The sequence below is a fragment of the Artemia sp. Qi Xiang Cuo genome, chromosome 15 (genome assembly GCF_049724085.1).
Source record: "Artemia sp. Qi Xiang Cuo chromosome 15, ASM4972408v1, whole genome shotgun sequence".
In the NCBI taxonomy this organism is placed as follows: domain Eukaryota; kingdom Metazoa; phylum Arthropoda; class Branchiopoda; order Anostraca; family Artemiidae; genus Artemia; species Artemia sp. Qi Xiang Cuo.
Genome location: NC_142808.1, coordinates 15,634,013 through 15,778,191, shown reverse-complemented (window position 1 = coordinate 15,778,191; position 144,179 = coordinate 15,634,013). Strand labels below are relative to the sequence as shown.

Genomic DNA, 144,179 nt, shown 5'->3' with positions numbered 1-144,179 from the left:
GTTGCTGTAAAATTCAGAATTACGTGTTCATTCACAATTTTTTGCATTTCTGGCAGATGCTCAAGCCCCTAAGCCCAAAGGTGGTTTTAGATGAGGGACAGGAGGGGCACTCGCCCTGGGTGCAGAAATTTTAGGGGCGCAAAATTTCAAACAAATAATCAAACGGTTATTATCAATCATATTGTATTTTTTGAAATTTTATTAATAAAGTAGAGGGCGCAATTTATAAATTGGAATAATAAATTTTGAATTAATTAATAAAATAAAAAAAAATACAATTAAATAAAAACAACTTGTAGTCGTAGTAATTAAAGAATTAATTCAAAAAAAAATTAATTAATAAATTGAAAATAATTTTGCTAAGAAAGGAGAATCTTATTAAAATTTGGGTTACAAATTTTATGGAAGACAGGGGGGGGGCGCTAATCAAAATTGTGTCCCAGGCGCAAGAGGGCAGAACCACCACTGCCTGAGCCAGCCCCAAAGCTGTGCTATGATACTGCCTGAACAATTGGTGACGTCTGTAACATTATTGGCATTGGGTTTTAGGATTATTTACTGTAAATTGATTGAATATACGTCTGATTGACTTGTGTACCTGATTTACTAGTAATTAAGAAACCATTTCCCAAGGACTGCCTGTCATACGATATCGTTGAACCCATGAAAGTGTTTATCCAAGAAAGGGTTGCATTCTTTTCATTCTCATCCATCAGGTGTTTCGGGTGTCACGAGAATTTTGTTGGATTTTACCCCGGGCGCAAGAGAGGCCAGAACCGCCACTGCCCGAGCCAGCCCCAAGGCTATGCTATGGTTCTGCCTGAACAATTGGTAACATCTGTAGCATTATTGGCATTGGGTTTTAGGATTGTATACTGTCCATTGATTTGAATATATGTCTGGTTGACTTGTGTACCAGCCTGATTGACTAGCAATTAAGAAACTATTTTCCCAAAGACCGCCTTTCATACAATGTCAATGATAAAACCCATGAAAGAGTTTATTCATTTCAGACAAATGGAAAGGAAAGGGTTGCATTATTTTCATTATTTTCCATTATATTTGCCGGATGTCAATTGAATTTCGTTGAAATTGCACCTTAGGATACTCCTTAGAGCTTTACGTATCTTTATATCCTTGAGCCAGATCGGACTTGGTTGTCAAATGAAATTTCCCTAGATACAGTTAACTGCCCAGGGCTGTCACAAAAGTGATCAAAACTGAAACAAGAGATACCAAGACTCGTCAAAATCTTTTTTCAGTGCAGCCATTTTATTGTTGCTATGTACGTATAATATTTATTTCTGGTTTCTAATTTTGGGGCGACCGTTCGAATGGAGTATATACGTTTTTTCACCGTAAAAGACCTTGCTCCATAGTTATGAAACACGGGTCACTGTTGCTGTAACACGTCAGTCATGGTGGCGGTGGGGAGTAAAACATAACATATTAAATACGTAACCTAACCTAGGTACTCCCCCCCCCCACTAACCCCTGAAAAACAATCGTTTAAATATTGTAAACTCAATGAGAAACCACGCTTTGCCATCACTTTATATAGCAAATACCCGTTTATCTGGTTTCCTTGTACAGTCTATAGCGCTGGTTAATTATATTGCACAAGTACCGCTATGCTTTACCCCCCCCCCCTAATTTGCAAAAGTATACCCCACTTTTGCTCACTAGCTATTAAATTTTTGTCCTATTTAGTCTTCTTTCATTAGCATTAACGAAACTTCAATTTTCACGCACTTTCCGCTTTCTGCAAAAGTACCATTATATTTTTATCATACTTAGGTATATTTCATTAGGATTGAGCGTCAGAGAAACGTTCTACTTAGATGAAAAATATTAGGTCAAGGCTATATCATACAAGTACCGAATTGATTATTATCATTATAACAGTGAAAAAAGCGCCGTGTCGCCAAAGGCTAGATGGCATTGGTAGTTTTTTGTCGATACTAGCGTCAGCTCCCACTCTTATAAGTCACCCATACTATTTGGAAGTGATCTTAATTCCGCTCTAACAAATTTTGATATTCCCCGTCACTTCTTCATATTGATTTGTATCCAAGTGTATTTTGGCCGATTGACTTGATGCTCTTTTCTCTAGCGAAAATGGGATTACAAAATTGATTTGCCTAGATCACGTGTTTTCTGTCTCTAAATTTAGTTTTCAGTTGCGAAAGCCAGAAACTGGTTATTGTATATTAGAGAATAAGGTATTATAGGCCTAATCTCTGACGCAATTTGGACGCAATCCAGTTTTGTTCTGCATCTTCTAGGTTATGCAATCTAGGTTATTGTTCTTTATCTTGGCTGCATGAAATTGAGTACTTTAATATTGACTTTGCGGCATATCATTGGAAAACAAGAATTTGGAATATTTGAATTTTCAGAAAATTTCGGAATATGATTTTTCTTCTTTTAATAGTCACCTAATTTCATTTGGATATAGATCACGTACAGACGATAGACTATGTATGCCATTCTGCCAGTGGCGGTTCTGACCTCTTGCACCTGGGGCAAAATATTGGTTAGCCCTCCCCCCCTGTCTCCCAAAAATTTTCAGGCCAAATTTTAACAAAATTTTCATAAAAAAAAAATCATTTATTTGGGTTTGAATTTTCCTACTTTATATGGGAAAAGATGTGGTAAAAATGAAAATTTCATATTCAGTATGCTTATACTTACTGCCAATTTCGCCTTCTACCGCATTTTAATAAAAATAAAATTTCAATAGATACTAAATTATTATAAATTTTAGATTGTTTACTTGAAATTTTGCGCCCCTAAAATCTCTGCGCCCGAGGCATGTGTCCCCTCTGCCCACCCCCTAAAACCGCCTTTGTATTCTGCCCTATTGTCTGCTGTAGATATACGCCAGGGGGCTAGAAAAATTAAGGAATTAGAAAAACGATTATATGAGACGACTAAATTGCCTCCAAGGCAAAATATGTACTGCAAAAACCCATTTTATCATGATAACATTTTTCTCCGTCTTACTTTTAACCCTGAGTTCTCTTCCGGCCTGGTGTTTTTGGACCTATTGCATAATTTCTTAGTTTCCCAGTGCGTTAAAGCCCCTTTTGTGAAATAATCCAAAGAAGAGCAATTTCTGACCGCTTACCAAGTTTATTGAGCAAGAATATCGACTACCTTGTTTTTCTAGCGTGTCTGTATCTCTTTTTTTTCACTCATTTTCTCCTTTCTCTTGCTGTATCACCTATCCTAGTTGATTATTTCTTTTTTAAAATTCTAAAAATGATCTTCTCTCCATCCGATTTTCGTTCAGCATTTTTCAATATTGCATGGTTGATTCGTCATTCCGGTTTGTAAATCGAAATGTCGGTTTTGATAACATAATTCGAGTATGCTACCTAACATGAAGTTATGCGATTGGCCATCAATGCTTAGTAGTGAGGATGGAACATATCAGCTATTGCGTTTACTTGTCGCCTACATACGCTAATAGAATGGCATTTCCCGCTGCAGAAACAGTAAAAGAGCCTAACTCTAAAATATCCTTGGATGACTCCAAGCCTTGTAAGATTAAATAAAAACAGTTTTTTTTTCAAGTGAAAGTAAGAAGCAAAATTAAAAATTAAGACAAACAAAAATTATTCCGTAGATGAGGGGGGGGGGTTGCCTCCCCCTTATCCCTTGCTCTTTACGCTAAAGTCTTAAAGTTCGTTAAAAATAGGAGTAGACCCCCGTTTTATACGGAATATTTTCTATTTATTAGTTTTAATGTTGCTCATTAATTTTGGTTGGAAAAACTTTTTTTTTTAATTCAATTTCTAACTGCTTTCAAATCATTATAGCCCCCACCCCCATTCTGTTTGAAATTTGCTCTGAAAAATTCCCGTAAAAAATTTCCGCGCGACCAGAAAATTATTCCCTGGGAAAATCCCCCCCCCCCCAAACAACAAATTCCGTATATTTCCCATGTAACTAATACTATATAAAAAATGTGGCAATTGCATAATTAAACCCCTTTCCCTAGGGGTCGTGTCATCACCCAAGGCGTAGTTATTGGGATTCATCAGTTATTGTACCCTACAACTATGCTGAATCTAATGACTATCTCAAAATTTTGATGCCAAATTGTGTATTAAAGAAGAATAACACCTCAAAATAGGAAGTTTTCCAGTCTTGTTTTATCTCTCCCGTAAAATTATTGTCTTGTACCGTAATGACTTCTAAGTTACCGCAGCCTGACGCTTGACAGCATATAACAATGGACTGCTGTCATAGTGACCACTTTTGAAACTGTTACCCGTGTCTTTACGTTTACGTATATACGCTGGATGGTGAAGTATTCGGGCCTGAGTATCTCCTCCTTGACACTGCGTCCCATGTACAAATTCACCAGGACATGCCCGCCAACAAATTACACCCAATGTTTGTTACTTGTCGCTACTTTTCAGCGGTGGTTTTAATGGGGGACAGAGGGGGCACTTCTCCCGGATGCAGAAATTTTAGGGGTGCAAAATTTCAAATACATAACGTAACGGTTATAATCATTTTGTAATTTTTGAAATTTTATTATTATTAAAATACAGTAGAGGCCGCAGTTAATAAATGAAAATAATTAATAAATTATTAATTAATTGATAAAATAAAAATAAATTAAAAGTAATGAAATAATAATTGTTTAAATAATTAAATTAAAATAAATAATAATAATTAAATTATTTAAATAGCAAATTAATAAATAATGAAACAATAAACTATTAATTGATTAATTTATGGAATATAATTTTGTTAATAAAGGAAAATTTTGTTAAAATTTGGCCTGAAAATTTTGCAGAAGACAGGGGTAGGGCGCTAATCAATATTTTGCTCTGGGGCCATGAGAGGTCCGAGCCGCCACTGCTTCTTTTTCTACTTCTTCTTTCATACAGTGTTCTTCTTTGTGCAAGGCCATAACCAGAGGGGGGGGGGGCTAGGGGGGGTTTGAACCCCTCCCAAAATGTTTTTTTGACTCGTAAAAACGTAACAAAAATGGATGTAAACAAATTATGTATGCGTTTTTTTTAGTTTTTATTTGTGTACCCCCCCTCCCCCTGAAAAAAATCTTTGAGTAAAACCCCTTCCGAAAAAAAAATCCTGGGTACGGCCTTGTCTTTGTGTCAGTGTTATTCCACTTCTTTGTTTGCTTATGAGCGTTTTTAACAAAAAGAATGTTCTTTCTTTTGATAGAATTCAAATTGAAAAAGATGTGGCCAAGTCCGAACGGAACAATTCGTAATATTTTGGGCGGAACTGTGTTCCGTGAGCCGATCATTTGTCAAACAATTCCTCGGTTAGTTCCTGGTTGGAAAAGACCTATCGTCATCGGTCGTCATGCCTTTGGTGACCAATATAAGGCAACTGATTTTGTAGTTCCTGGAAATGGGAAAGTGAGTTAAATTTTTCATCTCTTTTCACTTGTAGATATCCTGTTGTTGCGTTTTATGCTGCTAAATTTTCGCCTTTCAGTAGAGGAAAAGCGAATTTTAGTACTTTTTTCATTTCTTACTGAAAGGGATTTTTATTTGAACCAAAATGAATGGGAAACATCCATTAGCATAATTTTCCAAGAAAACCTTCTTTTATACACCCTAGTGTATTTGTTGTGATTATTGGTGCTCTTTGTTTTATGGTGTTGTGATGTGGTTATTGGTGCTCTTTCAGAAATGTCAGTGAAGAGTTGGCTAGGCTTTTCTGCATATTCATTATTTAATTGAAGTGCTCACAGAACTTTAGGGCTTTGGAACAAATTTTTGCTTTTTTTTCATTTTGTACTGAAAGGATTATTCTTTTTTAACCGAAAGCAATGGGAAAAAACCTGGTACCATAATTTTTCAAAAAAAAAAAAAAAAAAAAAAAAACACTTTTAGATACCCTAGTGTATTCCTAGGGTTTTCAGTATATATATATATATATATATATATATATATATATATATATATATATATATATATATATATATATATATATATGTATATGTATACATACATATATATATATATATATATATATATATATATATATATATATATATATATATTTATATATATATATATATATAGAAACAATCACAAATTGTTCCTTTCTGGTTTACATAAAAAAAAGTCACATTTATCTACATCACGTTCTTCTACATGCTTAATAATAACTTGGTTTTAAACAAATAACTTTAAAATATTTTTTTTTAACTTTAGGCTGCATGAATGCTGGCATGCTGCCGAAACCATGTTCTATCAGCTCTTGGCTTTAACCCTTGTATTACGGCGGTTCATTTTGGCGAGAAATACTAGTTTTTACAACACAGTAAAAATTCCCCTGCAAAGATTGCATTTTTCTGGGTTAATGAGGCATAACGATGCATAGGCATGTTTCTATCCAACCGAGAATGTAATGAAACACGATTGGAAATGAAAGAAATTCAATAATTGCCAGCATATATGTTACCGTGATATCTGGTGATATCTACACGAAATCTGGTTAATGTAGACCACTGTATATAAATATAATTCATTATGATCATTCCCTATCTGAACCATTATACAAAGCCGGACCGAGAGGCAAGTGCTCCGGAGAACATTCAAAAAAGTATAAACATAAGCGACATAGGATTTTTTCACGGGTAGACAAGTCAGATTTCTCTTGAACGGGAAACTTGGCTTCACCTTTGTAACACTAGATTTTAAAGACTCTAATTTTAAATTAATTTATTCCAATACATATATAAAAATCGGTAATTAGTAGTGCAATGTTATTATTAGACGTTTTTAGGAATTAAAAGTAGGTTTCGAAGCCTCGAGTTGGTTTCAAATGCATTTTGAGAAAGTTTCTGCGAAAATACGCGTTCCAGGGTAATATACACTGGACCGCTGATGGGAAATTAAATGGGAGGAGCAGTTTGTACGCGCCGAGGATGTAGTTGCCAAAAATCACTGAGCCGTGATCTAACTGTTATATTATTTATATACAGTGATGTAGACAGTCACGGTATCATATATATATCCGAAACTGAAGTTAAAGTTAGGTTAGATTTGGTTCTAAATATCAGAAATGGGTTAAAAACCTAAGCTAACCCAACCCCAACCTCACCAAACCTAATCTATTCTAACCTAACCTGTCATCATCAAACCTTGTATTAAATTGAAAAAGTTAACTGACAACGCTTATTAAATCCAGGGATAGAAAAAGGTATTTGGGACATTCACCGGTGAATGTCGACATTCATGAATTTTGGAAATTCACGGTAACATATATATGTATATATGAATATACATATAGATAACCATATGATAACGTATAGTAACATATGGTAACATATAGATAACCTTTATGAATGATTCATTTGCTCTATGATAAAAGGTATGATCATCTCTGCCTTCTCATAGTGCTTAAGCCACATTATAGTCACACTTGTGGCTGAAATCAAAATTACCCACGACTACAGTGCCAATAATTTGTTTTGTGCGCAGTTTTGAGAGTTGAGCTATGTTCAACTTCCTAGCATAATTTTATAACTGACGAATTAGAGGGGAGAATGGAGGCATCATGGTTTGTAATTAGAAAACATGGAATCTTCGAGAAGTACTCTTCGTATCTGTTTGATGAATCTGAGAAAAGAATTCAGACAAATTATTAGCAGACAGTGCTTCGGGAAATATTAGTGTTGGTTTAGACTTTAATTTAGCCAAATAGCGAATTTTGATCTAGTGAATTTCTTTGTTATTTAGCCATTTAGCTTTTAATTTTGCCAATTATCCAATATCAATTTAGCTAATTTCTTTATTATTTAGCCAATTAGCCTTGAATTTAGCCGATTAGCCAATGTTGATTTAGCCAATTTCTTTATTATTTTGCCAATTAGCCTTTAATTTAGGCAATTAGACAATTTCTTTATTGTTTAGCCCATTAGCCTTTAATTTAGCCCATTAGCCAATGTTGATTTAGCCAATTTCTTTATTATTTAGCCAATTTCTTGCCACTTCAATTTTCCGCTTTTGTTGCATTGGTTGGGGATCCGAGAGAGAGAGAGCAACAGTGTTGTATAGGGTTGCCAGATAACGATGATTAAAACGAATCTTAGCAGAGACTATGGGAGCATATGAAAAATTTAGACAAATTTATTTTATTTACTAATAATTACAAAATAAACTAAATATATACACAATCACCCGGGGAAGGCTTGAAAAGCCTGAGGATGGACGGCTACAATCCTCTAATTCTCAACCAATAACAAAAATCATTTACAAAAAAAGAAAAATAAAGAAAAATAAAAATAAAAAACGAAAGGGACAAAAACACTCAACTAACAAATAATACCAAAATTAACTACCCTTTCCAAATAAAGGTTTCTTAAACTTTACTTTAAATGATCCAATGTGTTCAGCCTCCCGAATGCCAGCTGGGATATCATTCCAAATAGCCGGAGATAAATACCTGAATCCGAAACCTGCACCTGTGGTGTCATGGTACTCAACAACAAAATTTTCTGCCTCCCTAATCGCATACCTGTGGAGCGTACCATTTACGCGAATAAAGAATCAGTAAAAACTGTAGGACGTAGATAATTCCAACATCGATAAGCAAAAACAGCAGCTTGATAGTCGCGAATCTGACCAATGTTAACCACTCGTAATTTCTTAAAACACGACGATGTATCGTTCACATTTTCTACATAATTACCAAGAAGACGTACTGTTTTATTTTGAAGAATCTGCACCCTTTTAAAATTTGCATAAAAATTACTAGACCAAAGAACACTAAACATAAGAAATATAAAGCGCAACAATAGTATGGTAAAGTAATAGAAGAAATGATAATGGTAAAACATGCTTTAATCGGCGCAAAATTCCCAGACCTCTAGCAACTTTAGCTGCAACAAGATCACTATGGGGCCTCCAAGACAAATTACAATCAAGCTGGAAGCTTAAATAGCGCACTTCATGCACCTGTGACAAAGCCCTACCATTAAAAAATGCCTCTCCATCAACACATGGCTGCTTGCCAACTCTTCTAATATCATAAAATTAGTTTTTTTTTTTAACAATCACTGACACAAGGCTCACACTTGTAAATTCAAAAAAGACTTTAAAACCCTCAGGTAAGTAGAAACGAATTGAATCAACATACACAAGGTATATAAGTGTTCTCAAGACAGACCCCTGGGGTACTTCACACTTCACTTGAAAAGGAGAGGAAAAAATATCATTTAATACAACCTGAAGAGATCTACCACCCAAAAAACTATCAAACCACTTACGATAGTTATTACGAACTCCAAGGGATTGTAGACGTTTGGGTAAAATTTTTCAATCCACTGTATCAAACGCTTTTCTAAAATCAATAAAAATAGTCAAAGGAATTTAACCACGTTCAAAGCAATTATTTACAGTGTCACAGAGGGAACGAACGGCGTCGGACGTCGAGTGACCTTTCCTAAAGCCGAACAGCCGAACTTGGTTTCACTTAACATCCCTGTTTTTGTAAGGTAATCATAAAGCCTTTTATGCGCAGTTTTTTCAAATAATTTTAAAAACAGGGTAGGATTTATATGGGTCTATAATTTTCAATATCTAGCTTAGAACCACCTTTGTGAAGGGGGATGACTCTTGCCGTTTCAAGTGCATCAGGAAATAGGCCAGTTTGGAGGGAAAAATTGATTATGTGGAGAGGGGCTGGTAGTAAATAACACATCACCGATATAAAAATTTAAGATTAATGCCATCTGTCCCTGCTGAATTAGATTTGATTATTTTAACAACCTTCAGAATTTCGTCTCCAGTGCAAGGCTAAAATTAAATTTCACTTTCGGTTACTTTATCGTTCACAAATTCATAGTCTATAAAATCATCATTAGAATTCATCAACCCTTCCACCTGTACATTTTGGCCAATACTTGAAAAAAACTCAGAAAATCTATTATTAATAATTGTACCATCATTAATAGTTTCTCCTTAAATCAGTAGCGAATTTGGGGCTTCTTTTTTATTTCCCAGTAGATCATTAATAACCTTTCAAGTTCCTTTAGTATTATCCTTTTTTAAACTCATTTGATTCGCAAAGCATTCTTTTTTGGCTTTTCTTCTCATCGAGTTCACTTTATTGCGTATTATTTTGAATTCTTCCAGTTTTTCCGCACATTCAGTATTTAAATAATCCACACACAATTGATTTCTTAAAGCTGACGCTTCAAGAATTTCCGGAGCTATCCAGGGCTTCCTGGGCTCATCCTTATGTGATTTCAAACATTTCAGTAGGCAAGTCTTACTATATATTGGCTGTACGATTCCCCCCATGCGATCAAAGGCACCAGAAGCGTCGTCTTTCATATCTAAAACTTCACTAAAATCAATGCTGCTTAACTCTTCACCATACCTCTGTAAATTCGCTTTTTTTAACGACCGAGGCTTCAATTTTTTAAGTCATTTCTTTTCATTCGGCCACAAGATACCGTTGCGACAACTAGGAAATGGTCAGAACAAGGGTATAGAACCACATCAGCATAACTACGGTCAAGATTCTTACAACCAACAAAAATATGATCTATGAGAGTGGCTAAATGACTCGTAACACGTGTTGGAATATTCACAAGGGAGAAAAGATCATGAGCAACTATCATAGTTGAAATCACACATACGAATAAAATCTAGACCTGTCCGAGGCGCCGCACGTGCAAGTTGATTAAACCCACGCTCAAAATCTTCCCAGATAGCACTCGTTGGCCTATACACAACACTAATCAAAAGTTTCCTACTTCCCAAATCTAATTCTAGACTAAAACTTTCAAACTTACCCACTATCCTAGCATCAGTAGCATTCTAACTTGGTAAGACAATGACTTTGAAATCAAACGCACAATTTCCCCTCTATGAAGTGATGTCCGGTTTTTTGTCTCTAAATTATAATCTGGAAAAGAATACAACGAGAGAGAGAGTGTTCCTGACTCAAAAAACTTTCATATACCAATAAAACTAAATTTTCCTTGAGAATCAGACAGAAATTGCAGCACATCCTCATAACAAGTAGTAAGGTGGCAGTTGCAGGCACATAAATGCAAGGAATCAGCTTCCCCGGGGTTAAACTGTGGACTCTAAACATAATCACTATTTTTTAACTGTTGAAGTCTAACTTGGTTCATTCACGGTTCAAGATCTGTTGCTATTGTTGCCGACAAAACCTCTTCTAGACGAAAAGTTTGGTCATTAAATAATCAAGTATAGATGTAGTAAGAATAAATAAATACACAAACCAAACAAATCTCTCTAAATGAAAAGAAAAAAAATAAGAAAAAAAATATCCAAGACTGAGAATCAACAATTTTTGAGAACAATAATGAAAATAATAAAAATAGAGAAGAATACACGAACCAAACAAATCTCTCTAAATGAAAAGAACAAAAATAAGAAAATACAGGACTGAGAATAGACAGTTTTTGAGAATATTAATGAAAATCACAAAAAAAAGCAAAAAAGTAGTAAGAAAAAGGGCGAAAAAAGCAATACAGTAAGTAAGTATGACGGCACTAGACCCTTAAGGTCCAAACCGGCGGTGCTGATGTCCGTTCCTGGCGACTTCACTAGTATGTTGCCGCGGTCAGTCTATACATGTTTCACACTGAACTTATCCCTTGTGGCATTTAGAAAATCAAAACGTCACTTTGTAAGGGATTCCGACACAAATATTCCCGAACCAGCTAGTTTAGACTTATGTGAAAAAACTTTTTGAGCGGTTTCTTTGCTAGCAAATCGCACTAGTACTGGGGCAACTTTGAATGAGAGACCAACTCATTCTAAACTTCTTTGCTAGCAAATCGCACTAGTACTGGAACAACTTTGAATGAGAGGCCAACTCATTCTAAACCTCTTTGCTAACAAATCGCTTTAGTACTGGAGCAACTTTGAATGAGAGGTCAACTCATTCTAAACTTCTTTGCTAGCAAATCACATTAGTACTGGAGCAACTTTGAAAAAGAGGCCAACTCATTCTAAACTTCTTTGCTAGCAAGTCGCACTAGTACTGGAGCAACTTTGAATGAGAGGCCAACTCATTCTAAACCGGAAACACTTGATAATTCGCCAGAAGACATAGTAGTAAGACCCATCTCTGTCAATAGGACATTGAGAAAAGTCGTTTCAAGGTCAACTCCTGGATTTTGTTTCAGACCGTTGAAAACAAGACTGTCCAAGATATTTTCTTGATTCATATCGTCAAGCTTGACTTCGATTTTTCAATTCCATTCTCCAGATTAAGGGTTTATATTCTACACGCTTTCAGCTCTTGTTCAATACCGTCTAAGATGGGATTGAACTCCAGTGACACAGAATTGTACAGCTCATTAATTATAATCTCAGCAGAGTCTTTGATTGCGCTCTTGTGCCACGCTTAGCAGAAACCTGACGAGATATCTCTGAAACTATATATTCTCTAGTTTTCTTTAACTCCTGTTCTATGGTGGAAATTCGTGCAAATAGAGCAGACTGTGAACCGGGTAATGCAGCAGCTTCATCGGATACCGTACTTTTAGTGCAGAAAATGCTTTTAAAAACACTGCTCGAGAAAACGCTCAAGTTCATCAATGCGAATTTAACATTCTTCGCAGTTTTAGTAGAAGCTTCTTGAACGATACAAGATGACTCAGAAACAATTTGCTCGTTATGATCCTGTGGCAGAAGATCAAATAGTTTGTTCGTCCATCATTTTTTGTATTTTTTAGAATTCGTACAGGCCACAATGGATAGCCTGCAAATTTCGCCAGTGCTAAATTGAATTGCTTGTATGGCGGTATGATTAACCTGAGCAGGAGAAAAAAAAAGAAAGAAATAACAACAAATGAGACTTAATTTAAAGTGGGCTGGCCCACGGATGACATTGGCAATCATCGCTCTTGCAGGGTGGCCCAGCCGACCGTGGAGGTCTGCAACGTTTTTTCCCACGTTTTCTTACATCCAAAACAGTATAGCATCTATTAATTAACAAACAAACGAAGCCAGTCTTTTTCGCACAATTGCACAGCAAATCCTTTCTTTACTTGGCACAAAGCCACACACAGGGAAATCGGTATTCGTGCGAGTGACGTAGTTAATGCAATCCAATCTGTACAATTTCGTGATAGTTTATCCTTGTAATTAGAAAAAATAATCTGATTAATTTAGCTTGTGTTCACGCTTCAAGAACAAGGTAATATCCAGAAAAAGGTTATTTTTTTCGTCCGCACTGAATGAAAGCTAGTTGAACACTGACATATGAAATTGAGCATATAAGCATATGAAGTTGATATGTGGCGTTTGATGTATTCTCTTAGAGATGACAAATGTGAGCAATTTTATTTCTAATGGGAATACCAAGACAAACGATTGGGTCAGACGGATGGATTTTTTAAATTTCTAAAAATAGAATTTCTTCAAGAAGTAGGCCTTTCCAGCATGGGCGCCCATATGGGGAGGGGGAGGGGGGGGGCTTCCGCCCCCCCTGGCTGAATTATTCTGCCTTATTTTTATATTTTTGTTGTGAGATTTCTATTATATAGCATTAAAAGTGCCAATTAGATGAGGTTTGCCCCCCCCCCTGGAATTCAGCTTATGGGCGCCCATGCTTTCCAGTTAAAAAGCACTACGTTGGAGTTATAAGGATTTAATTCAAAGTATTCTGTTCATAGTTTCTGGACAGTTTCTTGTTTAAAATAAATCTTGTCTAAACTTCTGCAGAGGTTAAATATGTCATCAACATAAGGGACTAAGGGAGATATTGAGGCCAGAGAGAAAGCAGGACATCTGACACTGGTCCTGAGCGTCGAGGACAAAATAATTCAAATAACAAGATGAGGCAATGGTACCTTGCCTGAATCTTCTCTTAATTGGTACAGTTCTATCCAATGGCCTTGCCATTTCATTGTTGTTAAGAGGGATTTTAAGTTGGACTCGTAGCTTAGCCTACATGTCCGTTTGAGATCTGATGATAGCAAAATTTACTCCTCTCTTAGCAGCCCTTAAAAGGATAGGGCTGGGGGGGGGGTGGATCAGGGAGTCAAAGGTGCAGTGAAAATCATGACTCACCAAGGTAAAACATAAAATCGTGAAGAAAGGAAGAGAACGAGGACAATTAACAGCCAGTGAAATATTTATGACTCACCAAGGCGAATAAACTGCCTGTACAAGAAGTACCATGACATTGGCAACAACCACAACAGCATCAGTACATCCAATGCCTTGTTGAAAGCCAAATTGACGTAGAGTTGTGTAACATTTTTCTTCAAGGTCTTTTGTGAACAGTATTTCATAAAGCTTGTGTAAACTGATTGATACAATTTTTGGTCTGAAACATGTGCATTGATTAGAGGTTTTTCGTTTTTTGTTCGTAATAAGAGAAAGATCTCCACACAGAATGTTGACGGACCAAGCATTTTGTAAAAATTTATCCGCAATAGTGAAATGAAATGTTCTAAAATTACGGGACCGCCATTTTTGATATGTAGAGCGTGAATTCCATACGTGCCTCGTGACAGCTATGGCTTAAGGTTCATAATAGCATCAGCCACAGACGTTACAGATGCTGCATAATCAGAGTCATTGAATTTGCACATGAAAATTCGTTCAGTTCTTGTACATATTTGTGTTTAAGTTGGGGGTCGGGTGGAGAGAATTCAGCCTCATAGAAAGAATACCGATCAGATAAAAGAAAATCTACTGCAGAAAGGGAAGTTTTGGGGATCCTTGGCCGGAGTGACGACCAAAGGAAGAGGTTTATCTTTGATTTTTTTTTACTGTCTGTTCTGGGGTTTCCTTGCGGTGGTTCTGAAGTTCCTTGGGAAACTTCTTCCTTGTTGCGACGTGGATGGAATTAACAGGATCAAACGGTGGTCGTCACATTCAATCCATAGAATTAGGCAAAACTTCGCTGAATACTTATTACTTCTAAATTTCCTCCGTAATTTCTTTCTTCATCTTTCCTTCCTCTAATTAATTTTTTTTCAATATGGTGGGATAGATAGTTTCTGTAAGGCTTTTTCAAGTTGCTTCGAGAGAGTATTGATAGTGCTCTTAAATATTATTATTATATTGCATTTATTATTGAAATATAATGATTATTATTATATTTTATTACATTATTATGTTATGATTATATAAAATATAAAAAAAAATATTATTAAATTATTACTATGTTACTATTAACAAACAAAGAGAGGTAAAACTCAATGAAACGAAAACAAACGAGACTGTGGCCAGTAGAGAGATTAATTAAAAAAAACAAGTTTTTTAAACTGAAAGTAAGGAGCAACATTAAAACTTAAAACGAACAGAAATTATTCCGTATATGAAAGGGGCTGTCCCCTCCTCAATGCCTCGCACTTTACGCTAAAGTTTTTATTGTTTATGAAAATAGCGTTGTGAGAAAGAGTCAAACTTTACCGTAAAGAGCGAGACGTTGAGGAGGGGACAGTCCCTTTCATATATGGAACAATTTCTGTTCGTTTTAAGTTTTAATGTCGCTCCTTACTTTCAGTTAAAAAAATTTGTTTTTTTAATTTAATTTTGGAACGTTTTTGAATTAATGCAGGTTTTGATTTTGGCTTACCGTACATGAATAATTAAAACATAATTTGCATACTAATTTTACTTTTATTTGGGTAAATGGCTTTCTCGAAAATTGTAAAATTTTATTTACGAACGTTTTTGTTAATAATAAATATACGTAACTTACGAATTAACTTACGTAACGAACTTCTATATTCATATATTTTAGTATATTGGGGGGTTCGCCCCTAGTCATTACCTCGCTCTTTACGCTAAAGTTCGAATTTTGTTCCAATTCTTTGAAAATGACCCCTTAATCACAAAGGCCGTTAATTAGAATAAATAGCCCTTACGAAAGTACTAAAAAATCTTTGGCTTAAAGAGCGAGGTATTGACTAACGGGTGAACCCAATCATATACCTAATAATTTTTGTTCGTTTTAAGTTTTGATGGTGCTCCTTACTTTCAGTTGAAAAACTTGTTGTTTTTTTTTTAATTTAATTTCTGATCGTTTTTTAAATGAAGCTGGGAAATCCAGCGCCATCTTCATAGCAATGTTCCTTTCCCCATGAAAACTTCCTCCATGGAAAGATCTTTCCACTTAACTCTCGACCCCCCCCCCACTACCAGAAAAAAAACCCTGAAAACTTCTGTATACTTCCCATTAACCAATACTATATGTAAACATGGGTAAAGTTCATAAATTTCAGCCCTCCCCCTGGAGGCTTTGGGGGATTAAGTCATCCTAAAAGACATAATTATTATATTTTCGACCATGCTATCTCAATGGCTATCTCAATGCTATCAAAATGGCTATCTCAAAATTTTGATCGGGTGACTTTGGAAAAAAATGAGCGTGGGAGGGGGCCTAGTTGCCCTCCATTTTTCTTGGTCACTTAAAAAGGGCACTAGAACTTTTAATTCCGTTCGAATGAGCCGTCCCACGATATTCTAGGACCACTGGATCGATACGATCACCCCTGAAAAAAAACAAAAAAAACAAAAAAAAACAAAAAAAAAAACAAATAAACACGCATACGTGATGTTTCTTCTGGCAAAAAAAAAAACAACAAAATTCCAAATTTTTGCAGATTGGTGCTTGACACCACAACAGTAAGGTTATCTGATACGCTGAATCTGATGGTGTGATTTTCATTAAGGTTCTATAACTGTTAGGGGGTGTTACCCCCTTTTTCCGAAAATCAGGCAAATTTTCTCAGGTGCGTAACTTTTGATTGGTAAAACTAAACTTGATGAAACTTATATATTTGAAATCATATATTTGAAAAGAGCATTAAAATCTGATTTTTTTATGCATTTATTGGTATGAAAATTCCGTTTTTTAGAGTTTTGGTTACTATTGAGCCGGGTCCCTCCTTACTTGCAGTTCGTTACCACGACCTGTTTGAAAAGATGAAAGACTAAAATAACGCGGATATTTCCCCTGTATGGAAACTAGGCGTCCTCAGCACGAGAGAAAAAAAGATAAAAAACTAAACGAAACTAAAAACAAATAAAACCACCATCAATATTAATAAAATACAATTCGGCTTAAGAAATTTTATATTACTACTATATTATATTTTATAAATATTGTAAGCTTATGAATATTCAAAGGGATACCAAAGGATAACGGTATAATGACTCATCCCCGTCAGTGTTAATCTAAATTATTCATTTTGATTTCTTTCTTCCAGTTTTTCGACATTTTTTTTCTAGTTTTGTTTTTGTTTTGTATTTTGGCTACAATTAGTTAATTTGCATTTTGTCTTATTCCCATTTCTCTCCTGCTACATTTTATTTTCAATGTGGGATGGGTGGTTTCTGTGGCTTCGAGAGAGGATTGATGGTGCTCTTAACATAAACCTGATCGAAACAGACAAAAAAGAAGGGAAATTTAATAACAGGATAGAATCCGCCCCTTGAATTTATCCCTATAAACCATCTGGCGATGAGTCAAATGAGTTTGGTTTACCAAGAAACAACCGGAGAAGTCTATCACGGGCTCTTCACTGCTGAGCGTCGGGTTGTTATTTTTTTTCTTGCTGATTGAATACTTAAAGTAAAATTAATTGTTTTACATTCTCCAAAACTAATTTTTATAATCTTTTCAGGTTGAAATGATATTTACTCCTACTGATGGCTCAGCACCTGTGAAGTATGAACTCTTCAACTTCACTAAGGGTGGCGGTGTTGCACTTGGAATGTACAATACTGACGAATCAATTGCCGCATTTGCACATTCCAGCTTCCAAGTTGCACTCCAAAAGAACTGGCCACTGTATATGTCTACTAAAAACACCATTTTGAAGCGATACGATGGGCGCTTTAAGGATATCTTCCAAGATATTTATGAAAAGTAAGTAAATATTGACATGGTATGTTTAAAAGGATAGGACGTGAGGCTGTATTTGACACGACTAATTTTCTTAAATGGATTGCACTCTGTTGGTTTTATAATTCGTTTGACTAGTCGAAATGCAATACTTCATTTTAAATTTAATAAGTATATTAGATTCATAATTATATTTGTTAAATATTCATATTTAATTATATTATATTTTATTAACATTGTTATATCAATTATTAGATTTTTGATAGTTTATATCTATATGTTATTATATGTATTTCTATATTATCAATTTTATTTTATATAGTTTTAATTGAATTTAAAATGAGCATTTTTTATGGATCTATCTTTTTTAAATAAATTAATGTTTTTCCGATGAGAATTGGCAAAAAATCGGAAACGAACGTAACTCATCAAATACCCTAAAAATAGTCGAGTTGTTTAAGAAAAAGCAATTAGAGTAATTTTGATATTTTGGGAGAGCCTGGGTTTGCTGGCAGTTGAGGTTTCAGGGGAAGGGAGAGGGGGCACTTGCACCAGGTGCAGAAATTTTAGGGGCGCAATATTTCAAATAAATGATCTAATGGTTATAATCATTTTGTAATTTTTGAGATTTTATTGTTATTAAAAAAAAGTAGAGGCCGCAGTTATTAAATGAAAATAATTAATAAATTATTAATTAATTGATAAAATAAAATAAACTAAAATAATTAATAATAATTAAATTATTTAAATAACAAATTAATAAATAATGAAACAATAAATTATTAATCATTAATCATGTAATAAATTATAATAATAAATGATTATAAATTATAATCATTTCGGAATTTTTGAAATTTTAGAAGCATATAGAACGCATAGAATTAGTCAATCATTTGGGAAGAGATAATTAATGATTTTGCACAGGCTAAAATAAGAAAAGTTAGATTTAAATAAATGGAAAATGTTGTTAATGAATGAAAAAAATTGTTAATAAATGCCAATTTTTGGGAATAGTCCGCCATGTTTTCAGGAGCACGGTTGTCCACCTGAGACTCTTAAGTGGGCAAGCCAATTAAGCCCCCCCCCGGCTTGTTCAAAAATCTAACGCCTTTTGTGTACAAGTCTAGTCGACATTGTGCGTCATGAGTCAAACCACAAATCTTGATCATCCCTTAGTTCTATGGCTATCTACCTTAGTTCTACCCTAAGATGGATGAATGGATGGATGGATGACAGACAAAATCTGACAACAAGTGAAAATGACATCATTTCTTACACAATCCTGAAAAAGGCTTATGCCAGCTTTGCCGCCACTCACTCAGACTACCTGTCTTGGCTTTGTCTCCAATTCGCCAATGGCTTAATGGCAACTTGATTTTAATTCAGTCCTGAAAGTGTTTGGGAGACAGGGGGGGGGGGGACGCTAATCAAGATTTTGCCCGGGGCACAAGAGAGACCAGGACCGCCACTGCCTGTTAGGAAGTGAATGTATCTTGTAAAACGAAGATGGTGCTTGACTTGTTTTCTTTTCACTATCAGTGTGAATTCTTTTGTTAAGTCGATTGTTTGAAATGAGAGACACTATCAAAACGGGATAAGTATTTCACTTTTTCTTTTTATTTGCCAGCTCTCTCCAACCTTTTTGAGCAAACGTGAACAGGTTTGCTCAGGTTTTTCAGGTTTTTGAAAAAATATAAGAGACAAGTTGGTTCAATATTCAATGATGTTTCCAAACATTCAGGCTTTTACCGCGATCGTTGCGTCCAAACCTCCCCTCCTCCTAATGGAACCAGATATAGCCCAAAGCCATGTATAAAACTTTGCTGATTCTGTTATATCATGAGAATAATAGGATTTCTCCTTTTTGTGTGGGAGATATAACGGGCCACCATTTAAAAAAAAGTCTGAAATGGTAAGAAAGCCCATCGTAAAAAGGGCGCCTGTGGTGGGAAACGCCTTTTATTACGCGAAAGGCAATTTTTTTGTGGAGTGTTTTTTTGTAGTATATGGTGGTTTGCAGTGTGTCCGGTTCGGCTAATATTTAATTAAAACAATATGTTGGTCTGGGTTTGTATAGGTTGAAGTTTGTTTTGGTTAAAGTTTGAGTGCTGCCTGGTTGAAGTTTGCGAGGGTTGGGTTTTAGTGGCATGAATTTATTGTAAATTGTTTTTTCCCCATTTCACAGGGGACTCAAATTTGGATCTCATTTTTCTTCCTTCCGACTTGACATTTGATATTTGTGGCACTGATCATCTTTACCTGAAGACTCTGTCAGAACGTCAAAGATCGGGTTCTCTTCAATCTCTTATACTTTTAATATCTAGACTCATGATGCCAGGTATTTGAAAGTATCTGCTATGCCGCTATCTTTTTACCAAATGAGCACTGAATTACCTGATGTCAATGTTACCGATTATCGAATGTCATGCAATGGCATGGCAGTATATATCTGTGTGGGACCTTCTAATAGTAAAGTGAATGACAACCGTGAAAAATAATTAATTGTCACTGAATTAAATAATTATTCAAATATTAATAAAGATTAATATTGAAACAAATAATTAATATTAAAAATAAATAACTAATAATAGGCTAATTAATAAAAAAAAAATAATTAATAACAATAAGAATAAATAATAAATTTAATAAATAATAATAAATAATAAAAACAAATAATTAATAATAATTAACCAATTACATAATGGTAGACAACGGTTCTAGGAGTTTACCCCATCCCTCCGAAAATACCCCCCCGCCGGAAAATTGCAACCAATTGTGTTTTTTTAATTTAATTTCTGATCATTTTCGAATAATACCGGGAAATCCGGCTCTCTCTCCATGAAAAATTCCGCCACTCACTCAAGTTTACTATGTGTAAAACTTGAGAACAAATCCGTTTCTTCGTTAGTTTCTTCGTCACTTTAGAAACAAATTTGGGCTATATATTTGCACATTAGGGGGGGGGGGGTAGAGTATAACGGGTCTGTACGCAAAATGTATTAGGTACCATTATTCTGCATATTATGAAGAAAGAATTGTAAGAATTGTTTTATGACTTCAAACTGTCCAAATACTTTACCTCCCTCCCCCTCCCTTTATGTTCATATAGCCAAAATAATATGTTTCCCATTTATTCTGTCACTTGTCTTTGTCTTGTCTCGTGCTAAGCTGAAAGAAAATAACGAAGAAACCGCTTTGTTCTCGAATTTTACACAGCGTAAACTTGAGTGTGGGGCGGGTAATACACGAGTACCAAAATTCCTTCCCTCCATGGAAAATAAAAAGACAAAACTCAAATAAAATTCTCCAATTTGGAAAGCCTTATTTTTTACGGGTGGGTATTTTCCACGGGGCGGGGGGAATTTTCGGCGGAGGTGTTTTCCTCGGGGGTATTTTCTGTGGGGGGGGGGGGGTATTTTCTGGGGGAGGGGTAAACGCCGGCCACCAGTAGACAGCATAGCCAGTCAATTTTACTTGTTAAATTAAATAGTTGCTGTTCTTCTTCCTTATTTGTAAAATCGAACGAACAAAAAAAAATATAAATGGTTTTTAATTTAGGGAGAAAAAAAGATGCAAATGCCATTTTTTCTGGTTGGCACCTTTAATTAGTTCAATTACCTGATGAATTACCTCTTTTCAGTTCACGGAACCACTCATTCTACTTTGAACTATTTTTTTTTACTCATTTTTAGGAACTACAAGGCCGAGTTCGAGAAGAATAAGATTTGGTATGAGCATAGGCTAATTGACGATATGGTTGCTCAAGCTCTCAAATCCGATGGAGGTTTCGTTTGGGCCTGCAAAAATTATGACGGTGACGTCCAATCCGATATTGTTGCTCAAGGGTATGGATCTCTTGGTTTGATGACGTCAGTATTAGTTTGTCCTGATGGAAAAACTGTGGAATCTGAAGCTGCTCATGGAACAGTTACTAGGCATTATAGGTAAGCTTAAGGAATTTTTGATCCTTTAATAAAGAATGTGGTTGAACCAAGGCCATATCCAGGGGGATGGGGGTTTTGATTCCCCTCCCCCTACATGTTTGTTCGACTCGTAAAAACGTAATAAAAATGCATAAGTGTTTTTTTATTCGTTTTTCAGTTTTTTTTTGTACCCCCCCCCCCCTCGAACAAAAATTCCGGGTACAGCCTTGCGTTTAACCTTTTTTGCAGGTGTGTTTTTAATTGATTTAAGGACCTTCAATACGAAAATGTCCTTTTGCGAGTCTCAGCGTCGGCAGATAGTCTCAAAGACAGAGGGTCCATTGGCAAATTTTATCAGAAATACAGGAAGCTTCCAAAGCAATTTTGGTATAAATTGATAGGTCTTAGATGTGTCAACAGTTCGAAAATCTAACGAGAGGCTAGTTTAAAACAAAGGAAACTTATACTCTGTTACTGGCTGTACAGCAAAATGCCGTCTAATATACGTAATCAATACCGTCTAATCAATGGACTCTTGTCGATGCATAAAATTCAATCAAGGTAGTTAGCAAAACAGGAAACTTCAAAAGCAGTCAAATTATTTAATTAGATTTCTTTTGAGCTGATTTTTAATGTTTTCCTTACAGGTATACTAGAATATTTTTAGGGACTGCACTTTCCTTAACTTTAAAAAGAAAATTCAGCTCCGTTCAATCAAAAAAGTAAAATACGCTTTCTAATAATATAAGTTCCATTAAATCTGAATATTTCTATCTCTGGTATTAAACTGGAGAAGTTAAAGCAAATGTACGGCAGAAGTTAAAGCAACTGGAGAAGTTAAAGCAAATTTAATAAGAAGCAATATTTGCGCTTTCTAATAATGTAAGCTTCATTAAATCTGAATATTTCTATCTCTGGTACCTGGAGAAGTTAAAGCAAATGTACGGCAGAAGTTAAAGCAACTGGAGAAGTTGCAGCAAATTTAACAAAAAGCAAAATTTGCGCTTTCTAATAATTTAAGTTTCATTAAATCGAAATGTTTCTATCTATGGTACAAACCTGGAGAAGTTTAAGTAAATGTACGGCAGAAGTTAAAGGAACTGGAGGAGTTAAAGCAAATTTAATAAAAAGCAAAATTTGTGCTTTATAATAATGCAAGTTTCATTAAATCTGAATATTTCTATCTCTGGTACAAAACTGGAGAAGTTAAAAGGTTTTTCTAAGATTTCCAGCAAGTAGGTGCCGGCTTAAACTTTTCTGTCGTTTATTATATCTTATCCGAGCTATACAAGCTATAGCAAGACCGCCCAATCAGTTCTGAATAGGTTGGCCATACAAACTAAAAAAAAACTAAAAAAAACGAGATAGGGTGATCCGTTAAGCTATTGAACAACCTTGAAGTCTTTTGAGAAATTCATTTGATAATTTGGTATTTTTATTTGATAAATATTGCATCTTGTCCCCTTCGGTAGCAAAATTGTTGCAACCAATTAAATAAGCTGATAAAAAAAGTAAAAGTTTAAAAATACTAAAGTTAATACATTACGTTCTTGATTTAAACACTAATACAGTTATCAGATAACTTATATCACATTGGTCATATATTTTATTGGTTTACTCTCGGGTAGCACAGTGGATTAATGCTCTGCTTGACAACATGGGGTCCACGAATCGATCCCTGTTGCCTTAAGGCTGGGTGACAGACTTTTTAATTGTCTGTTTAAAAGAAGTACAGCTATTAAAACACCGATTTGACGCCCTGTGCGCCAGTAATGGCTCTCGAAAATCATTATCGTTTATCTTATATTATTATAGGATATATTGATTAATTTCCTTTTATTAAAGAATACTCATCTCCGACATACTTTTTATGTAAAACCCTTATTTTTGGCTGCCTATTTAGTTAAATTTAAAAGTGACGATAAACTAACAATTTAAAGTTAAAGTAGTAATATGGTTAAAATTTGTAAATGTCCAATTAAAAGTTAAAATTCTTCTGCATCTAGGGTTGATTTCTTTAAAATAATTATATAAAAAAAACAAGTTTTTTTAAAACTGAAAGTAAGGAGCAACATTAAAACTTAAAATGAACAGAAATTATTCCGTATATGAAAGAGGCTGTCCCCTCCTCAGGGCCTCGCTCTTTACGCTAAAGGTTTTTTATTGTTAAAAAAAAAATAGAGCTGGGAGAAAGTCAAACTTTAGCGTAAAGAGCGAGGTGTTGAGGAGGGGACAGCCCCTTTCATCTACAAAATAATTTCTGTTCGTTTTAAGTATTAATGTTGCTCCTTACTTTCAGTTAAAAAAACTTGCTTTTTTTATTTAATAATTGAACGTTTTAAAATTAATCCTGGTTTTGATTTTGGCTCACCGTACATGAATAATTAAAACAAAATTGACATACTAATTTTACTTTTATTTGGTTAAATGGCTTTCTCGAAACTTTTTTAATTTTATTTACGAATGTTTTTATTAGTACTAAATACACCTAACTTAAGAATTAACTTATGTAACGAACTTCTATATTCATATATTTTAATACGTGTATTAGGGGGTTCGCCCCCAAGTCAATACCTTGCTCTTTAAGCTAAAGTTCGAATTTTGTTCCAACTCTTTAAAAATGACCCCTTAATCACAAAGGCCGTTAATTAGAATAAATATCTGTTATGAAAGTACTAAACAATCTTTGGCTTAAGAGCGAGGTATTGACTAGGGGTGAACCAAATCATATACGTAATATTTTCTGTTCGTTTGAAGTTGTGATATTGCTCCTTACTTTCAGTTGAAAAGCTTGTTTTATTTTATTTAATTTCTGCTTTTTTGAAATAATGCGGGGAAATCTGGCGCCTCCTTCATAGCAATGTCCCTCCTCCATGAAAACTTCCTTCATAGACAGATCCTCCCACATAACCCCCGACCCACCCTCCACTACCAAAAAATATCCCCCGGAAAACGTCTGTATACTTCCCAATAACCAATACTATATGTTAACATTATGCAAATTTTATAAATTTCAGCCTCTCCCCGGGGACTTCGGAGGATTAAGTCGTCCTAAAAGACATAGTTATCATATTTTCGACCATGGTGAACAAAATGGCTATATCAAAATTTTGATCGGGTGACTTTGGTAAAAAAATGAGCGGGGGAAGGGGGCTAGTTGCCCTCCAATTTTTGGTCACTTAAAAGGACACTAGAACTTTTAATTTCCATTTCAGTGAGCCCTCCCACGACATTCTAGGACCACTGGGTCTATACAATCACCCCTGCTGAAAAAAACAAACAAATAAATACGCATCCCAGATCTTTCTTCTGGCAAAAAAGGTAAAATTCCACATTTTTGCAGATAGGAGCTTGAAACCTCTACAGTATGGTTCTCTGATACGCTGAATCTGATGGTGTGATTGTCATTAAGGTTCTATAACTTTTAGGTGGTGTTTCCTCTTTTTTCGAAATTTAGGCAAATTTTCTCAGGCGCGTAACTTTCCATAGGTTAGACTAAACTTGATGAAACTTATATATTTAAAATCAGCATTAAAATCTGATTCTTTTGATGTATCTATTGGTATCAAAATCGAATACATTTGATCGAATACATTTGTTTCAATTTAAATCTAAATTATTTTCTTCATCTAGAATGCATCAGAAAGGTCAACAAACCTCTACGAATCCAATAGCCTCAATTTATGCATGGACTAGAGGGCTATCGCATAGAGCTAAGCTTGATGGCACTCCAGAATTAGCTAGGTAAGTATCTTGTGTGTGCTCTATTAAATCTACTCTGATAATTTGGCCAACGTTTTTGATGAAGCTACTAAAATTGCATTTGGATTAATCTGTTTGCCTTCAATTTTTCCAAAGTCGTCCATTTTCCATTCTCAAGCAATTTTATCGCTTTTTTTGACATTTTTTAAATTTTGGTGACATTTGTCATTTTTCAATAATGAAACGAATGTGAAGAATAAAAAACGAGGATACATCTAGCCAGAAAAAAGGAAAGAAAAAAAAAGATAGAAGAAGAAAAAAATAGAAAAAAAGGAGATAGATATGCAGCATTTCGGTCGAGACCTCCACTAGCCAACTTGAGTACAAACAAAACTAAATAGAGTAAAAATTCAAGAATTACAGTGCCATCTACATATTAAATGGTGTTAAGTTTTCTCTTAACACAAGATGAGAAATAAGTGTAGATAGCGTTTCATAATAGGAAAATGGCGAGAATCTTGAGTTGAAAACGCTGCATTTAGCAAACTTTCCAAAATTAAAGAAACGATTTTGCGACAAATTTATAAATTTGCTAGAAAAAGTGGAAAAAACACTTAAATAACGCAAGAAAAGGCTTACCTACAGACAAGATGTGTTAACTGTAATTATTCTGCATATTCTGAAGTAAGAATTGTTTTCTTAACATATTTCCTTCTCAAGAGCTCCCCAACTAGGCCTATACCATTTCATTTCTTATATGAATCGTCTAGTCTGTAGATCTTTTGTTATTCCACCAGTCTATTCTTTTAGGCGGCTAGGAATAAAAGTTAGTGAAAACACTAAAATTAATTTTTTTGACTTCCTTTTTTGGTTTTTGTTTCCTTTTTTTTTGGTTTCCTCCGTTTTTCACTGTAAAGCCAAAATTTAATTTAGCTATTTCCAAAATGTCAGTGTCTTTGCCGCGGTTTTTCAACGCAGTTTTAGCCAGAAATGTTTTAGTTCTAGTTAGTAGAAATTTTGTAGAAATGTTGGCTTCAGGCCTTGTTAATGTGGTTTATAGTAGTGGTCGGCACCGTTTATGTTTTTGGCCAAAACAGAAACGGTAAAAAACGGCAATGAAAAAACGGAACAGAAACGCAAACGGTGAAAAAAAAAAACGGAAATCCGTTTCTGTTTTTCCGTTTTTTTTACCGAAAAACACAAACGACCTGTTTTTAATTAAAAAACGGCCGTTTTAACAGATATTTCTGGTTTTTTTTCAGTTTCTTTAGATTTACGAGAGTAAAGTGAATATTTATTAATATAGATGAATAAAAAAGACCAAATATACAAAAAGACCAAATATATGAAAAGACCACATAAATTAAAATTTATCACTTAAAAACATTCGGAGTTCAAGGGACTTGGCAGTCATTCGTGAGGACTGCTTTCGCGTATAGTACCCAGCAATACTAAATGCACTCTCACTGGGAACTGAAGTTGCAGGGACTGATAGATGAATACATGTAATTTCACTTAACTCCAGGTAAGTGTAAAAGTAATCAGACCAAAATTCTAGCGGATCAGAATTATTTTGTCCTGATCTTCGTTTCTCGCTCAAAAACACAGAAACTCTCTCCTCATATGCCCTGATAATATTTGCTGCCACGCGGTCAATGCTCTTACTGTTGGCAATTTTGCCTCGTAGAGTTCATCCGTAACCCAGTCGTGTCAAGAAACTTAGAAAACAAGCTGTCTTCTTGATCAAGAGTCTCTGGTGACCCCTTTCGGTTAGTCCCCGCCTTAGTAGGAGCGACGTCAATAGGGAAATTTGTGGAGTTCAATTGGATTGGATCGAGTTCTTCTGTGCTTCTCTGCTCGGAGATGAATTGCTGGAGAAACGAGGAGATGGACTGACGAGCCGACTCTCTGTCTGCACTTGGCATTTTTTCATAAATTGCAGGGTCCAAAAAGCCAGCTTTTGTGAAGAGCATCATATCGAACTTAGGACTGACTGAAAAATATCTCCTGAGCTGAACAACTAGAGGTCCCTTCAGCCCATTGATTGACTCAGCCATAATACTAGTATCTGGAGTCTGAAAAAACAACAGTAATCCCTTAATCATCAGCACGACTTTGCTTGCCAAAACATAATTGTATCCACTAGCTATCACTGTTGCCTGTTTGAACGGGCGAAGAACCTCAATGAATGCTTCCATGATGGACCACTCATTGCTGTGAAGTTCGAGCTCTCTAATCTTAGCGTCACGTAGGTTTTGGTTGAAGAAGTCGCACAGTGGCTCTTTTCGGGGACAATACATTTCTATCATGGTAAGTGTGCTGTTCCATCGAACATTCATGTCTTTTGGGATGGATGGACTAAGATTATATGTCTTGCAGATAGCTTCAAAAGGATCGTGGGATTTGGAAGATACTATCAGGATTCCAACCAGCTTTCGTATTTTTACCAGTGCTGGTCCCAGCATCAATACTTCACTAGAGACACCTCTTTGTCTAGGTATTGAGCTCTCACTATCGCTGTCAAGGTCTGGATCATTTGATTCTGAGCTACTATCATCATCATTACTGCAGTCGGTATACCCAGTTTCTTCAATGTCATCATCTCCTACAATCAGGTCAGGAAAGTCATCTTGTTCAACAGTATCAACGTTGTCATCAGATTCTGAACTGGATCCTGAATCATTTAGGTGGGGAACGCTCACTAAATCTGCCTGGTTTCTGCATCCCCTCAGCTTAAGGGCATTAGTCACCACATTATGCAGGTTGTGTGCAAAGCATGAGCTTCGCATAATGTCACCGTCTCTGAGAGCCTTTACTATATTAGCTCCTGAATCAGTAATTATAAAGTAGACCTTCCGTAGAATTCTGAACTTCTGGAGGCTACTACGGATTTCACGAAGAATGTTGGCGCTAGTGTGAGCAACTTTTAGTCTCTTATACTCAAGGATTCTTTGCACCAAAGTGAGCTTGGCATCAGTGCTTTTCATCACATAATGAGCTGTAATACCTAGAAAGCCAGACCCCGTTCTTGAAGACCAGCAGTCTAGGGTCAAATTCACTTTCCGGACTTTCTGGAGTTCAGCTTTGAGCTGATTGACCTTCCTTTTCTTTGCTGTAACTAGATGTCTTGCAACAGTACGAGCTGAGGGGCCAGTAAGACCTGTAAGTTTAGAGATTAGAGCCTTTACTCCTGGTTTTTCAAATATTGAAATAGGAAGCTTGTCAATGCAAACCGTTTTGCTACACAACTTGTTCAGCTTCAGCTGCTGTATTGACTTCAAAAAATTTTTATATCCGTTTTCTTTCCAGTGCCTTCAAATCGAGTTGGGTTAGTTTCACATGATGTGCTCGGCATGCTGAGCTGACACAAGGCTGTAGAATGTGACTTCTTTGGAACAGTACTTGGTTTAGGTTGTTCAGCAATTTTGTGTTTAGCCATAAGGTGCTTTTTGAACGATGTTGCAGACCCCTTTGTTGACTTCACATCTTTTTTGCAGTAATTGCAGGTAATTACAGCTGCTCCCTTATTTCTGGTACCATGTTGCTCCCAGAACTTGACTTTCTTTGATGGAGGACCCTCTCCAAGTCCTGAGTCAGAACTTGATGAAATATTTCATGTCACATTTGATGCCATTTATGACAGCATGTGTATTGGTACCTGCAAAGCTTACCATTACTAAGTGCATGGAGCAGTGCAGGTCTAGTTACTCCTCTGATTGTAAATAAGAGCATGAAAGAAGAACAATTCAAGGAAAAAAGACACTTCTCTGTAGGACAGAGCATACTTTTATTCCATAAGCAAGTATCTTTTTTCCGTATTTGTGAATACTCCTCATATGGTATATTAAGTAAAATAAAAGAATAATATCAGTAATACCAGAAAATGGTAAAGCGTAGGCCCAGGACTGTCTTATGTAGCTAAAAGATTGTATACTGCAGATAATACATTGAATAATTATACTATTAGCTGCTCCAAATATTTACTAAAGTATATGACATTTGATGGAGAAAGAATATCGAGGCTATTCACAATTCCTTCCTGGGTGCTGCAAGTGAACATGTCTAAAATCAACATGTCAGGGAAGGTGCCCAATGGATATTCTTAAAAAAAATTACATTCTATAGAATGTAAAAATAATATCCAACTACACTTAGTATCAAGATTAATATCATGTTAGACAGATAATAGCATTTTTAAGACTCTTACTCCTTTACCTACCTAGCTGAATATTTGACTGCCTATGCAATATCCTATACAGAATATATACCTAGTTGGATAATAACATAGCTTAGTGTTTCAGATATATATATCCAAATAGGCAGATAAGAAGATTGTCTAAACAGTTTTGGGTTAATATCCAACTAGCCAGATAAATTGTTTCTCTTAGGCACAGCAAGAATAGCCTATCTACATAGTTGGATAGTAATTTAGCTTAGTGTTTCTGATATATATCCAACTAGGCAGATAAGAAGATTCTCTAAGCATTTTGGGGTTAATATCCAACTAGTTGGATAATTCATTTCTCTTAGGCCCAGCATGAACATCTAACTAGGTGGATAATACCAAGTCTTAACACTCCTGATGTATATCCACCTAGGAGGATAAATACATTCCATTATACAGTTGGGATAATATCCAACTAGCCAGATAAATTGTTTCTCTTAGGCACAACAAGAATATCTACCTAGTTGGATAATAATGTAGCTTAGTTTTTCTGATATAAATCCAACTAGGCAGATAAGAAGATTCTCTAAGCAGTTTTGGGTTAATATCCAACTAGCCAGATAAATTGTTTCTCTTAGGCACAGCAAGAATAGCCTATCTACATAGTTGGATAGTAATGTAGCTTAGTGTTTCTGATATATATCCAACTAGGCAGATAAGAAGATTCTCTAAGCATTTTGGGGTTAATATCCAACTAGTTGGATAATTCATTTCTCTTAGGCCCACCATGAACATCTAACTAGGTGGATAATACCAAGTCTTAACACTCCTGATGTATATCCAACTAGGAGGATAAATACATTCCATTATACAGTTGGGATAATATCCAACTAGCCAGATAAATTGCTTCTCTTAGGCACAACAAGAATATCTACCTAGTTGGATAATAATGTAGCTTAGTTTTTCTGATATAAATCCAACTAGGCAGATAAAAAGATTCTCTAAGCAGTTTAGGGTTAATATCCAACTAGCCAGATAAATTGTTTCTCTTAGGCAGATAGAATATCTACCTAGTTGGATAATAATGTTGCTAACCAAGACTAATCAAAGGGTGTAAATCCAAGTAGTCTGCTTTAGATTAATTTTTGCTATGGCGAATGTTTTCTTCAATAACAAATCCTTTCCTCGGAAGACGTAAATACAGCGGTTTTCGATAGATGGCAAGTATCGCTTATCCAATAAAATTCGCTAGACTGCACTATGGTGCTATTCGCAATCAAAACACGGAAAATGAAGAAAAACGGGTTTAAAAAAAACAGAAACGGCAAAAACGGCGAGAAAAAAAACGAAACAGAAACGGGAACGGTACTAAAAAAACGGCTACCTTTTTTCTGTTTTTTCGTTTTCCCAAAAAAACAGAACAGAAAACGGTAGAAAAAAAAACAGAAACAGAAACAGAAACGGCGCCGACTGTAACATATATATATATATATATATATATATATATATATATATATATATATATATATATATATATATATATATATATATATATATATATATATATATATATATATATATATATATATATATATATATATATATATATATATATATATATATATATATATATATATATATATATATATATATATATATATAAAAAATATATATATATATATATATATATATATATATATATATATATATATATATATATATATATATATATATATATATATATATATATATATATATATATATATATATATATATATATATATATATATATATATATATATATATATATATATATATATATATATATATATATATATATATATATATATATATATATATATATATATATATATATATATATATATATATATATATATATATATATATATATATATATATATATATATATATATATATATATATATATATATATATATATATATATATATATATATATATATATATATATATATATATATATATATATATATATATATATATATATATATATATATATCGTCCTCGTCTGGGATGGGAGGACGTCATAAAGAAAGATTTAAAGGAAATGTGAACTTCATGGGAGGGTGTAAAAAGGAAGGCTTCGAATAGATTGGGATGGAGGAGGAGTTTGCGTAGCTGTGTTCGTCTTAGGCGGCTTGGTGCTGCTGTGAGTTGTTGGTAGTAGTAGTAGTATAAATATATTTGTATATACATATATATTTGTATATATATATATATATTTGTATATATATATATATATTTGTATATATATATATATATATATACAAACTATATATATATATATATATATATGTACACTGAACGTACACTGAATATATAGTGTACGTTCAGTGTACATATATATGTACACTGAACGTGTACATATATATGTACACGTACACGCACGTGTACATATATATGTACACGTGCGTTCAGTACACTGAACGCACTGAAATTGCGTTCAGTGTACTACAAGTATGCAAAGTTTTTGTTGCGTTTACCACCATGGACAAGCAATCGATATGTTTCGCATCGGTACGGCATCATGAATCCTGAAGAAGCTATCCTAGCGCAGATTACTCGATATAATTTGACACTTAAGTCCCATCCCTGGGCTATGATTCTCCAGCAGTAGTTGGCATAAGCTGTTGGTTGTTGTTTTTGGTTTTTTTGTTTTTTGTGTTTTGGTTTTATGGATTTTGTAGTTTTTTTTGTTTCAGAAGAATTAGTGTTTTTGCGTTTTTTTTCTTGTCTTTTGTTGTGCTCCATCTGTTTTTAATTGATGGGTAATAAATGCATTTATTTATTTATTTTATTTATTTATATATATATATATATATATATATATATATATATATATATATATATATATATATATATATATATATATATATATATATATATATATATATATATATATATATATATATATATATTAAGTGCCGTAGTAATGTTCGACGCCAATACAATGTGGCGCAAAACCCAGCACAAACCTACAAAGATGCCATAAGCTACGCAACTGTTTAATCACAAATCGTTAGGAGTCTTGAACATTATATTTATTTCCTGTGGACCCTCCATTTTCCGAGGAAAGAGTAGCAAACAAAGGTATTTCATTTGGAGGTTGCTACTTACAACGCGAATCTATATATACAACCTTGCCGCATGCCAAGTGCCTGGGCCCGTTCTCGAAATCGTGTTCTTTTTTTTGTTCATAAAACTGGAATATTGAAATTTATGGCTCCGAAAACGATCTAAAAAGGTAACAACTTTAAGGAAGATTTTTTTTTTCGGTGGTTGTATCGAACCAGGATGGTTGTATCGATTTACCATATGGTAAATCCATATGGTAATCCTGAATGTATGGCTGTTTTTGGTGGATGCCTTGTGTATAATATGTTTCAATTTTTTAGGTTTAGTGAACTTTTAGAGAAGGCTTGTGTCGATGTTGTCGACTCTGGAAAAATGACAAAGGACCTCGCTGGATGTATTCATGGTTTACCTAATGTCAAAGAAGGCATGTATCTCAACACAATGGATTTTTTGGCTGCCATTGCTGAAGATCTTGAGAAGAAAATGAAGAACTAAGTAATAAAAGAGAGCCATCTGTTTATTATATTGAATGATAGAGTCTGGTATCTCTTTTCGGTGATTTTGCCCTTGAAAAAAAAAAACAAGAATTTAGAATAACGTAATTTTAGATACTTAGATTGGCCGATTTTTGCAAAATCTGTCCTGTACTACCTTTGAATGTTTTACTTTGAAATGCTGCCAATAAATCCTGGTACCAAAAATTCAGTTGAAGTTATAGTTTGACCTTGAACTTAATAACTGGATATACGAAGTGATTTTTTATTTCTTTCTTTTTGGCTCTTTTTTTTTCAAAAATTGCAATAAATATTTTGACGTTTGTTCATTTTCGTTTCTTTTTGCATTCAGAATAATTAGAATTTTGTAAGGAGAAAACAAGTGTCTAGTTGGCCATACTGTTGCTTATTTTAGGTAATGTCTTTTCCAGGTAGACTATAATTGCAACGGCTACCGGTAATTGTATGATAAACACCCTACCGCACAAGTTCTTCATTCATTAACGCATTATAGAACCATTTTTATTGTTAGTTTCTTTCAGCTTAGGGTGAGACAAGACAAAGAGAAGTGACAGAATAGATAGAAAATATATAATTTGGGTTATATATTTAGGTTTATATATTGTGAGTTATATATTATAGGAATGGAGGGGGATGGGGGTAAAGTATTTGGACAATGTGAAGTTAGAAAACAAATCTTACTACATAATATGCAGAATAATTGTACTTAACACATTAGGCATGCAGACCAGCTATACTCTACCCCCCCCCTCTAATGTAAAAATATATAACCCAAATTTGTTTCTAAAGTATTATATTTTTATTTTACTTTGGTATATTTCGTTACGATTGAGCATCAGAGAAACATAGTAAAAGAAAATTAGATAGGACGTATATCATACAAGTACCCGGCTACCACTCGAGAACAAAAAAAAGTAGGCATCGTCCAAAAGTCGCTCAAGTAGAGAAAACACAGCTCAAAAAGTCAAATCTATCAAAGTTATATCCTTTATTGGCTGTTTTTGTGTAAAACGTCGAGTTAATTTCCGGGTTGTCAGAAGTTTTTTTCTGTAGATTTTTTAGATTTGTTTTCGTTTTATAGTAATTTGAAATCGACAGTTTTTCTTAGTTTTGGGTATGAACGAGTACGTGTAAACGGCTAAAATGTGTAGAAAAAGCCTTATAGACCAGTAAAAAATGGTTGGGACATAAGTTGTTTTAAGTTTTAAAGCTACTTCTTACTTTCAGTTGAAATAACTTTTTTTATTGGATTTTTGATCGTTTTTCAAATTGATTTTCAAATGATTTTTCAAAACGTTTTTCAAATTTTTGAGCGTTTTTCAAAGAAAATGATGCCAGGAAATCCACCTCCTCCTCCATAGAAATCCCTCACCTACGGAAAATTCCTCCATGGAGAGCTTCTCCGCGTAAAATCCTCCCTCCCCCCGGGAAATTATTCCGGGACAGTTCCATTTCCTATTTTTTTTCAAAATTTGTTTTTTTTTACTTACTAAGAGGGTGGGGAGTATTCATGAGGGAGATTTTAAGTATCTCGTTAAAAATTTTTAGGTTTTCCTAAAAAAAAAACAGCACAAAAGTCCGATTTTTAGCTCTAGATTTTAGATTTGTTTTTTGTAGTGGTTCGTAATCGAAACCTTTATTTAGTTTTGGGCATAAAAAAGTAGAATAGAATAAGGCTTTATTTTTCAGCTTTTCACAAGCGATAAATCGCTGAATATAAGTTTGTGTTGCACACTAAAAACCATAAAGTAAACAACAATGATCACATGCAAATCAATGGAATTAGAATTAGGGACACCAAAACATTAAGAAATATAAACAGACGAAAATATAGACAAATAAAAAAATAAACAATTAAGAAAAATATTAAAGTAGCTAAATTAATGTCATATCAAATCAAATGTCATACGGTAAAAAATTTAGAGTCATAAAATGGCATATGATATAATGTCATAAATCGAATAAAAATAAGGGTGTCAAAAGAGTATAAAAAAAGAATTCGGTAAGAGGTATTGGAGGTGTTGAGGATTTGAGTGAAGGTTGGTATAAAGCTATGTAAATATCTTTTTGTTTTAGTCTTTACAGGCTCTAGAACGGGGATGAGATTTTTCGCCTCTTTTGGGAGTAGCTTCCGCTTAGGATTATGGGAGGCGTAAAAATGTCTTAAGTTTGGACGTTGATTCTCGCATTACAACCAAAACGGAGGCACAGATCATGTTGTCTATTTTCCAGGGTTTTTATTTTAAACTTGTCTAAGAAGCAGGAGTAAGGCAACTTGCTCCTACTGCGATTATTTTTAAAGCCCTTTTCTGGACGGATTCCAACCTTTTGGTTTGAATTTTATCAAACCAAAAAGCTTTCTTAGAAAAACCTTCTAAAGCAGTAAAAAATGTTTGGGACAAAAATTAGCACCGGAATAACTTCGCTAATAAAGAAAATAATTACCAAAACTGGGGTTGCCATCAATAGATGGGGCAACCCTAGAAACGTGTATCCGGGGAACAAATCTCACCATGAGTAGAGGCCCAAAATTATATTCTAATAATACTGTAGGCTTTTTAAAACATGTTTGCTTATAATCAGAAGTCGCCTAGTGGTAAAGTTTGTGAACGTCATCCAAAATTGGATGACAATTTAAATTTTTCTTTGCACAACTGTAAAAGCTCCGGTTAGTCCGGTGGCGCAGCAGGTTTGACCTCAGCTCGGTTATACCGAGCTGAGATTCCGGACCAGATTTCGAACCTATCGTTATCAGTAGTCGTGCCATTGGTGACCAAGACAAAGCAACTGATTTTGTTGTTCCAGGAAATGGCAAAGCGACTCGAATTTTTCTTCCATTTTAATAGGGAGTTACCTTTGTTATATTGCATATAAAAAAAAACTTTCAAATTTCTATTTTGATGCGTTCACAGATAAATCTTAAGGTTTTCTTATCTTAACGTTCCCATAACTTTAAAACGTCACATAACATTCAAATCTTAACGTTCACAAATAAATCTTAACGATAAATATTAACTATTATCATGCGCTGATAAATCTTAACGTTTCAGAAAAGGAAAAAACGAATCTTAGAGCTTTTTTTCAATTGGACTGAAAGTTTTTTTTTAAAATTAGGAACAAAAAATCCTTAAACAGCACCAGTAGCTTAACATTTCCAAAAAAGATTGTTTTTTAGGCACCCAAGTATATTTAACGGAAAGATTTTTGGCACTTTCGTTACATTTTAAAAGAAAGTTGAAAAAAAGACACATTATGAATTCCAGGCTTGCCTATATACGATTATTCCTTATTCTAGTTAAATCCTCATGGAATGCTATATTCCCAGGATGTTTTCCAACATTCTTGATAATCACTTGCTTATAAAAATTACTTTTGAATATTTTATGGTTTATTCGTGGTTACAGAAATATTGACGGGCAAGTGAAAAACTAGCCTACTTTTACTGGTTCCCTCGTTTTGCCCTTAGGTATAGCTGATGTACTTTTACGCAAAAACGCAAGCAAAATTCCTTGCTTTCTTCCACGTCAGTGACGCTTATCATGTGTATAGAAATATTTGTATCCAGCTGGCGGAACAAAACGGTCGGAAATAGAATCAATTGAGCGACTCGTATATATATACATCATATACATGTAGATGACATACAATAATGAATGACTTTAATGAATTATTGATGAAAAAAGTCTGGTCATCTTTGTCTTTTATTAATATCCGAGCCACGTAGTTGCATGTATGGATGGAATCCAAATTATGACCGGCTGCAGTACCAATAATGCATGTAACACGTAATTTGGTAAGTTGAGCTGCATTCAGCTTTCAAGCATAGTCTTTATGACTGACCAATCGAAAGGGAGATTGCAGCATCAGTCTTTGTACTAAAAGACATGGAAGCAATCTGATCAATTTGATTGATCTAGAGAATAAAATTAAATATCAAACAAGTCTTTTTAACTGAAAGTAAGGAGCGACCAATAAAACGAATAGATATTATTCTAAACGTGAGGAGAAATGTGCCGCTCTTCACACTAAGGTTTTTAGTACTTTCAAAAAAGCTTTCAATTAATTTTTTTTAATTATTAAAAATAAATTAAATTAAAAATTTTAATTAAACGGTCCTTGTGTTTCCGGAGTCGTTCTTTGAGAAGTGGGACAAAAGGTCTAACTTTAGGGTAAAGAGGTAAGGGGAAGACCCCCTCGTATTCTGAATAATTTTTTATTGCTTTAAGTTTTAATGCTACTCCTTACTTTTATTTGAAATCACTTTTTTTTATTTGATTTTTGATCGTTTTTCAAATAATGCCGGGAAATCCACCTCCTCCTCAATAGAAATCTCTCCCCTATAGAAAATTCCTCCATGGAGAGCTTTTCCGCGTAAAATCCCCCTCCCCCGGGAAATTATCCCAGGACAATTCCATTTCCTGTTTTTTCAATTCTTTTACTTACTAAAGGGGTGGGGAGTATTCACGAGGGAGATTTTAAGTATCTCGTTAAGAATTTTCATCCAGCGAGATTCCAAAATTCATTTTTCGTTCACACACCATAGAGCAATATCGCATGAATTTTAGGCAGTTCATAGCTATCTTGCAGGGGAGAGGGAGGATAAAAAACACCATAATTTCTAATGATAGCTGCAACATATCTAGATTCTACAGGGGGAAAAACTTCTTTTTTAATTAAGAAATTTTTTTTTCTATTGGGATAAAGGTTCCAATCAGACGTCCTAAACCTTGCATTATCTTGCGCTGGTATGAACGGACGCCAAAAGGCTTAAGAATAGCTTTATTTTTTTGGTCACTTTGTATAGAATGGATGGTTGTAGAAATTTGAATAGGGCTCATTCAATCGGAACTCCTAATCCCCTTTTTATTGACCAAAGATAAGCGGAGGACAACTAAAACATAAACAGGAGTAACGGCTGGAAACGGGAGGAAAACAGGAGGAAAAACAGAACAATAGGAGTAACGGCTGGAAACGGGAGGAAAACAGGAGGAAAAACAGAACAACAGGAGTAACGGCTGGAAACGGGAGGAAAACAGGAGGAAAAACAGAACAACAGGAGTAACGGCTAGGAAAAACAGGAGGAAAAACAGAACATCAGAAGTAACGGCTGGAAACGGGAGGAAAACAGGAGGAAAAACAGAACAACAGGAGTAACGGCTGCAAATTATGCAACTGATCAAATTATTCACAAATGCACTTTTGTAGAAACGATGAACATGTTGCACCAGAAAACCAGAATCTCCCAAAGATAAATCTCCAGATTTATCTTTGGGACCCAAAGGCCCCAGAAACCAGAATCTCCCAAAGGCCGTTCTTTTACTCATGTATGTGCTAAGATCTTACATCTTAGATGTAATCTTAAATGGTAGATGTTCTATATTATTTTAATCTTGCTGGCCTTGATGCCCCTCCCATAATTTTTTATTTTAGAGTTATCCTTTTTCTATTTTTTTGTTTTATTATCCTTATCTATCTTTTCATATTTTATCTGATTAATTTTCTATATATGGAGGTATGTAATAGGCTATAATGTAAAAATGTGCAGTTAAATGGGAAACTGTGTGTTTCATAAATGGCAAATTTTCTGAATATAAAATAAAGAAAGAAGTACTCAAAAGTATTTATCTACTCTAGCCTAATATGGGCTAGTCTAAAAATTTAAGTGAAAAATTACTGTACCTTTTAGTTTAGTAAAGTAAAGTAAAGTATTATTAGTCCAGGAAGAGAACGGTTTGACCGAGAACAAATTGCAAGATAAAAGATTATTTGACTACCCAACTAAAAAAATGTGCTGATTCCAAATATGCAAAGTTGGCTCATCTATCTGTTTCATAAATATGTTTTTGTTTAGGTTTATCTTGAGGGGGTGAATTTTGTTTTTCCTGTATTGGCGTACAACAACAAAATTGATGTCTAGAATAGTGTAATAGTCACGGTGATTATGAAAATCACTTTTATTTGAACGTAAAGTTAAAACTTAATTTTTTTTTTAGGTTGAGGTTGATTTTAAGAAGGTGAAATTAGTGCTTCCATGTAAAGACGTACAAAAACAAAATTCGCGTCTAGAATAGGGTATTAGATCACGGTGATTATGAAAATCACCTTGATATGAACATAAAACTAAAAATTTGGTTTTTTGAAGATTGGGGTTGATTTTGAGGAGGTGAATTCGTTTTTACACATAAAGGCGTACAGCAACAAAATTGATATCTAGAATAAGGAACTAGATCACGGTGATTATGAAAATTACTTTATTTGAATTAAATTAAAACTTCATTTAAATATTCCATTAGTGTTAAATCACGCTTAATCTGAAAGAAACCAATCTAAGTACAAAATATCTACCTGCATCTCACAATCCATACATTTTCTCCAGGCATTTTTAGCGACAAGTAGCTGGCTTTCTGCTGATCTTTTCTTGAGAAATCCAAACTGAATCTAAGCTGAACGAATCTAAGCTGAACGAAATGGCTATCTAAAAATTTTGATTGGATGTGTTTGAGGGAATGATTGGCGTGGGGGGGGGGGCTAGTTGCCCTCCAATCACTTTTGAATATTAAAAAGGGTACTATCCCCTTGAATTTCCAATCGAATGAGCCTGTTTTGAAGTTTCTACTGCAACGCCTTCTATAAAAACCTTATATGCCCCCAGGGTATAACTTAAAACCCTTGCCCTGAGGGTTGTGGGGAGTGTCCTCCTCGAAGACATATTTTCTATCTGGAAATCAAGTACGCTGAAAAAAATTGCTATCTGAAAATTTTGATTGGATGTGTTTGGGGGAATGATGGGCGTGGGGGGGGAGGGCTAGTTGTCCTCCAATTATTTTCGACTATTAGAAAAGGGTATAAGCCCTTTAAATTTCCAATCGAATGAACCTTTCTTGAAGTTTCTACGACAACGACTTCTATAAAAACCTTATATAGCCCCATTGATAACTTAAAACCCTTGCCCCGAGGGTTGTAGGGAAGTGTCCTCCTCAAAAACATATTTTCTATCTGGAAATCAACTACGCTTGAAAAAATGGCTATCTCAAAATTGTGATTGGATGTGTTTGGGGGAATGATGGGCGTGGGGGGGGGTAGTTGCCCTCCAATAACTTTCGACTATTAAAAAGTGCACTAGCCCTTTGAACTTCCAATCGAATGAGCCTTTTTTGAAGATTCTCTGAACAACGCCTTCTATAAAAACCTTATATGCCCCCAGGGCATAACTTACAACCCTTGCCCTGAAGGCTCTGGGGGAGTGGCCCCATTGATAACTTAAAACCCTTGCCCCGAGGGTTGTAGGGAAGTGTCCTCCTCAAAAAATATATTTTCTATCTGGAAATCAACTACGCTGGACAAAATGTCTATCTCAAAATTTTGATTGGATGTGTTTGGGGGAATGAAGGGTTTTGCCCCTCACTTTCGACTATTGAAACGGACACTAGCCCTTTGAATTTCCAATCGAATGAGCCTTTTTTGAAGTTTCTACGACAACGCCTTCTTTTATAACCTTATATTCCCCCAGGGCATAACTTAAAACCCTTGCCCCGAGTGTTGTGGGGGAGTGTCCTCCTAAAAATAATATTTTCTATCTGGAAATCAACTAACCTGAACAAAATGACTATATAAAAATTTTGATTGGATGTGTTTGGGGGAATGATGGGCGGGGGGGCCTAGTTGCCCTCCAATCACTTTTGACTATTAAAAAGGGTACTAGCCCTTTGAATTTCCAATCAAATGAGCCTGTTTTGAATTTTTTAAGACAACGCCTTCTATAAGAACATTATAGGCCCCCAAGACATAACTTAAAACCCTTGCTCTGAGGGTTGTGGGGGAATATCCTCTTCAAAAACAAATTTTATATCTGGAAATCAACTACACTGAACAAAATGGCTGTCTCAAAATTTTGATTGGATGTGTTTGGGGGAATGATGGGCGTGGGGAAATCCGGAGATGCCTAGACGTATTATGGGCTTTTACACGTGAGGCCTTAGTGGACTTTTAGACAAAAACTGCACCCAAATCAACTTGGGAAATGCAAACATGAGATAGAAAAACTAAAAAACTGGGCTTTTTGTTTTGCTCTCAGAAAGTAAACATTTTAGTAATAAAAGCTGGACAATTGACACGCAAAAACCAAAGATTTTAAGCGAAAACCATTAAAACGCCAATTTGAAGCAAATTAATCACCTTATAATGTTTTGTTTATCAGTTAACAGTATTCTGAATTAGTGAATTCATAAAAGATTTGCAATTCGACTATCTACGCATTTAAAAATGGTGTTTTACAGACAAAGAAGGTATTGACGCCATTTAACAATACTACAAGACTAATGAAACTAAATTCATTGTTCAAAACTTAGTAATATGTATAAAATCTGAATCATTGCTGCCCTCCCCCCTCCCTCTGTTCCTCAGTTTCTTTTGAAACTGCGTGAAAATACTAATATTTATGCGAGTTACGTTGTAACAAACAGTGCCTACTTAAAGTTGTAATACTGCGATGTTTATTCTCCTTGAGAAATTCAAAGCGAAATTATTAAATTAGCCAGCCAAATTTAAATAGCACTAATCCCCCCCCCCCACAAAAAGAGTAGACATATCACCAAGGCAGTTATCAAGGAACATGAGTAATATATCATGGATCACACTTTTTCTTTATATGAATAAATACACGTTTCTAAGACATATATGCTTGGACAATTTGGCTTAATATAATCTGCAAAGTTAATTGATAGCATAAAAAAAATAACAAAATACTGTGTATAATAATAAAATAGTAATGATATTTTATTATTAAAATGTAGTAAGAGTAATTAAAATGTGTATAATAGTAATAATAAAATACTGTAAAACCTCAATGAGCATTGATTTATTCACTAAACCAGCGTTTATAAACTTACAACGGTAGAAAATTAGCATTGATAGTTTTCCAAATCGCCTACCCGTAATTGAACATGCTCAAAATGAACCTAATTAAAAGGACTCCAAGAAAATTCAGACAGTCAATACTTAGAGGGGCCCTGGGTTCAGGTTCGCTTGGTAATCATAAAACATTGGTGGGACGGCAGCTGCTTCATTTGGTACCTCAATTACATGGTAAGAAAATCCTTGCCTGATTATTTTAAAAAAATTTGCGCTAAAGATTTGGCAATTTTTGGCAAAGATTTGGCAATTTTTAGAGCCACCGGGGCTCTTACTTCCCTAGTAATAAAAATTTTAAATCCTAGCATGATCACCCTTTAGACAAGGGACGGGAGACATTGGATGGGCCACCAGCCAGCTTTATTATTCAGGCTAAAGATTGTATTTCTCACTGGTTTGAATATTGATTTTTTACTAAATCTAAACCAACTAATCAATGACTGAACAAAATATTAATAATTGAAATTTTGGTAGGTCTGGCCAGTCCCCCTCCCAATTCGGAAATAACAGGGACAAACCGGCACTTTCCCACCAGTCGTTCCTCCCCTCAAAAAAACTTTTTAATTCAAAAAATTAAGTTATCTTATAGTAAACTGTCAGACTTTGTAGAGTTAAGACTTCATAGAAAAGATGACAATTTAAAAAAGTATACTAATACAATTTTGTAGTTTTTCTTACGATTTATTTCTACTGTCGTTTTTTTTAGTATCGCAAATATGGGCCCAACACAAACACCAACCGAGAGTTGAATTAATAACATAAAAATAAAATAGTTTCTTAAATAAACATAATTTTAAAATGACCAATAAGAATGTTAGAGACTAATTCTCAAGCAAGAGACAGAAAAGACAAAATCTAGACTAGAAATTCAACAAGAACTTGATTGCATATCGCCAAAGTCTGCAAGGATCCGTTGTGTTATTGTTGAGAGTGGAGCTAAATCGGAATTTCTGTCAGTTGCTTGCAACTCCTTTACTTCAGACACAGAAAAAGACGCCTGTCCCCGGTCGCGTAACTGGGCCAGTGCACCAAGAAGCCGTGAATTGGCGGCATCAAGAGCTTTAATTGTTTGCACTTGAGCTTCAATGAACTGCTGCTTATCTGCCATCTGCTGTTTTTCCTTTTGAAGCTCATTCTCTAATATGACAAGCCTGAAAAGAAATTGAATTTTGAAATTGACTACAGATCAGGCTAGGTTATGGCCAGGTCAATATAAGCCTTAATAAATCAAATTTTAGTACACAAATGTATCTAATAAACCTAAAAATGTAATAAAAACAAATCTAAAGAATATCCAGAACTAAGCTTGGTCATTTTATCTCGTTTTCCTCAACTCACCGACTTTTACCATTTATTCATTATAACCTAAATTAAATATAGTTGTAACTGAATTATAATAATAACTGAATTATAAAAATAACTGAAATATAAAATTGAAAATAAATTTTGAAATTAGTTACAAATCAGGCTACTTTTCAGATGCTTTTCTGGTTTCATGAAGGTAGCTGGCAATTGTATATGTGAGTAATTGTATATTATAAATTTTCGCTAGTCTATTTTAGTTTTCATACAGTTTTTATTTAGTTAGTTATATTTTCTCTACGCTTAATACGCCTTGTTGTATACGGGCAAAATATTCGTTTGATTTTTTGTCTCCCTTCGTTTTCATTTACTGGTCATAGAACAGTTTGTCGTCTTTATATTCATTTCTTTGTTTCAAATCAGGCTAGGTTACGGTCAGGTCAGGATAAGCCTGATAATAAATCAAAATTTTGAATACATATCAGAACGCAATAATTACTAGCCCCCTAGTAGCTCATGGCAGAACATAATCACCCGTGGCCAATGCAACACTAATCTCTGCAATTTTCTTAGGTGTATTTACCTTAAAAGCCACAACACCTCATGAAAAAAGCCATTAGATGAAAACAAACTGAAAACAAACCTTTCAACTCGATAAAAAATTCTCAGGTTAGGGATTTCTTTATCATGATCATTGCATGAAGGTAACGATGTATAAAAGTAACAATTTTCTTTTCACAACCATTAAAAATTAAAATTTCCTAATGGTAAAACTTCACATTAAAAACGTTATTTCCTGTGTTTCATATACTTTCTGTGCCAGTCAGAAATATGCTTGGAAGCCTAAGACTGACAAATAGTGTAAGGATTTATTTCCCGGGTTTCCGAGAAAGGTTGAGATGGCTTGGACTCGTTTTGCGGATGAAGGATGACAGATTGCTGAAAATTGTCCTTTCTGGCCAACCATCAAAGGCTAAATGAAAAGCAGGTCATCCGCGTTTGGGGTGGGAGGATGTCATAAAGAAAGATTTAAGGGAAATGGGAACTTCCTGGGAGGGTGTAAAGAGGGGGGCTTTGAATAGATTGGAATGGAGGAGGAGCGTACATAGCTGTGTTGGTCTCTGGCCGCTTGGTGCTGCGTTGACTTGTTAGTAGTAGTAGTAGTAAAGCGGCTTATTCCACACCTTTTGCAGGATTGTTATGTCAGTCATAAATATACACTGTGATTATAAAAAAAGAATCCCTTTTGTTGAATTAGAAAGGCGTTACATATTAATCTAAAATTGCTAAGGAAAATTGGCGCAAGTTAAATGCCCATAAAACGATTTTTTTGATACGAGCTAACACAAAGTTTTTTGAAATACTCGATTTGAAACTTAAGTTACAGTGGGACAATGTGTTGTTCTCTTCTAATTTTCTGCCATTTTTAGTAATACAAACATGTGCAAAGAGATATTTAAATTTCAACCTGATTATCGTAACCGGAAAATTCTTTTGATCAGATAATAGTTTTTTTCATTTTTTACCTAAAACTGAATTCCTGAAAAAATCAGACATTGAAAATTTCATGTAAATCTTATATTTAAGCTTGGTTATAAATTCTTTAAAAACAGAATGATATTAGTACCAGTAATCGATTCATAACAAAGGGAATTAAAGAAAGGGTTTTCTTGAAAACCAAATTTAATTCTTTGAACTAAAAAATAAATAATATATAATTTTAAAAAAATAAATATAAAAGATAGAGGGTGAGAGGGAGAGAGAGAGATAGAGAGAGAGAGAGTTAGAGGGAGAGAGAATTGGAGGAAGAAAGAGAGGTGGAAGGAGATGGAGAGAGAGAGGGAGAGAGAGAGAGATAGAGAGAGAGAGTTAGAGGGAGAGAGAATTGGAGGAAGAAAGAGAGGTGGAAGGAGATGGAGAAAGAGAGAGAGAGAGAGAGAGAGAGAGAGAGAAAGAACAAAAATAGGAAAAGAAAGATGCTGGTAGTGATTAAGGGAGAATAATACACAACTAAACCATTGAATTAAAACTGGTTAAAGCTTACCTGTTAATCATTACCATTAAATGCTCATCTCTTATTTCATTATTAGTTGTTGTTGAATTTACAGAAGACAAAGGAAAAGAACTTCCTGGATTGCTGACGTAGAGTTTCTCTGCTCTGCTAAGACGGCAATCCAGCTCTTCCATTGCTCCTCGAAGCTCCAAAATTTCTTGTTCATACTGAAAAAAAAAATATGTTACTCGGATTAGTGAATTGCGAAACCTCTCGATTGAAATTTATTAATAATCAGAAAATTATATAATTAATTAATAAAATAATTTATAACTAATAAAATAATAATAAAAAATTTATTTAAATACACTTCCTGCATTAAGAAGGCAGGGACTCGAAAAATATTATTTAACAAAAACTCCGTATGGATTGGATACAATACCTAGTTAGAAAGAAAGAAGAATACAAGACTTCAGAAGAAAAACTTCAGACGATTCCCTTTCAGTCTTTGCTTTATTATTCACTTAGTATCCCCCGTTGGGGGAGGGATACCTACTTACTATGGCTTTTACAGCAACCCTTACATGGACACAAAATGCTCTATCTTAAATCTTTCAAATAATTTAGTTTATCAGAATTACTGATAATCAGAAGAAAAGGCTACTAAAAAATTATTACAAAAGTGGAAACCGAAGTAGTCAAATATTCAAAATAATTGAGAAACATAGAATGGAAAGAAAGAAAAACATAGTCTTTTAACAAAGATTGAACAGACAGAGTCACTCGTTGGGGGGCTCATGCTAGAAAAGTATAGTGGCAAATTTGCTTGAGTTCACACCTCACTCTGGCTTGTCTATAGGCGGTTAATGAGTATTAAACGACAGTTTGTCATTCATTTTTTTCCAGGTTGTGTCTGTTTTAGTGTGGAATCAATGAATTGTTCCATTGGATTGCTCAATTTTTTACAAACTAAAAGCGATCTCAAATTTAACTGATTATTTTAGCTTCATCATTTTCATGGCGCAACTTGGCAACACTGACAAAACGTGGAACTGCAACAAAAATTTATAATTTTCAAAAACGAAAACAATCTTGGGAAATCGGGTAAATGAACAGTTACAAATTATAACGTTAAACACGTACTTAATGAACGTACAATTATAAGCAGGGTAAAAATTACGTTATGTTACGACTGAGAAAATGAACTTTCATCTTTTTCAACGAAATATTAGTGCTGAAAATACAAACCTGCATTTTTCCTAACTCATTCAGAAGGGAATAATTATTGGCGACGTTAAGTTGATATTGCCTGCTATCCAGGAATTGAGGATAGGACGTATATCATAACTTACAGACAAAATCCCCCTCCCTTCTTAGTAATATAAATTTAAGAGAAAATCACTGAAAGTTGAATCTTGTCATCTTCAAAATTTGAGTCTCGCAGTCTTACGCACAGGGGTTAACTAAAATCCTTATACATTATTCCACTTACAATTTTAAGTTACCACTGTTGCGACCGTTCTAACCCAGGCCCAAATAAGGACCTAACCATTAAGGACCAATAAGTACCAAAATTTTATTGTAATAAACAACATTTTGTATTACCAATGACGAGTTGTTAATACTATTTTAGGTTTCAGACATCTCCTCACTTACCTTTTTCGTTATAAAATGGAGGGGAGGGGGGGGGGCAAAGTTAAGAAGATAAAGCAAAGCTGATCTCAAACTTAAGTAACAACAGTTTCCATATTCAACTTCACGTCCTTAGCATTTAACTCAAAAGTTAAATTAGTTAATTAATTAAATTAGTTAATTAAAAAGTTAATTAGTTTTAAATCCAAATTTAACTCACGTTAGTTGTTGTATCACTTGGCTCAGAGGGCGTCAAATATCCCTTTCTATCAAGTGTCAGTCTTGATCCACGGTGGATGAGACTTGACCTAGGTACCCGCTCTATCAAATGTTCTTCAAGAGAGCTGTCGTCACTATCCCATTCTTCCTTGGCCATAGAATCCCCAAGGCGTCGCCTTGAAATTTTCCCAAATATTGATGTGCTTGGAATTGTCCCAGATACAGATGGCTCTTTTGTGAGTCGTCTCGGAAGCCTCTGTTTTCTTCTGTTCAAATTACCTTGGCAATAATACAGAATAGGTACAAAAAATACAAATTTAAAAATGGAAATAAATAGAGCGGAAAGGAATACTGAACATATAAAAAGTATCAACACAGCCGTTCTACTCAGAATCTCAATACCAATAGAATTACTGAAACTATATATTTGTAACAGCTTTAAATGTTTACCAATGGCAATTAATAAATAAAAATGTATTCAATTTTCTAATGAGTTAAGAGATAAAAATTAAATATAACATATAAACCACCCACCGCCCAAGCCTATAAGCACTTAATGAATAATATACATGGTTACGCCTCCTTGTGATCTGTCACCAGTTCATAGTATTGATTATCAAACAGTTCTTGGTAACAAACTGTAAATATGGAGCGAACCGGCTCGAAACTCTAAAAAACGGAATTTTGACTCTTTCTCACAACTCTATTTTTTAAAACAATAACAACTTTAGCGTAAATAGCGAGGCGTTGAGGAGGGGACAGTCTCTTTCATATACAGAATGATTTATGTTTATTTTAAGTTTTAATGTCGCTCCTTACTTTCAGTTAAAAAAATCTTGTTGTGTTTTTTATTTAATTTCATCTTAGAGCAGTCTTATTCTTTCAAGATTATGTTATTTCAGATTTTAATTATCAAGATGAATGTCTTCCAAAGTTTTAGTTTTTTTTAATTTTTTCTTGAGGTCAAATGATGAACACCCTATAATTGCAATCAATTATTCATCATTTCTTTCTTCTTCTTATTATCTTTTTTCATTTAATTTTTTTTATTTTAGTGTATTTAATTATATGTTATTGATTAAATAAATTAATTAATTAATTGATTCAACACAGGTTATTTGACCTTCTAGTAGTGGCTATGTTTGTTTAATTTGATTTGTTGTTTTGTGAATTGACAAATAAAGGTATCTCTCAACTCAATGAATCTCACAGAAACCTGAAAATTCTGGTTTGAACGAAAGATTTTAAATCATTTAAGTTTTTAAGGCTTTTTTTCCACAATGAATCTCACAGGAGCCTGAAAATTTTGGTTTGAACGAAAGATTTTAAATCTTTTAAGCTTTTAAGACTTTTTTCCACAATGAATCTCACAGAAGCCTGAAAATTTTGGTTTGTACAAAGAATTTTTAATCATTTAAGTTTTCAAGGCTTTTTTCCACAATGAATCTCACAGAAACCTGAAAATTTTGGATTGAACGAAAGATTTTAAATCTTTTAAGCTTTTAAGGCTTTATTACACCATGAATATCACATGATGCTTACAATTCTGTTTTTATAGAAGAATTTTTAATCATTTAAGTTTTTAAGACTTTTTTTACACAATTAATCTCAAAGGAGCCTGAAAATTTTGGTTTGAAAGAAAGAGTTTAAATCTTTTAAGCTTTTAAGACTTTTTTCGACAATGAATCTCACAGAAACCTGAAAATTTTGGTTTGAAAAAAAAATTTTTAATCATTTAATTTTTCAATACTTTTTTTCCACAATGAATCTCAAAGAAACCTGAAAATTTTGGTTTTAACGAAAAATTTTTAATCATTTAATTTTTTAAAACTTTTTTACACAATGAATCTCACAGAAACCTGAAAATTTTTGTTTGAACAAAGAATTTTAAATCATTTAATTTTTTAAGACTTTTTTTCAACAATGAATCTCACAGGAGCCTGAAAATTTTGGTTTGAACGAAAGATTTTAAATCATTTAAGTTTTTAAGGCTTTTTTCCACAATGAATCTCACAGAAACCTGAAAATTTTGGTTTGAACAAAAGATTTTTAATCATTTAAGTTTTAAGGCTTTTTTCCACAATGAATATCACAGGAGCCTGAAAATTTTGGTTTGAACAAAAGATTTTAAATAATTTAAGTTTTTAAGACTTTTTTCAACAATGAATCTCTCAGAAACCTGAAAATTTTGGTTTGAACAAAAGATTTTAAATCATTTAAGTTTTAAGACTTTTTTTCCACAATGAATCTCACAGGAGCCTGAAAATTTTGGTTTGAACGAAAGATTTTAAATCATTTAAGTTTTTAAGACTTTTTTCCACAATGAATCTCACAGAAACCTGAAAATTTTGGTTTGAACAAAAGATTTTAAATCATTTAAGTTTTTAAGGCTTTTTTCCACAATGAATCTCACAGGAGCCTGAAAATTTTGGTTTGAACAAAAGATTTTAAATCATTTAAGTTTTTAAGGCTTTTTTCCACAATGAATCTCACAGGAGCCTGAAAATTTTGGTTTGAACAAAAGATTTTAAATCATTTAAGTTTTTAAGACTTTTTTTCCACAATGAATCTCACAGAAACCTTAAAATTTTGGTTTGAACAAAATATTTTTAATCATTTAAGTTTTTAAGACTTTTTTCCACAATGAATCTCACAGAAACCTGAAAATTTTGGTTTGAAAAAAAAATTTTAAATCATTTAATTTTTTAATACATTTTTTAAACAATGAATATAAAAGGAGCCTGAAAAATTTGGTTTTTACGAAAAATTTTTAATCATTTAAGTTTTTAAGACTTTTTTCCACAATGAATCTCACAGAAACCTGAAAATTTTAGTTTGAACAAAAGATTTTTAATCATTTAATTTTTTAAGACTTTTTTCCACAATGAATCTCACATAAACCTGAAAATTTTGGTTTGAAAAAAATTTTTTTAATCATTTAATTTTTAAAGACTTTTTTTCATCAATGAATATCACAGGAACATGAAAATTCTGGTTTGAACGAAAGATTTTAAATCATTTAAGTTTTTAAGGCTTTTTTCTACAATGAATCTCACATGAGACTGAAAATTTTGGTTTGATAAAAAAATTTTTAATAATTTAAGTTTTTAAGGCTTTTTTCCACAATGAATCTCACAGGAGCCTGAAAATTTTGGTTTGAACAAAAGATTTTAAATCATTTAAGTTTTTAAAACTTTTTTCCACAATGAATCTCACATAAACCTGAAAATTTTGGTTTGAACAAAAGATTTTAAATCATTTAAGTTTTTAAGGCTTTTTATTTGTTGGCGAATCAGTTTTTTTCAAGGTTAGGAAAAGGAGACTAATTCCTTAATTATTCCTAAAATAAGAGCGTCTCCAAAAAAGGAGAATATTTCCTAAAATAAGAGCTAGGTTCAGACAGGATATTGACTTGCAGGAAAAGCAATACTGCTATTCAATGTGTATAGTTGATGTAGCTAAAAAAAAAAAAATTGAAAAACTCGATAATAGTTCAAACAAGTTGGATTAAATTATTATTACAGTCCAAAGAGCTTCAGCCCCCTCGTCGTAGATCCACACTTAGTTCTTTATATGTTGTAGTTCTTTCGGCTACAATTTTTCAAGTAGTTTTTATTGGGAATAATTTTTAGGAATCAAATGGCACTTTTATGAAAACTGTTGAATTAATTTAGTTAGAGGGGGAGGCATCAAGTCTAGAAATATTTTCCGCATATCGGTCTTTTAAAGCTGGAGAGGGAGAAATTAAGCAAGTTAACGAACTTTATTCTCTAGAAGAATATCCATATCTGTTTATTAGAAAGTGATGAATTGCCGAAAGGATTAGACACAGCAAAGAATAATATTAACTACTCTATCAGTGCTCCTGCTAAAATAAGATTTATGTCCGGCTAAAATCAAAAGTCATTAATGAACCCAAGGATAGCAGGCTGAGCCAGAACCAATAGCCTCACCTGGCACTGAGCCATATGAGCTCCCGCAAAAATAAGACTTATCTCTGATTAAAATCAAGTCAATAATAAACTCAAGGATAGCAGTATGAGCAGAAACCTATAGCCTCACCTGGCACTGAGCCATATGAGCTCCTGCTAAAATAAGACTTATTTCTGATTAAAAACAAGTAATTAATAAACCCAAGGATAGCGGTCTGAGCCAGACCCTATAGCCTCACCTGGCACTGAGCCATACGAGCTCCTGCTAAAATAAGACTTATCTCTGATTAAAATCAAAATTCATTAATAAACCCAAGGATAGCAGTCTGAAGCAGAACCTATAGCCTCACCTGGCACTGAGCCATATCTAAGCCTAGTCCAGTGTATACTGTTTTGTCGTAATTCATTCTTTTTATATACTAAATAAAAAAAGACAAGTTTTTTTTTCTAATGGAAGTATGGAGCGACATTAAAACTTAAAACGAACATAAATTATTCCGTATGTGAAAGGGGGTGTCCCCTCCTCAACGCATCCCTCTTTACGCTAAAGTTTTTTGTTGTTTTAAAAAATAGAGTTGTGAGAAAGAGTCAAACTTTAGCGCAAAGAGCGAGGCGTTGAGGAGATTCATTAGAGCGAGGTTCATTAGAGATTTAGTCACGATATTTTGTTAGTTGGTCTTTTTCTATTTTTTAATTGATAATAATTGTATACATAGCACAAAAAGTGCTAATAGTAAATAATTTTCAATAGAACTTATTCTTTTTGTGGTTAGTTTTATAAGCCCCGAGTCAAGTACATAATGGCCAAAATAAACCCTGTTTTTGCTTTTATTTGATGATTTTACTGATTTATTGATTTGTCTTGTTTATGCTCTTAAAAATAAGCGGTTCAAGTCTTCTCAAAGCAGAGAAAATTTATATATTGGTAACAACAAAAATAAGAAAGATTAGTCCGATATTTTAGTTTTAAAAAGCGTGGCTTAATTCCATGGCTAATTTTTGTGAAGTATTTTTTTCAAGCTAATAAAATTACTTCTCATTTCTTGAAAGACAAGTATCTCAATGTTTTTGAAACCTGATGAAATCCCTCGCGAGAAATGTTGAGTCAGTCAAAAGAACGATGAGTCACAACATTTCTTCTAACGAGCAATAACATTTTGTTTTTCTGTCGTGGTAGTTTGGATTAAACACAAAAGATGGCAGGTGGCAGTTTGAACCAAAACAATAATAACAACAAGTCGCTCCTTACTTTCAGTTAAAAAAAACTTTTTTTTTTTATTTAATCTGATAAAAGAGACAGAATTGTCACAAAAGACGATGATAATTAAGACTCACAGAATGATGAACAAACTTACATCGATTTAACGGGTATGTATCCAAATCAAGATTTGACGGGAAAACTTGATGAGGGGTATTCATATGGATCCCGGAATAGACCACTCTTGGATTTGTTCTGGGGGCAGAGGGCTTGAAAGACCTTCTTTCTGTTGGAGGAGTTGAAATATATGAAGCGGATTCCGATGAACTAGTTGATCCAGGCACTCTAAAGCTATGGTTCGGAACTAAAATATTAAGATAAGCGGTGATTTGAACACTAGAAAACTAAGGCCTGATGTAAATCATAAATAACGGAAATCAAACAAATAAAGTACATACAAAAAATGTCTTGTGGTTTCATCTCATTTCTTTTGCCTGGAAACCACGATTTTTCTTCTGACTGGTTAAAAATTTCGAAGTTTTCAGGGCAATACCACATTTTGTCAGTATTGCCACCTTAAGCTTTGAAAATGAATCAGCAAAACTGATTCGTTAAATTTGATAACGTTTTGATAAAACTCAAGCATTAACAATCTGTTCATTCTCGAGGACAACTGTACCTTGAGCAGAATTTTTTTAAAGCTTTTCGGTACGACATGTTTTTAGCTTATACTTATTGTCTCATTACCCAAGTTTGTTTTGGTCAAATTTGGCACCCGCTAGTGACAAAAACCACATAACTGCATAGGGAGGTCTTTTACATTAGTTATATGAATGGAATTTTTTTTTCAAATTAAAGTACATTAAAGCTGACATTAATGCTGAAAAAGAAAAGAAATTATTCTGTACACGAGGGGGTTTGCCCCCGTCTCATCCCGCGCTCTCTAAGCCACCAATGGCTCTGGAGTATATTTATCCTATTTTTTTATATATCTTAAATCCAATTTTTTTTACCTTTAAGCCAAAGCTTCGCAGAGCTTTAAAAAAAATTCTTATTACAAGTCAACAGCCCTTATGTTTCAGTAGTTATTTTAAAGAATTGAGACGAAGAGTCAAACTTTAGCGTAAAGAATGGAGGGGGGGGGGGGGTAGCCCACATTTTATAGACAATAATTTATATTCATTTAAAATTTTAAAATCGATCTTTACTGTCATTTGAGAAAGCTTGTATCTTCTTTTTTTGCTGTTTTTCATGTAAACTCAGGGTCACCCTCAATACGAGGCGGCTACCACCCTTCAAACCTGACTTTTATCAAAATTTAACTTTTGTAAAGAATTGCTCCGACAAAAAAAGAGTTCATTTAGTCTATTTGCTTTTTGAAATAAAGTTGGAATGTCAAAAATAAACTATCATTTTATAAATATGAGGGTAGCATTGGCCATTTGTTTCTTCATGGTGCTTGAATTTTAAATAATAGTCAAACATATAAGATATACTTTCGGCATATCCTTATAAGAGATGCATACATCTCTTATGCGCTGCAAACTTTATAAGAGAGTGAAAAAAAATGTACTTCAGGTAATTGGAATTATAGATCATCTTTTGGTTCAAAGATGTTATTTGCTACCCATCACCAAAAACAAATTCGTCATCCAAAGGTCCATTTCCACAAAAGTTTTGTAAATAAAACAAGAAGATATAGCGCATTTTCCTTATATCCTTATATCCGGCATATCCTTATAAGAGATGCATACATCTCTTATGCGCTGCAAACTTTATAAGAGAGTGAAAAAAAATGTACTTCAGGTAATTGGAATTATAGATCATCTTTTGGTTCAAAGATGTTATTTGCTACCCATCACCAAAAACAAATTCGTCATCCAAAGGTCCATTTCCACAAAAGTTTTGTAAATAAAACAAGAAGATATAGCGCATTTTCAGAAGAAAGAAGAAAAATATATTTCAATATAATATAATATATTATAATATAATATATTATAGATATATTATATACTATTATTATATATTATATAATATTATTATGTATTATAATATACTAATATATTATATTATATATTTTATAATACAATATATTAGATATAATCTATAATATGTTTGGCCAATTGATAGAACTTAGAACTTACTTCACATTTTAATTATTTTCAATGCAAACTGAAAGTAATAAGAAAGCAAGTAAAAGGATGTGAAAAATAATGGTTAAGTTGGTTTATTCCCATTTTCTTTGTTCCATGCCTGCATGGAAACAAGCAATGGAAAACAATCCGGTGAAGCTACCAAAATTAAAAAAATGTTTTCAGATAATATATTATTTAGATATATTACATAAGTATGATTTATATAAGATGTCTTATATATATAATTTATTATTTAACATATCTTCCATAGCACGCAAGCAGTGTGGGAGGGGAATCTAAGAACGCACTTTCCCTCCTCTATGTAGCACAGAGATATTATTTACACAAGATATCTTATATGTATACTATATCATTTAAGATATCTTTTATAGCACGCAAGCAGTGTGGGAGGGGAATCTAACACCGCACTTTCCCTCCCCCCCCCACAAAAAAATCCCAAGTCTTAATCAAATTTTTAAGTAATAGTTTTATACATTTCACACAAATTTATCTAGCTTCAAGGTACCCAGGATTTTTTTTTCGGAGGGGGTTTTACTAAAAAAAAAAAAAATCCTGGGGGAAAATTTACACAAAGAAACCTCAAAAAACGCAAACAAAATTTGTTTGTTACGTGTTTACGAGTCAGACAAACATTTCGGGAGGGGGGGGGTTGAACCCCCTACCCCCCCCCCCTGAATAGGGCCTTGTCTAGTTTCTTTTACTTTTTTGAATGTACACCCCCCCCACCACCCAAATCTAAGTCCTTCCTATATGCTTATAGACAAGGGAAGTCAGATAAGCAGGTCGCTTGTAAGGTGCAATAAATTAAAAATCTTACAAACATTTTTGTGAATTCCTCATTTTTTTTGTATTTCAGTCATTTTCAGCTCGTATTTGTTCACTCACCATTTAGTGGTTATTCTATGCTGCGAAAAATCGGATGTAACACTGAAATTTCTCCCCCTTGACAGGTAAGAAATAGCTGTATTAGCTATTTTATAATTGGCTTATCTTTAGATCTTATTTAAAACATGCAAAAACTTAATCGCGTGTTCCGCACACTAACACGTCCTAAAGACAATATCCTTTTTCCAAAAAACGTTGCCTACGCCAGTTCTACCCCATCATTCTACCTATATTTCGGAATATATTCTAATAAAATATTCCAAAATCCCTTTGGTTCTTCGTTTCTTTTTATTGGTCATAGTCTTCCTTTACCGAAACATTTTCACATTTGGTGAAAATTTTCGGCGGGTGGGGGCGGATTTACGAAGGAAAAATTCTGAGAGAGGGGTGAATTTTTCATTTCTGAGAAATTGATTTTCCGGGGGGAATTTTCCAAGGAGAAAATTTTCTGCGGAGAATTAGCCCAGAACCACATTGCATATGCTTATAAAAATTTACATAAAGTTATTTACAATTTATATGCTCAAATAAGTTTAAGTAAGCCTAAAAGTCATTTGCAAAATACGATTTATGTGCTTAATTTTGAACTTTATTTACACTTTTTATATTTATATAAATTTATTAAAGCCTAAAGTTATCTGGTATCGTATATTTATATGGTTATTGAAGAGTCTTTCTACCTCGAAAAAGAATATAGCTAAGATTTGTTGGCTAAGTGCTGTGGATCTAATTGAACAAATGTTATATATCTCTTCAGGATTTGGAAGCAACGGGCCTTTGAGGTCTTAGCCTTGACCTAAATTGTATAGGTTTATTTCCCGTAGAGATTATTTCCAAGTTAAGAGAAAAAAAAATCTAAATTTTGAATGTTTCAGGACGTTTTTACTTTTTAATAAAAATCATAGATAAAGACACAGCGGAGAGTATTCACGACGCAGTTTTGAGGATTTTCGAAAATCTTACTATAGTAAAAAAAAAGGAGTAAACAAATTGTGTAAATTTAATAAATTAATATAAAACCCAAAATGATACCAGCTACAGTCTTTCACATGTGATTACATCACATGTAACAATGCTTTACAATGCATCAGCAAGGCTTTACAAGCTTTGCCGATCATAATGTACCGAAAGAGCAGTGAACCTCGTAACTGGTTGTACGCCGTTTTTGTGTTTGCATATAACCATAAACAATTTTTTTTTCTGGAGTTTACAAGTATAGTTTACCAACTATAGTATTGAATTGAAGAATCCCGTTATTTAGTAAGATCCCTTGCTACGCACACAGAGATGAGAAAAAATAATTACCCATATGCAGTCTTTGTGCTCTAATATCTTCAACGCTATGTACAGCAAGGCCAGAACGACTAGAAATGCTTCGCCCAAACGTTTCGCCGATGCCAAACTGATATACAGGATTAGTAAAAGCCACTGGGTGGCGGCTTAAGCTTCTTCTGCCCTTAGTATGATTGTTGTTATTCAAAGAGTTGAGTAGAGCACTTTCTCCATGGATCCCTTGATCAACAGGACTCAAACTATTTATGCTTTGGTACCCAGATGATGCAATATTACTCAGTTGTGAGATTGATATGTTGCTACCTTTGTCTGACTCATAGTCTGGACTGTCATCAACATAGCGCAGGCCATCAGGAAAATCCAAGGTCGGGTGGCTTGATTCAGGTCCCTTGACTGGCGACATGGTTGGCCGAGGTAACGTAGAGGCTCTCTGCTCCTCATACAAATTTCTAAGGTGATCAGAGGCAGTTCCGGTTTCATGATACCTAAAATTAACGGAATATTTATGTAATTAAGGTAAGATTGAAATTAAGTAACACAAAAAGTAATCAATATAATTATGCTTAAAATCAATAGTTCACATTTGAAATTCACATCAAAAATCTGTTTTGGAAACACAGTAAAAATGCCTTACACATCTTACATTCTTCATCAGCATATCGTTTGTCTCAAACTAGAACTTCAAACAAGAAAGACTACTGAGTGAATTTCGGACATATTTTCAATCTTAAACAAGGAATACAGAAATCCTGCCTTAGAATGCAATTCAGAAAAAAAACTGTTCTTTTTAATTGTCATAACGATTACTCATCACAGGCTTTATTCTTCAGTGGTAAAAAAAAAGTAAAGGATACGGCACTAGACTCTACAGTCCAAACCTTCGGTGCTGGTCTCCGTTTCATGACCCTTCAGCCAGGAAGTGCAATGGGGGAGGGGATAGGGGCCAGCCATCCTGTGCTTTCGAACACTGCTCCTGCTCTTCAGGTACCCATTTAAAGCTGGGTCGACTCTAGCTGAGCTTAAAAAGTCACGCCACTGACCCCCGTTCCAAACCAAATAACCGGCCACACCAGGAATCGAACCCCGCCCTTCGGAGATCTCCCTTATTCTTTGGTGCCTCTATTATTAATTGGGTCACTCACATTTCAAGCCTCTACCTTGGTGTCAGCATCTCCATTTGCCATACTCAGTCTTCAGATTGCTGAAATTTCTTGCCGAATATCTGCTTTTTATGCTTAAATTATTCCCGAGAAACTTCGCTTCGATTGCTTTTACCTTACCAGTAACTACAACACGGATGCACTGTTTCATATCCTGAATGTTATGCCTTCCTTGAAGACATTCAATAAAGCTTGTAGATACAAAATTAACCTTTTCTATATTACCAAATATTCACATCACCTTGAACATACATGTCAAGATTTGGCACAATTGCCAAATCTTGGGAAAAATGACCCATAAATTGCAGTTTAAAAACTGAATAAAACTGTACATAAGAATTGTGCATGAAAGAAAATAGCAGGTCAGCTATGGTTACGAGTTCTTATTTGAGTTCTCAATACTTCGTCTACTATCGCTGTGTTGCATTCTGAACAGCGTCTACTATCGCTGTTCAGCGATAGTATATGCACTACTATCGCTGTTCTCCAGTTTAAATGTAAGCGTTCGTCTTGTCTTCTTTTGCTTTTTCTTTCAGGCTTGTCCTTTTTATTCTTTTCTAGGGTAGTCTTCAATTAAATAAATAAATAAACACAGAGCTGAGAAAAAACAGCAAGACAAAAGAAAATATCTTTGTTCTAAATGCACTATCTTTTTTAACTCGCCCCCCCCCCTCATCTTTCCGATCTTCCATTGTCCAAAAAAAATATCGATGTGATGCTTCACAATATAAACATTATTCTCCATGTTCCCAATATCTAGCTAGCAATCACTCTAAAAATTTTCGATCATCCATTTCTTCATTCAAATATTTCAACATCTTATTGCATATAAAGTGCTCTAAAATATCATTACCCATGTAAATTGGACAAAAACATCCTCCTAAATAGTTTTATCTGTTTCCAAATGGAAAACAATTATCCCTTGCTGAAATAACCGAAATTATTAACTCCCTTTGAAGCCCCACTTAATGACATTATTCATCTCCCAAAACTGGTTTAACCTCAACCTAAACACCGAGAGGACTCCCAATAGGTGTAACCACTCTCTAGGGCTATGACGAAAGAAAGGTTTAGGTGGCTAAGGCACGTTGTGCGGATAAAGGATGACAGATTGCCGAAGATGCTCTTTTCGGCCAACCGTCTAGGGCTAAACGGAAAGCAGGTCGTCCTCGTCTGGGGTATGAGGACATCAAAAAGAGAGATTTAAAGGAAATGAGAACTTCGTGGGAGGGTGAAAAAAGAGAGGCTTTGAATAGATTGGGATGGAGGAAGAGCGTGCGTAGCTGTGTTGGCCTCAGGCAGCTTGGTGCCGCGGTGAGTTGTTAGTAGTAGTAGTGGTATTATAATTTAGTTACCTTGGCAAGCTTCTCTGAAGACTCTGATACTGATAACGGTCGCTTGCTTCATTAAACCTATTTGGTGCTGTGCAACTCAGGGAATTAAAGCCTCTGATTCTTGTCGAAAGTGCATCACTAGGTTGCCTTAAAAGAGTGGCAATATTGGACAAGCAAAGTTCAAGGTGCTCTAGTCGCACATCCCCAAGAGCCTGCAAAAAAAATTGCTGTCGTGGTCACTTGTGTTATATTGCTGATTCATTTAAAACAAATAATAAAATCACTAGTCAAATTTATGGTGGCTATAAAAAAAAGTTCAAATAGGGATAAAATCCTTTTGATCGACAGTGTTTCACAAACAGTGATAGAAATTCACAAAAATACCAGAAATTAAGGTCTCCAAAATTGTGTATGGTGGTTTAAATGAGACAAAATATTAGATGGATTAAGTTCGAGGTGTCCAGGCTGTAAATAGATGCGTTTCCTACCTATAGCTCTTTCCCCGGTCAATTGGAATGAGAAGCATGATTTTAGAAACTTGGGAGGGGGGCTTAATCAATGGTGAATTTAAAGTTTAATGTTTTTTGTAGAGTCAAAAGAGAGTAGAGGGTAAACAGTTATTGTACCAGTGTCCTTGCTTGACTTGTCCAACTTCTCATAGACCACTTTCTAATTTTTGCTGGTTCTGGTGGACCCCCTGCATCTACATCTCTACCATATTCCCAAAACTCAACAAAAATATGAAGATTACATCCAACTATGAAATTTTGGATTGCATCTGAATTCTAACCCCGAATCAATGGATTTTGAAAAAAAAATTAGACTTGATTGGTTTGTTTATTAATTGTTTGTGGTTTCAGTGGATGTAAAAAAAAAAGTTCATCATCAAAAAAGTGATTCCATCCAACTTTACTTTTCTGACATCTACTCACAACACAAGAAACCCAATCTTTCTCACTCTTTTTATTTAGGAAACTTTCCATTCGGTGTGGTAAAAACAAAATGAAAACATTATATTTTCTTGTGTTATATTAATTCAAATATGTTCTTATTTAACTATCAATCTTTACCGTTATCAGAAAGTTTTATTGTCATAAATAATGCACATTTCTCCTGAGCTCATGAATAGTGTTCTGGAGAAGGAAGGTTTCATATTGTTTCTTAAAAATACCTCCCTGGGCCCTAATTCAGGCTTTATATCCATTGTTGAAGTCTTATTAACATAGCCTAGAAGATGTCTGAGAAAATAAAAAGCTGCTGTGCTGGAATTTTATCTACTACTTCTAACAACTTACTGCAGCACCAAGTCACATGAGGCCAACAGCTATGCATGCCTCTCCATCCCAATCTATTAAAAGGCTCCTTTACATGCTCCAGAGAAGTTCCAATTTCCTCTAAATTCTTCCTTATGACTTCCACCTCAATTTTGGGACAAGTTGCTTTTCATTTTGGCCTTAATGGTTAGTCAAAAAGGATCATCTTTGGCAGTATGTCATCTTTCATCTGTTGAATGTGTCCTAGCCATGTGAACTTTTCTCTCATTTCAGCCTAGAAAGCATTATAGAACCGAAATTTTCATACAGTTTACTGTTTGGAGTATGATCAGTCAGACATGTTTCTAAAACAATCATAGACGACTCCTTTGGAAAATATCCAATAAATCCTCTGTCTTAAGGAGTGCTCACATTTCAGAACCCTGCTTGACCACTAGCTTCCAATATTCTAATCTTGGTTTGCACACTTGTCTTTCTGTTCTTCCAATTTTTTTTTTCAACTGTGGAAAAATGCCCTGGGTCTTAGCTAGTTTACTTTTAACATCTTTACTAATGATACTACAAAAAGGAATTTTGCATTTTTTGCTGAAAGAAACATCACAGTTGCATGTTTATTTGTTTACCTTTTTCTTCTAGGGTTGATTGTATCAAAAATAATAGTCATCTAAAATTGGAAGAGGGTGCATTCAAATGGAAACTAAAAGTTTTAGTGCCCTTTTTAAGTGACCAAAAAGTTTGTAGGTTAATTAGCCCCACTTGGGGTGTGTTTCTATAGGGGGAAATTTCCAGGGGTCATCTTTCCAGGGGAAATTTTACACTGGGGGATTTGACAGAATTCCCATGCAACACCCTTTTTTTTATCCTTACTTTCTCTTGTCAACTTAATTTTGCATGTTGAGATGTCCTGTGGAAATTATCTGGGGGCTTTTTTCAGCATGTTTTGATTTCCAGGGGAAAATTGTGTGGAAGAAATTTTATAGGGGGGGGGGGGCTTTCAGTGAGTATGGAACTGTCTGGAGGGTTATTTAGAGAGGGAAATTTTTAAAGAAGTTAATTGAGAGGGGGGGATTTTTTATGTAGGGTGATCCAGATTCACCAGCATTATTTGAAAAACGATCAAAAATTAAATAAAAAAGCAAGTTTTTAAACTGAAAGTAAGGAGCAACATTAAAACTTAAAAATGACAAGAAATTATTCCATATATAAAGGGGTTGCCCCCTCCTCCAATACCTTGCTCTTTGTGCTTAAGTCTGACTGTTTAAAAGTACTAATAACCTTAGTGTAAATAGCAATGTATTGAGGGGGGAGGGGCAACCCCTCACTTACAGAACAATATCTATTTGTTTTGAGTTTTAATGGTGTTCCTTCTTTCAGTTTACAAAAAAAACTTTTTTTTTTAAATTTCATATTTTACCTCCAAGTTTGGACAATTTTAAAGTTATTTTGGTACTGTTACTAGTACCCAGGCAACACATGAGAAGTGAAGTTTGGTTAATGCTAATGAAATAAAACAAAATAGGATGAAAATATAATAGTTTATGAACAAATTTGGGCTATATGTTTGCACATTAGGGGGGTAAAGCATAGCATATATTAAATATGGAACTTAACCTAGGTACCCCCCCCCCCCAAACCCCAAAAACTAAAGTTTAAATAGTTTCTGGAGTGAGAAACCCTTGTTTATGCTGCGGGAGACATCCAATTACTGGGTAATGGCTAGATGATTTCCAATTTTATTGATTTGTGTTGCCTGGCTAATAGAACTGCACTGTTTTTTTTTCACATTTACGTAATTACAGCCATAAAAAGTAATCCACTAGTAGTGGCCATAAAAAGTTGGCAAACTAGTTGAGTCAAACTTGCATAAATGGATCCACAATCCAAATTATGGCCAAGAAAACTGTTGAAAGCCCCTACCTTCATCCATATCCACTTGTAAGGCTTTAAAAATCCTGCAAAGTCAGGTCTTAACTTTGAGGAAAAGTTTCAAGCTCAGCTAGAACTAAATGTGATCATTTTCACAGATTTCTTCAAACCCTGCAAATGGTGAAGGAGTGGTAGTAGAGATTGAAAACTCCTTTCCAGGTTATTCTCTGGGCTGTAGATCCATTCCATATTTCTTTGACCACACTCTATTTTGGTTTAAGACTTGGGGAAGTTCACTTCCAGTGCAAATAAATGTTACATTTGGATTCAGGATGAAATCTTGATTCTAAGATATCTGATTTACAAAGTGTTAACACTTTGTAAAATTTACAAAGTGGTCTCTGATTGGTCATCTTTTAATTAGTTACCAATGTAAACAGTAACAGTAAATGCAAACAGTTTTAAATTTTTTATTGAGTTTTTATGTAATATTGTATTCTTTTTGGGATTATGTTACATTTTTTGAAGCTTATATTACTGACGTGCAGATACGGTGAATGTAGCACTAGATGCATTCATTAACAGCCCACTAAGGACCCTCAAAGATGGTGGTAAATTTTTCGCAGTTCATATTATTCGTGACTTAGGAATAAAGTGAACATACCATTCGATGCCCCTTTTTATGCTCTTTACAAATATAATAGTCATTTTTGTCGCAAATGAATTTTACCCCCACTCCTATATATATATATATATATATTATAGGGGTATATAAATTTTATATTGGTACATAAATATATACCAAATCGTATATATTTGCACATTAGGGGGGGTTGGAGGAAAGTTTAAAATCACCTCATTTGCATCAGAAATAAATTACCCCCACCCCCCTAATGTGCAAATATATACCCTGAATTGGTACATATAAGGGTGGGGGTAAGATTCATTTGTGACAAAAATGATTATTATATTTGGAAAGAGCATAAAAAAAGGCATCCAGTGGTATGTTTACTTGCTTTATTCGTAAGTCAATAATAGGAAAAGCGAAAAATTTACAAAGATGGTAGTTTCTTCTCTTATTCCTGGCTATATAAAAGGGTTAAAAACAACAATTCCATTATGTGCTGAATAGTTTTAGTTGACTCGTTTCAACTATAGCTTCACTATATTTAGCCCCCTCCCCCCGCCCCTCCCTTATGTGCTGATATATTGCCCGAATTATGTATTTCCATGTCTCTTCTGGTTCGCTGTTTCGTCTATGTTGGTTCAATTTCACGGGTAAACCAGTTTTACCAAGAGTTATGCTAACAGCGGTATCTGAAATAAGAGAAATAAAGTATAAGCTTTGAGGGACCTTGGAAGGCTAAAAATTGAATTTCCTAATAAAGCGAATGTTATATTCAGAAAGAGCATCAAGAGGTCAGTAGTATAAATTATCCCAATTTTACCGGATAAATATATGCCATATCAGATTTTACGAATGAAGATTAATCAGAAACTTGAAGATTACAAAATTTTAATGTTGGGAATAGGCTCTTACACGCCCTCTTTAAAGATGAGTTTCGTGTTATCTAGAGGTACCGTTGTTTTCATCACCTATCATCACCGGAAGCTTCAGCCTTCTCCCAGCCATTTTAGATTACTTGTTCTCCAGCTTTTGACAGGGAGAGGTCGGTAGAGTGAGATTTTATATTTTTTAAAAAGTGAAATTTGTGAGCTAGGTTATCGGTGGATAGATGGTTAATCAGCAGTACGATTAATGTGTATCATCCGTTAGAATAATGGAGATAACCTAACCTGGATTTAGATGACATTTTGGAACTTCATTTACGTGGCATTGCTACCGGTTATGTAATTTTGATTGCATTAGGTAGAGTTACGGGAATAACAGGCCTCGTCTGTTTAAACCTTTAAAATGTTTGTGAATCTTTTAAGGTGTGACAGAAGATAGCACTTAGTATAGGTCTTTCGGTAAATATTCAGCAGTTAATATTATTGACTTAGGAATAAAGTGAACATACTACACACTGCCTTTTTTTATGCTCTTTATGAACATAGTAATCATTTTTGTTGGAAATGAATTTTATCCACACCACTATACATAACAATTCAGAGTATAATAATAAGAAAACTTATGCACTTGAAATGTGTGTTAAAGCTCTTATTCATACAATTTATATGATCTATAATTTAGAGAAATGCATAATGCACATGTCTGTATGCCTACCTGCATGAGCTTCAGAAATAAAAACTATAGGTTGACTGCTAGGGTGATTTTGGTAAACTATGGGTAAATTTGGACAAGTATTTTATGAAAATATTTTAGTAGCCTCTTAGTTAAAGTTTTAATGTGTAGTACTAATGTAAGAATTGTTTTCCTAGCATGTTTCTGTCAACAGCCCTAGTTCTTGCTTAACTAAATCAATTCTGTCAAGGGTATTTGTTTAGCCTTGTCACCTGATAAGGAGACATGTTAAGAAAACAATTCTTACTTTAAAATATGTATAATGATCCTAGTTCTTATATTATCCAATGGGAGAACCTTTATCATCAAGTCTTTCCTCTAAAAATCCTTCTTTTTCCAGCTTTAAATAAAAAGTTTTCAAAACCCATGCCACTGAGATTCAATGCTTAAGTCTTTTTAAATTGCCGCCTAATAAGTTCTTTTATAGATAGCATTCATGCCAGTCTTTAGCGTTCATATTTTGATATTCACCCTTTGCCACTGCTCTTTTTAAATAAAAAGTATCAAAATGACTGGCATCAACACTCTCTATAAAACAACTTCTTAGGTGGTAATTTATAGTGGCAATTTAAAAAGACTTAAGCATTGAATCTCAACATCTAGTAGCTGCCCTCCAATTTTTTTGGTCATTTAAAAAAGGCACTAGAACTTTTAATTTCCATTCAATGAGCCCTCTTGTGATGTTCTAGCACCCCTGGGTCAATACAATCACCCCTGGATAGTAGAAAAAAACAACAAATACACATGCATCTGTGATGTTTCTTCTGGCAAAAAAAATACAAAATTCCACATTTTTGTAGATAGGAGCTTGAAACCTAAATAGTAGGGTCCTCTGCTGAATATGCTGAATTTGAGTGTGTGATTTTCATTGAGATCACTTGACTTTTAGGGGCTGTTTACCTTTTTTCGAAAATTGGGAAAGTTTTCTCAGGCTTGTAGCCTTTGATGGGTAACATTAAACCTAATGAAATTTATATAGCCTTTGTGAAATCAGCATAAAAAGCCAATTCTTTTGATATATCTATTGGTATCAAAATTCTGTCTTTTAGAGTTTTGGTTATTATTGATCTGGTCCACTCCTTACTTACAATTTGTTACCACAAACTGTTTGATGTTTAGGTTTTGATATCAATGTTTGGTCCAATGTATCAACATCAATATATAATATTGCCAAACACTGGTAAAACTTGCCTTCCGCCCTGCTCTGTAGCAAATTAAACCCGTGTTTTCTACAGGAAATTTTAGGCTGGGGAATTGGCCAAAAATCTTTTTTCACACTCGATAAGTGAAGTTTGGTGGAAAAAAAATATGATGAAGATATAAGTTTAGAAACAGATTTGGGCTATATATTTGCACATTAGGGGGGGGGGTTGCAGAGCATATGCTAAATACCTACCCAAATTACCAAATAAATACTTAAATAAAATACAGATACAATTTATTATTTATCAAAGCAAAAACTAATTGTCTGGTATAAAGAAGTTGCTTGACCAGTTTTCTGTCTCATGTTTGTGTCATTGGCAATCAAAATTCTCAAGTGTGTATTATATAACCAACAAGTGCCAAATAAATTTAATTTGTGCAATTGTTCAAGGGAAAGTTTCCAACAGGGTTAGAATTGTCTTGAGGTTTTTTCCATGGGGGGGCAATTTCCGAGAGTCGAACAGAGACTCTATAAATTCGGTCCTAATTAACAAGCATGGCATATATTAAATATGTAACCTAACCTAGGTACCTCCCCCCTAAACCCCAAAAAACAATCGTTTACATATTGTAAACTCAATGAGAAACTATGCTTTGCCATAAATTTATCTAGTAAATACACGTTTGTCTGGTTTCTTTGTACATTCTATAGCGCTGGTTTAGTTATAATGTACAAGTACCACTTAAATATTGTAAATGCAATGAGAAATCACACTTTGCAATCAATTTAAATAGGAAATACCCATTTGAAGGGTTTCCTTGTACAGTCTATAGCGCTGGTTTAGCATAAATAGCGGTGTAGACGCCATCATCATTGACCAGCGTCTACAGGATTCGTCCTTATCGCTGGCTAGTGCGATTTAAGGTACTTTAAGGTAATATATATATATATATATATATATATATATATATATATAATATATATATATATAATAGATAGATAGATAGATAGATAGATAGATATATATATATATATATATATATATATATATATATATATATATATATATATATATAATTCACACAGAATAAAGCTTCTGCTTTCAAGTCCCAACATATAATTAGTTCATGAACAAAATGAAAAAATTCATTAAACTACATAATTAATTTTAATCTGTGGATACACACTTTAGTGCTACAGTAATCAGAGAAGAACCAACTTGGTTCTTATCTGATGAGTTCTGTCTTCCAGTTCATTAAACTTGTCAGCTTAACACCATAAACTGTCATCAATGTCAAGTTACAACTGAAAAGCTTATAATCAACTTGTTATTTTAATTTTCAGTGCAAGCACATTTGCTAAGTGGTATAAACATGTTAACGTGTAAATAAAAAAAACTCGAGTTTGTTTATTTTAGTTTTACTACCATTAAAGGGTGTATCCAGGATTCTGTTGGGGGTGGGGGGGGGTGCAATAAGACCACCATAAAAAAATTTTGAAACTATATTTATGCTTCTTTAATATGTCTGTGCTAGAGAAACATTTTTTTTTTGGGGGGGGGGGGAGGGGTGGGGGTTCAATCCCCTAATCCTGCTTCCTGGATACGGTCTTGCTATTGTTAATATATTTTTTTTTATGTAAATGCTGAAATGACCAATAACATTCAAGAGAAACTAGGAGATCCAACCTAACATTTAATTGGTGACAAATGTATACAATTTAGATATGGCCTATACAACCAGTCTTATCAAACAGTTTGTGGTGACGAACTGTAAGTAAGGAGCTAGCCAGCTTAATACTAACTGAAACTCTAAAAAACTGAATTTTGATACCAATAGATATATAAAAAATGGATTTTTATGCCGATTTGAAATAAATCAGTTTTGTTTTACCCATCAATTAAATTTACTTTTACCCATCAAAGGTCGTCGTTTCCCAGGGGTTATTGTATAGAATATTGGGAGAGGGTTCATTCGAACAGATATTAAAAGTTATAGTGCCCTTTTTAAGTGACCAAAAAGATTGGAGAGCAACTGAACCCCCTCCCACGCTCATTTTCCCCCAAAGTTATCTGATCCAAATTTGAGCCATTTTGTTCAGTATAGTTGAAAGATAAAACATCTATGTCTTTAGCTGTAAAATAACCCCCACAGTCCGTGGGGAGAGGCCTGTAAGTTACGAAATTCGTCTATTGTTTACATGTAGTGTTTGATATTGGGAAGTATGTACATTTTTTTGGAGGGCAGGGGGTGTTCTGGGTTACTGGGGGCAAGGCTGTACCCAGGATTTTTTTTTTCAGAGGGGTTTTTACTCAAAAAAAAATTTCAGGTGGGTTTTACACAAAAAAACTCAAAAAACGCATACAAAATTTGTTTATATCCATTTTTGATATATTTTTACGAGTCAGACAAAACATTTCAGGGGGGGTGTCAAACAGAGTAACTCCCCCCCCCCTGGATACAGCCCTGACTGGGGGATTTGAATGAATTACTATACAAAATTCTTTTTAATTGTCCAGGGCAATGTTCCAGGGCAATTATCCAGAGGTTTTTTTTCTGTGTGTTTTGTTTTAGCCAAAAACAAAATAAACTATAGCCAATCATAACATATCATAGGCATGCTACATACTTGAAGTTTCAATTATTTTTAATGAGATACGTTTAATTATAATAGCATAGGAAAATTCAAGAAAGACCCCTTCTTTCAAACCAAACCACTTTTGTCTTAATTCTCTGGTACTAGTATGAATGCTTAGCTCATCAGAGCGCTACAGCCTTATTTAGACAGAACCCTTTCCAGGTCCAATTTATGACTAAGGTAACCTTGTTTACTGACAATATGAGTCAGAAATTAGAAATTAGTCCACAGCAAAACAAAAAAAATGAAAGCTAACCAATAACGGAGTATTTTTACCACACTTCAAAATGGTGGCTGGTGTTTGAATCACGGAGGCTTGTTTATTTGTTGCTTTTTCCCAGGAGTGATCGTATATCCTGGGAGAGTGCTGATTCAAATGGATATTAAAAGTTCTTGTGCCCTTTTTAAGTGACCAAAAAGATTGGAGAGCAACTGGACCCCCTCCCATGCTCATTTCCTCCCAAAATTATCTGATCAAAATTTTGAGATAGCCTTTTTGTTCAGTATAGTTAAAAGATCTAAGATCCATGTCTCTCAAGGCTGTACCCAGAGTGGGGGGGTTATTGGGTTTGAACCCCGCACCACCCCAAAACGTTTTTTTGACTCGAAAAAAAGTAACAAAAATGTATTAAAAAAAATTTTGTGTGCAGTTTTTTAGTCTTTTTGTGTACCCCCCCCCCCCCCAAAAAAAAAAATCTGAGTAAAGCTCCCTCCCAAAAAAAAATCATGGGTACGGCCTTGATGTCTTTAGCTATAAAATGACCCCTCACAGTCCATGGGGAGAGGCCTGTAAGTTATGAAATTCGTCCATTGCTTACATGTAGTATTTGTTATTGGGAAGTATGCAAAAAAAATTTTTTGGGGTGGGCTGATCTTGGGATAGATTTCTATGAGTAGAATATTCCATGGGGAGGGAAATTTATGGAGTTTGAATATTTTAGGGGAAATGTTACACTGGGGACAAGGCCATACCCAGGATTTTTTTTCTTTGTTTTCTGGTAAAAAATTTTCACAGAACGGGGTCTTTCTGGAGTGATCAAGAAACCAATTAAAGATTACTCTTTTTCAATTGTAAGGATACTAAGGAGAATTTTTTAGGTTGAATCGTCTAAACGCAATTTTACAGAGAGGAGCGATTCTCAGCAAAAATGAAACTTGCTGGAGAGAATTTGACTGGGAGAGGGTGCACTTCATATTGGATAAAATTTTTTTTATCTTTTTCTTTGTTTTCTGGGAAATAATTTTCACAGAAAGGGGCTTTTCTGGAGGGATCAAGAAACCAATTAGAGATTAAAGTCTTATTCAAATGAAAGGGTTCAAAGGAGAATTTTTTAGGCTGAATTATCTGCAAGCATTTTTACAGAGATGAGCGATTCTCAGCAAAAATGAAACTTGCTGGAGGGACTTTGACAGGGAGAGTGTGCACTACAGATTTGATAAGATTTCTTTTATCTTTGTATATGTATTCTGTGAAATAATTTTCACGAAAGGGGCTGTTCTTGAGGTATCAAGAAACCAATTAGAGATTAGTCTTATTAAAATGAAAGGATACAAAGGAGAGTTTTTTATGTTGAATTGTCTGCAAGCAATTTTACAGAGATGTGGGATTCTCAGCAAAAACGAACCCAGCGGGAAGGAATTTGACAGGTAGAGGGTGCACTTCACATTGGATAAAATTTCCACATGTCTATTTCATAGAGGGTCAGCCAGATCCACCGGTATTGTTTGAAAAACGAACACAAACTATTCTATATGTGAAGGGTTGCCCCTCCTCAATACCTTACCCTTTATGCTAAAGTTCTAAAAAGTTCTGTTTACTAAAGTTTAAAGTTCTGTTTACTAAAATCGAAACACGAGTGCCATTTAATTACAATAGGATGCTTTTTTCAAAAGTGCTAACAGCTTTAGCGTAAAGAGCAGGCCGTTAAGGAAGAGGCCTTATCATATACGGAATAAAGCTGTCAAAATTAATATGCAAATTTTGTTTTAATTTTTCATGTACGGTGAGCCAAATTCGAGTCTGCATTAGTTGAAAAACATTCAGAAAGTAAATTTTAAAAAAGCGAGTTTTTTTACTGAAAGTAAGGAGTGTCATTAAAACTTAAAACAAACAAAAATTATTCTGGATATGAAAGGAACTGTCCCCTCCTCAATGCCTTGCTCCTTACGCTTAAGTTTTTTTTTTAAGTTTTATTGTTTTAAAAAGTAGAGTTGCTACACAGAGTCAAAATTTAGCGTAAAGAGAGAGGTGTTGAGGAGGGGACATCCCCTTTCATATACAAAATAATTTCTGTTCGTTTTAAGTTATGTCACTCCTTACTTACAGTTAAAAAACTAAAAAAAAATTAATTCTATAGATTAAAACTTAATCATTTGGGTTGGGAGCAGAGTAGTAAAATTTGTCCATGTTATTCTTGTACGTGTTATTCCATGTTATTACACTGGCTTTTTGGTGTAAAACTACCGTAATTCTGTATTTAGCTCATTAGAAGAAAATTCCTTTTCGTATACAATTGTTGGTTTCTTTGAAAACACTGTCGAATTTATAAATCACAACAAAAACAGATGCACGCTGAACCTTGTTTTTGCAATGATAGGTTGTAACTTACCTTCGATATTTATTTGCATTGTCGCTTACACATATTTTGTTTTTATGTCCAATTGGCTTGAATAGCCTAAGTTATTTTTGTACAAATTTTCCTTCATGACGTCTCACCACTAAGGCAGATGAAAGGTGGGGATGTTGTTACTGCACTTGGATTGCGTCATGCAGTAGTATAAACGGGGCGGTGCAAAACCTGTCTCTGTTGTCCCAGAATGCCGAAGAAAAGCGGTTCTTTCCGAAAAGAGGTCTTTTACCCTAGTAAAAAACTGTTACATCTATTAAAAGAGATTTGTCAAAATATTGGAAACAAAACATTACTCTTTTTGAAATTTCTTGAAGCAGTTGTTATCTCGTGTCAAGCAGAGAATGATTTTACACTGCAAGCATATCCATCTTGACCTTTTGCAGCATCCAGGCCTTCTGCACCGGGCTGCATATGCCAAGTCACAAAATTCTGGTAGATGCAGTGCAGCTCTGGCATATGGTGGATGGATTGGCCTCTTTTTCACACTCAAAACATGGTGTTGAGTTTCATAAAGAGTTCTTCATTGCTATTTTCTTGACCTCGTGACTCTGAGCTTCCAGAATTGAGCAAAAACTCGGCCATGTTGAAACAGAGGTCAATGAGCTGTTTGAGGTCACCAGAAACTTCTGGGCCATGGCCCTTAAGCTCATAAAATGTATTGGCTAGTGCAGCATCCACAAAATGATGAAACAGACGCACAGTCCATTTTTTAGTACATGTCTCAAACTGGTAATTGCTGACCATGCAATCCGCAAGGTTTACCCCACCCATGTAAGTGCTGTCGTTGGAGACTACTCGTGGACATTTGACCTGCAGGTAATACACCTGGCACTTGTCATTCCATTTGACCTCTGTCTCCTCTTCTTTACCTTTGCAGTTTGAAGACATGAGAAACACTTTGTTATCATACCAGTGGGTCACGGCTACTTTTCTATCTGAGTGCACAGACATGCCAGAGGTTCCTCTACCCTTTCTTTTCATTTCTGTTTGTCTTGTCTGAGATTGCTGAATCAACAAATAACTTCAGGTTCAACCGGATTGTGAAGAATCTTTCTTGAGTCATCTTTTGTGATAGGGCTTCCACCCTAAACTTCCCAGACCAGTACATGCAGATCCGAGGAAACTTGAGGTTCCCCATCAGGATGACAATGCCAACGAAAATTTTCAGCTCGTCTGGAGTTACATTTAAGCTTTTGTGGTGGACCAACTGATAGTTGTAGTTCATGCAAAAAGCTGTACGTTCGAAGAAGCTCTGGGTAATATTGAAAAAAGAATTGTTCTGTACTCCAGTCATTGTGGTCCTGGAAATAAGCAGGGCCCATGTCCATGGCATGATGATTATTGAACTACCAAGACTTCCTCCAGGACAAGGTTGCTATAATTTATAATTTGATTAGTTATAATTTAAACTAATTGTTTGATATTAAGATAGGTACAAATAGTCCATCTTGAGGTCATTTGCATTGCCCAGTAAAAAAAATACCAGCATTTGGATTCTTGGATAAAACAGTCAACACTAGTCTGTAATTGCTGTATAAATTTACGTTTTTGGTCAATATTTTGGTTCGAGGAATAATAAGAAAAACTGTTGCTACTATTATTATGTTAAAAGGATGGGGGAGAACCTTTTGTCAGACTAAGCCAGATGATTTCATCATGCTTAGAGAGGTTAGGAGTGAAAATGAATTTTGGCTGGAGGTTATTTTGAGCAAAGAACAAAATACCTCCCCCTTTTCTGAGAGGGTTGTCGGAAAGGTGAAGCTTAATGAACTGGGAGTAATTATTTATTTTAAGGAGTTCAGGCTTTTGTGCCTGAACCTGTTACTTCTATGATGTTAATATTCTGAATTCCAGTGATACCCCTTAGTTCAGTTAGTTTTTTGAAGTTTAGGCTCTCGGCATTGGTAAGTAGGAACTTACTTCGAAAACTTGACTAAGTAGCATATTGAGACATTTTTTCAGTTTGGGGCCGGGGGTTAAGGGATAGGTTTTCAGCAATATTGGTACTTATGCATTAGATATAAGATATTTGTTTCAATAAGATCACTATCACAAGCCCACAAAGGGCCGAATTCGGACTTCGGAGTCGACATTATAAATGGTTGCACTAAAACAGGCAAAAATGCAAAAAAAAAACAACAAAAAAATAGAAAAATCATTATGAACAATCATTTAACAGTCAATAACTAAAACTGTAGAAAGTCAATTAAAAATTTAAAAAGATAAAAACTGTTCAAACTAAACTTACACAAATACGAATCGTAAAAAGAATTAGAACTGACATAAAAAAAGGAAGGGGGGTAAGAAGCTAATATACATAAAAAAAAGAGAAAGACATAAATGTATATATAAATTAAAAGGGACACTAAGAAAGTGTTAATAATCCAACTGCAGTAAGTCAATAAAAGAGTAAAAAAAATAAAAACTGGTCAAGAAGGGGGGGAAGAAACTATTGGGACATTTTATTCATTTTTTCTGTAATAAAGGGGACAAAAGTTCTGTCGTATCTCGAAGCAACGCAGCGAATGGGGGACAAAACAGGGATGGGCTCAGAAACAGCTCGAGGCGGCCGGAATCTGGATGGAGAGTGATGTTTGGGGAAAATACTTGCCGTCCGAGGGTTTGTTATGCATTTTTTGCAAAACGGAGGCACAAATTCTTTCTTCGTCTCTCGAGTGTCTCTAGTTTTGAAATATTTAACAAATGCAAATATGGTATCTTGCCCTCTTTAAAAATAATTCTTAGAGCTCTCTTTTGGACATTTTCAATTTTTTGTGTTGCTTAAGTTGAGAGGCCAGGGTGCCACACAGGACAAGCATACTCTAATATGGGACGCACAAAAGAAATGTATACTTGATTGTAACACCAAGGAGTTTAAGAGATGTGACAGAGGTTTCAGGAGGAATAGGAGGAAGAAAAAGGGGAGGGGATTTAAGGAAACTTGCTGAGACTATTGCGGAACTAGAAGGGTTAACTGTCATGTCAAGGGAAGAGGCCTCACAGGCAATATCTTGGAGTATGCCCATTGGGTTGCTAAACATGTTTTTATGACATATCTCTAAAACTGTCAAGTCATTGACAAATTTCCTCCTATTGTCATAAAGGGTTGAAAGGCTGTTAATCATCAGAGAAAAAGGAGAGGGCCTAGAATAGTCCCCTGAGGAATGCCATTAAATATGGGGAGATGATCTGAGAAACAATTTAGATATTTAACTGCTTGAGATCTATTAGAGAGAAAAGAGGCAACGAGCTTAACAAGGACAGTTTAACTTTGGAATTCCTTTATAAGTTTATCTATGAGTAAATTGGGGTTAATCAAATCGAAAGCTCTTTGAAGATCAATCGAAATCAGATTAAGCCAACTGTTAGGTTTTTCAAGTAATTTAGGCATGGTATCAACAAGATGGATCAGGTAATGAGAGGTTGACGTGGATTTGAGATTACCAAACTGTCTAAGATCAATGATGGGGAGGACTTTCATCTTAAGCCAGTCTGCGAGAAAACTTTCATACAATTTAAAAAAAATTGAGGTGAGGGTAATAGGACGAACGCCATCAAAGCCAGGCTTCCCATTTTTCTTTTTGATTGGGGTAATAAAGCCTTGTTTCCAATATTGAGGGAACTGTCCAGATTTGGTAATTTCATTAAACAGGGTGGATAGGGGTTTTGAGAGGTAATCACTGAAAGCTTTAGCCAGAGGAACAGGAATATCTAAAGGGTAAATGCTTGATCGTTTTAGTTTTTCAATTTTTTTTACAACATCAAGTGGAGAAATATGTGGGAGTGAAAAAGGATCAGGAAAATCTGGAAATGCGTAAGATAGTGATGGGAGACTGAATAACAGAAGCCAGAAACTTATTGAGGTCATTAGCTGTGGTCTTTGGAGGTTCATTTATATTAAAATTTAGTTGTTTTTGACTCTTGCCGGTAAGTTTTTTAATTTCAGAGTATAGTTCTTTGGTTTATCATGGCGCAAGTATTTAATTTTATTTTTATAGTAGGCTCGGGCATCTTTTCTAATTTGACTTTATAATTCCTTTCTTAACTTATTTGCTTCAGCTAAATTACCCCTGTTAAATAAGCTTATTTTCGTGCGGATTAACCTTTTTATGTGATTGTTTATGGAAACACAATGAGTAGGAATTAATTAGTTTTTTGTGAAAAATCAAAATTTTGTCATCAAGGTTATTAGAATTATCAAGGTCTGACCAACTTTCACTGGTCAGCCATGATCCATATGAAAAAAGGCCTGTGTCACTGAGGGGACGGCAAACCCCAATGGAGGTAGTAAAGGAATGTTCATTGGCTGAAGAGGGAGAAAAAAGAAGACAATAGTGGTAACTGCCTCCTAATGGTGGTCGCGCCCGCGGGGAGTTGTAATACTTACTCATGTTTGAACAAATAACATCCAGAGAGGTGTTACCTTTTGTTGTAGATATTTTAACCAGTTGTTTAATATTAAGAGAGGTGCAGATAGAGTCCATCTTCAGGTCATTCGCATCATCAAGTAAGCAAATACCAGCGTTCGGATACTTCGATAACACAAAGTCAGCACTTGTAAAAAATTGTTGTATAAATTTGCGTTTCTGGTCAATACTTTGGTTAGGGGAATGATAAAAGACGGCGGTTACAATTAAATTGAAAGGGTGGGGAAGTACTTTTGGTCTAAGGCTCAGCCATAGAATTTCATCATAATCTGATAAGTTGGGGGTGGTGATTAGTTTAGGTTGGAGGTTATCTCGGATAAAAAATAATATACCACCCCCTTTTTACCGCGAGGGTGATCGGGAGGGTGACGTTTTATAAACTGAGTATAATTGCTGATTTTTAGGAAATCTGGGTTCCGGGACTGAACCTCTGTCACAGCAATACTATTAATTTTATGAATTTCAGAGATACCCTCGAATTCGGTAATTTTATCAAAATAATATCAAGATGATGGTGAGGGAGGGCAGTATGGTGGGGGTTGTCTTGAGAGGGGAGGAGTTGGGTTTGTTTCGGCAAATAACAGGTGGAGTCCAGAACTGGTCGGTAACATCTTGGACACACGGAGAAGAACGGAGTCGAAATGAAGTGGGTTTTTGGGAGGAATATGAGTGAGGGGGGGGGGAGTTTGAGGATGGTCCGAATTGAGTAAAGTGATTGTGGGGGTTGTACTGACTTGGCACGCGTAAGTACTTGGGGTCGGAGGATTGTTTTGAGGGATGGAGTCCTGAGGTATACTGCTCTGTATCGGGTATGCAAGGGGATAAGACTGAAAGTCTAATGGAACACGAACCCTCTCCCACGGGGAGGGGGGGGTCGTGAATACTTGCGGCGTCACCCTAAAAAACGTTGGGTTTTAAACCTGCGCTCCAATCCTGAAGATGAGTGAGCAAAAGTACACGACTTATCAATACAAGATAAAACAGAACACAGATCAACATGGTCAAAAATAGACTTATCAGACACACAGACTCCCGAAATAAAATGACGAAAAATACGTAGAAACTTGCATTGTTTGCAAAACTTGCATAAACCACTATCAAAATGCTTGCTGATCACATTTTCCTTTCTGCTTATTTTTGTATTTATTTCCCTTTTATCCATTACTTTCGTAATTTTTTCAAAAATAATAACAATGTCATCGTCTGGTAATGACTTTTCCATAACCTTGTTAATCCCTTTGTTTAGTTCATTATCGTCTGGTAATTTATGCAAAAAACCGGAAGTCACTGGACTATTCGCGAACTCAAGGGCGTCATCAGTAGTCATACTAAGTCCTCTTGTAATTTGATGATTTTCGATTTAAGGGTCACTTGATTGTTTTCTAGATTGCAGAGTTCATCTTCCATAAGTAGGTGGTGGGAATTATGGGAGTTGATATTTTCACTTAATTTTTTAATTTCCAGATCATGTTCGTAGAGTATATCGTTATTAATTTTTTGGTCATTGAGAAAAATGTCAACTTGTTTTTTTAAATCTTCTATGGCTACTTCATGGTCTGAATTCTTCTCTAACTGGGAACTGTATTTAGCTCGGAGATCAGCCAGCTGTTTTATATGTTTAACACAGTCAACACAAGGGGGTACTTGGGAAGCTTGATTTTTGAAACTGATTTTGGGGTTGTAGGTTTTGTGGCAGACTTGGGTGTAGAGCGTGGTTTAGAGCCAGGGGGGAGAGAAAGTGGCGTTAAAGGTGGTTCAGGGTCATCATTCAAAGAACGGGGGACTGGCAGTTTAACCATAACCACTCACCACATTGTTTCCTCTCCTCAATAGAAATACCTGCACACTTTGGATGAAACCACTGTTGACACCGACTGCACTGTTCCACTAGCGGCACGAAGTTTGAACTCTGGGCATGTGAATTTCATTGGCCTTGACATAATAAATCTAGTTAATATAGCTCGAAACTGGTCAATGACTGAAATTTGGATTATTTTAACTTCCAAAACGGGTTTCAAAAATTTAACCCAGCATAGGTGTTAACAGGTCAAATGCCAGAAAGAGACTGAGGAACTGGAGATGAGCATGGCTGGTATCCATGAGATGGAGAGGAGCATGGGTACCAGCATTAGCTGGTACCCATGTAATATATTGCATAGAGACATGCTACAGGAAACTAGATAAATGGGTATCTGTCAATAGAGAATTGGATTGCAAATTGTGATTTGTCATTGCATTTACAGTATTTAAACTATTGTTTTTTTGGGTTAGGAGCGGAAAAGGTACCTAGGTTAGGTTATGTATTTAGTATATATTATGTTTTATCCCCACCCCCCTAATGTGCAAATATATACCTCAAATTTGTTTCTAAACTATTATATTTTCATTATCTTTTGTTTTATTTCTTTAGCGTTAACCAAACTTGACTTCTTGCATTGGTACCAGCTAATGCACTGCACTATTTATAAGTTTGGGGGTAGGGAAACTTGCTAGTAATAGGACATCCTGTGTCTTCCAGTATCATTGATGGTGGTTAGTCCTCTGTGGTGTCCCAAATGGTGCACCCTGGTTTGTTGAGCCACTCCCTGTCCACTTGAATACATCCCCACTGTTAGAGGTCATTGTTTTTTCACTAAGGGAGTTCCACAAGCTCACAACTGAAATCACTAGTACTGCGAAGTACTTGATTTTCAATTCAAAATCAATGGACTCGGTGATAGGGAAAGAGAGGAATATGTGACATTTTGGGGGCATCTCTCCCAGAGTTGGGCAAGTTGGGTCAGGCAAGTGACCCAAAACTTGAAAAATTTGTGAAAAACCGAAATTTACTCAGATTGCAGTATTACTGAAATGTTTTGACTCAGTAGACATCAGATGCTTTACTTAGTCTCGGCATAATGTTCTTTTTAGACTTAACTTCTTACATATATCAGCTTCAACCTCAAAACAAATAAAGGACTTTACAAAAGTACTTCAGGTTACTTATTCTACTACTTAAAACAAGCTGTTATTATACTAAATAGGTTACCAATATGTTGTGAACTAATTCGGATTTTTTTTTATCACAACAGTTTTGCCATCACATATCAGTTGGACCATTGGTACTTGTATGATATATGCCATGCATCTCAATAAGTGAAGTTAGTTAATCCTAATAAAATCTACCCAAGTATTATAAAAATATAATACTTAGAAACAAATTCGGGCTATATATTTGCACATTAGAGGGGGATAAAAACACAGAGGAGGGTATATTTGCACATTCGAGGGGTAAAGTACAGTGGATCTGCATGCATAATGTCTTTGCTACAATTATTCTGATATTATGAAGTAAGAATGGTTTTCTGACCACACTATCCAAATACTTTACCCCCATCCCCCTGATGTAAGTCTGATTGATGCTTATTTATACCTATATACAATTATGTTTGATCTTTGTACAGATTTTGTTACAGAGAAAGTAGGCCATATAAACATAGTAGATTGCTGAGATATGCGGTCTTTTGAATGTTCTCGGTTTTATGTAATATTTTTCAAACATGATGATTTGTTTTGTTTTTTTAAATGTTTGGTTCTGTCATCTCCTTGCTTCTCAAATTCTCTGTTGTCAGATGACGTTGATTTTTAATGTAAGTATGTGTCTATGGTGTACATATGATTTTTACAGATTTTAAGGGGAAATGACACCAGAACACAAAATGAGTTGGTTTTGAGCTATAATTATGATACAACCTTTTTAAAAAAAATGATATTAGCTTACTTTAAAAATTGTGAACCTACTAATTTTGCATGAATCTTGTAGTGTCCAAATCAAATTTGGTAGGTGGATAAAGTTGAATTCCAGCTATTGAATGCTAGTGTAATTGTTATATTAAAATGAAACATTTAAACCATGCCACAGTGAAAAATAACATCAAAGCATGTACAGGTAATGAAAATTTAAAGTATTGTGTTTTAGATTAATACACACCTTAGTTTCTTTATTCTTGATGTTTAATTACTGACTTGTCTTTTCCAGTTCCATTATCCATTCCATTAGTCAACATATACAATCATGGGAGAAGAAAAGATTCACATTAACATTGTCGTCATTTGTCACGTAGATTCTGGTAAATCCACAACAACTGGGCACTTGATCTACAAATGTGGGGGTATTGACAAGAGAACCATTGAAAAGTTTGAAAAGGAAGCCCAAGAAGTAAGTTACTAAACTTATCTGTGAATTTTTATTTAATAAATTTCTCTTTCTAGGGGTCATGAAGGAAGCATCTATTGTATTAGTGTTGATTTTTCTGCGTATTTTATTCTGACTGTCCAAGAATCTCACAATATATTTTTCTGTGAAATACAAGGCAGTTTTTGTTTGTACTTTCAGCTTCTTAAATCAAAATTGATATTGCTTGGCAATAAAAACCCCGAAAATAAATACAGATCATTACAATGGCTTAACGTTGTTTTTTTACTTCAGTTTTTTTTTTCAAGGCCTTTGTAGCATAATGCTTTTTTGATATTATTGCTTTTTGAATGACTTGAAATTGTAAAGCCTAAATAAATAATGCTCTTATAAATAAAAATTAGATACAAATGTATGTTTTGTTTGTAAGCCCAATTGCAGTAAAGAGAACTGCTAGTAATACCAGAGATTCCTCTTTCAATGTGTTCTTAAATAAGAAATACGTCTTTTAAGAGCTTCTTTTTTTCATTATTTATAGCCAAATAAGTATTTGTCTTCTGACTGCCTTCCAAAACATGAAAATTAAATGATCAAATCCCCCCTCCCCCCTCAATTCTGATAAATAAAGTTTATGTATGGTATGGTGGGGGTTTATTCAGAAAATCTAAAACATTAATAAGGAAAATTACCCCTCGTCCCAAGTTTGATGAATTGACACCACTGCACTTACTTCTTTGTAATCTCTATTCTTCTATTGTGTATTAATCTCTATCCTCCTATCGTGAAATCCAAACTTCTAGTACAAGTAAATGCTTCTCTTTACTTAGGTTTGAAAAAAAAATCTTGCTCAAAAGGTAACTTAGATTTAGAATGCCTCTTTAATGAAATTTGTTCTTGAAAAAGTTCATTAGTTTAATCTTGGTAGTAATGTTTATGGTTTTTAGGAAGGATTTGCTAGAGTAACTGCTCCTCGAGATTCCACTTCCCTTTCCAGCCTTATAAAAGCAAATAAATGACCACTAGTTGCAAAAGAAAATAAAAACTATGTTCTCACACATCTCAGTATAATATCATCATGATTAGGTAGGTCTATTAAACTAGCCTACAATGCTCAACAATTCTCTACAAGGTTCATGCTTATCTCAAGCAATGATGGTACAATCTTCATTAAGCTCTAGGTGTCCACTCTTTCCCATTCTAAAATTGAGCAATTTATAATGTTTATAACTTCTTATGCAAACTCTTTACTTCATGAATTGTGTAAACTTGGAATCACTTCTGGAAGTTAATTCTGTTGATAATTTTGTTTTCCTTTTGAGTTTGAATTACTATTAGCACAAGATGCTTTATGCTTATATTATGTTACCATGGTTTTTGATAATTATAAGTAATTAACAATTGTTGACTAACTTTGACTGCTGATTCATTCCCGTTTCTTTTGTTTGCCTTTCTTACCGTTTTTCATTTATTTTTCTTAAGATGGGCAAAGGCTCCTTCAAATATGCCTGGGTGTTGGACAAACTTAAAGTTGAGCGTGAGCGTGGTATCACAATCGACATTGCCCTTTGGAAATTCGAAACTGCTAAGCACTATGTTACAATTATTGATGCTCCAGGTCATCGTGATTTTATCAAGAACATGATTACTGGCACATCCCAGGTTGGTACCATTGTTTTTTCATAATCTATTGTTGTTTAGTGGATCAGTTAGTGATCAGGAATAAGTATCAAACAGTTCGTGGTAACGAACTGTAAGTAAGGAGCGACCCGGCTCAATGGTAACCGAAACTCTAAAAAACGGGATTTTGATACCAATAGATACATCAAAAGAATCAGATTTTAATTCTGATTTCAAATATATAAGTTTCATCAAGTTTAATCTTACCCATCAAAAGTTACGTGCCTGAGAAAATTTGGCTGATTTTCAAAAAAAGGGGGAAAGACCCACTAAAATTTATAGAACCTTAATGAAAATCACACCATCATATTCAGCGTATCAGAGAACCCTACTGTAGAGGTTTCAAGCTCCTATCTACAAAAATGTGGAATTTACATTTTTTGCCAGAAGAAAGATCACGGATGGGTGTTTATTTGTTTTTTTTTTTTTTGTTTGTTTGTTTTTTGTTTTTTTTTTTCCCAGGGGTGATCATATCGACCTAGTAGTCCTAGAATATCGTGAGAGGGCTCATTGGAACGGAAATTAAAAGTTAGAGTGTCCTTTTTAAGTGACCAAAAAAAATGGAGGGCAACTAGGCCCCCTCCCACGCTAATTTTTTTCCCAAAGTCACCCAATCAAAATTTTGAGATAGCCATTTTGTTCAGCATGGTCGAAAATATGATAAAAATGTCTTTTAGGATGACTTGATCCCCCAAAGTCCCCAGGGGGTGGGCTGAAAGTTATGAACTTTACTCAATGTTAACATATAGTATTGGTTATTGGGAAGTATACAGACTTTTTCAGAGGAGATTTTTTTCTGGTAGGTGGGGAAGGAGAGGGCCGGGGGCTATATGGAAGGATCTTTCCATGAAGGAATTTTTCATGGGGGAAGGGACATTGCTATGAAGGGGGCGCCGGATTTCCCAGCATTATTAAAGAAAAAGATCAGGAATTAAATAAAAAAAACAAGTTTTTCAACTGATCAACTGATTGTGATTAAGAGGTTATTTTTAAAGAACTGGAAAAAAAATTCGAACTATAGTTTAAAGAGCAGGGTATTGACTAGGGGGCGAACCCCCTAATATACGTGTTAAAAATTTATGAATATAGAAGTTCGTTACGTAAGTTAATTCTAGGTCACGTATATTTATTACTAATAAAAACGTTCGTAAATAAAATTAAACAAGTTTCGAGAAAGCCATTTAACCAAATATAATATGCAAATTTTGTTTTAATTATTCATGTACGGTGAGCCAAAATCAAAACCTGCATTAATTCAAAAACGTTCAAAAATTAAATAAAAAAAACAAGTTTTTTAAACTGAAATTAAGGAACGACGTTAAAACTTAAAACGAACAGAAATTATTCCGTATATGAAGGGGGCTGTCCCCTCCTCAACGCCTCGCTCTTTACGCTAAAGTTTGACTTTCTCACAACTCTATTTTTTTAAACAATAAAAAAAAATTAGCGTAAAGAGCGAGGCGTTGAGGAGGGGACAGCCCCCTTCATATACGGAATAATTTCTGTTCGTTTTAAGTTTTAACGTCGTTCCTTACTTTCAGTTTAAAAAACTTGTTTTTTTTATTTAATTTTAAAAAGATTGTTACAGAACCTAATGAAACCTCTCGGATGCCAGACCATTGTTCTTTATTTTATTTATATTTGCTGTCTAAGTGCATAACATGGCATTTGCCTAGTGACTCAAATCGCTTAACGTTTACTGACCTAATAGTTTTACTTTTCAGCTAAAGATTGTGATAGTTTTTTTTTTTCGTTGTCTTTTTTTTGTGTTTCTGGGGGACAATGATGTAACTTCAAATAGACCCCGGCGCCGCGCCGATGAGGGAAGACCGGCGGTGGCGGGGCAAAAAACAGCACGCCGCGCCGCCGGTAAGACGCCGGCGGGATCACTGTTGACCACAAACATTAATGTTTTCATCAGTCTTTCTCAAATCCCAGCTTAAATCCGCAACAGATTCGAGCCTACTCATGGGTTAGAAATTTCACAAGTCGCTGGCTGGAAACTGGTCTTCTTCATTATTCATCAAGAGAAGTAGCAATCGGGTAGAAACGAAATGGCTGCGACGTTTCAGAACACCTGCATAATACAAGTAGTTGAAGTATCTATTAGCTATTTATTCTTAACATAAATAATTATCAAAATTATTATTTTTTTTCATCTATCATTACTGCATATAAAACTTCAAATACCGTATCACAAAATTCGTCAGTTATCTGGGTAAAAACTTGGAATATAACTTTGAACTTAGAAGCTTAATTTTTTCATAATGCCCTTTGCCTATATATATCTGTTTTGTCACCTTTAATGCGGTTGAAATGGGCGACTTTGATATTGATTGTTTTTTTTGCTCTTTTGGATTCCTAAGAAGCCTTCTTGTATTAAAAACTTGCTTTTAATTACAATTTAAAAAAATAGCTTTTAAAGTTTTTTTTTGCTTCTTTATAGAATATATGTCATGTATGCTAAGGCTGAACTGCTGCTTTTTTATTGGTTTTGGCTGCTCTTTTGGATATTATTCATTTTTTCTTTTGGGGATTCATTCCAAATTATAAACTGATAAATACCTAATCAGTCAAATTATAAACTGTATCTAAAAGGAGTAAATTTATCAAATTGAAAAATACATGATGAACACTTCACATGAGCACACTTCAATTACAATGACCCAAAAAACACTTAATAGTTTATTTGGTATGAAGAAAAATAAAGTGCCAGCTATTTTCTTAGGTAAAAATGAAAAGCTCATCCGTTTTAAGTGTAATTAAATGAAATAATATGCAGACTGAAGTAGCTCCAGGAAGATGTTGAAATGTTCATCCTAGTCACTTTTAATCCAAGCAAAATGTTAGGACACTTAGTATCAGTTATTGAGTTTAAGCTTTGATTTCCAAATGCTCACAAGAATTACCAAATTTAAGAAAGTCGCAACAATAAGTCACTTGTGGTCAAAATACTTAGACTCCTCTTTGATCCCCACCCAGTCTCAAAGCTTCTGCTATGGTCATTTCCATGGAAATTTCCAAAGTTTCTTTTTAAAATAGCTTTCAAGCGTAGTTAGGGGTCTTTAGACTTTTTTGCTTTTCTTCAAAGCTTTGAAAAGTGTTATAATATTCCAAATGTTACATTTGTGCATATTTTTGGTAATCATTTCTGGGGTGATCGAATTTTCTAAACCACTGTAGATACGTAATAACGTTGCAATATCTAGTACCCTGAGGTCAAAAGACTGTCAAAGACTCCTCCTTGAACCTCCCAAATTGAAAGCTTTTATTATGACCTGGCCTTTTAATGTAACTTGGGCACTGGACCAAGGGCGCCATTGTTACTCGGGCGCAACGTTAGGTGGGGATGTCGGTATCGCTTTCGTCACACCAATTCGTTTTAGTGTGAATCTACCTGGTACACATGACTGAATGTTTTCAAAGTAAACCCGTTTCATCAACAGGAAACAAAACGGATTGGACGCATATGTCCCTTTCCCTTTGGACGATAAAATCAAGCAAGTTCTGCATCAAGTATAACTCACTAAAATATTCTTAATTTTGTCAACTTTTTGGCATCCCTGCTTTCAATAAAAAAATCAAGGTACTATCACTTAAATATAATAACTCACTATGCGCCCCTGCTGGATACCATCTTGATAGGATACCGTCTTTTCTTTAAATAAAAAAAAAAAATAACTTATTGGCACCCCTTGTTAAAAAAAATAGGGGTATTATAATTTAAATATTTTAGCAAAATTCCCCCCCCCCCTCTGGATACCACCTTGATAGGATGCCGTCTCTGCTTTAATTAAAAAAAAATGAACTTTTTGGGATCCCTGCTTTCAATAAATAAAATCTCGAGCTATTATAATTTAAATATACTAGTTCCCTACCCCCCCCCCTCTCTCTGGATACCACCTTGATAGGATACCGTCTCAGCTTTCATTAGAAAAATAATTTACTGAATAATTAACAAGGTCACTATATGTGGTCTGTCTCCACTTTAAATGAAAAAATAATTATCTTTTTGTCATCCCTGCTTTCAATAAAAAAAATGAGGTATCATTTAAAAATGACACCCCCCTATTCCCCTCCCCTATAGGCAATAATTTACATTTTATTTATGAATCATATTTTTGGGGTAACTTCCGGTTCAATCTTTAATTCCCCAACCTTGTACATAGCTTAGTCTATAGCTAAATTTTGTCTCAACCGAAGGCTTTTTTTTGGGGGGGGGGGGGGTAAAAATGTTCCATAAAGAAGATTGTATTTTATATAAGGTGTTCAATAATTGAGTATTAAACATTAAGAAAATCTTATCTAAAAACAGCAAAAAAAAATCTGCAAACTCACAATTCAGGTGTAGAAACAATCTGTCGGCTGTCAATTTCAAAATCCAACAAAAGGCTGAAGCTGTATAGTAGTGAATGCGTTCTATAATTCTATTTAACTTGAAAATAAAATTCTTGACTACGAATGATGTAAGAAATAGCGATTTGGAAATTGCATTCAAAATGATTTAAACTCATTTCATAAAGACGATACTTTTTTTGTCAACATTTGAAGAAGTGTGTATATTGCAATGTTTGCATTTGCATATTGCATCTGTTTGGTTTTTATGTAAAGTAACAACAGAGACAAAAATTAATGAACAAGAGAGCAGTGAGGAATGATGGTATACAAAGTAATATTTGGCAGGGAAAGTCACTGGTGATAAATCGCTAGAGGTGGCACCGTGATTGCGTGATTTTCGGGGATTCGGGGAGCCAAATTTTATTTGGGCGTGACGCAAAGATTTTCGGGGAAATACCCGAAAATTCCGGGATAGTGCAAGCTCTGCTTGATTTCTAATCGGGAAAATCGAAATACTAAACCCCACGAAAAGGAAAAGCTCCGACTTTGCGGTTGACGCAATAAAGATAAAGATTTGCCGTAAAAATAATTTAAAGTCGACGGAACGCCGGCGGCGGAGTGCCTGCGGCGCGCCGGCGGCGTTCCGACACGTCGGCGGCGTTCGACCGGGCCTCACGTCGGCGGCGTTCGGTCGATCCGCCGGCGTGGCGCCGGGGTCTACCTTCAAATACAACTACAATCAATGAAATTTAGGGGACAAAGGGTATTTTAGTTTATCTGAAGTATTTATGGAAGCTTGATGACCAGCTCAAGGTGATAATTAGTAAAGGGTTAGCCCCACCAACTTCCTTTATTATTGACTGCTTAAAGTGGGTGGTATTTTTTCAACGGTTCTAGGTGTTTACCGACACCCCCCCCCCCCCCCGTGGAAGTTAAGGCTTTCCAAATTTGAGGATTTTATTTGATTTTTTTCCCGTAGGGGGAATGAATTTTTGGGTACTAAAATTCGAGAACACCATTTTTTTTTCGTTGATTCAGAAATAAATTTGGGCTATATCTTTGCATGTGAGGGGGAGGGGGGGTTAAGCGCATCGGGTGTGCACGCAAAATGTGTGGTACAATTATTCTGCATATTAGATAGAGAAGTGTATTTTAAAGCCAAATATAGGGCCATGAACATAGTAAAATAATATAAACGAAAGGCAATAAACTTTATAAGTGATAATCATGAAACACTACATTAACCTAATATAGTACTTGAAACTTGGTCATTGAAAAAAAAATTACACTTGGAAATAACACTTAAATTAAACATAACATTTACTTTATACTTTTTTTTTTTTTTTTTTTTTAGTTGACAAAATTTCCAGATACCTCGCTATTCTTATATATTTTTTAGTGGCCATATAGTTTAATTCTACCGATAAGATAGTTTTCCTGAAGCTTTTGTAAAATAAAAAGTTATTTTGAAACTTCTGCAGCAGAAAATTTTAAAGGTCCAAGGGAGTTTTAGATTACGTTTTATTGTTGATAATAATGTTGACTTATAAGCTGCCTAAATAAAATTTTCAGTCGGGTAATGAAGTTCTATTGATAAAATTTACTTTGTATATAAACATTAACAGTAATTAATATTAATATTGAAAAGGATTAATAGCATTAATTTGTGCGATGCTACATTAATTGGAAATTATTAATTTTAATTGATTGGAAAATATTAATTTTCAGGCTGATTGTGCTGTCCTCATTGTTGCTGCTGGTGTTGGTGAATTCGAAGCCGGTATCTCTAAGAACGGTCAGACACGTGAACATGCTCTCTTTGCCCACACCCTTGGTGTGAAACAACTTATTGTTGGTGTTAACAAGATGGATTCTACTGAACCCCCTTTCAGTGAGGCTCGTTTTGAGGAAATCAAAAAGGAAGTCTCGGCTTACGTCAAGAAAATTGGTTACAATCCATCTGCTGTTGCTTTTGTACCAATTTCTGGATGGCATGGTGATAACATGCTGGAGTCCTCTGACCGGCTTCCATGGTACAAGGGATGGAGTGTTGAGCGTAAAGAGGGTAAAGCTGACGGTAAGACCCTTTTGGATGCTCTTGATGCAATCCTGCCTCCAAGTCGCCCAACTGAGAAGCCCCTTCTAACCACTGAAGTCAAATCGGTCGAAATGCACCACGAATCCCTTGAACAGGCATCTCCAGGTGACAACGTTGGTTTCAATGTCAAAAACGTTTCTGTTAAAGAACTCCGTCGTGGCTACGTCGCCTCAGATTCAAAGAACAATCGAGCCAGAGGCTCTCAAGATTTCGTTGCTCAGGTATCTATTTTGCCTCTTTTTTTCTGTGCTTCAACTTTCTAGATTTTCTTAAAATATTTATACTTTAGTGATTGGAGACACATTAAATTATCCTTTATACAAAAAGAATAGCCTAACGATAACCGCTTCAATAAGAGGTTTTCAATCTATATTTTTATTTCAGCTCCCTTTAAACTATTAGTTAATATGGCGGCCTTCAAAATAAAACAAAAGCAGAAATTTTTTCAGGCAAATTCTTGCAAAGAAGATGAATATCAATTTTATGTGTCTCTTAATGAGATGGCTGTGTTTGCCTTTTAGTGCAAGTTTTATTGAATCTCGGCGTCAGTGACGAGGTTCTTTTGTACACCAAATGATCACGATATTTTCAGCTCGTCCAGGAAATCCTATTTTGTATAAATAAGATGTTGCGAACGGAAGCAATCCTTAAAATTTGTTTCAGACTAAACATTAAGCATTTTCTCTTTACTTATTAATTCAAATTCGTCATTTTCCTTGTCGATAAATAGATCCTGTTTCCATATATATTTTGTAAATGAAGATTATAAACCAATTCTAAAAATTAGTTTCAAGTGTTCAGTAAATTCATTTTTGATTGCTTCAATTTTACCTTGGATAAATAAATTTATAGGTTGAAAATTGTCACTCATTTTTCTCCAACTTTGTCTCCCCTTATCCTATTTTTTACGAATGCTTTCACTATCTTTTTTAATCGATGGATGTATTTTGGCTCTGCAAAAGTTTATTTTAAAAAACTGAATTTTCTAGTATTTCCGCCAAATGTGTAAGTGGATTTGAGTTTTAGTTTGTGATTCCTCTTTAAGTTAAGGTACCCTCCAAATCACTGCACGAGATAGCCAGCATACTTCACAATAGCACTAAAGGGAGGTGTAAGTAGCTCTCATGTCTTGAAACAGCTTTTCAAATAACCTAACTTTTAATTGGCTGTTTTTACACTCATTTTTTATACAAAAGAGTTGCTCTATGGAGTACGTGTTTGTTTAGAGAACATCAGATGTTTTCGTTTTAATTAATGTCTAAGGTGTAAGTTTAAGTGTCCTGACTGCAACGTTTGCATACAGCCCAGTGCAAATATTCAACAATATGCCGTTTTCAATGAAAATGTTGATTACATTATAAATTTCACTGAATGTGTCTGACAAGCGAATTTAGCGTATTTCCCCAGGGATATTATTCAATTTTATCAATTATTTTTATTGCCTCCCTCCCCACCCCTCAAAACACTTCCTGTGTTCCTGATCTATAATAAATGTGGGACCCAGATTTGCTTTGTAAATGGCCTGGTTTTTGTGGTTTGATTATAGACAATAGAATATTCAGCTCTGAAGAATTCGGCTTATCGAGTTCTCTTAGAAGTATCTGCGCATTTTAAAATTAAATAGCTCTTATGTTGTATTCCTTTGTATTGCTTCACATAACCGCTGATAAAAATGCCCATTAATACAGTCACTAGTATATGGCATGCGTTTTAATAATAATAATAATATACTGCAATATAAAGGCTTTCGCCTCTAAAAATTTACTTTCACTTAAAAAACTTAACAATACTATTCTTGAAAGAGTAGGTAGTCAGCCATAATCACTTGGAGGTGGTTGTTCCGTTCCTTGGGTACTCGTTTTGATAAGGCCCACCTAACTTCTTTGTTGAAAATGTTTTAGCTCAAAGTTATGTCCTCGCAAAAGTTTCTACCAACAAGTCCACCACCTTCGAAGGCTTGCTCATGATGGATTCACAGTGGCTGGTTAATTTTAGCCACAGTTTATATAATTATCCAGCGAGTTTACCGCAGATGATTTCTGGCTCTTCATTCCCGGTGTGAACAAAAAGCTCCTCCCACTTATTTGTACACTTATTTGTGAGCCGGCCAGGTGGTTTTGTCAGTACTTGTTCCGTAGGTGATTATTCTTTGTCTACCCGTGAAAAGATCTAATACCGCTTATGTTTATACGTTCTCTGGAGCACTCGCACCTCGGTCCAGGTTTTTATAATGGGTGAGATAGTGAAAGATCATACTGCTAATTAAATAAACTGTGATTTTTGCTCACCGTCTATTATTAACTTATAGTTTTGACACCGGTTTCTTAACTGAAGGAGCTTTGAATGAGACACAATCGAAGGTTTTACTAACATCAAAGTATACCACGTCGACCTTTATGCCGTTGTTGAGTTTTAGTCTCCAAGTGTTTGTAACTAGAAGTAACTGGGATTCAGCTAACCTATGTCTTGGGAATCCAAACTGCCTTTTGTGATAACTTATCGGTTACAGGGTATTCTTGTAATCTGTCTGCTATGATGGACTATGATTTTACAACTCTTGCCTCATACGTCCGAGTCTCAAACGTTAATGCCTATTTATGCCTATTAAAAGCTTTTAGTTAGTGCCTATTTAAAGCTTTGAAGGAAGAACGTGATCATTTGTAGATCTTCAGTCTTCAACAACAGGTCATAATATTGTGGGTATGGCCATATTTCCTTATGGTTATTTTGAATTTTCCCTTTTTCTTTCAAAGGTGGTAAACTAAATTGAAAGTCGTATTTTCCTTTCTTACTTCAATAATCTAAAGTATATTTTTCCATCAATACTTTTCAAATTTTTTAAGTCCAATATTGCAGTAATTAACTTAATCACATTTTTCTTCTAGGCTATTGTCCTGAATCACCCTGGTCAAATCTCAAACGGTTACACTCCTGTCTTGGACTGCCACACAACTCACATTGCTTGCGAGTTTTCTGAGATTAAAGAGAAATGTGACAGACGTACTGGAAAAACAACTGAAGCTGAACCAAAATTTATCAAGTCAGGTGACGCTGCCATGATCACTTTGTTACCTTCCAAGCCATTGTGTGTTGAAGATACACCTCTCGGTAAGATACTTTCTGATATTAGCCATGTAATTAATCGAATTAGTTGGTGATTTTTAGCCTGACTTATTAGGTAATGACGTGATAAAAGTAGTTCTAGTCTTTCAAATAAACGATGACCTTTATTATTCATAATTTGGAAATAGTAACTGCAATTCAGTCAGACGCCTTACTGAATTGCAGAAGTTGTCTAACATGCCTTCTTAATAATTTGTAATATTATATAATCTTCAACGGCTGGTTTGAGTACTCTTTTAATGAAAAAAATTATTTGCAAGTTTTTCATGCATATAGCAAAAGCATTCAATTAACAGTAAAGTACTTCATGATTAAAATAGAACCCATAATTTTTGTCAAATTTAATTATTTAAATTTTTCATAGGACTGACAAAAAATGACTTCTTTTTGTGGTTATCAAATGCTGCTCACAGAACGGGGAGAAATTGTCCATACGTGAAGGAGCTGCCCCCTTAAATCTCTTTTGTATATTTTAGTATTGAGGCAAATAGTATAGGTCATTTACAAGGGGGAAAATTGCTGCTAGTGACCAACACCATCTAGCATTTGACGTTTCTTGGTATTTTTTTAAACTTTGTAGCTATGTCTTTTTCTAGAACTTCATCTAGGCACTTATTGCTGCCATAAGTTGTTATTAACATTACTTACCTTATTATTTAATAGAAAAATGGGCCAAAAATCCCAAATGTTAGATGGTGTTGACTTCATTTGTGTGCACAAGCGCCGGTTATAATTCTTATTACACAAATTATTTGTCAGTCAAATAATCAGATAATTTTAAAATTAAATTTTTTTAAGATGCCAATTTGAAAAAGTCCCAAACTGTATCTGGATAGGGCTTGGAGGAAAAAGTTCGAACTAGCGCTGATTATTCGACTCAATTTTTTTCTTCTTTGCTTGCTGTTCTAATTTACAATGCCTTAATTTACGGTTTGATCTGATGTTAAAGTAATTTTGCAGAGTTTAAGCTTAAATTGAAAGCAAGCTTTTCGCGGTTTCGGTAGTATAGAAGTTTTGAAAGTTCATTCAGTAGCTAAAAGATAAGCATACTGTTGGACTTACCATCCAGCACTACATATAGTGTAATCCTTACCTTTAAATTGCGTCCCAGCCTCCCGAATGGCTGAATTAAAAAAAAGTTTCAGATTTGGTTTTCTTTTTGTTTTAATTGATATTGTGAACCAATCGTTGACAACCTATTCCCCCCCCCCCCCCTAAACAGTGGTGGATCCTGGATCTGCCACTGTGTGCATCCTGGATGTTTAAGTAGCATATCTGCCATACCTTGGGAGTTGCAATTGGATGAAGTTGAAACTTTCATGTACTCTTTGGGAAATGGTGGGACAATGGGATTTCAAATTTGTATTGGGGGAAGGCAAAGGGATTAATAATTTTTGTCTCTGATCCACAAAATGTTTTGCTCTGTAAACTGTGGGATATATAATTAATGCCCAAGTAGAAAGGCTAATTGAAAGACACTGTGTGTTGCCAGGTTATTAATATGGTATGTCTGCAACATCTAGACAAATAATTGGAAATCAAATTGAAACTTTCAGGGGGAGCTAGGGGGAATAGCTAGCCTGTAGTTTATATGAGAATTGCTGATTAGCACTTCAACAAGTGAGGACATTAGATTTATTTTGCAGTAAAATGCTTGGATGGAGTGTTGGATTGGACCTTAGAGGTCTGTAGGATTAGAAAAAGTAAAATAAGAAGTGTAAATTCAATAAAAGCCAAAAATTAAAAGAATTAAAACCAAATACCTAACAACCTTGAAAGCGAGTTATTCGCCAATATCCGCGATTTGAACAAAATCCAAAAACATATGAACTGCCATCGACGGATACTAGCGAAGAACTGACAAAGAAAAGGAACTAATTCATTCGCTCTTAAAACAACGAACCAGCAATTAAATAAGTTGGAGAGCTATGTCATTTGATTTCGGATTTTAATTCATGCATTTCTTACAGACACCCTTTGAGACCTAAGGGTTTGTTCACGTGTTTGATTAGATGACTGGGAAAGTGGTTCAAGATTTATTTCAGGGATTACTAAAGTATCGGCTTCCTTTTTGAGAAAACCGAAATATGACTCGTTTATTCTTAAATCACCCGAATCTCTGATTAAAGCTAGACCTAAATGTTGGTATTTATAAATTTCAACAGCTTTTCTGTAGTGCTGGACAATACCTTTGTCATGCGAAATCAGACTAGCTTGATTAAACAAAATAGTATGGTCTGGTTTTTCAAAAATGCGCTCTGCAAGGGCTTACAACAGAGCAAAATCAGGTTCTGTCGAAAGGATTGAAATTTTCTATAACCCCTTCGAAAATACTTTATAGTGAAATTATCGCGAACACACACACACACATATATATATATATATATATATATATATATATATATATATATATATATATATATATATATATATATATATATCTAAGGAATAGTTTTTATCTTATAATTTAAACTGGAAAAATACCTGTACATTTAAAAATTAGCTCTACTTTTTGTTAGGTTTTTGAAACCTGATACGGTACTGAAACACCAAAGTGCTATATAAAATTAAACTAAATGGTTCCAGCAAGAGAAGACGAGAAGAAGATAAAATCTCGAAAAATACGTTATTATGTAGTTTTGTCCTTCTGTTGTATATGTATTATTTATTGTGTGAGCCACGGCTTAATTTCTATTTAAAAAAAATCTACTGCAAAATTCACCGGGTAAAGAAAAAGCAAATGGAGAACTTGTATACTCCATTTCTGCATGCATATACCTTTTTACTCATAGTATAGCAATAGCTATTCAGCCCAAATTAAAAAGAAATGCTGTTATGATGTATTTTATTCTTGGGGTGTGTGGGAATTCCTTGTCTTTTTTTGTCATCACCAATTCCTCTGTTGTCTTGGGAGTGCTTTTAATGGGTGCTTCAGTGGGGTTCTGAGATGCTTTGTACCACAAATGATCGATCTGTGTTTTGTTGATAGACAGGCTGAAACTTACAAATTTATTGCACAAATTATCTTATAATTAGGGTCTACTGCGCTTAGTTTTGCTTTATATTTTTTTTTGCAATATGTATTGCTAGTAGATATATTTTCTTTTCTTACCGTTCTACAAATTTGCTCGGGGCTTCTCCATTCTATAATCTTCGCATTTGTCAAAAACCCAATTTGGGTTTGTGATCGCAACTGCTCAATCAAAGTTGAGGAAAGGGTTAGACTAGGCTATTATTTTTTACTGAAGAGATTATGTAAAAAAAAAAATGAAAGAACTAAGAAGAAAATTTGAGAAGAAAACGGTTTTAATTGTATTTTTCGTGTTATCAGCATTCTTATGCTGATATGAACCTATGAACCTAACCCTATGAACATTAATGCACCAAAATCTACCCCCCTTTCACTCAAAGACAGACTAGTTAAGATGTAAAAAATTATGTATGGAGAATGCCCTGACAAACAAGTAAACTCCCCCAGATTCTTATCATTTCCAAATTTATCATTTAGTATCATTAAATTTTCATACCCACAAGATTCTAATAACTTTTTACCCTAGTTATTTCTATGATGGGTGTGGTCCATACTTGTCCTCTGTGTGAGAGTCATAACAATATCTTCTAAATTAACAATGAATATATTATCATGAACGGAACCCAAAACCGGTAAAATTCCTACACATGCTCCTGTAAAAGCAAAAAAAGTCTCCCAGAAAACAAAAACTATGATTCAGAAACTTCCTTGAAAAATTATGTTTTTATGTTCTAAAATTGACCATGTATCCTCTTCTGAAAAAGAGCTTGTTTCTGGGGGAATATAAACAGCACAAAAAAACTGGGATGCAATCAAAACACACTCTAAGCCAAACCAAGTTATAAGATTTACTTTTCAATCTATATATACTTTTAGTCACACTAAAATTCATGGAAATTAACTTTGCTACTCTGCCATAGGTTCTTCCATTTTGATTGGTTTCTACGCACTCTGTAATGCTTGTATTCCTTAAACCCTTTTGGTTCTTTTAGCCATGTTTCAACTAAGCTTGCCAAATCAATATTTCCCTTTTTTCTGTTCCCATTTTTTACTGCTTGCCCCTAGGTAGTTCCAATGCATTATTGTGAAGTTTGTTTTATATCCATGACCAAACTTATCTTATGTATCTACTGCCAAACAACTACCCGAATCTTAGCCCTCAGTTTGCACTTTTGTCCCTGACCCAGTTGGTTGATTGAGTTGCATATAATTGTTATGTTCCTATTCTAATCCTTTTTTCCTCCACCTCCTCACCACCTCCTCTTTACATAGAGTTTCACTTGCAATTTTTTTGTGAGGTATCAGCATGTCCAAAATCCGATGTATTAAGCTGGGGGTATTGATCTTGTTACCCAAATACCTACTGGCTTGATGCCATTTTCAATTAAAACTTTCTTCCTCATTAAAAGCTTTTTTCTTGCTTCTCTCTCTGTCTGCAGAGCATCATCAGTTATAAAAACCTTTGCAAAAATTACTTCTTTTTTGTTTTTTAATCTTTTTGCGTTATTCTAAATCTTGGTTCTTGTTTCCAAATTTTCTATTTCCATAACCATAAATTTCTATTCTTTATTTATATATTTTACACCATATCTGAAGCCATGGGCGATATCCAAAACATTTGTTTTTAAATTCTCAAATCCCGTTTTTACTTCTTTTTCATTGTTCACTCCCATGATCAAAATATTAATGCTCTTTTGTTTTTCCCTACTTTCTACTTTCATTAGCCTTTCCTTTACTCCAGTCAACTCTTTACAATTTGACAATATCTTACTGCGTGATGAATATTGTACTCTTTACAGTATTTGTCTATTTTCAATTTCACTCTTTCTCAACACTAATACTGCCATCTCTTTATAGGACCCGTCCAGGACACAGATAGAAGGACCGATGATGACACTTTTGAAGCTGGTCAAGTCACTGATAGAAGGACCAATGACGACACTATGGAAGCTATTCAAGTCACTGATAGAAGGACCGTTGATGACATGGAAGCTGGTGAAGTCACTGATAGTGATAGTGATAGTGATATATTTAATTAACAAAAAGTTTAACTACAAAAATCAATATGATTCACCCAAAACCAAACGGTTGACGTGGGGTGAAACAAGCAAAAAAAAAAAAAAAAAAAAAAAAAAAAAAAATAATACATACATGTAACATCATTCAAATACACTATAATAAGAAAGAAAGATAAAAAGAGACAAAAGAAAAGAAAGGAAAAATAAATAAAGAATAATAATAATAGTACAGGGACAGCAACTACATACCATATTCATGTTGTGGGGTCGCACTCACAAACCAACAAACAATTACAACTTAATTTAAATTAAATCAAATCAAGTCACCTCCAAAACAAACAAAACTAAAAATCATACTTACTTAATAATTTTTCTTTCAATTTTGCTTTAAAACCACTAAAATTTTCTAGTTTCTTCATATCATTATCCAAATTATTCCATAAATTTATACCCTTTATAACAAAAGAAAACATGGACCTGGCAGACACTATAGGTGGAGTATAATAATCATTTTTACCCCTAGTATTTTGGTTATGTATATTCCATCGGCTGTAAAACCAACCATTAAAGCACTCTGGCAGCTGCTTCATATTGTACCTATGCATAAATACTAATATATAAAAATGATGAAGACCTGCCGCTGGCAGTATCCTAAAATCCCTATAGACTTCTCAAACCGAGTCTCTTTCTTATTTTACTGATAATACTCTAATAGACTTATTTTGGATAATTCGCACAGGACTAACAATTGAAGAAAATGTACCCATGTATACAGAAGAACAATACAAAATAAAGGGATGGATTAACGAAAAATAGAGAAGCCAAAGTATACTAGTTGGAAACATATTTTTAAGTTTACGAATTATCCCCAAATTACGCGAGAGATTACGGGATGAAGTTTCAATATGGGATCGGAAACTGAGAGTCTCATCTATAATAATGCCCAGATACTTTACTGCCTTTTGACGAGCAATCATGCCATCTTCATATGCTGTATCCATGGATAATAATTCGATGTCCTCGAAAATATAAGAAAATTACTCTTAGAGGGGTTCACCTTTAGCTGATTCACTCTCAGCCACCTTGAAACCTCATTTAGCGATTCTTTTACACTCTCTAGGAGCAATCTCTCTGACTTTTCGATTATCACTAAAGAAGTATCATCAGCAAACATAGGCACTGTAGCCGCGCTATCCTTTTTGACGATCTCACTCATTCTTGTTTCCAGTTTACTAACAGACTGTGGAAGATCATTCACAAAGATTGAAAATAATAAGGGTCCAAGTACCGAACCCTGTGGAACTCCACACTCAATACAATTTTCATGAGAATCCATATTACAAATTTGAACATATTGTTTTCTACAAGACAAAAAAGAACGTAAAAAAGAAAGAGCTGGACCCCAAATCCCATAAATTTCACACTTCATTAACAGAATATCATGACTGACTATATCAAAAGCCTTTACAATATCTAAAAATACAGTTGCCACTTTATACCCATTATCCAGCGCCATATTAATAATGCTAGTCAAATATATGTTTGCTTGCTCAGTAGTGCAATCTTGACGGAATCCAAAATGTGTGGGAGTAAATATTCTCTGATCTTCCAGATATTGATACATTCTGACCGAAAAGCATTTTTCTAGTATCCTAGACATAATGGTTAAAATCGAAATTGGTCTATAATTTTCAACAGCACCAGTATTCCCTCCTTTATGTATTGGTATTACTTTCGCTGATTTAAAACAACTCGGAAACACTCCCTCTTTTAGACACTGATTAATTAATGAAACAAAAGTTTGAGCAATCACATCCCAAAGTATTTTTATTACTCTAATTGAAACAATATCAGAGCCAGAATTGGTACCTTTCATACCATAAACAATGTTTCTAACTTCAGATTCTTTAACTGGGAGTAGATTTAAAGATATTTCCAACTCCTTATGATGGTAATTTTGAAAAGCCTGGTCGCCTGGTTTGCTTATAATCGACTCTTTCACTCTCCTTCCAACTGTCGAAAAATGGTTAGCAAATTCTTCACAAATTTCCTCTGGATTTTTAAGGCTGGTTCCATCTTTACGGAATATTTCCTGAGGGATTCCTACAGATGATTGTCCTAAAGTGCTTCTTATCACATTCCATGTTTTCAACGGATTTCCAGATGCTTTTTCAAAGTCTATTTTATAATAATCTTGTCTAGCTCTTCGCAGGAGTCTGTTTAGCGCATTACGATAACTCTTATAAATTCGCTCATTTTCATCGCAGGGATGACGTACCTTTTTCTCATACAAATTATTCTTCTTATTTATCGATCTCAATAAACTCGGAGTAATCCAAGGCTTCTTTGAAGGTTTTCTTCTATTGTTATTAATATTCTTAGAGCATTTTTCCAGAGAGTGCTTAATTATTTGGTAAAAGACTCTGAACTTAGAGTCAATATCCGCAGAGATTGAAAACTCTGTATTCCAATCCTTGTTAGCTAGGTCATTTCTACATTTCAGAAGTGCATCTTTATCGAGTAACATCCTCAGCTTGAGACTGCTCTTCTTCGTGGAATTTTTATTATCAACGCATACTGAGTAACTTGCAAATACACCGAAATGATCAGAAGTATCACTTATAAGAACACTTGGACCACCCGACATATAATTTGAAAATATATTATTATCCAGACATTTCGATGACGTACTCGTAACACGAGTACTAATATTAATGGCAGGGAAATAACCGAATGAAATCATCAAGTTTAAAAATCGGTCTGTATTTGATCAATTATCCAATAGATCAATGTTAAGATCTCCCATTATAAAAATAGGACTTTGATGTGGGATCTTTTCCAATTGTTCTTCAAGTAATTCATAAAAGTCAATAAGAGATCCTGACGGTGGCCTATATACAACCAGAACATAACCGCAACGTCCAGACAGCTCTAACTGCAAAATAAAAAACTCAAAAACCATTTCTTTATATATTAAAATATCCTCTCGGAAACTTGCCCGTATATCAGAACGTATATACGCTGCCAGTCCCCCGTTTCGGCGAAGTTGACGATTTTTCATGTAAAGATTATAACCTGAAATATGTAAAAGTTCCGAATTATAATCATTTAACCAAGTTTCAGTCAGTCCAATTACCTGAAAAAGAGATAAACTGGATATTTCATTTATAAAATCTAAACTTGAATTCAATCCTTGGCAATTCAAATGGAACACATTAAATCTATCCGAAACATTACTACATGCCATCTGCATTTGGTTTACGAATAAATATTTAGAATCTTCAAACTCCAACCTATAATAACCACAAGGCCCACCACTTCCATCAAAAATTTCATTATACCTACTTTCAAAATTTACCTTCTTTTTTTCCAGCTCCAATACATTAATTTGTCCTGGAGGAGACTCCAATCTTTCATCCAACATCAAAGCCAAATAGACAAATTTGAGTACGACTCCACAGAGGACACAATTCAATACACTATAAATATAGATTTATTACATGCTGCCCAATAACAATAATAACACCAATAATAATAGTGAGATAAAAAAAATAACAACATCAGAAAAATAAATATTCAAAAAAAACAAAAACAACAACAATGACTCAAAAGGGCACACCTTGCATATTGGGTGCCTTCTCAAATTTGCATTTCTTCTACGCTACAAACAATCAACTATGAACTATATGAACTCCCTCAATTTCCCGCCAAAATTTACTTTTATCACCAATTAATCACCAGCTACTTCTTAATCAATGGGAACATGAATTCGAACAATTATTTTTCCTCTTAAGCTTCACTAATTGCCACTATATTGGTTACGAAATGATTGATTATTCGGTGCATAATCAAGTTCAGGAATCAAATCGTCTGGTGAGTATTTAGCACGTGTTCCGTTGGGGCGATTGAAAAGTAACACAGGCGGAAAAGTTTTCGAGATCCAAGCGTCTATTCCTAATTTGCGTAATTTTACCCTTTTAATCAACAAATCATTTCTTGCTTTGCGAACTTCAGCTGGGACATCATCACTGAGGTAAATATCACGGAACGACGACACTGCTTTACCTTTTAATTTCTTGGCATTTTTCAAAATATCAATTTTCGATTTTTTATCAGATACTTCAACACGAATAAATTTCTGTCGCTCACTCACTAGGGTTACCTTGAATGCCTGGACTGGAGCTATTTCGAGTCCTTCCGTAAGAATACTTTTGAAGATATCCTTCGCATTTTTTTTTCAGATTCACAAGAGACATTCCATACAATAATATTCTTTTCCAGTTTATCAAACTCCAGCCTGGCCAATCTCATACTCAAATTATTTGACTCTTTACTCTGAGCTATACAATCATCAGAAATTATTTTTACTTGGTTCTTTAGAGATTCTTTGACTTGCTCAAGCTGCCTCACTCGCTCATCATTTTCAGCCAGCTGCCTTGCAAATCCCACATGTGATATCTCCAAATTTGCCACTTTATCTTCAAGTCCCTTAATCCTATTTTCTAAAGAATCTAGCTTTTTTCTATTTTCTATTACTAAACTGATAACAGTATTTAGACTCTCCACAACTGCTGAAATCGTGAATTTATTTGTAGAATCAGTGCTACTAGTAGTAACTTTGAGATCATATTCCACTTCTCCCCTCCGAGTGTTTTCTGTATCATCTCCAATATTACGAGGTTGCTTTCTTTTACGTCCCATGATTAATTCCAGACAACAAAATTAAATTTAATTATCTGCTTACCTCATTAAGGACAATTTTTTTTTATTCACATGGGTCCATTACGTGCAATTTGCTAAGCCAGCGTTAATTTGGGCACGGCTTTCACCCCTCTTCGTAAAAAACTGCTCCAAATAATCCAAATTTCAAATAGAAAAAAACAATCGGAAGGGCCACTTAGAAAATCGTAAATCCACTTGTCATTAACACTAGGCACCCCAAGCAAGGGCTTAATCAATCAAACGCATAGTCGCAATCAATATGTTAACAGCTGGAATTCTGCACATGTGAAATGTCAAGTTCAAATAAATTTCAATAACTTTCACAATATAATTTAAATTCCGTCAACTTATAATCCTTAGTTTCCGTTATATATTTAATTTGCTTTAGATGTTCACCTGATAGCAACTGGATAGCAAAAGTCAGCCAAACTGTCCTTAGTAGTGTTTCAAGGTGAACAAAAAGAATTGAACAATAAATCATGTGAATCTCTCTTTATTGCATATGTTTTTTTCACCAATTAATATCCTCGAAACAAAAGCCTATTTGAATTGTTTCACAATCACTTGCTGAACTTTTTGTTCAACCTCATTAAGCTCAAAGTTAAAACTTGTTTGTGACCTTCCAGTTCAAAGCCTGAATGAATACTGAATGATAGAAGGACCGATGATGAAACAAACAGACGTCCTTATGTAATTTTCTCCTTATTTTGGATGTGTTTTGTTTATTGTGCAAGCCATGGGTTAATCTATTTTTCAAAAAATTCAATAGTGCAAAATTCTCCTGGCAAAGATATAGAAAGTGGAAAAGGTGTGTTCACCGTTTCTTTTAGCGTCCACTCATTTACTCATTTTATAATATTGGCTATTATGCCCAAATTTAAGAAAAATCTCGTTGTGACATGGTTAATTTTCGGGGTGTTTGGGAATGGCTTATCATTTTTTTTTACTCATTACCAGTTTCTGTTTTGTCTCGGAAGTGCATTTAATGGGTGTTACACTGGTGTTTTAAAATGCTTTGTACCCCAAATTATAGATCTGTGTTTTGCTGAATCTCGATCTGACACGTTCAAAAAATTGGTACTAGTTATCTTAGATGTTGGAGCTATTGCCCTTGGTTTTGTTTTATATTTTATTTTGGAATTTACATCGCTAAAAAATATATTCTTGTTCCTTTTGTTTGTACAATTCATCTTGTGGCTTTTACATGCTATAATTTTTGAAGGTGCCGAAAACCCACTTTGGGTCTCCGAGCCAACCCATACCTGTTCAAAGGTAAAACGATGCTATTTTTATTTTATGGGGAAAAAATTAGCAGACAATCGAGCATATGCAGTAGAAATGAATAAATTAAGAAAAAAATTTAAACAAAATACGGTTTTAATTTTTGCTTTCTCGGCATCAGCAGTACTCCAGGGGATTTTTTCATTCCTTCAGAAAAATTATATAGATTAATGTTAGATTCCAATTCAGCTTGAAAATTTTCTATTGGACTAAAGGTTTTTTTAGGGAACAAAAATATATTTTATAGCGATGTAGCTTCCAAAATAAAATATAAAACAAAACCAAGGGCAATAGCTCCAACATCTAAGATAACTAGTGCAACCGGTGGTGAGGGGTAAATAAAACTTCAGAAGGGTTTATCGGTAAGAAAACAAAATATATTTTCAAATTATTATTATTCACAATGTCAGAAAATTAGAAATACAAAGATTTGTCATTTATATCCCTACAATTTTAGGCGTTCATCCCAAAATGACCTTTTCTAACATTTCAATCCTCTGGAATAATATCCCACGATCTCATTTAATTTTTAGCCCCCTCTCGTTAAAATCGCATTTTCTATACTGATTAAAAATCCTCTAGGCTGTGATAATTTAAACCCATCCCCCTTATTAAACAGAACGATTAAAATCGCTGTGTGTTATTAAAATTAATAAAAGTGACAATTTTGAATCATTATAACTTCTCTGAAAAAAAAAAAAGTATTAATGCTTTCTCCGCAATGGTTTTACTGAATTGGGCAATGTATAAAAAGTCAATCTACATTTTTTTGTTATTTGCTCCTTTATCGCCCTGGAATTTTAGAGTAGTGGCAGCATTTCCTGAAAATCTCGAGAGGAGGCAATGATTCCATTCGTTTGTTCAAAATTAATCTAGGACGAGGGAAATTTTGTTTAATTTTTTAATTAAAAAACAAAAAACTATTGTTTCCCAAAATAAATTGGTGCAATTTTTGGTTTGATTTTTTTTTTTTTTTTTTTTTTTATTATATATTTTTTCCAAATAATACAGATATTTTTAATGGACGTTAAATTGGCATTTTTTTGGGGGCAATATATAGCTTACCCGGTGGTGCTTTTTATAATCTCAGAAAAGGAATTCATATTATCATCGCTCTCTACCATAGACAACACGTCGGCCTCGCCCTCGGGTCAATTTTTATTTTGCCCTTTTTATTTGTCTTTTTACTTCTTTTCAATAAGTAAACGTACGAAAAAGGAACCTTAGAAAAGCATTATTTTCTTAACAGTCATTTTAAACTGGTGGAGTCGAAAGTTTCACAATTAAAACGTTAACGTTAGCTTAACTCTCCAAAATAAAATGTCTTCTTCTTTGGATTACTCTAGGTACATTTTTGCATAATCTCATCACCAGAATCCAAATTCTAAACCCTTCCGTGGGTTCTTAGAGCTGAGTTTAAACTCCGTAGTAACCAAAGTTCAAAAATGCTTTTTAGAAAAACACCTTTGAATTTCCAATCTAATGAGCCCTTTTACAAGTTTCTACGACGAAGCTTTGAATAAAATCCTTATATGCCCCCAGAGAATAACTTACAACCCTTACCCTTAGGGGGTATGGGTTTTTTTTCTCTAAACGGTCTTTCCATATTAAATCACTGAAACATGTAACGACAGTATCTTCACTCAAAATTTCGATTTCCAAATGATTTTACCCTTTTTTGTGTCACAAGTATCTGGATGAAACGAATGTTTTTATACATTTTCTTTGTATGTCTGGCTTTTCAAAGATTTGTTCTCGCTGATAAAAGCAAATTTGTTTTTACTGAATATGGTATTTCATTTACCCTGCTCGTCAGGGCATCAATTTTGATTCTCCCTACGGAAGAACTAGGGCCTAAGTTATCCAGACAAATTCATTACTGAGGTCATTGCAGAAGTCGCTTTGCTTTTAATGTAAGGGCGGCTTTAGAAATTGCTCCAGGTGCAAACCTGGATAGATTTTGTGATAGGGTATTTTCCTCAGACGAATAAAGGATCCCTTATTTCAGAAAGTAGATAAAAAGGGGTTCATATTCTGTTGAGTGTTTTTTTTATTGTTTTAAAGATATATTGGCATCTGACATTTTCTCGCACCTGATATAACTGCAAAACTGTTTACTAAGCTATTCTCAAAGAGAGGATTAGCAGATTATTTATAGATTAGGGAGGTCAAAGTGTGATTGAACCTTAAGCTACCCTGCTTTCTTCCCTTGGGAACAGCGTAGCACGAGACTTTTTTCAGGTTATCTCTTAAGTGTCGAAATGTCAGATACAACCATAGGCGTGACACATCACTGTTATGTTTTTAGAATTATAAAAATGTTTGTGTAATACTAAATGTGTAACTTGATATTTCCGGGAATAGCACTGTCGTTACAGTTTTAAGTTTGGGGGAGGGAGCCATTTAATTTTGGGGAGGGAGCTTTTTAATATGGGGAGGGCTTTTTCTTTACGTTTGGGGTGGATATTATTTTTCAGTATCTTTAATTTTTTTGTCGTTGCAATTTTTTTGTGCCGGGGTGTGGGGGGGGGATTAGTCCCAAAACTTTTGTTATTTTCAGGAATGGCACTGTCGTTACAGTTTTAATCAGATAAGTGTTTTTATGATAATTTATGTTGTATATTTGCTAACCTAAGTTACTATTTATTCCGTCAGTGACAATTGTACTTGCTGTTTATTATTATTTTTTTTAATAAAAGAGTTTACAGTTCTCCTTAATTCGTTTTCGGATTTGGAGTGGCTATTATTTTTATATCCCGCTCCGTTTTCACGTTTGAAACAAAAAAAAGCAAAATAAGCAAGCGAACAAACTATTCAAAACTAGAAGCAAAAGCAAGTTATTGGTTTGTCATGAGTTTAATTAAAATTGAGGATTGTATCGCCACTCGACAGTAGGTATCTGATCAACATTCACAGCGTATAAATCCGCGGCTTAAATTTACGAAATTGTAGGGTCGGGTCAAAGCGATTTTTTTCAAAGTTTTGGTGGGGGTGGGTTAATTTGTTTTTATTAATCATTATTTATAATCAAGAAATAAATAAAAGGCATTTTGAACGCCCCCCCCCCACCCACAAAAAGAAATTTTTCAGAATTTAAGGGGGGAATGCCCTGTTCCCAATCGATGCTACTGGTAGAAATTAGATAAGCGGGAAAAAAACGTAACTATCCCTGTTGTCAAATTAATGCAGTATATAAGACTTCCCGCTTCACACGCATTGATTTTTCGTCACGTTTGGCTGCTCCGGCCTTCAGCTAGATTTCCTTTTGCTTATACAATACGGTATTGACGGCAGCAGCCTTAGAACTTTCATCGTTCATTTAAGCAAGAGTAAAGAAAATCCAGGACCGCTTCCCCCTTTGGTAAATCTCACCCGAAAATTTTTTTTCTCCCCCGCCGTAAAATTTCCACACATGTAAGATGACAACTGTATTTTGAAAGTTAAAGTATTTAAAAATTTAAGTTAGGATTATTAACTTACCTGTGGGGTGTTGATAGATAATTAATATCCAGAAAATGTGAGCGAAAGTAACTGTCAAGTATTCGTATTCATGGACCTCTGATTTCAGTCAGGGCAAAAAGTATTTTTATGATTGAGTGGGCGTTCAGACACTGGATTCAGACTCTGTCCAGTTTTCCTGCTCATAATGGTTTAACGTCCAAGGTATTTTCAGAAATTGGAAATTCACAATCATAATTGTCACCTAAATAGGTGTTTTCAGTTTAGAAAATGTTGCTCGATAGTTTCTATTTTCAGCTTTCAAATATTCTGAGTGGGAAACATGGGTAGAGTCTTAGATAGAATACATCATCTTAATGGCCAATAAGAGGGTTTTAGACAGGTATTTTATACCTCTAACCCATACAACAGTGCAATCAACAGATTCTTAAAGTTTCATGATGATCCGATTAACAGTGTAGTAATGCATTCAATTTTACATGTATTAAATAAAAAAAACAAGTTTTTTAAGCTGAAAGTAAGGAGCGACATTAAAACTTAAAACGAACAGAAATTATTCCGTATATGAAGGGGGCTGTCCCCTCCTCAACGCCTCGCTCTTTACGCTAAAGTTTGACTTTCTCACAACTCTATTTTTTAAACAATAAAAAAACTTTAGCGTAAAGAGCGAGGCGTTGAGGAGGGACAGCCCCCTTCATATACGGAATAATTTCTCTTCGTTTTAAGTTTTAATGTCGCTCCTTACTTTCAGCTTAAAAAACTTGTTTTTTTTATTTAATTTCTGATCGTTTTTTAGTTATTGCAGCTTTTATTTGCATAAAAATTTTACTTTTCTTTTACTAAATGGATGTCTTTACAAATTAACTTACGTAACTAACTTCTATATTCGTATATTTTTCTTCTGGCAAAAAATACAAAGTTGCAGATTTTTGCAGATATGAGCTTGAAACCTATGTAATAGGGTTTTCTGATACGCTGAATCTGACGGTGTGATTTTCATTAAAATTCTTTCACTTGTAGGGGATGTTTCCCCCTCTTTAAAAAATCGAGTAAATTTTCTCAGGCTCGTAGCCTTTGATGAGTAACACTAAACTTAATAAAATTTATATATTTAGGATCAGCATTATAAACACATTCTTTTGATACATTTATTGACATCAAAATTTCGTTTTTAAAAGTTTCGAGTACTATTGAGCCGTATCGCTTGTTTTTTTATTGTTTTTTTTATTACGTATATGTTATTACTTATATGAAGGGGTTCTCCCCTTAGTCAATACCACGCTCTTTACGTTAAAAGTTAAAAAAAATTTTGATTCACAAACCCCTGAATCACAAAGGCCGTTTAACTAGAATAAATAGCTCTTTTGAAAGAACTAAAAAAAAAGTCTAGCTTAAAGAGCGAGGTATTGACTTGGGGGAGAACCCCCTCACATACGTTATAATTTCTGTTCGTTTTAAGTTCTAATATTCCTTCTTACATTTCAGTTGAAAAAACTTGTTTTTTTTTATTTAACTTCTGATTGTTTCTTAAATAATGCTTGGAAATCCGGCGCCCCCTTCATAGAAATGTCCCTTACCCCAAAGAAACATCCACCACGGACATATTCTCCAGAGTAATCCCCTCCTCTAGCCCCCCCCCTCCAGAAAAAATCCTTCCTGAAAATGGTTGTATACTTCCCAATAACCAATAAATAATGCTGGCAAGTCTGGCGCCCCCTGCATGGCAATTTCCCTTCCCCCATGAAAACTTCCTTCATGGAAAGATCCTTCCATATAGCCCCCGCCCCGCTCCGTGCCCCACCTACCAGAAAAAATCTCCTCTGAAAAAGTCTGTATACTTCCCAATAACCAATACTATATGTTAACATTGAGTAAAGTTCATAACTTTCAGCCCTCCCCCTGGGGACTTTGGGGGATCAAGTCATTCTAAAAGACATTTTTATCATATTTTTGACTATGCTGAACAAAATGGCTATCTCAAAATTTTTATCGGGTGACTTTGGGAACAAAATGAGCGTGGGAGGGGGTCTAGTTACCATCCATTTTTTTTGGTCACTTAAAAAGGAAAATATAGATTTTAATTTCGATTCCACTGAGCCTTCCCACAATATTCTAGGATCACTGGACTAATGCAATTAACCTGAGGAAAAAAAAAACAAACAAATAAACACGGATAGGGTATCTTTCTTCTGGCAAAAAATGGGGAATTACACATTTTTGCAGATAGGAGCTTGAAAACTTTACAGTACGGTTCTCTGATATGCTGAATATGACGGTGTGATTTTCATTAAGGTTCTATAACTTTTAGGGGCTCTTTTCCCCTTTTTTCAAAAATCAGCCAAATTTTCTTAGGTGTATAACTTTTGATGGGTAGCACTAAACTTGATGAAAGTTATATATTTGAAATCAGCATTGAAATCTGATTCTTTTGATATATCTATTGGTATCAAAAACCCGTTTTCTAGAGTTTCGGTTACCATTGAGCCGGGTCGCTCCTTACTTACAGTTCGTTACCACGAACTGTTTGATAGATAAGTTGAGATCTGCTCTCCGTTGGCTAGGGTTACATTTTTTGGGGGATTATATTTCATTAATAAATATTTCGCATTCCAAATAAGTAACTTACAAAGCGCAATTGTTTTCTTAAGATGAAATTGGTAGACTCTAACTACGGATCTCACAAGTATAAATAGAGGAAATCAACGACAGGAGTGCCAACTGGGGGAAGAGAGGGGATTGACCCCCTTTATTTGTTTCTCCCGTGGCTACCCTGTATTTTTGAAAGCATATTTTGACTGTCCCCTCCCGTACATCTTCTTGAATTGGCTCCCTGGTCAATGAATGGGACAGAATACCCCATTTGTGAAAAAAAACCAGGTATCGCGTGTTTTTTTTTTTTTTTTTTTTTTTTTTTTTTTTTTTTTTTTTTTTTTTTACTGGGACTCTGAAATGTTCCATGCTAGGAGTGAACTGTTTTAATTTAGATTTCATTTTCGGACTTTTGTAATCACCTGATGGTAATTTAATATATGTATGTAGAATGTGGCCATGTCCAAAAATCCATGGTCTGTATAGGTGTAAAAGTGTCAAACCCCGATTTTAAACTGAATAATAAGATATAGGATGCGTAGCCAGGATTGTATTTTGAAAGAATCTGAGCTTTAAATACCCATTAATTATTCTTTTAATTACTCAAAATAAAAACAAAACACTTTAGGAAGATAATAGTTCGCAAAAAAAGAAAAAAAAATTATACTTGGTTTATTACTTTAAGTCCCGGTTTTTCCTCACAATCGTCACTTCACTGGACGCACAGTTTTATAGTTAATTTATTTGATAAAAGACAACTTTTGGCGTGTATTACAAGCTTAGTGATTGTAATTGAAAGAAAAGAATTCCATAATTTTGCTATAAAAAGCAGAATAAATATAAAATAAGCCTTTGTCTTCAAAAACAATCACAGATATTAGTGAAATTCAGCTTGAAATTTCTTTGAAAATCCCCGCTAACATTGGGTTAAATTAAATTGTATGCTATTGAAAGGGTATTTGGCATTTTTTGAGGAATAAAATTCAAATTACTCAAGCAGAGTGCATGCCGGTAGCCTAGTTATATTTAAAAAAAAGTTATAAAAAAATATGATTCGTCTCAAGAATTATATAAATTTCAAAAATATTTTTGGTTTTAGTGAAAGGTGTATTTCACGATTTGACCTCAGACTTTTTCAATTAAAACTATGTATTTAATTTACAAAAGAAATGAAAAAACTTGGTTCGAAAGTCGCGGGCGTGTTGTAAACAAATGACATCTACTCTTGCCTTAACTTTTAGAACATGAGTTTTAAACCTTTTGCTGTTGTTGCGCTTTTATTATTGCTACGAAATAATCAGTGAAATTTTACGAATTACTAACAAATCTCACAGCCATTATCTGTTTTTCTATGAAATCCATATTTAACAGTTTAACAGCACTTGAGTCTTGAGAACGCTTCCTCGTTGAAAATTGTCATCGTAATCGGATCTGGGGTTTTCAGCATATTTAACAGCACTTGAGTCTTGAGAACACTTCTTCGTCGAAAATTTCATCGCACTTGGATCCGGGGTTTTCAGTATGTTTAACAGTGAACGTCCTCGTTGAAAATGTGCATTCCATTTGGATCTGGGGTTTTCAGCACATTTAACAGTAGTTGACTCTTGAGTACACTTCCTCGTTGAAAATTTCATCGCAATTGGATTTGGGGTTTTCAGCTGAAAATTTCATCGCAATTGGATCTGGGGTTTTCAGTAAAAAAGCTGGCGAGAGCTGTTTACCCTCCACAGAATCGCTGTAGTTTCCAGCCAAAGCCTTAGCTCTCAATTTTTGTGTTCTGCGGAAAATCGCAGTGAATTTCAGACTGTAGATGATTTTTGCTAACCTTTTTTTTTTCATCGACAAACGTAAATGCGTGTGCGTTGAATCCTTCCAACACACTTTATGAAAAAACGATTTTAGTTAGCTGTAGTTATACTACAGCCAACTTTCCGCGTTTTACCACGCCCCCCCCCCCATATTCAGGGCTGCTCTGATCATTTTATCCACGTGCCCTAGTTGATTGTTTGTAAATTATGTCGTTGAGTGGAGTCAGAGCGTTGTCACATTAGGAATGTTGCAAGTGGATTTTTCAACAAATATGTCCATTCGAGTATTTGAAAAGGAATCCGTTTAAGTTTTTCGGGAAGTTTTGGGAATTAGGGCAAAACTCATGAAGTTGTAATTATAATGAGATAATGATGGTAAGTCTTTTAGACAAGATCCCAAATTTTAATTTTATAGTATATTACCACACTGACAAAAGGCAAAAGGCAAACCATTGCCCAGAGGGTTGTGAGGGAGTGTCCTCGAAAACATATTTTCTATCTAGAAATTGACTATGCTGAACAAAATGGCTATCTTAAAATTTTGATTGGATGTGTTTTGGGGAATGATGGGCGTGGGGGGGGCTATTTGCCCTCGAATCGCTTTCGACTATTAAAAAGGGCACTAGCCCCTCCAATTTTCAATCGAATGAGCGCTTTTTGAATTTTCTATGACAAGTCCTTCGATACGAAGTGCCCGGGCATGGAGAAAAACAATATTACATTGTGCCAACATTGGTCTTCACTTAGGCAGCGCTATTGCGCTTCCTATGATATTGTGGTCAATAATGTCGAACGCTTTCTGGAAGGTTATTTAATTAACCCTTAGCCAATCAAATTGATTCTAAATTTCATTACCTGGCATTAACCTACATTTTCCCACTGCTTTCACTTGATCGATATTTCACTTCCGCGCAATGGTCATGCAGCAATAATCTTGACGCTTTCTGCTACATCTGCGGTGATTAAACGCTGTCAGTGTACAGGAAGAACATCACAGGATATGTAAAGTGCACCTACGAAGCTTATTATGAAGTCGAACTGGGTGACCAAGATAAGTCTTGGGCAACACACACGTTGTACAAGACGTGCGTGGAACACCTTTGGCGATGGACGAAAGGTGCGAAAACTTCACCGAAGGTTGAAATTCCGATGGTTTGGAGGGAGCCGTTCGACCATGCTTCGAATTTTTGCTTCTGCGCTGTCAATACTACTGGCGTCAACTGGAATAATTGACCCAGCCTCCAAAACCCAGTCCTTCCATATGCCCGCCATCCAGTTGGTCATAGCGAACAAATTCTTGTACCAGTGTTTACAGTGCTTCCCGACAGCTGTTTTCAAAATGTGAGCTTAATGATCTGGTCTGGGATCTCAGCTTGTAGAAGGCTTTCTCCGAGCTGTTGGCCTCCAGACTCAAAGAGAAAAAAAATACTTGGTGAGGACGCGTATCTCTTTCTTTCGTAGAAGGCATGAGGACTATATGTGCTACTTCTGCCAGGAGGAAGACCTCGTGTACTGCTGTAAATACGCCGATTTTCTTGGTAAACTTCGGACTTCTCAATAAAATCCGAGAGATTGGCGATTCTTCATTGACAGCAACAGGCACTCTTTGAAGTGTGCGTTCCTCCACAACGGAAACCAGTTTCTCCTCAATCCCTCTTGTGCGCTTTACAAATCTCAAAGAAAAATATGAAGTAGTGAAGTACGTGCTCGACTTTTTCCAATGTGTGCAGCACCAATAGATTATCTGCATCGACTTCAAGACAGGGAACTTTCAACCTGATCAGAAGTCTGGGTTCACAAAGCGCCTATGCTTTGTATGTGTGTCGGACAGTTGAGACAAATCTCAGCACTATGCAAAGAAAGAGTGGCCGGCACCAGAGAAGTTAGAAAAGACATAGATCTCACCATTACGCAGGAAGCTTAGAATAATGAAGCAGTTCAACCGCACTCTACCTAAAGGATGGGAGGTTCTTCAACTACCTGTGCCGAGCTTTTCCTCGGACGACCATTAAAGAAGCTGAAGGCCGGCATTTTCGATCCCCCACAGATATGGCAGGTCATGAAGGACATAGTTAAAAAACTCAATGAACAAGCTAGAGCAGAAAAAGTAGAATTAATAAGCAAATTTCACTTTAATTATTCATGTATGGTGAGCCAAAATCAAAACCTGCATTAATTCAAAAGGTTCAGAAATTAAATAAAAAAAAGTTTGTTTTTAACTGATAGCAAGGAGCGACATGAAAACTTAAAACGAACAGAAATTATTCCGTACATGAAAGGGACTGTCCCCTCAACGCCTCATTCTTTACGCTGAAGCTTGACTCTGTCTCACAACTTCATTTTTTAAAACAATTAAAAACTTTAGCGTAAAGAGCGAGGCGTTCAGGAAGGACAGCCCCTTTCATATACTGAATAATTTCTGTTCGTTTTATGTTTTAATGTTGCTCCTTATTTTCAGTTAAAAAAAACTTTTTTTTTTTGTAATTTTTAAGTAGGGGCTATGTCATTGCTCTGTTATCTGTTTTTGCTTAAAAAACATTCTCTTTCCTTAGAAAATCGAAGTCAATGCACCATCTAACAGCACCTACTAGCATTAACAAACTAACCAAATAAACAAAGCGAAATGAGGAGCATCCACCCCAGAAAACAAATCAAATTAATAATTACTCATTAAGTGATTCATGAATCTTATTTTATGATTAACCAACGAATTATTCAAATCTATATAACTGTGAAATTTATTCCAATTATATATAATACTATGCCTTGGTAAAAAACAGGACCTTTCAGATTTTATTAAAATCTGATGGACTACAGAACTGCCAAGGGTCCAATATCCATGCAAAACCCGATTACCATCCTGAAAAAAAATTATTATGCAATAAAAATACTCAGGCAAAAGACCTTGAACGTGTTGAATCATCATTTATAGTAACTGCAACTGCAAATTTTCATTTCTTGGACCTTCCAACAGAAAAAGATGAGTGTTTGTTGTCTGTATGTGTCGACAGTGGTTGTCGTCTATGTGTGTTTGTGTGTCGTCTCTGTGTGCTTGTCGTCTCTTTGCGTGTGTTGTCTCTATGTGTGTGTCGTCTCTGTGTTAGTGTCGTGTGTGTGTTTGCCTCGTCTCTGTTTGGATGTCATCTGTGTGTGTGTGTATTCTCTGTGTGTGTGTGTATTCTCTGTGTGTGTGTAGTCTCTATGTCTTTGTCGTCTGTGTGTGTTTGTGTGAAGTCTCTGTGTGTTTGTCGTTTCTTTGCGTGTGGTGTCTGCGTGTGTAGTCTCTGTGTGAGTCTTCTCTATGTGTGTGTCGTCTCTGTGCGTGTGTCGTCTCTATGTGTGTGTCGTCTATATGTTTGTGTTGTCTCTGTGTGTGTGTCGTCTTCGTGTGTTTATCGTCTCTCTGTGTGAGTTGTCTCTTGATGTGTTGCCTCTGTGTTTGTGTCGTCTCTGTGTGTGCGTTATCTCTATGCGTGTGTCGTCTCTATGTGTCTGTCGTCCCTATGTGTGTGTTTTCTCTGTGTTTGTGTTGTCTCTGTTTGTGTGTCGTCTCTATGTCTTTGTAGTCTCTGTGTGTTTGTCGCCTGTGTGTGTTTGTGTGTCGTCTCTGTGTATTTGTCGTCTCTTTGCGTGTGGTGTCTCTATGTTTGTGTCGTCTCTTTTTTTTGTGTCGTCTCTGTGTTTGTCTCGTCTCTGTGTATGTGTCATCTCTGTGTGTTTGTCGTCTCTGTGTGTGTCGTCTCTGTTTGTGAGTGTCATCTCTGATTGTGTGTCGTCTCTCTGTGTGTGTCGTCTCTGTGTGTTTGTCATCTCTATGCCTGTCTCGTCTCTTTATGTGTATCGTCTCTGTGGGTGTGTCGTCTCTGTGCGTGTGTCGTCTCTATGTGTGTGTCGTCTCTATGTCCGTGTCATCTCTGTTTGTATGTCGTCTCTGTGTGTTTGTCGTCTCTGTGCGTGTATCGTTTCTATGTGTGAGTCGTCTGGGTGTGTGTGTCGTTTCTGTGTTTGTGTCGTCTCTATGTGTGGGTCGTCTTAATGTGTGTTTGTCGTCTTTGTGTGTTACTTATATATGTGTTTGTGTCGTCTCCGTGTTTGTGTTATCTCTGTGTGCGTGTTATCCCTTTGTGGGTATCGTTTCTGTTTGTGTGTCGTCCCTGGTTGTGCATCGTCTCTTTGTGTGTGTCGTCTCTGTGTGTTTGTGTTCTCTATGTGTGTGTCGTCTGTGAGTGTGTGTCGTCTCTGTGCGTGTTTGGTCTCTTTGTGTGTATCGTCTCTGTGTTTTTCATCTATGTATGTGTTTTCTCTCTGTACTTGTTTCTTGTCTCTATGTGTGTCATCTCTGTTTGTGTTTCGTCTGTGTGTGTGTCGTCTATATGCGTGTGTCTTCTCTGTGTGTGTGTGTCGTCTATCTGTGTTTGTCGTCTCTGTGTTTGTGTCGTCTCTGTGTGTGTGTTGTCTCTGTGTTTGTGTAGTCTCTGTGTGTTTCGTCTCTTTGTTTGTGTCATCTGTATGTGTTTGTCGTCTCTATGTGTCTGTCATCTCCGTGTCTGTGTCGTCTCTGTGTGTGTGTCGTCTCTGTTTGTGTGTCGTCTCTTTGCTTCTGTACTCTTTTTGTGTGTGTCGTCTCTTTGTGTGTCTAGTCTGTTTTTTTTTTGTCTTTGTGTGTGTATCATCTCTCTGTGTTAGTCGTCTCTGTGTGTGTGATGGCTCTGGACTTGTATCTTCTCAGTGTTTTTGCCGTCTCTATGTGTGTGTAGTCTCTGTGTGTGTGTCGTCTATGTGTGTTTGTCGGCTCTTTGTGTATGTCGTCTCTTTGTGTGTCGTATCCATGTGTGTGTGTCGTCTCTGTGTGTTTGTGATATATGTGTGTGTGTCGTCTCTGTGTGTTTTTCGTCTCTGTGTGTGTTTAGTCTCTGTGTGTGTCGTCTCTCTGTGTTACTCGTCTCTGTGTGTGTTGGCTCTTTGAGTGTGTCGTCTCTCTTTTTGTGCCGTCTCTGTGTGTTTGTCAACTCTGTGTGAGTGTCGTGTGTGTGTGTTTTTCTTCTCTGTGTGTTTGTAGTCTCTGTGTGTGTGTCGTCTCTCTGTGTGTGTCGTCTCTGTTTGTGTGCTGTCTCTGTGTTTTTGTAGTCTCTGTGTGTGTGTCGTCTCTTTGTTTGTGTTGTCTCTTTATTTGTGTTGTCTCTTTGTGTGTCGTCTCTGTATGTGTGTCTTCCCTGTGTGTGGGTCGTTTCTGTGCGTGTTTAGTCTCAATATCTGGGTCGTCTCTATATTTGTTTCATATCTGTGTGTATGTAGTCTGTATTTGTGTGTGTGTCGTCTATCTGTTTGTTTCATCTCTGTGTGTAGGTCGTCTCTGTGTTTGTGTCGACTGTGTGTGTGTCTTCTGTGTGTGTGTATTGTCTCTGAATGTGTTTTTAATCTATGTACGAGTATTGTATCTTTGTGTGTGTCGTCTTCATCTCTGTTTGTGTCGTCTCTGTGTTTGTGTCGTCTCTATGTGTGTGTCGTCTCTGTGAGTGTGTCGTCGGTGTATTTTTATCGTCTCTATGTGTGAATCGTCTCAATGTTTTCGTGTCGTTTCTTTGTGTCGGTTTTGTTTGTGTGTTTGTCGTTTCTGAGTGTGTGTCTTCTCTCTGTGTGTTTCGTCTCTGTGTCTTTATCGTCTTTATGTGTATTTCGTCTTTGTGTGTGTGTCGTCTCTGTTTGTGCGTGTCGTCTCTGTGTGTGGGCGTCTCTGTGTGTGGGAGTATCTGTGTGTGTTTCGTCTCTATGTTTGAGTGTCGTCTCTCTGTGTGCATCGTCTCTATGTGTGTTACGTCTGTGTATTTTTGTCATCACTGCGTATGTCGTCTGTTTGTTTGTGTTGTCTTTATGTGTGTGTAGTCTGTGTGTGTGTTATTCCTCTGGTTGTGTCGTCTGTGTGTGTGTCATTTCTTTGTGTGTGTGTCGTTTATTTGTGTTTGTTGTCTTTGTGTGTGTGTTTCTCTGTGCGATGTTAGTCTCTGTGAGTGTGTCGTCTGGTGTGTGTGTCGTCTTTATGTGTGTGTCGTCTCTATGTGTGTTTAGTCTCTCTGTGTGTGTCGTCTCTGTTTGTCTGTCGTCCCTGTGTGTGTGTCGTCTCTGTGTGTGTGTGTTGTCTCTGTGTGTTTGTCGTTTCTATGTGTGTGTCGTCTGTGTGTGTGTGTCGTCTCTCTGATTGTGTCGTCTCTATGTGTGTTTGGTCTCTCTGTGTGTTTCGTCTCTCCGTGTGTGTTGTCTCTGTGTTTGTGTCGTCTCTGTGTGTTTGTCGTCTCTGTGTGTTTTTTGTCTCTGTGAGTCTTTCGTCTCAATGTGTGTGTCGTCACTGAGTGTGTTTCGTCTGTGTTTGGTGCCTTTCCTGTGCGTGTTTCGTCTCTCTGTGTGTGCCATCTCTATGTTTTGTGTCGTCTCTGCGTGTGTGGTGTCTCTCTGTGGTTGTCGTCTGTGTGTTTTGTCGCCTCTGTGAGTACGTCATTTGTGACGGTGTTTCGTATCTTGGTTTGTGATATGTGTGTGTTTTTAGTGTCTGTGTGCGTGTCGGATCTCGATGTGTGTGTTCCCTGTACGTGTGTCTCATCTCTGTGTGTTTGTCGTCTCTGTCTGTGTTCCATCTCTGTGTGTGTGTCGTCTCTTTGGTTGTGCTACAAAATTAATACATTATAGCCACTTCGATCTTTACTATAAAAAGCCTTCCAATGACTTTCGACGATTAAAAAGTGCACTAGGCCTTTAGATTTCTAATCGAATGAGCCCTTTTGCAAATGACTACGCTTTCTATAAATACCTTATGTGGCCCCAGGGCATAAATTAAAGCCCTTACCCTAAGGTCTGTTAGGGTGGTCGTCATCCTGTAAGACCAAATTTCCAGAACTTTTAACTACCTTAAACAACCTGGCTGTCTCAAAATTTAGATCGGGTGTGTTTGGAGAAAAGTTGGGCGTGAAAGGGACAGTAGTAACTCTCCAATCACTATCAACTATTGAAAATGTCCCTAGCCCTTTCAATTTTCAATCAAATGAGTCCTTTTGAATTTTCTACGACAAAACTTTCAATTAAAATCTTATCTGCTCCCCCGGGCATAACTTTCACCCCTTACCCTGAGTGCTGGGGGGGGGGTCGTTCTCAAAGATCTAATTTACAGAACTTTAAGAGGGGGTTTAGTTACCCTCCAATCACTTTCAAATATTACAAAAGGCAGTAGCCTTCTCACTTTCGAATTGAATGAGCCCCTTTTTAATTTTTACGACAACTCTATCTATAAAAAACTTATAAGCCCCTAGATCAGAACTTACCACCTTTGCCCTTGAGGCTCTGAAGGGTTTGTTATCCTTAAATACATGTTTTCCAGAATTTTCAGCTACGTTGAACAAAATGGCTATCTCTGAACTTCGATTGAATTTTTTTGGGGAAATGGTGGGCGTAAGAGGGGGCTTAATTACTCCCCACTCATTTTCGACTATTAAAAGCGGCAATTTCAATTTCCAATCAAATGAGCCATTTTTGAAATTTATAAAAAATCTTTTTATAAAAATCTCATATGCCCTCAAGGTATAACTTACAACCCGGTCACTGAGGGGACTATCTTTCATAAGGAAATCATTTACATAGCTGTCAACTACATTGAACAGCCTGGATACTTACAAATTTTGAAGGGATGTGTTTGGGAAAATGGTGTATTTGTGAGAGGCGTTGTTTACTTTTCAATCACTTTCAACTATCAAAAAAGGCAGGAGCTCTTTAAATGTCCAGTTAGAGAACCACTTTTGAAGCTTCTACTCTGTCAATAAAAACCTTATACGCCCCAGGAACTATCTTACGACCCTTGCTTTGAGGGTGGTTGGGGGGAGGGGTTGTCACCTTTAAAGACCTAATTTCCAAAACTCTCAACTACGTTGAATAAAATGACTATCTCCAATATTCATTGGATGTGTTTAGAGAAAAGATGGGTTTGAGAAGGGGGCTAATTGCCTTCAAATTACTTTTGACTATTAAAAAGGGCAACAGTCCTATGAATTTCCAATCTAATGAACCCTTTTTCAAATTTCTATGGCAACGATTTCATTAAAAACATTATATGTCCCCAGGGTATAACTCACATCCCTAGCCCTTAAGACTGTCGGTCGAGTGACCTGCTCAAAGGTGTAATGTCCTGAACTTTGAACTGCGTGGAACGAAATGGCCATCTCAAAATCTTTAGTGGAGGTGTTTTGGGAAATTGTGGTTGTGGAAGGAGTGTTAGTTGCCTTCCAATCACTTTCCACTATTAAAAAGGGCATTAGCCATTTCAATTTCCAATCGAATGAGCCCTTCTTGAAGTTTCTACGACAACGTGTTATATAAAAACCTTATATGCCCCCTGGACATAATTTACAACCCTTACCCTGACAGCTGTAGGGGGGGGGGGTGTTCTCATCCTTAAAGATCTAATTTCCAAAACTTAATGTTGAATAAACTGGCTACCTCAAAGTTTTGATTAAATGTGTTTGGGGAAAAGGTGGGCATGAGAGGCAGGATATTTGCCCTCTAATCACTTTCGACTATTAAAAAGGGCACTATCCCTTTGAATTTCCAATCGAATGAGCCTTTTTAAAGTTTCTACGACAACGCCTTCTATAAAAATTTTACATGCCCCCAGGGCATAACTCACAACCCTTGCCCTAAGGGCTGTGGGGGACTGTCCTCAAAAACATAATTTCTATCTAAAACTCAACTACGCTAAACAAAATGGCCATCTCAAAATTTTTATTGGATGTGTTTCGGAAAATGATAGACGTGGAAAGGGGGCTAATCGCTTTCCAATTATTTTCGGATATTACAAAGGGCAAAAGACGCGTCAATTTTCAATTTACTGAGCGCTTTTCGAAGTTTCTAAGACACATTATTCACTACGAAGTGCCCTCCTCTAAAGGAAAAAATTAATAAATAATACATTGTGCCAACATCGTTCTTATGGGCACCTAGGGCATAACTTAAAACCCTTGCCCTGGGTTGTGGAGGAGTATCTTCCTCTTTTATTAGTCCCCGTTTCTTGTCTCGTTCTTGAGTGTCCCCGATCTTTACTTAGGCAGCGCGATCGTGCTGCCTATGATTAATACAACAACACTCAATATAAACCTTATGCAATATAAAAATATTCAAATAGAGGCGAGGAAGCAGCTTAAGCCTTTAACGAATGGAAAGAAAAGCTCTAAAAAAAGGAAAAAATCTCCCCAATCAAAAGTATTTCCTCACTCCCTGCTCAAGATTTTCCCTCCAAAAACTTAGGATTTTACCTTAAAATTATTCCTACTACCCCCTTTGAAATTATAAAGATTACTGCAATAAGAGTTGCAATTTTCAAGTTGCTAAAATCAATGTTCTCTCTTAATATTAACCGTGATGGATCTCTGCTAATATCTGTCCAAGATCAGAAATTAGCAGACACAATAATTAACCTAAAATACCTTCTGATTACCCCCAATTAGTGCATCTAAATGGAACCCAAAACAATCACCAACAAAAATGGTAGTTTATAAGTTCCCCCAGAAATATCCATTCAGGAGTTAAAAGAAGGGCTGGAAACACAATCCCAGTTGAAGATGTTACCCAACTCGGCAAACCTAACTCCAATGGCCTAAAAACAAGTAGATCCTTCTTATTTACACTGAAGGAAAAAATTAATATCACGGAAAAATTATTCCTATTTAGGCAAATCAAGCCAAACAAATAATACAAACCTAAGACTATCCAGTGTCAAAGGTGTCTCAAACTGGGACAGAAAACAAAAAAATGCAAAGAAATTCTCCTAGGGTGTAGTAATTGTAAAGCTTTCCATCCTAAAGAGTTGACAACCTAAAACAACACTCAGCCTATATGCATCATTTACAAAGGCCCACATGAATCTACAAATAAATCACTGACCTACATATAAGAAAAGAGTTCTGACTCTTTAAATAGCAATAGAGAAGGCCATCCTATATCCACTCGCAGAAATAGAAGCAAATACTACCCAACAATGCCAAATAAAGCCTATAATGAAACCACTGAAAACCCCCAAGTCCAACGCCCCCCAGGCATCTAGCACCCCATATACAACACGATCTTCTAGGCTCCCTAGCGCCCAGCCCTATCAGACGAAATCACCCACGCAACAAACCTCCTTGTCCGGTGAGATGAGGTCAGCCTGGCCCCCCTCCCAAGAAGAAAAAAAAAAACAGAAACACTACCAGGAATTAATCCCTTAACCGAAAAATAGAAAGCACAACCAAAAATGCAATCCCCAAATATATGCTTATTCATTCTAAACTGTAATGCCGTTCAGGCCATGAACATGCATCAACTACAGAAAACAAAAATCATTGCAGAATTGGCAATAATCTACATCCCTGATTATATGCTCGTTCAAGCAAAAAAAGATCTTGCTTTACTTTTAACAAAGCTGAACATTGATACACAGTCATATGAAGAATAAATCAACAAAACAACATATATCAATACTCCAGTGGAATGTAAGATCACTCACAGAAAATAAGCTAAATGAACTAATATTTTTTATGAATAATAATTCAATTAATATTGCTTGCCTCCAGGAAACTCATTTAACCCAAAATCAACAAATTAAGTCTCTGGGATATACTATCCTCAGAAGGGATAGATCTTCAGAGAGAAAAGGAGGTGGGGTAGCTTTATTAGTTAAAAATAATATAAAAATCTTTGGCATCAATTTTCCAGATTTTGCAAATGATGTTGATGCAATTGGTATCATTGTTTGGCTGAATAATATGAAAACCTACATAATAAGCTTTTATAACCCTAATGGCCAAACTACAGATGCCAAGGATTTCTTTAATTATATGAATAATCCTAATGTGTTAAAAAATATCATTATTTGTTTAGTTTTCAATGCCCACAGCCTTTTGTTGGGGAATAAACCAGCAAATAAAGCTGGGAAATTCATTGAGCATATGACTTCAAATGATAATGAATTAGCTGTTGCTACCTCTCCAAACCTGAATACGTATTTCAACCCCAACAGTTGCAGACTTTCTACAATTGACCTACAAATTGTTTCATTCAATATTTTTAATAGAATTAACATAAATAGAATTGATAGTCTATGTACTGAACACTTTGCTATTGTTTGCTCCATAAATTAACCTACTGACACTCTATATCATACCTTCAAATATATCAACACTAAAGCAAATTCGTTTATGTTCCAAAATAAGCTAAATGATGAAATTACAAGTTTCACCTAAAATTCATGTATTTTAAACACAACAGTTGACACACTGGCTGAAGCCTTGAGATCTTCACTAATAAATACAGCTAATCATGCTATCCCTAGGACAACACCTAAAAGAACAGTCTTTAAACACATTCATGAAACATGGTGGACGAATGAGTGCCTAAATAAATGGAGAATAAAAAAGGCAGCTAGGACAGAATTCATAAAAAAAAACCATCACCTACTACACATTTTAAAAATTACAAGCAGAATCTAATCTAAAAAGGACTATAATAGATGCTAAATATAAATACTGGAATAATTTTGTAAATTATTTATCAAGAAAAACACATAAACCAATTATACACAAAGTCATTTGCCCCATTTGTGGGAAAAAGACTTCCCCCAATCCACTCCTGTATGAACTTATACATAATAATACCCACTATGACAACGATAATGAAAAAGCTGACCTATTTGCAACTCTTTTTGTTACACCTTACACCTTACACCTTTACCTACCTAGCTGAATATTTGACTGTCTATGCAATATACAGAATATCTACCTAGTTGGAAAATAACGTAAATTAGTGTTTCAGATATATATCTAAATAGGGAAATAAGAAGAGTCTCTAAGCAGTTTTGGGTTAAAGGGTGACCGGTGTCAATGCACAAAAACCATACAATTCAATTTGGATAATAGGCTTTGAAAATTGACATGTTTTAAAAGGAATGAAATACATTAATCAAGGCGGTGTTTTCTTATCTCTCAGTTAAGGGTTGTTACTTCACTAAATAATATCCAGGTTACCACATCTGTGGGAAAAAGACTTTCCCCAACCCACTCCTGTATGAGCTTATACATAATAATACCCAATATGACAATGATAATGAAAAAGCTAACCTATTTGCAACTCTTTTTGTTAATAAGCTAACATCAAATAATCAAAGCAAACTGTCCCCAATTCCTATGAACCCAAGTTACCAACCACGCCCGGGATCCGAGTACATAACTAATCCATTTTCAATCCAGGAATTGAATAATGCAATACATCATATTAGGACCAAAACTAGCGGCAGCTATGACAATATACACCCTAAATGGATAAAGAATCTGACACCTTCATACAAACAAGAACTGCTAAATTGTTATAATTACGCTTGGGCATCTTCTATGTTCCCCAATATATGGAAATGCTCGTCCCTCCTACCAATCCTAAAGAAAAATAAACTCACAGATAACCCTGAGTCTTATAGGCCCATAATGATTACTCCTGTGATGGGGAAAATAATGGAGAAAATGATCTATCACAGACTCCTCTGGTTTGTTGGAAAAAGTAATATGATCACTCACACTCAAACTGGATTCAGGAAACACCACTCCTCAACAGATGCTGTCATTTTGCTATCAAATGCAATAAATGAATCTTCCTCAAAAAATAATGTCCTAGTTGGAGGTTTCCTAGATTTTGAAGGGGCATATGACAATGTGAACCACCAAATCCTTTTAAACAAACTTGCAAACTTTGGAGTACCCCCTAAGCTAGTATCTTTTATTAAATCCTTCATAGAAGCTCGAAGTTTCATCGTTTGTGTTGGTTCAGCCTCTTCATCCCAAAAGACAACAACCAAAGGCCTACCTCAGGGAGCAGTCCTCAGTTGCCTCCTATTTGCCCTATATCTCTGGGACATGAACCTACCCCACACGAATCTACAATATGCTGATGATCTGGTGCTACGGTCATCTGGCAACACCTTTCAGATAGCACAGTCAAATCTGCAAAAGTCACTATTTCAGTTTGAAAAATTCTCTCAACATTCAGATTTACCCATTGCACCTACCAAGTCAAAAATAATCCAATTTCACCTGAAGCGAAACCATATTAATGCAAAACTAACTCTAAATAAAATAACTATTGCAGAAGATAATCATATTAATTACCTAGGTCTCATGCTTGACCGAAAACTTAATTTCCACCTAGACATTTCAAACACATTAAAAAAAAATGCTATAGAAAAACTACTATACTAAAAAGACGTCTTTCCACGCCCTGGGGCTGTAAGGAGACAACCTTATTCCAGTTTTATAAATCACATGTAAGACCCCATCTTGACTATGGGCTCATCGTCTATGGTGCTTGTGCAAAGACCAATGTACAAAATATTGAAACAACACAAAATGATATAATACGTCTCATATTTGGTCTTAGGAAACTCACAAGCACCAAGTTTCTGCTTATGAAGAGTGGATTAACAACAAAAAGGGAGAGACGTAGCTTTCTCTTGACAAAATGTCTTACAAAAATTGAATCAAGTATCTCACACACACTACATAATTGGCTCAGAAATCCAGCCATTTATCGAGGTATTGCAGATGAGTATGCCAATATTCAGAGAAGTTCCCCATACCAGAAAAGTTTATTGCATCCACTTTCTCCCAATCTCCCCCATGGAGTTGGTCAAGTCCCAGAATAAATAATGACTTCTCAAAGTGGAATACAGATTTAACCCCCATTGCTTTTGTCCAGAGAAAATTTGCAGAACTTAATACAATTACCTATAGAAATCACTTCCAAATATTTGTTGATGGGTCAAAAATGAATGAGAAGGTTGCAAGTGGTGTTTTCCTTCCCCACCTGAAAACTGCACTGGGCAAGAGATTATATAATAATTTATCTATAATGTCTGCTGAGTTAAATGCCATAATCATGGCATTAGAACACCTTAAGGAAAACAAATCTTTGATTACAAATTCAAATAACATTATCATATGCTCCAACTCTTTATCGAGCCTTGAGTTGCTGACCTCAGCTTCTCAATATAAATTGGACATTGACACTTATCATTGTCTCAGTATTATAGATAATCTTGCTTCAAGTGGAATAAAAACTTATTTTCAGTACATTCCTAGCCACTTTGGCATAAGTGGTAATCATCAGGTTGATGATATAGGAAAAAATGCTATAAATATTGACCAGCCAAGTGGGAGACCAATCCCAATTAGATATATTTACCGATGGAGGCTATCAGATATTAATTTCAATAAGATTAATCCTATCCTTTCCCCCTTTCCCAATAAGAATCTCTCTAAAATTTATCATAGAATTTGTTCTGGAACAAATGGACTAAAGTTCCTTGCAAGTTCCAAAAAGAAAAGGGCTAAATAGTACTAACTGAATAGCCCGCCTGCTGTGAATTAGAAGAAGAAGGTTACCAATTCTGAACTTCTTTCCAGAAAATTAAAAAGCATAGAGATTATTTAATCTAATGGCAAGAATATGTAACATTTTAGCAAAAATCTAAAACTTAGCAAACTCTTACAGATGACTAGTTCTCATCCAGAATATGTGGTTTGATTAGTAAGAATGGAGTAAGAATTGGTTGATGTTTTCAAATGAATAAATTGGGGCAAATGTTTCTATGCACAATGCCAGGTACCTCGACAGAAGAAAATAAAAAGAATGCGTCAGAGGTGATTTGAGATAAATTTTAAGAAATGAGGTTATTTTGATTGAGGAAAATTTTCTGCACAAAAAGAATTTTTCTGAGGGATAACTGTCTGAGGAGCGAATTAGCTGACACAGTAAATGCTTGAGTAGTTAAAATAAGTTTTCGTTAAAAACCAATTTCAAAAATTGATTTTTCATTGGGTTTGCCCAACTCCTCAAAAACTGAAACATGTTCTCAAAAGCCCGGCAGTATTGATAGGTGATTTAACCCCTCTGGAATTTTTGTCAGACTTGTAAAAACTCAACCAAATATATATAAACAAATTTTGTTGTTTTTTCTCCCCCCCTCCCCCAAAAAAAAAGAAAACCAAACAGATACTGTCTTGCTTTGTAATGATACCATCAATTTTATTTGCCCCTCAATCAGGGGGGTAATTTTGTAAAAATACTGGGGTGGGTGGCACAGTTGGAGCCAATTTTCTCAAATTAAATGAAAATATCTGAATGGCATCCCTGCTACCACCGCGACCAATTTCCAATTGTGAATGTGTTGCAACTATGACTTCTCTTACCAGGAAGTCTACAGCCTATACAATACTAAGTTTTCTAATTAAGTTGAATGCATTTGCACAATAACTTTGTTAGTTATACTGTTAAGTAAAATAAAAACTTTTAATCATGAAGGCAAAAAATCATATCCATTGAGGGTATCATACTGAAAGTTCCTTCAGTTAGTGTAATCAGCAAGTGACAAAATCGAATTTCTTAGCCACAAGGTTCTACTTGCGACAGTGCTCCAACGCAATCACTCCCCCCACTATCCAAGACTGTGTATATTTTGAGTGAATACATCTTTGATATTCCTTTGCTTTCATCTTTACCTCTTCATGCCTCTGTTGTTCATTTTTGCTTGTTCATGCCAACAAGTCAAAGCATAGCCTATGATCACGAAAACATAAAATACCATCAAGGTTCTTGGGGTATGTGAGTTAAAATCTCAGTTAGCCATTGCAATTACAAATTCTAACTTCTTAGCCCTAAGCAAGTAAAGCTATAAAAAATTTTCAAATTAGATAATTTGATAAAAAAAAAATCAAAAAACAAAATTTTTTTTATCAAGGAGAATTTTTAGCAATATTTGGTATAATATTTTTAAATTTTGTGATAACAGAAAAATTTAGAAAACATTTATTTTTCCAAAAAATTACGGAAAAGGTCGAAGGTTGTTTAGTTTCAAAATGATATACATTTATTATGCTGATGTATCTAGGTGCACTCCATAACTGCAAGTCCACTCTTCTTATCGCATGAGTCGAAAAAAAAATTGAGACTAATTAATTGTTCAACCTGCCCAACAAGCTGAAGAACAATTAGTTCATCGTAAATAAGGCTAGAAACACTTAGTGCAATAGCCCTACTAGCGATATTCTAGATACTGATCAAAATAATTCAAAAATAATTTTTTGAAAATATATCTTCAAAAATTGTAGTGAGAACCAGATAAAGAACAAGTTCTCACGATAAATTTGAAGATATGCCAGACAAAGAACGAGTTCTCACTACTGTTTTGAAGATATGTCTGAAATTTTCATGTTCGTCATGCACTGGAGAATTTAAAGTACCTTTTCTCGTTCTAATATATTTTCTAAAATTCTATAACTCCTTCGGATGATTCCCTACATACGTATCTACTATATTCCAGAAGCACAAGGCGAGAAAAAAAAATGAGCATTTTTTTTACATTGAACTAGCTTTCAGTATCTAGGTGCACTCCATAACTACAAGTCCACTCTTCTTATCGCTAGAGTCGAAAAAAAAATGTGATTAATTAATTGTTCAACCAGCCCAACAAGCTGAAGAACAATTAGTTCATCGTAAATAAGGCTAGAAACACTTAGTGCGATAGCCCTACTAGCGATATTCTAGATACTGAGCAAAATAATTCAAAAATAATTTTTTGAAGATATAGTTTCAAAAATTTTAGTGAGAACCAGATAAAGAACAAGTTCTCACGATAAATTTGAAGATATGTCAGACAAAGAACAAGTTCTCACTACTTTTTTGAAGATATGTCTGAAAATTCCCTGTTCGTCATGCACTAGAGAATTCAAAGTACCTTTTCTCGTTCTAATATATTTTCTAAAATTCTATAACTCCTTCGGATGATTTCCTACATAGGTATCTACTATATTCCAGAAGCACAAGGCGCAATTAGCATTTTTTTTTACATTGAACTAGCCTTCAATTTCTATATGCACTCCATAACTGCAAGTCCACTCTTCTTTTAGCAATAGTCGAAAAAAAATTGAGACTAATTAATTTTTCCACCTGCCCAGCAAGCTGAAGAACAATTTCCATCGTAAATAAGGCTAGAAACACTTTGTGCGATAGCCCTACTAGCGATATTTTAGATACTGAGCAAAATAATTCAAAAATAATTTTTTGAAGATATATCTTCAAAAATTGTAATGAGAACCGGATAAAAAACAAGTTCTCACGATAAATTTGAAGATATGTCAGACAAAGAACGAGTCCTCACTACTTTTTTGAAGATATGTCTGAAAATTCCCTGTTCGTCATGCACTGGAGAATTCAAAGTACCTTTTCTCGTTCTAATATATTTTCTAAGATTCTATAACTCCTTCGGATGATTTCCTACATAGGTATCTACCATATTCCAGAAGCACAAGGCGAAATGAGCATTTTTTTTACATTGAACTTGCCTTCAGTGTCTAGGTGCACTCCATAACTGCAAGTCCACTCTTCCTATCGCTAGAGTCGAAAAAAAAAATTGAGACTAATTAATTGTTCAACCTGCCCAACAAGCTGAAGAACAATTATTTCATCGTAAATAAGGCTAGAAACGCTTAGTGCGATAGCCCTACTAGCGATATTCTAGATACTGAGCAAAATAATTCAAAAATAATTTTTTGAAGATATATCCTCAAAAACTTTAGTAAGAACCAGAAAAAGAACAAGTTCTCACGATAAATTTGAAGATATGTCATACAAAGAACGAGTTCTCACTACTTTTTTGAAGATATGTCTGAAAATTCCCTGTTCGTAATGCACTGGAGAATTCAAAGTACCTTTTCTCGTTCTAATATATTTTCTAAAATTCTATAACTCCTTCGGATGATTCCCTACACAGGTATTTACTATATTCCAGAAGCACAATGCGAAATTAGCATTTTTTTTTACATTGAACTAGCCTTCAGTATCTAGGTGCACTCTATAACTGCAAATCCACTCTTCTTATTGCTAGAGTCGAAAAAAATTGAGATTAATTAATTGTTCAACCAGCCCAACAAGCTGAAGAACAATTAGTTCATCGTAAATAAGGCTAGAAACACTTAGTGCGATAGCCCTACTAGCGATATTCTAGATACTGAGCAAATTTCAATTTTTCAAGTTTTGGGTCATTTGCCTGGGACTCAGGGCAACGCCCCCAAAAATTTACTATCTGGGCTTTAATTGTCAAAGCCTATTCACAAGTCCAGAAAATCTTAGTTTAGTGATATAAATAATAAATACTGTCTAAGGCAATATTTGGCCTGCCTGCATGGAAATTTATAGGCCTGCAGGAAACATCTTTCTTATTAACCTTTTATTTTCTGACATATCTTCAAATTTTCAAACTCCTAAATTATTCTAAATAAAAGCTTAAAACATTATCAGACACCGCAGTACATCATAGGATTGCTTATTAGTGCTTATAAGGTGTTTTAAGCATGCCCCTACACCTTAGCTAACATTCCAGTAAATTTTCTGACATGTCAGAAAGTGTTTTTGACATGTCCGAAGATTTCGGACATGTCAGAAGAAATAACCGGGCCGAACGTGTTATACCCTCAACAGGGTCTTCTTTCCCCGCAGACGTTACCAGGCCCGTTCCCTTGGCAGTGGGTTCGCTAGAAAGTAGATAGGGACAGTGGGAATCTCGTTAATCAATTCGTGCGCGTCACTAATTAGATGACGAGGCATTTGGCTATTTTTGCGTTATCATTTGTCTCCTTGCCGCAATCTTGGTCCTAAAACCTAAGCTACAACTAGGAGGAGAGAGTACCCGCACACCTGTACTCAACCATACAGCCTGAAGGCTCCAATCTCTAGACTCACTCCTTCTAACTAAGGAGTGAGCTTACCCTGCGCAGGTTCTCAACTGAGCTTTATGAGGATTAAAATGCCGGCCGATCTGGGTTGACAACGGGTTTTCACTGCCCCTTGCCAACCTAGCGGCCCCAAACGGTCCTGAGCAGCCCAATCCCATAAGGGGAGTGGACTGTAACGTACTAACGTTTAAATTAGAAAAGAACAAAGATAGGAACGAAAAAATTCAAAAGTCTATTGAGAAGAAGCCCTACAAAGCCGCCGGTTAGGCTAGATGCCACTGAAGACCTGATAAACAGACCAACCCTGGCAACTCCACACTCCGGAAGCCAGGTTCCAGCTATAACCTTCCAGCACCCATGTTTCCACATACAGACCCGTCCTGGTTACGGGCTTGGCCATATTGCTTGGTATATTTTTTCGGCTACAGCCTTACTCACAGTTGCCTCAATTCACAGAAATTAGGAGGCCTACGAATGTATGATGCTTAACAATTTAAGAAGCTGTTGCTTTTCTTTGGAAGTTCAACATTTGAATCAAGAGATGGTCCGTGTTAGATTTTTATAGAAAAAAAATCTATCAATTTTAACTAATTAGATTCGCCTTTTTTTTATTTTCGCGTTCCAACGTGGCAGCGATAGTGAGAATGTGGTATAACTCTAAAATCTTCTTTATTCTGAAACATCCAAATGAAAAATTTAGAAAATCGTAATTTTCAGGTATGAAAAAAACCTGAAATGAGCCCAGGGGAGGGCAATAAAAAAGGTTCTATTTTATGCCCTTGGCACTTAGAACTCTGCAGGTTACGTATTTAATATATGTAATGCTTTACCCTCACCCCCTAAAATGCAAATATATAGCTAAATATTTCTCGCAAATTCTACTTTTTGGGTTTTCTTGGAAATGGGTATAAGAGTGGAATAGATATTTTGAGGTTGGCATAGTATATCCGATTAAATAAATAAGTGACTAAAAAGATTGAATGGTAACTAACCTCCTCAAACACCCTTATTTCCTCAAAGTTCTCCGATCAAAATTCTGAGAAGTCTTCTTAAAGTACTAAATACATCGAAGTGTTTGAACAAAAAAATCAAATTGAACTTCTACTTTCAGAACCCCTTAACGAAGACAAAAAAGGAATATTATCCTGTTAATCCCGATGAGATTATCAATGATGTACGATGTTATTGGTGTAGACATACGAAGTTCCTGTTGATATCTAGAGATTGGAGAACCGAAACATCCGATTACAGATGTAGGAACTGCAGACGAGACATTATATCTTCTGGTGACAATTATCTTAACTTTGATAATAATACGTAGAATAAAGGAAATTCAAGTGTAAACTCATGCATCTTGACCTTTGAGCAATGAGATAAAAGGCAATGTTACTTTTCCAAGGATACCTAATAGCCAATTCAATAATCAATTAGCATACTCAAATCAAACATCACATTAACCCATTCGAATAACAGATTTTATTTTCAATGTCCTCGGTGATTTAATAATAAACAATAAGTCGGTGTGGGAGGATCTTACTCCAGCTCAACCCCCGAATATTACTATGAAGTGGTACTAGAAAGTTAATATTAAACTAAAATTATCGACAAAGCGAAAAAAACATGACAAAAATCAAAGTGTTGCCCTCGCAATCAAATTATCCTATTTGTGTGGGAGGGTCTCAGCCCAACTCAAACCTCGAATCTTACTATGAAGTAGTACTTGAAAGTTTATATCAAACTATCGACACAGGAAAAAAAAACAATACAAAAAGAATCAAAGTGTTGCCCCGCAACCACAATATTCTATTTGTGTGGGAGGATTCCATCCCCAGCTCGCGCAGGAAAAAAAACAATACAAAAAGAATCAAAGTGTTGCCCCGCAACCATAATATTCTATTTGTTTGGGAGGATCCCATCCCCAACTCGCACCCATTGAGCCCTTGGATCATCCCCCCCCTAAAAAAAAAAGTATACTAGCTAATTTTGAAAAAGAAGGGTATAAGAGTGTATCCTAATGATCCCTTGAATCATCCCCCCTCCCTAAAAATATTAAAGTTTTCGTAGTTGGTTTACTAGGGTATTTCGTTCTACACTACCTCTTGCCAGAAAACATATTGTTCCAGATGCAACAAATTTTGTTGCCTCAACACTACATGACTGGGGCTTGGCTAAAAATTTAAAAGAGTCTTAAGGAAAATATTAGATCTTCATGAAGAGCTGTTGGCGAACAATTAAAATCTCAGCAAAATGGGAAGGGATTAAAGAGGATGCGTGGTTGCCAGTCACTCATTAGTCTCTACTCAGGTGGGAAGCGAAAGACATCAACAAGAACTTTGAAGAAAAAACAAGAGAAACAAGAAAAAAATATTAGATCAAAGAAAGATTTCTTCTCTTAAGATAACCAATCTCCCCCGCAAAGAATCGGATCCTTCAATCACCTCGTCATTGAATCTATTCAATCCTGAAAATGTTGATGTCAGTGTTATGTATGGCTACTATGAACAATTTCATCCTCAACAGCCCCTGTCGGAAAATATAAACTTTCAAATATTTTCCAATGAAGATTATTTCGTCGATTTATCATCCAAATTTATTGATTTAAATGTTGTGGGGAAGAAAGACTGAAAACCTTATCCCCACCGCTGCCAACGGTCTATCCTATGAGAGCTGTATCCTACACAACTTGTTCAGACAAATTAATGTATTTATTAATGGAACATTGGTGAGTACTAGCAATAATTTATTTAACTATGCAAGCTACATAGAATTTATGTTGATGACTCCAAAGCCATACAAGGAGTTGAGAGGACAGGGAATGGGTTCTGAATTTAGATCATGAGTTGATACTGGTGATGAGTCAGCTGCTGGAGTGACCAAAGAGTATCTTGTAGTTGGAAAAATAAATCATGAAATATTTAATATATCTCAATGGCTGCATCCCAACGTCAAGATCGACCAAAAGTTACAACTAGCTCCATCTAGTTTCATTTTGAGAAAAACCCTTGCTGCAGCATCTGATGCAAATGTCAATCTTATTTCAGCAGCTCTTCATGTTCAAAAACAACAGTTTATGAGCTCTGTTGCATTTGCAAAGGAAAAACTAAGAGCCAATGTTAAAAATATCAAACTTCTTGTCCCCCACATAATCACCAATAAACGTCACATTGCCACTGGTTCTCGTAGTTATACCGATTCGTCATTTATCAATGGAAAAATCCCCTCAAAACTCACCTTGGCCTTTGTGAAAAGGGCTAGTGACGTTGGATCCTGGATTGCATCTCCGCACTATTTTAATTTTTTTGTATGTGCAAGGTATATGGAATTGCCTGTACACTTTATCATTTGACAAAAAATCTTACAAAACTCTCTATGAATTGACTGTGCAATCATTAGATCACGATTCACAACTATTTGAAAATGGAATAACCAATTCAATGTTTTCAAAATCATGGTGTAATTGTTTTGGACTAGTCTAGCACTCAAGATATGAGTGTTGTTAGAAGTAGGAATGTACGTTCAGAGTGCACATTCGCTGACCCTTTGACTGAAAGTATCACCTTAATATCACTGAGTCAATTTGAATCCTACTGAGAGATCATCGCCGACGGTAGAGTTCTACTAGACCTGGCAACATGAACACAAATGAAATATTTGATGTTTTTAACTTGGCCTCGTTCATGTCCAAATACAAATCCTATTGTATACCCTCGGATTTCCTTGAAAAAATTCAAAATGATAACCATATCATTATCATTGTTAATAGCAGTCTGTCGAATATCAGAAATACTGAACACTGGCTATGCATATTTCAAACTAGGAAAAGTATTGAATTTTTTGATCCACTTGACTTGTCATATACATTCTGCGCATTTCATATCAGCACCAATACTGAAGGCATTAAGAAATCTATATTCAGAAACCAGAATAGAGTACAAGATTTGACGACCAAAAGTTGTGGCTTTCAAACACTATTTTATTTTGTTTTCCGATGTCGTGGATATACATACAAGGAATTTATCAAGATTTACCAGAGCAATCCTTGCCTAGATAATTTTATTGTGGAAAATACCCTCTCCTATCTGTATAATATTGATTTCAGTGATCTAAGAATAAAATGTTCTAAAAATGTTTGTGAATTTGTTTATTACTAAAACATATATACACAAAAAAGTTTTTTTCGTTTTCTTTAGATTTCTTGTTCTACATGTAGGTATTCATAGTCATCGGCAAGGACTAGCGGTGGTAGATCATTGAATCTACTTTAAGAGCATTGAAACCGAAACCAAACGGACGTGAAGAATCATATCCCGGATAAAAAACTACTGAACCTTCAACAATTATCACGAAATGAGCAATAACTCATAAGTCAGAGAAAACCTGTTTTTCATGTAGCATCTTTGGAACTCAATGCAGTCTTTCTCATGTGTTTATCAGATTCTAGACAAGTACCCTAATGAGACTAGAACTACTGCTACTATTAAAGTCCTACTACTTAGGTTAAAGAACTAAATTGTCTTGAAACAGCATGTTTTATATAGTGCATCATGTTATTACAATACTATTATGTATCTATTTTGCTCTTCAATTGCATATGACTATGACATTATTCAAATGAATTTTTTCTCCAAAATTAAGGCTCTTAAGTCTAGTCAGCCAAAGGGTGCAGTTTCTGCCCATGACCTACTAAAATATTGCCATGCCCCACAAGAAGAACTGCATCCACATTTGGAATGATTGGTTTTTCATTCTGGAATAGGTGTAATGACGGGATGCACCTTTAGAAACCTTTCTTGTCAGATTTTAGATTTCTGGGTTTTGGCTATTGACCAAAATTCTCTTTACAGTGTTGGTGTTTTGGAATCATGACTAACACTCTTCGAGTACATCTAGGCTTCGAACTTTAATTAATAATTGTTGAACTTCAGATAATTACCATTGTTTACGGTCTATATTTGTAGTTATTTGGATTGTTTGCTCCCTCAATCTCCAGTGCTACTTGAGATTTGAAACCCTAATTGGAGGATTGAGTTGGTATATAATTAGCTTCAAAGTCTTTTAAACTTGACGAAAATTAATATACCTTGGTCAATAGTAAGGGGAAGTCACTGAAAATCGTTCTTGTTTTTACTTGTAAGCACAAAGAAACCAAAGCAAATTATCGAAATGGTATTTAAAATACTACTCTTCAATTTTTTAAGTACACTTTAAAAAGCTAGCTTGACTCATACTCAATAACAAATAGCTGAGCAAGTGAATTTTTTTAGGTGCAGTTGTGGGAAGATTTTTCTGAGAAATGTGACTGCCCAAGAGGACAATTCCGGTGCCGCCACATGGTTGCACTCTTGTTGCAGGCCCAGAAGGATATTTCAACAACATATGTGCCTTGCTCCTGGATTAAGAAAAACAATGAAGAGCAGCTGAGGTCTCAACCATCAAAAGTATTCTTCTTTCCAAAGCCTGAGTCAAATAATTCACTTCTTGAAGTTCCCTTGACAGACAGCCATGTAGATGTAGTAAAATCCTTGCTGAGCAAGTATTGCCCATGTTCCCCCTTAACTGGCTAGTCAACATACCAAACCCAGATGTAGGTGAGATTGATTGCCTAACAGTAGAAAACATTATCGGTATTGCGGTGCAGAGGTGACTATGACATTCCTCATTTAGTTTCTGCCCTAAAGCTAAGTTCAGATAAACTTGCAATAGTAAGCAAGGAAAATGCTGGTCAGACATCAAACCATATCTGATTGAAGCTACGGATGGCCAGAATTAGTTCCAGTAACTTCTCAGATGTCTTGTCTTGTATTGCCTGAGGACTCCGCCATCTAACACACTTATGAAAGTCTTGATAAGAGGTGATCCTGGAGAGGATTTTAAGCAAAGCAGGTCTCTTTTATGGGGAAAGAAACATGAAGCTGATGCAATTAAAGTAAGAAGAAATTCACAGTTTTGATTTTTGTTTCTTTCTTGTACCCACTTTAAGGATACTTATACAGAAGTAATAGTTGCCACTAGTCCTGGCAAATATTTCTTTAATTTGTGGGTCTAACTAACAGTCTATGGTTTACTGTTGAAACTCTCCCTCCTCATCCCAGGACTTGCAATTTTGAAGCATTAGGCCTACAATCCAACACAAGAGATGGATTTAGAAAGCAAGTTTTTTGTTAGGGTAACACCTGCCATAACGAGCCAAAAATAACCAAAATGGTGCTATTTTCTGAAAACCCTTTGATAAAAAATGTTTTTAAAATCTTATTATTCAATATTTTTTTTTACTTTTTCTGCAGTGTTTTGATAGGAAATGTCAAAAGCATAAATGAAAAATTTTTCATATTATCATAAATTGGTAGAAGAAGAAAGAATGACGCAAAATTTGAGCCAAATAAAAATTATGACAATGCGAGCCATAGAAGAAGAAGTGGAGGAATTCCAAGAGACTGCAGATGAATTTATTTCGCTGTGTCTTTTGGTGTTGGTTTGCATTTTTCTTGCCAGTTCTGTTTTATGGTGTTGGCAAGGCCTACTTTTGATCTGCTATTTGGTATTATAAAGAAGGCATTGAGGAACGAGTGATTAAGCCTTATTTTAACTTTATTTGTCTTTTTAGACGATGGAACGTATTTTTTTTCTTAACGACAAACGGATGCCTTCACACTATGTACAGGGAAATTTTCGATATGGGTGTCTTTAGGAACTGTGTAGAAAATAATTTAGTTCCAAGAGCGACTGTCATGGCGATTCGCTCTTTAAAATTTAAAAACTATAAAGTTCGAGTTGAAAATAATGCCATGTCAGCCATATCAGATAAAGTCTATGTGCGCGCGGACGGTGTGAAAGTACTACCACACGGCCATTACCTTACTTCAGATCGAGACGTCAATGTAGAGTAAAGAAGGCGTCTCGGTCTGGAGAAAGCTCAATAGTTGCCGGGAGGGGGGTCCATTTTTTATCAATGTATATCCCTGATAGTCTCTAGCTCAACAGTGTTTTTCTAGTGTTGTTACACGTTTTTATTTATTTTTTTGCACAAAGCGGAATTGATGTTTTAAAAAGTGCTTAATATTATACTATTATTAAACCCGTAATGCAATCGCGCAAGCTCACCCTGGACCAAAGTGGGTTACGTTGGTGTTACAAGAACATCAAGTCAAATAATCTGTTCGTTTAGTGTCGGTAATTTTAACATACCAATAAAAGTAGAATATTTGCATCCATGGATTAAAAAGCCAAAACTAGTAAAAAATAAAATGGAAAATATACATGGGGGGTTCCTTTTTCCCTAATATTAAAAGTGCTTACTAATCTAGCTAGAATTCAAAAACATTAGTTACTGAAAGTTAGAAATTTGAATCTATAATAATTTCATTCGACACAAAATAAATCCTCACAAAAATTCTGTGAAAAACCCCCTTGTAACATTCTAATAAATACAAAGTAGATACATTAATGAACTAACAGTAATTAACTTAACAATAACATCTTACAAGTAAAAGCAAAAAATCAATTTCCCCATTCTTCTTATCTGTTTATTTTGCACCTATTTCATATTCTAGAATTCTATTCAATAGCCATAAAAGGTTTAGTTTCGTAAAATGTCAGTGATTGTTTTTTTTAAACACCCAAAAACCAAAAAAATAGAATTTATTCAGGACCCCGATCAAATAATGGCAATGTTATTTGGCGAGTTCATCTCGTCAAATAAGGGGAACGTGCTAAATTCATTCTTAGTCAAGATATCTTCTCAGGGAAAAAGAAATAAAATCAGAAAAAAACACCCTCGAATGGGTTCAATACAAAAATATATTTAAAATAATAGAAGAAATGTGCGACATGGATGAGTATGATATAGTAAATGAGGTGCAGTACTACATAAGTGGTGCTGCATATTCAATTCCTACGGGAACTCCCCCAAAAGTATACCATTTGGACTTATACAAGTCAATAACCCTCAGGCGATAAGAGCATATCTCAAAAACGGAGAAAATACAGAAAAACACTTATTCAAATCACTTATTCAAAACTGCCAGTATTTAATAGGTCAATTTCACCAAAAAATTCTTGGTTTGATTCTACATCAAAGAACAACAAAGACTTATCTGCAAGAGATCGAGCCAGATTGGTTCAATGAAAATTTCGCACAAGATCAATCTCGGCTATATCTTTTAGTAACTTAAATTATGAATATAGAAGACCATGAAATTATAAAAGAATTCCATACAATTATACAAGAAAAAAAAGCAATCAAAACTTTAAAAACCCTTTCAAAATCAGTCTCAAGTAACCTATGTTTAAACGTACTCTTTCATTTAATCCGTCATCTGGCACCCTGCATAATAGAGAACAAAAATCACCCTCCCACATTTTATTTTTGTCACTTTGGTTTGATCCAAGTATTGATTGATCTTGGCATCCAGTTATTGCAAGTCCATCCATCAGGCATGAACACAATTCAGTAAATCAAACGTAGAGTGGAATTGAAAGAAATTTGGGCATTCTATACAACAAAACCAGATAAGACTCCACCAATATAAAATTCTAAAATACATAATCTACATCATATATGACTCAAGAAATGACTTTCCTTATGAAATAAAACATGATCACGTGCTAATATTTGAAGAAATCAAAAAGGAAAATATGGTAAACCTTGAACTAACGTTTAGAACCCTCTCTATCGGAGATGAAGAAAGCACTTCATCGGGTTTATGCCGGAAAGAGATCCGAAAGATTATGAACCTATCAGATATAAATTCAACCTTAAAAGGATTGCCCCTGCCAGCAAACGTCAAGAAATATCTAAAATTTGTAAAAAAAAATTCTCAAAGAGGCCACAATTTTAACGTTTCAAACAAATATAAATTAACACATGTATCCCATATACAAAAAGAAAAAAAAACACAAGTTTGAAAAATTGAGAAAAAACCGAAATCCTATCCTGGAATTTAAAAAAAGAATAGAAAAAACTCTACCTTTCTCAAGTATAATACCCCCCCCCCAAAAAAAAGGGTCCAATAGTCGTAACCTATTTTACAACCTAAAGAAGTATCTTTGATAGAAATTAAATACCTTCGTTCGGCAATGATGCACCTCCGTTAGGCGATGATACAACCCTTGTCATGAATGGACTGTTAAGGTAGCTCAAATTTCGGCCTTAACTGTTAATCCCCAAATAATTGAATAGCAAATATACGGGTTCAAACTCAAAAGGTAGTTTCATGACAAAAATCTATATTTTAATTAGTATGGAGCTTAAGAGACTCAAATTATGGCGAGCCAAAAATCAATCAAGCGCAAGGAAGCGCTGGTGAAAGAGTAGTTCAACTTCGACCTAAGGTTACCTTAACTGCCCAATTGCAAATAAAAGACTATGCGTGGATATTATGATGACACATATTTGTCAATAAGGCAATAATTGATCTTGGAAAGTAAACTAGTAAGACAATAGCCAACCAAAACTATCTTTTATTTCAGAAAGGCGACCAAGGCAGCATTGACATAAAATTCATAGTAATTCGATTCGCCAAGGAGAACATAATTTATTCAGCAGTAAATTTAATTGTAAATAAATCAGGAGATTTTCGCCAAGAGGTGGGATGTAAAGTATGATTTGAGAAAATACGACAACTAGTCTTATCATGATGGACTAAGACATGCTAATAAACCTACCTATCGACCTGCGAGAGGACACATGGGAATAAAATACAATGGGAGGAAGGGAAAAAACCTACACTTCATTCAACACGAAATAAAAAATTACAACAGTTCGGAATACGATAATTTTACGATAAGGGACCTTGCCAAACAGACTCAGTCCTGTTTGAAAAGTGTAATAAACCTAATATCTGTTTTAAGATCAAAGCCAACCCAAGCTGCGTAAAGTACAAAAGGAAACAGGACCCACTGCGTAAAGTACAAAGGGAAATACGACCCGCTTTTAGAAATAAATTATCATAAACAATATTTACATAATCCCTAAACCCTAGAATAACATATAATAGTAGTATGGCATCAATATATCCTGAAATCAGCCACGGAAGTCACGCCTGAGGGCTCTAAAGATCATGCCCTAAACTAGCACAATGACCTACTTTCATAATCCCATAAACACCGCGGACGATAAATCTTATGCGAGGACTATAATCTATTGAATTCAGGTCGTACTATTTAAATGCGAATTTTAAAAATTTTGGAATATTGGTTCAATGACATTTTTTTTTACATATAGTGCTTGTTGATGTGGTAATAGTATCACTTTTGAAACAGCTTTCAAAATGAACAAATGATTTTCAAATGTAAGTATGTAAGAATTATATATGCCTTTCCTTTTTGTTTTATTATTTAAGAAAAATCCAAATTCGTCATAGATCAATTTTAGAATAAAAAAAACAAATCATTTATCTAATGTGTTTAACAAAAAATTCAAGCATCAACTGAATGCGTATAAAAGAATTCCCTTGTTTAACCTTTTTTAATCTATTTGGCAATCTGTGCATACCTTAGTATGCTTATATATGATAAATAAGAGGGAAAGTTAAATCGACCTCTTCCCCATTGATTTCGGGAAGACCTGAGTAGATATCTAGGTTATAATTTTAACGCCGCTATTACCTAGGTTATACTTCTACTGCCGCAATAGTCACTACACCTAGGAACTCTAGAGGATCAACAAACTTTACCAAGGCTATTCCCTAAGGCACTCTTGAGTCACCGAACTCTTGCATAACTGATTTCTCTGGTTTTGAGTGTTAGTCACGCAAAGATATAGCCCTAAGGCACTCTTCAGAGTCAAGAACACTCGCATAACTGATTTTCTCTGGCCTGGAGTGGATATAAATAGTCTTATAAGATCATGGCAATATCATAAGTTCAATTGTGTTCAGTTAGGAAACAATTATGATAAGCAAAAGGATTAACAGCAATATAAATGTTGATACACCAATTTTACAAGTGAGTCATCTTTGAATTTTTTTTATCCTATGTCCCTTAGACAGGATAGGGTTTGTTCTATCAGCATGTTTATCTGTCAATATTCTACGATGTAAAATTTTCTAGATATACGAAAACTGTGGCTTTATTGAAACAATGCATGTTTAGTAATGTATATATATTCAATTTGTAAAAGAAAGAATGTACGCTAACTATAATTGTAGAATTAACACTTCAGCTAAAACTACCTTGTACCGATCAGACTTTAATAGAAGATAATTAGAGAGTCATACTTACTCCCGCCATTTACTCGTGCAGCCATTTAAACATTTGCCTCTCAATTACTTGGACTATCTGTCTTGGATTTTCTCGTTCTACGATAAGCCATGTCTTGATGTCTACTACAAAATACTTGATTTTCAATTTCTCGCTTCCAGTAAATTCTAACGCTTTGTTACTAGATAAATGTCAAAGCCCCCTTTCTTACTGAAATATATTCGTAAGAAAAAGAAATAAAAGTGAAACTAAATATGATGAAAATACAAAAGTTTATTAGCAAAATTATGAAAACTAACACAAAGAATTATAGAAGGGGGGCTTTGAGAATTATAGAACATATCTTATATGTTCTGACAGCAAGTGCACTAGAGGTTAGTAATAAAAAAAAGTCGATTACAAGGATTCAAATTCCTAGACAAAAGGTGTTTTCTGAAATTGAACACCATGTTTGACAAATTTTCACTTTTCTCTGCCCGTTTGCTGGCAAGTTATCATGGATGAAGCAATGAAATTATATCTACCTATAGAAGAAAAATTTCAGTGGATGTTCATTTGATCGGAGATTGAAAGTTCTAGTACCCTTTTTAAAAGTCAAAAGTGATTGGAGAGCATCCATCCCTTTTTCATGAAACTTATTTATATCTGGTCCCTTTGTAACCCCTTAGGCCAGTTGATATATATTTTGAGGCATCCATTTTGTTAGAAACAGAAAATATCGGTAAATTTGTTTCCAAGGATGACGTAGTCCAGGAGAACCTGGAATAAGGACCGTCATAATGCGAACTATCAATTCTTTACTGATATATTTTATAGTGGAAAAAATGAGGTTTCCAGTTTGATCTCGGCAGTCCAGTGACATGAAACTTTTAGGTGTTCTTTTTCTGGTCAAAATAATCATCAACATTTTACTCTGGGAAGGGGGAGGGGTTAGAGGCCCGGAAATTAACCCACAAGAATTTTCTTCCTGACCAATTTGAAATTTAAAGCCATGAGTCCTTAGGCCTAAAGGCCTAATATGCAAAAAAATTATTCAAAGAATCGGTCCCCTTGAAATCGGTTCTTTTTTAACCAGTTTAGCGTTAGCGTAAAGAGCAATCCTTATGGAAGGATAAGCAAGATATGGAGGAGCGGGCAACCTCCCTAATATAGGTAATAATTTCCGTCCGCTTTAAGTTTTAATGTTGCTCCTTACTATCTGTTGGAAAACCCTGTTTTCCTTTCCAATTTTTAATCCATTTTAAATAATGCCGGGTAATCCAGCTCCCCCTCCAAGGAAAATCCCTCCCTTCAGAAAACACCTTCATGGACAGTTCTTTCTGTGTAGAATACCTCCCCCGCCGGGAAAATTTTCCCAAGACAAATCAATTTTTTTCGAAAAACCCTCCCCTGCAAAATTTACTGCGGGTGATTCCGGGTGAAAATTTTTCTTCGCCCACTTTCATTTGAAACAAACTTTAATTTATGATTCTTTAAAAATCATTCCGAAAATCACCACACTCCTCCTCCATGTAAAGGGTTTTCCTGCAATTCACCCCCCCCCCCCGCCCAAAAAACTTCCTTCACCACGAAAACTTCCCTCTTGAAAAATCCCCTAGCAGAAAATCCCCCCTTCCTGAAAAACATCTGTTTGCTTCCAAAAAACAAATAGTTTACGTAGACAATGGACCAATTTTATAAAATACAAACCCATCTTCAAGTACTTTGAGGGGGTATGTTATTCCCAAAGGCATATTTACTGGATCATTCAACTGGCTTGAACAAAACGGCTATCATTAAATTTTGATCGAACGACTGTGAGGAAAATAGGGGCATGGGAGGGGGACTATTTACCCTCTAATCCTTATGATCACTTAAAACGAGGACCAGAACTTTTAACCTCGGTTCGAATGAGTCCTCTCCCAATATTCTAGGACTATTTGTTCGATGCGATGATCCTATCGAAGAAAAAAATAACAAATAAACACGCTTCCGTATATTTCTTCTGGCAAAAACAGAAAATTTCACATTTTTGTAGATGGGAGGTTTAAACTTCTCTAGTTTGGTACCTTGATACGGAATCTGATGGTGTAATTTTCATTATGACTTCTTCACTTTTGTGGGGTGTCCCCTCCCCCCCCTTTTTCAAAAATTAGGCAAATTTTCTCAGACTCGTAGCCTTTGATAGGTAACAAAAAACATAATGAATCTTATATATTTGAAATTAATGTAATAATTCTATTTTTTGGATGTATCTATTGAATCCTCAACTTGAATCCTCAACTGAGAACCTTGATTTCTCAACTGTAGAGTTCTCTGACACACTGAGTCTTATTGTACGGTTTCCATTAGGATTCCTTGACTTTCAGAGTTTGTTTCCACCTTTTTCAAACATCTGGCAAATATTATTAGGCTCGTAGCTTCGATGGGTAACAATAAACTTAATAAATCTTATTTATTTGGAATTAGAAAAATAAGTCAATTTGATGTGTTTATTGATGTGAAATTCTATTTTTTAGAGTTTCGATTACTATTGAGCAGCGTCGCTCCTTAGAGTTTGTTGCCACGAAGTCTTTCAAAATAAAAAAAGAACTCGATAAAAACAGAAAAACAATTCACACAAACTTTCTAAAAAAAAACTACAAAACTAAAACTTAAACAGCCTTATTGACACTAATCCTTAGAATTCAGCTAAGACAGCTATTAAGAAAACGGGTTTTTCATCATTAAACAGTCTCTTAGTAATAAACTGGCAGCTTTGTGAGACCGGGAGTCAATCTCCGTGAATTTGCGGTTTCTAACATCTGTCTTAGCGGAAATTCTAAGGATTACTGACGATAAGGCTGTTTAAATTTTTTGTTTTTGCTGCTGTTTTAATAGAAGGTTTGTATGCATTATTTGATGTTTTTATTAGATGAGAATCGTGGATAAAGCTTTCTTCCCGAATACTGGATGAATATGATGATTATCATTTATACAATGGCATCTCCATCCTTTCTGTCATAGGCTAGATTCAAAACTCAAAACTGTTTTTTGTAGCCAACATTTGGTTAATAGGAAGGGAGGGGGGTTGAGAGCACACCGGTAGTGACTAGTGCTGGTAAAAAGAGTGGTGACTAGGTATTGTAAAGATACGATTAAAATTGAAGCTGTTGATTTGTTGATTTAGGGTTTAGAAGGGCGAATATACCCAAAAGAATCCAAAAATCCTTTGAATAATTTATGTATATTAGTCCTTATTGGTCAAGGACTTATGATTGTCAATTTCAAATTGATCATAAAAAAATTTCTTGTGACAAATTTCTGGGCATCCCCTTTCCCACATCAAAACATTGATGATGATTTAGACGAAGAATATAATCCCTGAAAGTATTACAATACTGGACTCCCAAGATCAAAAATACCCCTCATTTTGTCACTATAAAATATATATGTAAATAATTAATAGGCATATTTCGTATAATTTACTATCCTTATCCCAGAGTCTCTGGGGGTTATGCCATTATACACCATCCTTTGATGCAAATTTGTTGATATTTTTGGTCTGAACAAAATTATTAGAGATAATGTTAAAACCTTTGTTTTGGCTTTTAAGTTTACTTTATACCTTAATAACAAAGGCGTCCATCAGAAATACTCTCAGAAATCAAGAGGGACTGGATATCAATGCGTACCTTCCCCTTCCCTAGAACAAATTCTATATTTACCAGAAGGATAAATAAGAGCTAGGATTCTTAGGCATTTAAATACATTTTTTGAAGAATCCCAACCTGACTACAAAATGATCCACAGCTCTCCTTCATAATAACTGATGTGTACTTACACATCACTGGAAACAATTTTATGAAATACGAAGAAAATTAATATAGCTAAATAAAGATTGAAAATAAAAATCTATAACTTTTTTCTGCAATTAGAGGAAAGGAAGCCTCCTCCATTGCCTTTATTCAGGTTCAGTCTAAATAAAGGGAGATAAGATATCAATTCCTACCCCTTCTCAGTAACGCCACTATCTATATTTATCTGAAGGGTCATGGAGATTTAGACAATTAGAGCATTAAAATGTTTTTTTAGGCATCTGGCTTTCCCCTCCCTTTATCATTGACCGACCATCACTCCTATTTTTTACAGCTGTTCTACAATTCTACACTTTCTTTCTTTCTGTTGATATTGTCTTAACTTGCACTTCTCTGTTCAGTTTTTCATTTATGGAGAATTTGCCAGGAAAAGCTGTAGGGAGAAAGTTTTTGGGGTGAATTTCCACGGAGGATATTTTACGGGGTTGATCTGTCGGGGAAACCTGCCCCGACCTGGACCCGAAGCAGACAAATAGGATTTATACTACCTTGACGGTCGAAAACTCATATGCTTGAGTTTTTGTTTAAATTG

General features: G+C 35.1%; 4 protein-coding genes across 4 annotated transcripts in view; 2 read left to right on the top strand and 2 right to left on the bottom strand.

Moving 5' to 3' along the window:
• LOC148943378 (isocitrate dehydrogenase [NADP], mitochondrial-like) overlaps positions 1 to 33,578 on the top strand; it is a 48,935-nt gene extending 15,357 nt beyond the window's left edge. Inside the window, exons 4-8 of the mRNA XM_089101570.1 lie at positions 5,206 to 5,405; positions 17,633 to 17,877; positions 21,546 to 21,797; positions 25,410 to 25,520; positions 33,078 to 33,578. Coding sequence (XP_088957696.1) covers positions 5,206 to 5,405; positions 17,633 to 17,877; positions 21,546 to 21,797; positions 25,410 to 25,520; positions 33,078 to 33,252 — 983 coding nt within the window. The 3' untranslated portion in view covers positions 33,253 to 33,578. The remainder of the gene's footprint in view (positions 1 to 5,205; positions 5,406 to 17,632; positions 17,878 to 21,545; positions 21,798 to 25,409; positions 25,521 to 33,077) is intronic.
• Positions 33,579 to 41,836: 8,258 nt separating this feature from the next.
• LOC148943377 (uncharacterized) lies at positions 41,837 to 71,080 on the bottom strand. Its single transcript, XM_089101116.1, has 8 exons — positions 71,062 to 71,080; positions 63,640 to 63,743; positions 59,308 to 59,498; positions 56,805 to 57,277; positions 52,616 to 52,822; positions 47,330 to 47,607; positions 45,529 to 45,704; positions 41,837 to 43,333 (listed from the first exon to the last, which is right to left on the bottom strand). Exons 1-8 carry the CDS (start codon positions 71,078 to 71,080, stop codon positions 43,051 to 43,053), a joined length of 1,731 nt encoding a protein of 576 aa, XP_088957242.1. The 3' UTR covers positions 41,837 to 43,050.
• A 488-nt stretch (positions 71,081 to 71,568) lies between these two features.
• LOC148943376 (uncharacterized) lies at positions 71,569 to 72,063 on the bottom strand. The gene has a single exon (XM_089101115.1). It carries the CDS (start codon positions 72,061 to 72,063, stop codon positions 71,569 to 71,571), a length of 495 nt encoding a protein of 164 aa, XP_088957241.1.
• Positions 72,064 to 79,525: 7,462 nt separating this feature from the next.
• On the top strand, positions 79,526 to 96,890 carry LOC148943375 (elongation factor 1-alpha-like). The gene is made up of 6 exons (XM_089101114.1): positions 79,526 to 79,707; positions 81,163 to 81,342; positions 87,427 to 88,017; positions 90,682 to 90,904; positions 95,808 to 95,972; positions 96,823 to 96,890. Exons 1-6 carry the CDS (start codon positions 79,564 to 79,566, stop codon positions 96,888 to 96,890), a joined length of 1,371 nt encoding a protein of 456 aa, XP_088957240.1. The 5' UTR covers positions 79,526 to 79,563.
• Positions 96,891 to 144,179: the final 47,289 nt, after the last annotated feature.

Coding starts and splice junctions, on each gene's coding strand:
- LOC148943377 (XM_089101116.1), bottom strand. Junction 57,278..59,307: donor CTTCAGAGAAGCTTGCCAAG/GTAACTAAATTA, acceptor CGTTAATTTTAG/GTATCATGAAACCGGAACTG. Junction 52,823..56,804: donor AGCACAAAGACTGCATATGG/GTAATTATTTTT, acceptor TTAATATTTTAG/TTCCGAACCATAGCTTTAGA.
- LOC148943376 (XM_089101115.1), bottom strand. CDS start 72,063: ATGAAAAGAAAGGGTAGAGGAACCTCTGGCATGTCTGTGCACTCAGAT.
- LOC148943375 (XM_089101114.1), top strand. CDS start 79,564: ATGGGAGAAGAAAAGATTCACATTAACATTGTCGTCATTTGTCACGTA. Junction 79,708..81,162: donor TTGAAAAGGAAGCCCAAGAA/GTAAGTTACTAA, acceptor ATTTTTCTTAAG/ATGGGCAAAGGCTCCTTCAA. Junction 90,905..95,807: donor TGTTGAAGATACACCTCTCG/GTAAGATACTTT, acceptor ATCTCTTTATAG/GACCCGTCCAGGACACAGAT.